At 34.8% G+C, this 105038-nt stretch overlaps 3 protein-coding genes across 3 annotated transcripts; 1 reads left to right on the plus strand and 2 right to left on the minus strand.

The window, feature by feature from the left end:
* Window positions 1-12740: 12740 nt before the first annotated feature.
* LOC123565498 (uncharacterized) lies at window positions 12741-30689 on the minus strand. Its single transcript, XM_053549403.1, has 3 exons — window positions 30530-30689; window positions 28449-28623; window positions 12741-19101 (listed from the first exon to the last, which is right to left on the minus strand). The coding sequence occupies exons 1-3, from the start codon at window positions 30629-30631 to the stop codon at window positions 13679-13681; spliced, it is 5700 nt and encodes a 1899-aa protein (XP_053405378.1). The 5' UTR covers window positions 30632-30689; the 3' UTR covers window positions 12741-13678.
* An 18-nt stretch (window positions 30690-30707) lies between these two features.
* Window positions 30708-33869, minus strand: LOC123544150 (phenolphthiocerol/phthiocerol polyketide synthase subunit B-like). The gene is made up of 4 exons (XM_053550336.1): window positions 33636-33869; window positions 31925-32085; window positions 31317-31523; window positions 30708-30748 (listed from the first exon to the last, which is right to left on the minus strand). The coding sequence occupies exons 1-4, from the start codon at window positions 33845-33847 to the stop codon at window positions 30708-30710; spliced, it is 621 nt and encodes a 206-aa protein (XP_053406311.1). The 5' UTR covers window positions 33848-33869.
* Window positions 33870-36032: 2163 nt separating this feature from the next.
* LOC123565497 (adhesion G-protein coupled receptor V1-like) lies at window positions 36033-102232 on the plus strand. The gene is made up of 27 exons (XM_053550337.1): window positions 36033-36128; window positions 55445-56119; window positions 57156-57366; window positions 58373-58540; window positions 66042-66155; window positions 66827-67008; window positions 68678-68860; window positions 69582-69743; window positions 70638-70725; window positions 71619-71768; window positions 77923-77946; window positions 78800-78990; window positions 79449-79589; window positions 80512-80664; window positions 81097-81243; window positions 87280-87425; window positions 89732-90040; window positions 90687-90803; window positions 91922-92035; window positions 95274-95441; window positions 96201-96284; window positions 97076-97139; window positions 98023-98103; window positions 98645-98748; window positions 100770-100974; window positions 101643-101747; window positions 102029-102232. The coding sequence occupies exons 1-27, from the start codon at window positions 36033-36035 to the stop codon at window positions 102215-102217; spliced, it is 4371 nt and encodes a 1456-aa protein (XP_053406312.1). The 3' UTR covers window positions 102218-102232.
* The last annotated feature ends 2806 nt before the right edge of the window (window positions 102233-105038 follow it).

The following is a 105038-nucleotide window of genomic DNA, read 5'->3' on the forward strand; positions in this document are numbered from 1 at the left end:
TTATACTGTTCGCTAAAAATATAGAACATCTGGAACAGTCCAATAACCATAATAATATATGCTGTAACAGAATGCAAATATTTAAGCTCTGACCGGGACTCGAACCCAGGACATCTCACACCTAATGCAGACACTCTACCGCTTCGGTAAACAGCAGAGTCTATAGCCAGATAGTGTAAGTGCACCCATATATCTCTATCCGACTACATTACGTGTACTGGCAATGACATGTTCGGAGTACTCCAGATTATCAGTGTATTGACTTTGTTAGCTAACTACAATTTTCGTGTAAAGAAAAAATGTAGTCTACTTTTTTCAACATTTTAATCGGTCAAAACTGACCAAATTTCTCTGACATGTTTTTTGAAAGTATGAACGTACTAACTGGCAGTACCAGTGAAATATAGCTTAAACCGAACTTTTTAAATTTGTCATTTTGGCACAGGCGAACGGCGAAGACAGTGAGCTTTGTCCAAATTTAAGCAATATAATTTTACAAATTTCGAGAGGATTTCAATCGATAGGAAATTACAGATATTAACTGAATCACACAAAGTCAATTTAAATCCGCTGTTTATCAGTATCATGACTAACATCGACTGTCAGCGTCAAGGGTTTACATTTTTCCTCGTTACCAGTGCACGTTTATATCCAATGATATTTACAAAAAATCAAGGTACACGAAGAACTCTTGTACTGTCTCTACATTCTGTATCTACGGCCAAAAACAGATTATTACATTTGATGTTCACATACTTAACTTAATTAAAGTATACAGGATGAGAGTGTAAGGTGGCTGACTTTGAATAATTGACCCTTACTCTCTAATTTCTATAGCTCATCATCAGAGATGCAATATATTCCATTTAAAAAAAAAAAGTTTTTTTTTTGCGAAAGTTCAATGCTGTTAACTCAGCCGTGCCTGAGATTATAATGATCTTACATGCCTGCCTGAGTAAGACAGGGTTTTTCCTACCCGAAGGACAGTTTGGAATGAAAAACCGAGCGTTAGCGCGTTTTTTTATCCATGCTGTCCCGAGGCTTGGGAAAACAGCTGTCTTACACAGGCAGACATGCTAGAACATTTCAAAATAGAGCGGGATGACAAATAGATTCGGGTATTGCCTGGCATTATCTATATATTTCATGACGTCATAATAGAGCAAATACTATATGACGTCGCTTAAGTGCACGCTATTTTAGACAAAGATTTTCCCTAGTGAAAGACAGGAATATCTATCCCTGGCGCGTGCTCGGACAAATGTATACTTTCCCCGCTAGTTAGGCAAGAATGTATAAGGATCTTACATGCCTGCCTGTGTAAGACGGGGTTTTCTTGCCTACCTAGCAGGGAAAATATACATTTGTCCGAGCACGCGCCAGTGATAGATATTCCTGTCTTTTCCTAGGGAAAAACCTTGTCTAAAATAGCGTGCCCTCCGGTGACGTCACATAGTACTGGCACTATAATGACGTCATAAACTATAAAAAAAAATGCCAGGAAATACCCAAATCTGTTCGTCATCTCGATCTAAGCTGTCCCGAGGTTTGGGAAAACAGCCGTCTTACATAGGCAGACATGTTAGATATTTTTTCTTGCCTATCACGTTCAAAATAGATCATGGAGACAATAGTGCCAGTACTATGTGACGTCACCTAAGTGCATGCTATTTTAGACAAGGTTTTTCCCTAGGGAAAGACAGGAATATCTAGTCATGGCGCGTGCTCGGACAATTGTTTCCCGCTAGGTAGGCAAGAAAAACCCCTCTTGGACCAAGGTTATCTTCAGTACTTTTTATAAAGGTCCACACAACCTTCTAGCTCTTTCGACAAACTAAATAACATCTAACAGTCTGTTTTTCGGCTAGAAAGAAACTATTACACTATGATTACTGCTATGATGTGACCAAATCGGGTATGCTGACCTCGCGGTCAAACTTAAAATACAATAACAACAACAACAACAACAACAATAAATATCAAATGTTACCTAAGCACTCGTGCACTTTATTAAATAAAATACAAAATAAAATGACATCTGTCTTCAAACTTTTCGTTTACAAAAATAGTTTAACATAGTTCATATAATATGAAATAAAGTTTAAAGTTGTCAAAGTATTGTTCAAATGCAATCAAGTTAAAAAAACGACTGTTAAAGGGAAAGGCAATGTTGTTCTTATGTTGATTTCTTCTGCTAGGATTTCCTAAATCGTTTAAAGAAGTGAAAGAAATCTCAAAATCGGCTTGAAAATGAGAAAGTTATGAGGCCTAACTAAACTTAAGGAACCAGCATGGGAGCCATCTGGTCTAGTCGCGTAATGGCTGCCAGGTATTTGAACACTAATTTTTCACTTGGCATGGCAACAGAGGTCTAAATTGAGGCTAGTTTTTGTTTAAATTTCATTGTGGATGTATTGTTGACATTTTGGTAGGAAAAATGGGAGAGCAGGTTGTATTTGGTGATGTCAAGCTCAATTTTAGTATGAGTAGTACTTCCAGGTCACAGCAGTGTGATTTTGATGTCAGTTTACAGTAAGTAAATGTGACCAGAGAAATCTCTCTTAGAAGATACATGACCCCTACTTTTCTCTTCATTTTATATCAGTTTTATCATAACTCTTTAAAATGAGGTAAGGATTTGTTCTCTGAAATGGGTCTAGCTATGTTTGGTAGCTCTTTGAAAAAGGTCAGTTTTATATAGAATATATAGGGAAAACTATTTAGGCTATTGTGACCTATGAGCATTTAGATAATTCATCAAAATGGCGGCCAATTTGTTTCCATGGCAACAAAAACAAAATTGCGGATTTATTAAATTTCTAGATACATATTTGAACTGCATTAACTTCTTTCTGTTGAATAATTTCTCTACTTTTCCCAACTATAATGAAAGAAATTACCATGTTTTACATCTTACATGCTGAAGAAAGATATGAAATTAATCTACTTAAAAGCTTAAAAGAATATTTGCTTAATACAGAATTTAGCAGTGTGTAAATGACGTCATAAACACACTGAAATGACTGTCTCCATGATCAGCCATTTTCTTAAAGGCAAAGAAAATCTCCTATATAAGTGACCCCCCCTAAATACCAGACTTTTTAATCCCCAATATACAAGATCCTGTCTGGTCCAATCTGATAAGGGTCCATAAAACCCCTGTAGACTTGACATGTAGCCTAATTATTGTCAGAGAATCATAAATTTTATTGCCTACAGATAAATTGGTTATTTCCTGTGTTTTGCATTTTATTGATTGAAAAGCTGTTTTTTGTTGTTTTTGTTTTGTTTTGTTTGTTTTTTTTGTTTGTTTGTTTTTTAGAATGTACACAAAATTATTTTAATTGATGTTGAGTAATGACCCAGCCAATTAAATAATAACTCTGGCATGTATTTTGGGCAAATTATGCCCCCTTTTGGACTTTGAAAATTCTGGTTAAAGTTTTACATGCAAGTTTCTATCTCCAAAACTAATGCAGATATTGAAATTATTTTAATTGATGTTGAGTAATGACCCAGCCAATTAAATAATAACTCTTATAGCAAAGCAATTCTCACTCCTTAACCATTAAAGAATAACTTAAAACTTAATAAAAGAAATTAAGAAGTTTGTTTATTCAATGATTATGATCTTTTTATCAAAAGTAACAAAATAAAACCAGAAAAAATGATAATTGCTGGATTTTATTAGAAATTAAAGAAGCGTTCAGTTGCATTTTTTAATAGATAAAATGGAATAAGGATAGAAGGATTTTATATATTAAAAATGCATAATTCCCCTTGTATTGTCTAAATGATTCTTTTATGTATAAAAAAATCCAGCAATCTATGTGCCTGAATGCATTTTTAGCTCGACTATTCGAAGAATAGTCTAGCTATTCTACTCACCCTGGCGTTGGCGTCGGTGTCAGCGTCGGCGTCGGCGTCACACCTTGGTTAAGTTTTTGCATGCAAGTACATACAGCCATCAGTTAAAGGCATATAGCTTTGAAACTTATTTTTTCTTTTTCTAGGTCAATTACCAACCTCTCTTGGTCAAGTCCCATAACTCTGACATGTATTTTGAGCAAATTATGCCCCCTTTTGGACTTAGAAAATTTTGGTTAAAGTTTTACATGCAAGTAACTCTCTCCAAAACTAATGCAGATATTGATTTGAAACTTCACATGTGTCTTCGGGGTTATAAAACTAGTTGATAGCAGCAAGTCCCATAACTCTGACTTTCATTTTGGCCAAATTATGCCCCCTTTTGGACTTAGCAAATTCTGGTTAAAATTTTGCATGCAAGTACATACAGCTATTACTAAAAGGCCTATAGATTTGAAACTTATTTTTTCTTTTTCTAGATGAATTACTAACCTCACTGGATCAAGTCCCATAACTCTGGCATGTATTTTGGGCAAATTATGCCCCCTTTTGGACTTTGAAAATTCTGGTTAAAGTTTTACATGCAAGTTTCTATCTCCAAAACTAATACAGATATTGAATTGAAACTTCACATGTGCCTCCGGGGTTATAAAACTAGTTGATAGCAGCAAGTCCCATAACTGATATGCATTTTGGTCAAATTATTCCCCCTTTTGAACTTAAAACTCTTTTGATATTTAACCTTTTTGGGTAATATTTTCCTGCTTCTGGGACAATATTTCGAATAGTCGAGCTTGGCTGTCTTACGGACAGCTCTTGTTTATATTTTTGATTAAAAAAAAAAAACAAAAAAAAACAGCAATGGTGAAATTTAATTGTTAAAAAACTTGATTATTGAAAATATGAAAAAAGCACTGTTGTATCTTATCACTTTGTTTATTTAGCCCTAATTCAATCAAGCTTTCTAAACTCATTATAAAGGTGAGAACTGATTTGCTATGAAGGTGAGAAATATCACCTGTAACTTATGTACTGCACAGTAGCTTATTATGATAAACAGAAGCAAGTCTATCAATGGTCCAGTCTTGTGTATTGGCCCTTACAGCCAATATGCAGACCTTATCATTCCCATAGGCCACATACTTGGCATACCAGAATCAGTGTCTTTAAATTTCAAACTGTCATATCTTTTTCAACAGTGGTCCAATTCTAAAAATTCTTTCAGCGTTATGAAAGGCTTGAAGATGGCTTTTACATAAAATTAACTTAATGTCAGGCATTCCTTGCATTTCAAGATGTTATATTATTTATATGAAAAATACTTCTGAAAAAAATATCAAATATTTAAAAAATAGAACAAATGAACACGGTTAAAATTCTATAGTAATGATGATAGTAAACAGCTAATCAAACAACACTTCCAGGTTTGTCAGACAATTTCGGACAGAATGAATGTAGGTTATCTGTTGTGTATCCCCCACCGGAGGCGAAGTGATATAGATTTGGCGGTGTCCGTTCGGCCGCTTGTTTTTCAGTAAGTCCATGCTTGCGTGCGTGCGTCCGTCCGTCCGAAATTGAAAATGCTTATAATTCAAAACGTGTTTTACCTTATTAGCACATGACCTTTGCTCGTGTGTATTATCCCCCTTGACCCAGTAAATGAAGAAGTTTTCCTTGATTTTGTAAAAATAGGGATTTTTGACAGTATCTAAGTAATCTATTGATGGATCTTCATGAAACTTAAACTAAATACATAGATCACGATAGGGCGTCTAGCCATGCACAACTTTCGTCAGGATCTTCTCAGTGACTGCAGAGTGTTCGCCCTTTAAAATAATCGTTTTAAAGTTCATACATTCCTACATTACAAAATAACCCATTGATGAATCTTGATGAAATTTGATACAAATATAGATCATAGTGGGGTAGTTACGTATATGGAACTTTTGCCGGAATGTCTTAATAAAGTTTAGAGTAATTGCCCTTGAATTGTTTTAAAATCCTTAAATTCCAACATAAGCCAAGTAGCCAATTAGTAGTATTTTATTACTTTTAGTATTCAAAGATGAAACCTTCATCGCGTTCGGCAGGTGATACAAATTCACGGTAATTGCTTGTTATTTCTTTCTTAATCTATACACAACATTTTGGCAGCATTTTAAAAGAGATATATGGCATTTTCAGAAATGTTAACAAGCCTCATAGCACATGCAGTCATGTTCATAATTCAGCTATCATTTTTGAAAAAGTTCCATGTTAAATGCAAATTCAGTCTCACGAGATGCATGGCCCCTACTTTTCTTGGGTGTTTTGTTGTTGTTTTAAGGTAATTTATAAACATCAAACATATAATTTTTTTAATAATCCTGGCCATGCATGGCAGCTCTATAATTTGAACATACATGCTATATAGTGCAAAGAACAATTCTGTTTACTATCGCGCAACCCTTCCGATACAGGCGTTAAAAAAGACAATAGTTCGAATAAGAGGTGAATATTTTCATCATCCTTATTTTCGTTTAATTTGATATAAAAACGGATAAAAAAATAACAAAAAACAAAAACAACATAAGCATAATAATGAATCATTTGTTAACATTAACAAAAGACAAGTAATACAAATGCGGATATTAGTAACATTTTTGGAGAAACAAAATTATGGAAAAAAAATAATCCAGAATCTTCCTAGCAATGCTGAATTGTAGAAGTGAAATATTTATTATTACTTAAATTTAATAAAAAGAGGGAATTAGTACGCTTTCGCCATGATCGGACCTACATTTTATAAAAAATCTGAATTATCTACATATATATTTGCAGGCATAATGCTATAAGAGTTCACTTTACAAATCATATATATATATATATATATAATCTAGAAAACTCGGCTGGTCAGCCGTTCTACATCAAAAAATGGAAACAAATACTACCAGTCTTGAATAAGTACAAATGTATATCAATTATATATCTAAATGACATATTTAAATATATCTTTAAAAATATCCAAAAAATATGACAGAGATAAACTACTACATGTATTCATTTATTTTATTTTGTTGGGTTTAACATCGCACCGACACAAGTATAGGTCATATGGCGACTTTCCAGCTTTGATGGTGGAGGAAGACCCCAGGTGCCCCTCCGTGCATTATTTCATCACGAGCGGGCACCTGGGTAGAACCACCGACCTTCCGTAAGCCAGCTGGAAGGCTTCCTCACATAAAGAATGTTGAAACGCCCCGAGTGAGGCTCGAACCCACATCGATGAGGGACAAGTGATTTGAAGTCAGCGACCTTAACCACTCTGCCACGGAGGCCCCGAGATAAACCACTAGATTAATTAACAATTATATGGTCTAATGCACTTAACATATATTCTAACGCAGCACATGTGTTTTACGACCACTTACCAAAATTATACGGAAATACACTGCAATATTGGTACATATTACACAAAATATATATAATAACAAGTGAACCCGGAACGGGAACAAATATCGTAGAAATTATACAATGTCTTTACATACTCGCCTAGATTCCCTTAAATTTTAATAAAAATGTCACAAACTAGTTTCAATGTGAACGATTCATAATGCAAAACAATTCACAAGAGACGGTTAGATGAATAACGCCATTAACACTCCTGTATGACGTCAAAATTACGTCCCTTTTTACCTTGACGTCAGAACTATTAAATTACTTCTCCTTCTTCTATTGATATATACATTTAGACACACTGATGAGCAGTTCAAGGCGAAATTATATATATAAGCGAACAATTTATTTCCGTATTGGATAAAAAAATCCGTACTGAACGGTTAACATCTTGTTATTCCCTTTTTAACTCAGTGATACAAACAGTTCACGGATAAAATTTGTTGCTATATAGGCCTATCACCTGATCAATGGACTCGTACTAAAATGGAGTGTTGTTTATGTAGCAATCTTTATTTACATATCATCATTGTACATATATTTTATAATTGTAATATAAAACAAGAGGGCCAAGATGGCCCTAGGTCGCTCACCTGAGAAACACACCATAATACACCATAACAGTGTAAACACAGACCTAGTGATTGCATGGAAAAAAATATTCTGACCAAGTATCATTAAAATTGGAGCAAACACAAGTATTTCTTTTATTTGACCTAGTGACCTAGTTTTTGACCCCAGATGACCCATATTCAACCTTGACCTAGATTTCATCAAGGAAATCATTCTGACCAAATTTCATAAAGATCAACTGAAAAATACAGCCTCTTCTGCATACACAAGTTTTTTCTTTTATTTGACCTAGTTTTTGACCACAGATGACCAATAACCAAACTCTACCTAGATTTTATCAAGGCAATAAGTCTGACCAAATTTCATAAAGATCAATTGAAAAGTACAGCCTCTATTGCATACACAACGTTTTTCTTTGATTTGACCTAGTGACCTAATTTTTGACCCAAGATGACCCATATTCAAACCTGACCAAGATTTTATCAAGGCAATCATTGTGACTGAATTTCATGAAGATCAATTGAAAAATATAGCCTCTATCGCATACACAAGGGTTTTCTTTGATTTGACCTAATGACCTCTTTTTTGACCCCAGATGATCCATATTCAAAGTTAACCTAGATTTCTTCAAGGCAATCATTCTGACCAAAATTCATGAAGATTAATTGAAAAATACAGCCTCTATCGCATACACAAGGTTTTTCTTTGATTTGACCTAGTGACCTAGTTTTTGACCCCAGATGACCCATTTTCAAATTCGGCCTAAATTTCATCAAGGTTATCATTCTAACCAAACTTCATGAAGATTACATGAAAAATACAGCCTCTATCGCATACACAAGGTTTTTCTTTGATTTGACCTAGTGACCTAGTATTTGATTCCAGATAACCCATTTTCGAACTCGGCCTAGATTTCATCAGGATAATCATTCTGACCAAAATTCATGAAGATTAATTGAAAAATACAGCCTCTATCGCATACACAAGGGTTTTCTTTGATTTGACCTAGTGACCTAGTTTTTGACCCCAGATAACCCAATTTCGAACTCGGCCTAGATTTCATCAAGATAATCATTCTGACCAAATTTCATGAAGTTCAGTTGAAAAATACAGCTTCTATCGCATACACAAGCTAAATGTTGACGGACAGACAGACGACAGACAGACGACAGACAGACAGACAGACGCCGGACATCGAGCATTGCTCAGGTGAGCTAACAAGGTTAACAGCATAAAAGTACAATGCCACTCAAACATGGAATTATAAGAGATGGCTGACAATATCACAGCACAGAATAAAACCGAAACACCACTGCTATCCAGATATTACATTTTGATTTCTTTAAAACTATGATGTTTTTAAAACAATGAAAGTATAAAAAGGTGCTAACACGCATGAGTTAAAGAGATGGTAAATGACATTAAATATAATTCCGCTTTGATCAAATCAAAGTGAATAGGATTAGCAGAGAGGTATTCCATGCGAGATAAAAAGTACTTCAATATTTTCCCTAAATAAGAATTATTGACATTATTTACAACATTAAAACGCTATTTACAGAGTAAAAACTGACGTCTCTGTAGAATCATAAAACAGGTTTTGGCACAACTACGAATCATATTATCATATTATATTTACTAAGGAATATCAAACTTGTTTTGTACAAGACGGAAACACATTTGGATGATTTCATATCTGACAAAAAAGATCATATTGCTTTACCTTTTTTATATAAGACTAAACTGTGCTTTTAAAATTGTAAGTTTTAACCGTTCGCGTCTTATGTTATAAGATATGTATCAAAATGTTATAAGATATGTATCAAAATTATACACAAAATCTGTTGCTTTACAGTACATTTCTAAATATATTTACAGCAACTTTTAACTATATATTTACACTGAACGAATGATATACAATCAAATGGCACAGTGATGTGAAATATAGTAAATATTTACATACTCGATTTAATTCTACGTTTCAAGTTTCAAGTTTATTTTTAACATCAGGGCATATAATATAATCACATTGATAAACATATTGAACCAGTATTTATAAAGACAATGCTAAGTGTACAAAACAACAATACAGCATACTGTACATCCAAAAATAGAACTATATATCATTAGATGTAACTGTTTCTAGAAGTTACACATGTGCATCCAACTATGAGATCACTGTATTTTATGGAGAATGAAATTATCTTAACTGAGACAAAATGATCTTACAAAATAATGCTAGTTTAAGAAATTTTGTCTTAATATTGCAATACATAAGATCATCTAGTTTGAATGAACTAGGATGGTTAAAATAATATTTTAGCATGAACTTTTTTCTATTGACACTTAAAAAGTCATATTCAAATGATTAGTGAAATTCATCCCCTATTAAATTTTTGTCACAAAGCGCATATTTTCTTTCACATCTTTCAATTTTATAATGTCTCCTTTTCTCAATAGGTAAAGAATGAATCATAATTCTACATTTTCAAAGAGTTTTAGCTAAATTATATGGCAAAATATCTAAACACTTTTCAAAACAATAAATTTTTTTATACATGCGATACACAAGGCATTTAGGAGAGATGTCAACAGAGTTATTCCAATTTTGTACAAAGTGATCTTGCAATCGTTAATGTACAAAGGTACCAGAAACACCAATATGCCTGGCTTTCATATCGGGTGCGTGACGTCTTTCTAATATGTATCGTCGCTGCGGTTCGCTTTTTATTTATCTACATCAGTATTGTTATTTTTTAGGCTATTGAACAAATTCATAATATCCATATAATATTAATATATGTAGATAAGTATGGAACAAAAAGATTATTAGCCTGCGTAGAGAAATATGCACTCGATCCTAAGCGGAATGATATTGTAAATATGTAAAAAGTCCTGCAATATTTCCACTGCAGAACGTGTGCATATTTCTCGATACAATGATTTTTTTTACGTTTTTGGTACCGTTGTAAATAACAATATCATGTAATAAATCCATGTACAGTGAAATGTTTACTACGTATCCTTGATTTGATTTTCACAAAACTTTTCTAATATGTGATAAAATAGACTGAATTTCACAAAGTAAATGAGTGATATTAATGCAGAAACCTTAAATTAATAAAACCAAAAGGAATGTATGAGTCTTATATCATTTTACAAGTAAAATTATGTGCCTGACAATTTAGAAGTTAATGTTTATTAATCACAAAACGAAGTATCGAACACATACAAAACTGTAAACAAGCAAGTGTTAAGGCCTTGATTATGCACTGATCTGAAGTCAAGTTTAAAGTAGACTATATCAAAAATAAATGTTATCGTTGTAGGAAGTATGCTCCACTTGTTTAACAATGGAACATATAACTACCATCCCTTTCAAATATGAAGATACTCTTAAATCTTTCCGTCTCGTTGGATAAATTTACGTTTAATTATTTTGTAAAGTAATTAGTCAAATCAAGTGGAAATAGTTTCTTTTCTTTCACTGGAACAGCGAGACACATGTAACAGTCGATCTGTCAGGTTTTCTACTCATTCCCACCACACCGGCCTTACATACACTTTACAAAAAGTACCAAGTACTCCGCTAAACATAGGAATCTACATAGGCCAATTTGTAACTCTTATCTAAATACCAGTCTAATATTGGAATTGACATGAACCTTGAAACATGTATATATCATCAAGTTTTTGTGAAATGCTGATAAGCCATAAAATACATAATATGTGTCTACCGGCGCTCCCTTTAAGAAGCTTTCAGCCATAACATAATTACAATTAAGGGCCATTGGAAATAATTGTACAATGCAAATAACATCAGAAAGGAAACATGTTAATAGCCAAAAGTAAGTATTATTTTGACATTTTGCAAAATGTAATATTTAAACAAACATTTACTTACTTGTTATTTTCATAAAATTATGATATTGGAATTATAAAATGACATTTTGCTGGTCGAGATCACTGGCACCAGACCAGAAAGAAAATGCCTATGTACATGTTATACCTTACCCCTAGGTATTCTATAAGAACCATGGTCACGAACGGGAAAGTGCACTAACCCATTTCAATCGTACATTTCTCACCTAAAATGCGCAGTTCAATGAATGGGTACCCAGTACATTGAACAAGTGGTAATTTATCTTCCATCGTGCACCAGTCACATTGTCTCAATATTTCATATTGCACAGATACTCCACATATTTTATGCTTTCGTTAACGTTACAGAAAAAAACTTGCGTGAACTTCCCTGTTGAACATCCGGTCTAGAGGTCACAGCAGTGTACACATGTTAGGCGAAATGTAAATAAACAAAAACAAAATGCAAAATATTCACAGTTTTAAAATAAAACTCGAAATGATGAATGAAATTCATCTTAGATATGATTTTAAATTTGAAGTAATACATTAGTATACATCTGTACTGTTTATTTAATTCATATTGCACATTTATGCTGCATATACACATTTTAGCGTACACGTGTAGTTAAACGACGACTGACATACATTTTCACATCAGCCAATCAGAATGGTTTTGTAATCTAGATCGGAACTTCACTAGGGAAGTTCAACCAAGTGTTTTGTGTAACGTTGAAAAAACTATAAACTACGCGTTGTTTCCCTCAGATAAGAAATATTGAAGAAATATGACCGGTTCACAATGGAAGATAAATTACCACTTGTTCAATATCCATAGTACACATTTACCGAACTGCGCGTTTTAGGTATGAAATGCGCGATTGGAATGGGTAAGTATGTTTTCCCGTTCATGACCATGGTTCTTATAGTATACCTAGGGGTAGGGTATAACATGTACAGAGGTATTTTCTTTCTGGTCTGATGCCAGTATTCGAGATATATCTTCTGAATGTTTTAGTATATTTTCTAACTTAGAAAAGCATTAAAAAGATGTTGAGAATCAGGGTTTTACAATTTTATATTATTTGTACAATAACATCTACTTAGCAATTATGTTCAATGCATTTTATTTTGTAATCAAATTATATAGGAAATTCAAAACCTTCTGTTATTTGTAAAGTAATATTTGAAGTCACTACAGCAATCAAAATTTAAAATGAGTTTGAAACAGAGTTACTATCTGAATAACACTGCGAACTTATTTATAATACAATTACAATTTCAGACATACTTATACAATCAGCAAGGAAAGAAATGCGTTTGCTATAGAAGAAGAACATCACACAGAAGATAAATGTAATTGAATTATTCCCCTTGTAAAACTGGTTTCACTTTTAGCACCTAATGTAACATATTTATTTGCCGAATCAGACAGTCCAGCTAAAGCGCAGAGTTAATGTAAGACATTATTTTTTAAAAACCAAATTATCAATATCAAAATGAATTCATATTCTAAATATTAGAATAAAGAAAATAATAATAGCGATTATACTCGTATAGCAACGTATGACAGTAATGTCATTGACTACAACTGAAGTTGTAGAGAAAGACATTCATCCTGTCTAAATATAGAAGTTCTGCGTAATTATATTTGTTTAGGATTCTTTATATGTTTTGCCATTTCTGTATAGACTTCTTCCATTTTTTTTATTACACACCGTGAAATGCCGCTTTAAATTCCTCTCTTAAGATATTTCAGTCAAGAGAGAAATACCACCAGTCTTTCTTTGGAAATAATTTCATTTGAATTTTTGATAAGCATCGCAACCGTTTTCATTAATCGTCAAACTGACCTTCTTTAATACGAGACGGACATACTGTTTTTAAAGTTGTTTAGGTCTAAATCCAAAAGTAAGACCAATGACAATAGATTTGTCTGAAGTTATGTCTGTCTTAAAACATTATTTTGAAGCTCCATTACAACATCATTTATAGTCTTTGACTGATCAAGCATGAATCTGCTATCCAATTTGTAACCTGTGCTTTCTTGAATAAGATTGATCATCGTCAAAGTTGACATAGAGTCAAGCCCAAGTTCTCCCAACGATGTCTGTAGTCTCAACTGCTCAGTTGTACCAATGACTTTACTGAAGACAATCATCACATATTCCTCAATTGCCTTTTTTTGGGAAGCTTCGTCTTTATTCGCAAGAGATTGCAGGTCAAACACCATGGTTGAGCCTTTGAAATGTGTCTTGGCCACTGCAACTTCTTCTGTGAATATATTTTCTAAGATCAGACGTGCTCGCGCCATTTGTGCGTTGTCATGGTCTTCAGCGACCTTTCTCCAATTAACGTTTTGGTAAATTGTTCCCGTCAAATCAGCGAGTAATGCTTCTTGTAGACAGCTACGAATCTCTGGAACTGTCAGCAGTTCGTATCCTCTTTTTTTCAGGTTCTCAGTGAAAGCTGGCCAAGACGCCATTCCTACAGACAACGCACCCCAATGAATTGTTTGCCCCGCGAAACCGTTTAGTCGTCTCCATCTAATGAACGCATCCTGGAAACAGTTTGCTGCTCCGTAATTGCTCTGACCGGGAATTCCAATAAAACTGCTAACTGATGAAGACACGACAAAGAAGTCGAGCTGTGCTTTTTTTGTGACAACATGCATATTCAGTGTACCTAATACTTTTGGCTTTAATACTTTGTCCAGTTCTTCCTCTTGTAAATTAATTAATGTCTTTCCACTGAGAACGCCTGCACAATGAAAAACGCCTTTCAATGTTTTCAATCCACATATTCTTTCAATATCTTGCATTGCGCTTTCGAGCGAAGAAAAGTCATTCACATCGGCTTGCAAAGACAATATCAAGCAACCATTGTCTGTTTCCATTCGCCTCAATTCTTCGCCTTTTTCACTTGATATTTTTCTTCTGTTCAACGTTATGATATTTCCAGCTCCCATTTCTGATAATAGTTTTACAATTTCAAAGCCAAGTCCTGTTAATCCGCCTGTCACGATATAAGTGAACTCTTTTCCAAACATAGTTTTGAGAGATTTTCCAACTGGAAGTGTTAAGTTCTGGATATCCAACGTCCTACATGGGAACATATAATTGCCACTCTGCTGACAGGCTCCTTTCATGTCGAATCTTCCATACTTCTCTATTTCTAGAATTTCAATATTTTGTTTCAGCCATTTAGTTAAGGGCTTTATGATTTTACTCACGTTAATTTCATGGAATATTTTCTCCGGCTCTAAAATTATAATTTCTTTGCCTGACCATTTTCCTAAGAAAAACAATTTTGTTTGATCGAGAATATTTCTTTGAAGACATATCACTCGTTTTGAATTTTTTAGACAATGTGAAGAGACATCTAGTTCGCCTAGGGTAACAAAAACATCATGGTTTTTAAGTTTGCATTGTTCTGTTTCTTCGTTGATAATATGGAATACAGTTGATTGTGATTTCCATGCAACCATATTTTGCAGAATTTTGCCTACCAGTGGACCGCTTCCTTCTGTGTCGAAAAACACAACAGAATTTGCTTGTTTTATTTGATTTATTATTTCCCAACAAATAACAGAGGTATACAAGAGACCGGGTCTATAAACCGGGAGTTCTGCCAATGCTATTGTGGTTGATTTTGGAATAGTCATTTTAGTTTGAAGTGGTGCCGGAAAGAGTGCAATTACACTTTGATTTTCCACCCGTCCTATATACTCTAGTGCTAGTATTTTATGGCCATTATCATGGGTATCTTTCCAAATGTCACTGTTGAAGTGGCTTTCTTTTGTTGTTCGGTTGTTCACCGAAAGTGGATGTACACACGCTTTTTCAACTCTGATTTCCATCTGATTTTTCTTAGTCTGTAACGGTGAACAATTATCAGTTTGTACTAAGAAACAATCTTCCATGTACTTCGATCTAACAGAATTGACACTGAAGATTGTATCTAACTGATAAGAACATGATGTAGTCTTACGTAACCTTGGAACCATCGAGGATATTTTCCCTTTCATAAGTTCAGAAGCATAAACCCCGTCTTGTGTAACAATTATTTCTGGTTTTGCAATATCTATGTCCTTCAGCGTATATGAAATGTACTTCAACAAAACCTTGAAGGTTTTCGGCAAAGACGGCTGTACATCAACGAGAGTGGTGCTTCCATAAATAAATTCAGAATTCACTGAACGGACGAATCCCCACAGTTCCGCTCCAAATAGGTTCTCTGTTTGGGGTATTTTATCATCACGGACTTGAGTGTTTTGGGTGACAACGAAAACAGGACGTCTGTCATTTTTCTCAGCTTTACTTTTGAATAGTGCTGCAATGAAAAGGCAGTTATCTTTGATCTTGTCTGAAATAATGCCTGCTACTCCAGGGTCAATGTCTCTGCCAACATGGTATTCGTTGGCCAAAACCACAAATGTTTCAATGTTACGGTTTGATGCGTAGCAAAACACACTCTCAAAAAAGGAGCTCAATGATTGATTTTCATTCTTCCGAATGTAGGAAACGTCTTCAGAATTTACAAATTCTTCTGGCAATATGATTGATTCTGATAATATGACTAATGTGTTTGAATTAACGGCAATCTTGTCATTGACGGCTAATGGTTTCCAGATTTGTTCATATTTTAATAAACACGGCGCACGATTTTCTAAAGATCGTCTAGAGAAAAGAGTAAAATTCTTCAGTTCAACAACAACATTACCGCAGTCATCAAGCAGTAGTATATTGTAGTGCACGGAAAACATCGTTTCCAACACAACCGTGTTCACAACCTTTGTGTACACAGTCATATATTCTTTCGGCATCGAAAAGACAGCAACATCCTCAATTGCCACAGGAAGTATTGATAGCTTTTCTTTTTTAAGTAGCTTGGAAACTTCTGTGTCCAACTGCAAGGACATTGTACTTGTTGTTGTTTGAAGCATGCCATCAAGAAGGCAAGGATGGATCGTCATTTTCGAGGAGATTCCCAAAATATATTCTCCCACCTTTATTTTTGTTAGACTTTCGGTGCCATTTGTCAGGCACGTTTGCATAATTTGGAAGGAATCCCTGTATTCAAACCCATTTACATGCAGCTGTTGATACAGTTGTGCTTTACTAAGCCTAAGGAATTCAGATGACGTAATAGACGTTTTCAAAGCTTCTATATTTATATTGTATGGCTGCATATATACCTTTCGTTTAACCCATCCTCTGCATACTGCTTGTGAGCCATTGAAAACGTGAAATAGTTTACTAGTATCCTTCTCATCTGAGGAAGCTTCTAATATAATCTTCTTCCCCTCTTCAATTTGGACTGTTTTCAAGAATTCTACTGAAATACTTAATTGCATCGTATCAATCAACCAACCAACTCGTGCTATTTCATACCCAATATCAACATAAAAAGCACCTGGCAAAATGACTTTCCCTCTCACTTTATGTTCATACAAGAAGGACGTTGACTTATTCCCGATGAGAGCTCTTAACTTTACGCAACCATCCTTTGGTGGAAGGATTTTCAAGTAAGGGTGAAAAGACAAATTCGATGTCATTCCTTGATTTCTAAAATGAGCCGTTTGACTCCGATGTAGATTTGGCATCTCTTTGAATCTGTATGATGGAATGTCCGTCATTTTGGCGCTACATGTATGGAAAACATTCCAACTAATATCCATTCCTTGTTGGTATAGCAACCCGGTTGTTTCAATTAGTGTCTTTTCTTCCTTTTCCGGAACAAGTGAAGGGAACACTTCGAAATTTGTGTCGGCAAAGATGTTTTTAGCATGGGCCCTCAAAACAGGTCTTGGACCAATCTCTATGTAAATGTTGTACTTGTCCTCTTGAAACGCTGATTTTATGGCTTTCTCAAACTGAACAGGGCGTCTCATATTATCTTTCCAGTATGACGGAAGCAAAAGGTCTAGATCTAAATTACTGCTGTGTTTTGTTTCAAAAGTCGTTGATATCATCTTCACATGTTTCGTTTCCTTGCTCGAAGACAGCGAATGTCGCATCAGTTCTGCTTTCAGCTTGTCAGCAGACTCTTCAACTAAAGGACTGTGATATGCACATTGCACTTCGAGGTCTGTTACTTTTGCTTGGGCATATCTTGAAGAAATTTCTCTCTTTAAAGCTTTGATACCTTTTGAATCACCAGAAACAGTACAACATGTGGCACTACTAAATACCGCAATGGCAAGTGTACCAACGTGTATATTTTGTATGCATTCAGACATCTTTATCACTTCAACATTCTGGATGACTATCATTTCTCCTGGTGGAGCTTCTGCTAGGAATTTTGACCTATGATAAATAATTTCTACAGCTGAACGCATGTCAATGTGTCCTCCGGCAAAAGCAGCGGCTACTTCACCAACTGACTGGCCTATAACAATATCCGGGATCACTCCAATATGTTTCCACATATGGATCAGGCAGATCTGACAAGAAAATATCGCTATGTGAGCTAACAATGGGTCTTCTTCAATACCACTGATTCCATCACGAAATTTTCTTTCTATAGACCAATTGGTTAGTGGTTCAAGGCACTCGTCTATCTTCTTCAAGGTTTCAAGGAAAAGGCTGTGCTCCACAAGTCGTTTGCACATTGCGTTTGAAGCAGTGCCAATCCCACAAAACACGAACACAATGTTCTTGTCTTTCGTTAATGAGTCAAATGTTTGGGGGTCGCTTAAATAACGCTGACAACATTCAAGAAGGTCATCCTCTGATGTCGCTACAAAAGCTTTTCTTTTTTGTCGATGGTCACGTTTGCACGTGGAAGTGCACGAAAGAGCGTGTAGGTCATAGTTTTCATTACGTAAGCTTTCGTGGAAAGATTTTATATTTTGAAAGAGTGACTCGTCATCTGTAGCTGATAAAGTAATTATGTATGGGAATATGCTAGTACCTAGATATTGTTTTTGTGAAAATGTTACACTGTCGACTCGGCGATATAGGACCATTTCGTGTCGATTCACAGTGTGTTCTTCTACTATAACATGAGCATTTGTACCCCCGAAACCAAAACTATTGACACAAGCCATTCTTCCCTTACCGTCAACCTTATCCCAGCTTAGGGGAGTTGTTGGGACAATAAACCCATACATGCTGAGATTTAGTTTTGGATTTTCATTTTCCTTCGTATACCACAATGAAGGGACAATCAACTTGTAATTCATCATTAAGAGAACCTTGAAAAGGCCTGCAACCCCAGCTGCTGCTTCTAAATGTCCAACGTTTGTTTTCACAGAGCCTATGAAAGCTGAATTATTTCGCTGATTCGATTCATTGCTATTTGAAGAGAAGAACTCACCAAGAGCGTTTACTTCCACAGGGTCTCCTTTCTCTGTTCCAGTGCCTGCAAATAAAATACTAAGTGTATTTGATGCTTTAATGTACTAAAGTCCCATAGAAATGCAGGACCCTGAGCCTGTGATATAATGTCGAGTTGAAAATACAGCTGTGTCTGCATATTAGTATAAAGAACCGCGGTTATATTTCCAAATGAATTGTACACCACGACCACTTTGTACGGGTGGTATCGTCACGGCGACAAAAGTGAATTATTCCTACAAAAGTGACTCAATTCAAAGGTTTTTATCGTCTATTTCATAAAAATATAACGATTGATAATAAGGCGTTGGGGCAAAAAAAATTGTTTTCAATGACCTTTTGTAATGAATATTCAACAAGTTCTAAATACAATAAAAATAAATAATAGGCTATTCTAATAGTAGCTTGATCTATGATATTGTAATCGGCTCGAATGAACTTCGCCAAAGCTGGTTCACCCGATGATGAGTTTAACCCGGTCTGATAAATCTACAAGAGGCGAATATACATTTCAGTTCAAACTACTATTGTAATGACTTTTTTATCATAAACCTCCATGCCCTTAAAGTATGTTACCAATAATGATCCATACAGTAACGTCTACATTCATCTACAAAAGTCTTTACTTTTCAGATTTTATTTGAAAGGCATGTCCATTATTTGACTATATCGTGCTAAGATTGCTTAAAGGAGTCGGTACATGGATTTCCAATTAAGGTCGTACCAATATGTTTAACTGCGTTCTACGTGTAGTACTAAACAAACGAAATCAATTGATATCAGTCTATACCGCTTCGAATGTATGAAACGCTACATTTCAGATGCAGTCATAAAGGTAGACAAATTGTGAAACGATTCTTGTTTGGGAAATGATAATACAATCGAATATCGTTGTCGTTTCAACATTTTAGACTTTGCAACAAATCGATATGCAATTACATCTTGATAATCCTACAAAGGGCGTTAAGTCAGATATTTGTTTTATCTTAGGTAATCAAAGCCAAACATTTATGACTGGCCTAAATGGCTTATCATCATTCAAGTTTATTATTTTAAATATATTAAATATAATTTTATCTTGCATCAGTTTTGTATATATAATCAATTTCTCTATATCTCGTTGTGAAGTTTTCGCTTCTTGAAAAAGGCTGTGGTGTGCAATTCATTTAACGCAGTTGTACACGTATACGTTGTAAGTGTAAGCTCATACCTATCGTGTATATCTAATAAAACCGAAGTACAAAAATAACAGATTATTGCGCAAAGTATAACACTAGAATGTGTAAATAAATGGTGTAATTCGGCAAAACAGAAACGCGTGGTAAGATAGCTCACTACATAATTTGTAATAAATAGTGTTGAAACAAATGAATGTGTGCATACGGCTGCGGAGACATTATGTTTTAATCGTCATTAAGCAGATGATCTGGAGGAAATTCCTTCATTTTAATGATCATTTTGCGAGAATGACGACTTGAGATCTGCTTTGAAGACGAATTTTGTGTTTTGTCGTTTTTAATTAGCACAGTACATCCTACATCTGATTTATAGGTACTCGGGCGCTCAGCAGCATCGAACGAACTCAATGCGGATATTCATGTGATCTGGAGTGTTCCTCCAACGAACACATTTCTTCTCGGTTCAACCTAAAAATGGTAAGTTCTTCCTTATTCATTTATAAATCGAAAAGAACAGTATGCCTACGGAATGTGCGTTTCCTTGAGCTTCAAGAATACACCTTTCTTTTTAACATGAATCCATCTTGTTTTTTTCATGAAAGTCGAAAAAGTGCTCCGTCTGTTGTAAACCAGAAGGATTCTTTGAAGGAACTCGCTGTACGTTTCAGCTGTTTCACAGGAAAGCGGTGTAACTGACATACAAAATGTGTAAAAATACTTTCCTCCGTTCAATCAAAACATCTGTATACCTGGCCTGGGCGAAAAATATCTGTATAGAAAGGAACTGCTGTAGATTTTTTTCGGATGCATGCAACGAACGTTTTCCCCCAGAGTTCTTCGAACGAACATTTTTATCATGTCTTTCACAAGATGCAAGCTTTCGCAAGATATTACAAAATTCGCAAGATATTACAAAATATCCACATTAGATTGACGTTAAACATTTCTGTAAGCAGTCGTTTTCAGATGCACAGCGTAATGCAACCATGAAGATTGTAATCAGAAAGATATTAGCTGATGTGATTTAAAGTCCAAAGTCCAAAAACAAGGCATTTTCCATTTAAGCCGTCAATAACGAACACTTGATGTCTTTCACATGCGTATTATGTGAAATAAATTTTGATGATATATTTTTTTCTACAGGTAGGCATTTTGTTTGCAAATATTGTGGGAATATTGTGAGAATATGTCCAGTCTACATAAGGAAGACGGAAGACCTGTGGGCAAGAATACAGATTCTTGTTGTGGAAAGATGTTCTTTAACTAAACATCTCTGAATGAGCACAGAATAATACAGCTAAATTGTTATAATATATGAAATATCTTACTGACTGTGTATGAACATATCACCATATGTAATATTATTAAGGTATACAAGTGTTATATTTTTGTAGCTGTTAGATTTATAACTTAGCGTTATTGTTCAAAAGGTCGGAAGGTTAACATTACTATCTCACGAACTTACCACATTGTTAATGTTTTCAAGACTATGCTAAATTTTCTTTTCACGGCTACTTCGCATTCAGGGACGAAAACCTTTGAATGCCATATTTGTGGAAATTCGTGGACTTCGCGTGGACAGTTGGCCTCCCATCTGAAAGTGTACAAGGAACCAACATCAGAGTGCAACGAGTGTCACAGAAAATTCACTAATAGGTCTAACCTTTGTGATCATCTTGACTCACACAGAGAGACAAAAGACACCAGAGGTATACCGTCATCACCAAGGTACCGCAATTATACAAGTGACTTTTTATCCGTGTGTGTTCACGAATCAAAATGATCACGAAGGCCCGACCTAATAGTAAATTTCCTGTGACACCAATTGGAGTCCTAAATTGGTTCTTGTGCAATTTAATGTTTGAGGCCAACTGTTTCCAAGACTTTCTACAATCATGGAATTCAAAGTTTTTTGTCCCTGAAAGCGAAGCAGCCCCAAAAAGAATATCAAGCATAGTGGAACAATGTGGAAAGTTCGTGAAATAGGTATGTTAAACCTTTAGACTTTTTCAGTAATGACTCTAAATTATAAATCTAACATCTACAAATATTTCCAAGAAAATAAAAAGAATGGAAAACACTTATATACCTTCATTTTATTACATATGGTGATACGTAATTAAATGAATATATTTTTGTTGTTGCTGACTGAATCACAGGAATGTAAGAGTTACGATAAGGTCACAGTAAACATACAATCTGATTACCTCAGCCTTTATGCTACGCAATAGACTAACGAAGGATTCCGGAGATGGCCAAGGCTTCCCGATTGAGTAAACATACACTGTCAGTTTTTAATTCTTTTGTAAAATATCTATAACGTATGTTTTAACAGCAGTTAACAAAAGATATTACATCACTCTAAAATATCACAAAGAGGAAAGTTAAAACAAAATTGGATTGTCTTCAAAATGATCCACACAGTTGAAATAAATCAAATGAGAAAATAATCACAGTTTCTTTCGACAGTTACACACTGTTGAAATAAATTAAAGCGGGATAATTTTCAGTAAATCGCAAAGTTCTTATACACAGACAAAAGTATAACTATCACTAAGAGGTAGTTTTTTCTGTCTCTTGTTTTACAAAAAGTGGTCTTTATATTCTAGAGTTTAGAAACACTCAAGGTAGTGGTTTCTCGGACTATGATATAGAGGAGATTGACACTTCCTTTCAAACGTTTTCCAATCAAAGGTGTAATATTTTGTTATAAGACTGCGACTACCCAATTTGTGAATACTTACTCTTAATATTTTATGCCGATTGAAAAAGAATATCACAAAGAAACTGCAACATTTTGCATGATGACAAAAACAGTAGAAATACTTTATGAGAATAATATCTTTCAAAGGTGTAATATTTATTTATTTATCTGGTCAAGGCGAGATATGCCTCATTTAAATGTGAATAATTGATTAAATAACAATGATAATGATCACAAATAAATACACGAATTTCTAACCATTATACAAAAGACGAAACAAAAAATTAAATAATGTTCACATAGAAACCAGAACTTTTATAGAATGAATAGTTAAGCAAATTTTTATAATGTACTGTCTTATTCTTTTGCACCATAACATGTACATACACTGTCATTAAGTTATCTCATATATAATAACATTTAAGGCGTAATAACCTGTGATCATCCAGAGATGTTTATATCAAAAACAATTTCCCTCTACAGGAATCTGGACACCTGTCCACGCCTTCTTTCGTGCTCATGTAGACTGGACCTATTATTCGAACTCAATATTTGCAGACAAAAGGCATACATGCAGATAAAGATATATCATTATAATCATTAAACATAATGCGCATTAAGTGAGAAAATTCCATTTTTCAGGTGTGTGGACTTTGAATCACATCGGCTAATATCTTCCTGGTTACAATCTTCATAGTTGCATAACGCCGCGAATCTGAACATAAAACTTTTATTATTTTCAAATTCAGTTTTAAAACAAATTCAATATTCTTAAATATTTTAACTTACTGGGATGTCTGTGTAACACTGAAAAGCAAACAGCAGATTTCCACAAGTTTAAAACACTGAAACCTCCAAAGTCTCTGAAAATAACCAAACACATATAACCGATTGCTTACAGAAATGTTTAATTTCAATCTAATGTGGATATTTTATAGTATCTTGCAAAAGCTTGCATCTTGTGAAAGACATGATAAAATGTTCGTTAAAGAACTCTGAGGAAAACGTTCGTTGCATGCATCCGAAAAGTTTCTACAGCAGTAGTGATTGGGCGACAATCGAATAATCGTCGGCGTTGCATTCATGAGCGCGATCGCCGACTTCACTTTTCCCAGACCGATTAATTACTTGGCATCCTAAACGGATAATTTACTTGTTTCTGACCTTTTTCTTTCTGGTATTTACGGTTTTTTGGGACAATAACGCCAAGGGAAACTACTCTAAGTAAAAATGGCTTCCTCCAAAGTCTCGACAGAAACTGAGGTCTTCTGTGATCACCAAGATTTTGGAAGATATATGGCTTATACAAAATTAAACCACCAACCTAAGCTCTTGACATTAGTATGGCAGTATGCAAAGCATGCCGTAAGACTTAGGCAAGCATATTAGCAAAGGTATTTTCAATTTTTTTTATTTTGTGGGACTGAAATCATTCCAGTTGTTAATTAAGAATTCATAAACCGTTAATACTTTTTTTTGCTCCAAATAATTTAATAACACAATATCACTGGATAAGTCCCTGGTGAAATGAAGTTTACTATCTTCACAAATATTTTACTTTTATGCTGTTAACTTACTTGTGTTTATGAAGGGATACAATAGAAATAGGATATTTGATGTCCGTAAAGTTCATTTCTTAAGTAATGACATAAAACATACACTGTGAGGCGAACTTATAGATAAATGCAACTAGAGTAACCGATTATCCGATTATACCCGACTAATCGAATCGGTTGGCTTGTCCGATTATGCCGATTAATCGGTTGGCAAATCTAACCGATTTGCCCATCACTATACAGCAGTTCCTTTTTATACAGATATTTTTCGCCCAGGCCAAGTATACAAATGTTTAGATTGAACGGAGGAAAGTATTTTTCCACATTTTGTATGTCAGGTACACCGCTTTCCTGTGAAACAGCTGAAACGTACAGCGAGTTCGTTCAAAGAATGCTTCTGGTTTACAACAGACAGAGCACTTTTTCGACTTTCAGAAAAAAACGAGAGGGATTCATAACAAAAGAAAGGTATATTCTTGAAGCACGAGGAAACGCACATTCCGGGGGCTTACTGTTCTTTTCGATATATAAATGAATAAGGAAAAACTTACCATTTAGGTTGAGCCGGGAAGAAATGTATTCGTTGGAGGAACTCTCCAGGTCATGTGATTACCCGCATTGCAATGGAACTGCGATATGTAATAATGAAATGGTAGATATACTCTTTTTATGAGGGTTGAGGGTTTTAAGTCATCGAATCTTTTCGTGCTAATGACATCACAATTCGGTGTAAAAGTGGCTTTTACATGAGTAAGCACTAGCCTTGAGGGTATACATTAGCAAATAAATTTGCTATATGTTCTTTAACAATCTTCTGACAGCTGTTACACATAGCCAGGCATATTTTAAAAAGGAATTACTAGCCTTATGTTCTAAAATGACCTATAAACAGAAACACACCAAACAAGAAAAGTAGGGGGTCATTATCTTCCAAGAGAGATTTTGTCTGACAGGTCAACACCATGGAATATCTTCCTAGATGGCACGTAAAATGTGTGTATGAACACATGTTCAATAAGGTTTGTTTACATTAATTTTCTATAAATGCAAAAAAAGAAACTCCTTGGAAATATTACCAAAATGACAGGTTCACAATGAAATAAAAACAGAACTGGCTTACATAAAACATGAAAATGCCACTTTGACTGGGAAATAATTGAGGAATTTTACTTTCCGCAATTGTCCGACAAGCCCGGAAGTGCTGCTTGATTACCTATTTAGTATTATTGAACCTTGGGGTACCTATATTCATAGTATGCTGGGTTACAAATATCTTGTCCCATTAATTCGTTGAAATGTATAATTTTTGTTATGTTTTGACAATTAATCATTTCAAAAATAGCACAATTGACTTTCCAATCTACATTCAAAATTATTGATATAGATAACATGAGTAGAACCACGGAATGTCATCGGTTACTAAACAGAGTAATCTAGTATATCGATATCATATATAAACGAGCACACTTTCTAAGTTTTGGGAAAGGGGCAATTTATGCATTATATATCAACATTTTAAGGTACTGGTATTAATTAATAACATTTAACTTGGCAGTAATCATACTCATTTCACCAAACAATGGTACGGGGGGATAAAATAGATAGATTTATCACATATGCTTTTTACTTTTCCATTAAGCTACAACAGAACTGGAAACGTCGATAGGTTTTCCATATTGATGTCTACCTGCCCGCTTAGCTCAACAGGGATAGCACAGATCTACGGATCGCGGGGTCGAGTGTTCTATTCCCAGGCGAGGTGTATGTTCTCCGTAACGATTTGATAGAATACATTATGTCTGAAACCATTCGTTCTCCACCTCTGATGCATGTGTAGAAGTTTACAGAGTTGCGGAGAACAGGTTTGTAATGGTACAGAATCCAGGAACAGTGGTTAGGTGAACTGCTCGCCGTTACATAACGAAATACTGTATAAAAACGGCGTTAAACCCAAAACAAAACAAAAATATTTATTTCATTTCGGATGAGTGATGTTAATAACGTTTGTGGTTTCGTTTTTTTCTATTTGCGTCAGGATTGTCAATATTATTCAGACAATTGAACAAACATATTATCTATATAATATTGGTATGTTTGGAAATATATGCAATAAAAAGGATAATCGCTTAATTTCGAGAAAGATGCATGAGTTCTGCAGCGGAAAAATTGTGCGACTTTAGAAGCGCAGTATTATTCCGCTAAAGAAGAATCTCTTACCTAGGGACATCCTTACCTTGATAAAAACGACCATATCATATACTCGTTTTGCAACCTGTTGCTGAAAATTTATTTTTACTACGGAGCCCTTCTCAACATCGGAGTGCCCATTATAAAACAAAATTTGATAAAAAGGCAAAAATGTTTCACAATCGTTTGACCAAACAGAAAAATGAAAACCATACGAATACAATAAAAAATGCCATTCTATGGCAGACTGGCTTTCCTTTTCGATCACACCTCGCTGTTTTTACAGTATTGTTCATTGGCACATCTCGGTGTGACCTAAGAGCAAGAACACATGTCATAAGTCGGCCTGCCCACTAAGCTCAATAGGGAGAGCGCAGATCTTCGGATCGCAGGGTCGCGAGTTCGAGCCCTGGGCGAGGCGTATGTTCTCCGTGACGATTTGATAAAAGACATTGTGTCTCAAATCATTCGTCCTCCACCGCTGATTCATGTGGAGAAGTTGGCAGTTACTTGCGGAGAACAGGTTTGTACTGGTACAGAATCCAGGAACACTGGTTAGGTTAACTGCCCGCCGTTACATAACTGAAATACTGTTGAAAAACGGCGTTAAACCAAAAACAAAACAAACAAACAAAACATGTCATAAGTCGCTCGACTCATGTTACAAGCACCCCGAATTCTGTTAAAATAAGGTGAAATATTCATTATTGTATTGATTAATACAGGTGAAACACACAATATGCCTTCAAACGGTCCGGCAGTTGTCTTTCTTCCGACTGATCTTTAAAACCAAGACTTTTCTAAAGCTTCCACTTATTGACGATTGACATATAACATGCCCGCAGCCATATGCACGTATTCCTTTGTTTCAACAACATATTGGCCATACCAGTTTATTCACCTTGCTTTTCTGTGGCGCCGAATTCCACCATTTATTTACGTATTCTACAGTTAAAAATTGTCATTTTCGCTCTTTGTTGTTAACTGACAAAAACGTCAACAGCGGTAATATATAATTTAAAGAGCCCGAAGAAAAAAAATACGCGAACATGTACAAAAATCGATGAGCTCAGCATCATTGACTATCACTGACTTTATTACAAATAAATGAAACTAAAGCTATGAAATGAATGGTCTTGATAATTATAAATTTTTAGACTCTAATAGTTTTTTTGGTTTGGAAATCCAAACCCTTATTCTAACACGATCCGATTCATTTTCCTATTAAACAAAGAAGGCTGAAAACAGTGAATTATTATACAACAATTCAATGTTCCGACGTCACAATTATAACGTCACAGCGTCAAACGGCATAGCGGCGCGCTGGACTAGAAACCGATTAAAAACGGGCAAATATTTAATGAATGCCGTCAAGGATGTACTTTAAAGTCCTTGGTAACGTGTTAGAATCGAAATAATATATCTCATTTAGTGATTTGCTCTTGAATAAAATCATCGTTTGTCGTTCAGATGCGTATTATTATATCACTCGGGCTGCGCCCTCGTGACATAATTCCTTCGCATCTGAACTCCAAACAATGATTTATTCTGCGACAAATCACTAAATGAGATATATTTTTTTTAAATATATACATTTGTCTTAAAAAAAAATGATATGATTTTACACAATTGCTTTCGACTACTTTTAAGTAGAGCACTATTTAGACTCATTTACGTACGCATGATTAAGTAATGTCTCAACAATGATAAATTTGATGAAATATGTCTACAGCTATTTATACATTACCGTGAGCCTCAATGACTTGAATGCATGATTTGTCTATCTGATATGTTTCATATATATCCTGTAATAATTCCTTCTGCTGTTTCTTTGACGGTGCCGTTATTGGCTTTTCATTTCCACCATCTTGATTTGTTCCAGTATAGATATTGGCCCATACCTTATTGCCATCTCGCTCTGCCTGTTATAAGAGGTCAGGTAGAATAAATTTAAATTTTCTCAAAATTTCTGTATTTTATTATTTCATATATACATATATCACGGAACAAATACACCTAATAAGGATATGTCTTACTGATACAAATAAAAAGAAAGCGTTTTTCTTTTTAGGCATATTTGATTAGATTGATAATTTTTGTCTTTTGTTACGAAAACCCAGCGTAAAACTGATTTCCAAGTATTAATAATATTATTTTGGGAGTACTTAACAAATATCTGAGAAACAAATGCCATCATTGCTGTGAAGATTTGAGTTGTTTTGAACCATTATGAAACGTAATTTCACTAAAAATGCTCATTGCGCTTTATGTTTCAATACTTATCTACAACAGTTTACGGTTTACATTTTTTTACGTTTCTTACAACTGATATCAGTGTATAGACTCTCTGTACGCCCAAACAAAATCGCAAAAGACTAGGCGTTCAAAAGTCAAACTTTTTGCTGTCGCGGATGGCTTGGATTTTCTTTGTTTAGTTGGTTAATATCGCATACTGAAGTAAGTGTATTTTTTAATTTACATACTGTCTACGAGCTATTGTTTACGTGGATACCAATCACGCCTGATAAAACACATTTTATACTTAATTTCAAGTCAAATGACTTGTTGATTTTTGTTCGATTTTGTAATTAAACTATCAATTCTTTGATATATCTTGAGCTTTTGCAAAGAATTATAATCTTTGCTATTTCTTACGCATCGATAAATACTGGTATGGCTCTATGTAACAAATACATTTCAGGAAAATGTGTTTTTCAGAGACATGTATGCCGATTAAAGTCACACTATTCGATATATTACTGGCCCACTTATCTCTTTTTTTTTTTTTTTTAAAAATCCGGACTGTACGTTCAGTCGAAAAGCTGTACGCCTATTCGAAACTTCTTTTCATTCTTATATTCCAATGTTTGACTTTATTTTATGATAACCAACAGTTAAAAATGATAGTTACTTTCGTTTTCAGAACAGTCATGGACCATTTTAGATGTTAGTACAGCAGTTTTGATTCCAATTTTTGCATAGGTTAGTGATTATTAGTAAGCGTTTATCAAATGAAGTTGGTCTAGCGCGGTGCTGCCGCGCGACCAATTTAATTTGATAAATGCGTACTAATTAATAAACTCTAACATGCGTAGTGTTTGATCTTATTTTTTGTAATAATGACTAGATTCTTTGCACAGTTAGAAACATTAATCACTAACGCACCATTCGTGTAAATGCATATTTATGTGTAAACTCATGTGCATAGATTGATAATGAAATATTCAGAAGCGGTTCTGACACGAATTTCCTTCGCTAATTCCAAAATAACGGGCATATTTAGCCCGAAAGCTTCGTCTTTTGCTTTGACCATCTGTTTTTTTGGTGAAAATACGTTTTAATTTCAAGTGTCAATGTCTATTTAACGACTGTGTTGCAGAGAAATTTATCACACACTGAAAAAATATATACAGCAAGAATATTTATTTCAAATAGCCATGCAGAGAAAAACATAAAAGTACTTACTACCGACAGCTTCCAAAAATTTGAAAAAAAAAAAACCAAAAAAAAAAAAAACAAATGCGAACGCGCATTTTTTTTTTTGGCGACTTCCGTTTGGGCGTTCAGAGAGTCTATACACTGTGAACATGCAATACAATGATATTCATAAAAGGAAACCCTTTGAAGTTGTTGAAGATTGAGTGTACCAGTACAAGTTTATTTAACTTTTATACAGGGAAAAAAGGCATAAGGACGATTGATCAATTGCATCTGATTATTCTTTCACGCATAAATTAAACGTTCGTCTCATAAAATAACAGCTATGTTGTCTAATAGCCTTTAGAAAATAAAACTGCAAAGAGACTTTTTACTGAAAGTGTCCCTTACATCCTCTAGGCGTTTCAAGATCAGAATTCCACAGCCCTCCCCTCTTACATAACCGTCAGCTTCAGCAGTAAACGTTTTGCACTGGCCGGATCGAGACAACATTCGTGCTTTTGAAAGTGCCACAGACAAAGACGGATCGAGCAAAACATTTACGCCTCCACAAATTACTGTATCACATCTACCTGTCAATTAGTAAAAAGAACATGTTGACAAATGGCACTGTAACACACAGAAATGTTTTTCAAGTAAATATGTTGGTAGTTAGTTGAGAATAAGGCTTGCACTTTCGATAATGATCACTGTGAAGAATCACATGATCAAAATAATCTTAACCAGAATAAATTTATGAATTACATTGGATAAAATTGAAGCAACTTTTGCTGTAAATTTAAAATATATCATATGGCAACATAGATGTATCCTAAAACTACATAGATTTCAATCACAATCACTTCCTGATTATCTAGAACACTTCAAGAATTTGAGACTTCTTATTTTCTTTTGTGTTTGTAATTACAGAATATCTATCATTATTGTCAACTACGTAATAATCTAATAATTTTCATTAGTCATATGTTAGGCTATATTTGAACTTTATATATTATCCTGGTAGGATTTTTATTCATGTTCTTCAAAATATAACTTTTGTTCAGAGATTATTTTGATCATATGATTCCCCACAGTGATGATATAAACTTCAAGTTTTCGAAACCACTGAGTGAACTTGATTTTAACACTTAGTAAACACTATAAAGTACTTTGTGTAAACAATTATCTTAATACTTACCTAACATAAGTGCTTGACAACCTAAGTCTATAGATACAAGTGATGAGGAACATGCGGTGTCTATTGTCATGGCTGTTCCAGTCAAGTTTAGGGAATACGAGACTCGTGCACTGATTATACTGTTGTGCGATCCAGGAACAGTATAAGTACTATCTGCTGTACCGTCATTATCCATCACCTGAGTTTTGTAATCATCGGTCATGCAGCCTAAATGAATAAAATTACTTTATTTCTATTTCCAGACTTAAGGTATAATCACTAAGGTTAATTATTCAGCCAATGTTATATTGACAGTGTAAAATTATAGCGTTAAAACTTAACACTAAATTTACAGCGTTAAAACTTAACACTATCAAAGATTATCAAATGTTGTCAATATCTTAACCTGTTTATGAATGCTAAGTCTGTTTCTATGTAAACAAAACTACTGTTCATTTCTTACAATAGACCCTTTCAAGCCACATTAAAACATATTTTAATTCTTGATTAATTTTAACTAGATTACTTTACAATATATTATAAATCTAGAATATTGTCCCATACGTAAGCACTAAATTATTTGCCTTTCTAAAAGTATTTTGTTCTATTGATTATACAAAATAAGTTACCTATGATTACACTCGTTTTTGTATTATTTAATTGCTTTCTTGTTATACCGGCATCCTCTAGCGCCATATGTGTACAGTCAAGAACAAGCTTTTGCTGTGGGTCCATATATTTGGCCTCCTCTTCACTACATTCATGAAACTGGTGGTCCCAGTTTTCAATTCTAAAAGCATATTGAACATAATGGGTAAGTTCACATGAAAACTCTAGGGTAGAGTAGAGACCGACTCTATACTCGATAACCCATTTGAACGGTAAAAGTTAGTACACACATCATACATTCCCTGTTGAAGAGCTGAACTCTGCAAACACCACTGGCGTTGTAGGGTTTACTGGTTCCTTGCTTTTCATCACAAAGCTCAATGTGCAGGGAAAAAACGTTTTGCCTATTTCCAGGGCCCAACTTTTGATTGGCCGGTTACTTTACTGGTAGAAGTAGGTATAATGTACACAACAGCCTACCCTTCTCCAGATCTTCCATGTGAACTTCCCCAATGTCACATAAACAGTACAGTTTTTAACTAAAGTTATATGTACTTCGAATTTGTCTGATAAATATACATCAGTGTTGATTCTATTGACGGAAGAACTTCTTCGTTTTATTTTTTGAATTTTCAATACTATTTTGTCGTAATTTCACGAATTTATTTTTCTACGGACATAATCTAACCCTAACATATCCTTTTATCCTACCACTAACCATTCGGTCTGTCGAGTAACTTATCTTTTCATGGGGTTCTTCCTTTGCACAACAGGATCCGCCCTACTACTTTCCTTCATTTTAAACGAAAATTTTCGAATTCTCTACCGTAAAAAATCGATACATGCATTCTTTCTCACTGTTAGAAATATTACTAAATATGAAATCTAACATTGGATTAAATATCAAAGCATCTTATCTGTACATTTCGTAGATTATACAAGGGGGCAACTGAAGCAAATTTTCGAACAAAATTTGGAAAACGCAAAACGATGAATTTTACCAACAACAATATAATCGAGTGAGACTAAGTTTGACTCACATATTGTTGATGAAATCTGCGCTAATTAACTTTACAATTGCTAAATCAATACAGTAACAGGTTCAATATTCGGCAGCAATTAAATAAATCTTTCAAAACTCAAGATAAACAACCAATGCACTTTCAAGGTCGTTCATATGTCTGTAGATATGCATCAACAATGCATATGCATCAACAATGCGCATATGCTTAAAGTAGGCATATAAATCAATATGTATAAAAACTTAGTTTAGGACGTTAATATTTTTGATCAAAACTTATTTAAATGACGCAGAAGAATACATTTCTGAATGTTGTTTTTCTTGCTCTTTCTAGGGATCAAGTCGAGACGTGCAAATTCACTAAAATAACTGGAAAAATATATTTATGCGTTACGTCAATGCATGTGGTAATCAAGAGAGTAAGCAATAATTCCAAAAGGAGGATTTACTAGTAAATGATTTTTAAAAGGCAGGCTCATAAGAATATATGTGACTTCCCTTCTGCCTTTTTTTGATACGGTTCGTCTCCAAAATGTACACACGAATCATCATGGTCTTCTATACTTTTATTAAACTTCGTTAATAAAGTACACGGCCTAACATGTAGATCTTCATTTAATTCAAAAGAACTCATTCGCATCAACATATATTTTCTAAGCAGTTTGTACTAAAGTTGATACCTATCTAATATTACATTCCACTATACTTACCCATCAAGAAACCCGGCTTTGTCTGTGTACATTTTTCCAGGGCTATCAGGATTTGGATCATAAAAATGTTCATTGTTCCATCTATCATTTGGTGTGACTTCGACGCTGTTTATTCCTTCTCTGAGATTCTCCCAAAACTGTTCTTTATTATTTGCGCCAGGGAATTTACACCCAAATCCTACAACTGATACTTTTTGTTTCTGTCTCGACATCTTTAAGGAATCAGTAGAGCCATTATATCTAAAACAATATAGGCTAAATGCAGTTTTCATTTCAAATGTTTGATAGAACATTTTTGTCTTCATCTAGCTAGAGTTTAAAAAATATCATAGCATAATTTATGGCTGTAGTATATCATCAAAGTCACATGTTGATTTGAAAACATTCAGGAGCGGCAGAAGTTGTAGAATGGAAAACAGCCATGAAAATATTTAAACCTACAATGAACATGAAAACCTATGTAATAAGAAGCAAATGTTAAATATAGTTATTATTTGACATTTTTGTAAATGTCGTCGCATCGTAACAATATGCCGAAATAGCCACTGTCTGCTGAATAAGTTGATTAAAAGTTTATTAGCTTATGAGGATGGATTATCTTATGGTGTGGATGTGTAATTTAGTGTTAAAGAAGACATGAAACAACACTTTAATGAGTATATTTTCATGGCAATGTGTTTACAATTACATTCCCAAAGTTCTACCCATGATTCTTGAAAGACGAATATGAACGTCAAAAACTGCTTGGTTTAGAACCTGATACAACTTACATTTGATTAAATCATTTGTGAAGTACACAATTTTCTAAGGTATAAAACGCAGAAAAAACAACCGATGTCTCTCTTAGAATTTTAAACTTCTCTGTATTTTTTTTAATATAGTAAGGAAACATCTGTGGTTTTTGCAATGATTTTAAGTAAACTTATCTTCAAATAATAAGTTACTTGCCGGAAACGGTTTTCAATGTTCAGGTCGTTGTGACCTTGACCTTAATAAAGTGACCCCAAATCAATAGGGGTCATTACTCTTGTAAAGTTTCAACAGTCTAGGTCAAGTGTTTCTTAAGTTATTGATCGGAAATGGTTTTCCATGTTCAGACTCCTGTGACCTTGACCTTTATTAGAGTGACTCTAAAATCAATAGAGGTCGTCTACTCTGCAAGACCAATCATCCTATGAAGTTCCAACATTCTGTGTCAAGTTGTTCTGAGTTTATTGATCGGAAATGGTTTTCCATGTTCAGGCTCCTGTGACCTTGACCTTTATTAGAGTGATTCCAAAATCAATAAAAGTCATCTGCTCCGCAAGACCAATCATCCTATGAAGTTTCAACATTCTGGGCCAAGTGGTTCTGAGTTTATTGATCGGAAATGGTTTTCCATGGTCAGGCCCCTGTAACCTTGACCTTTATTTGAGTGTCCCCAAAGTCAATACGGGTCATCTACTCTGCATGATCAATCATTCTTTGAAGTTTCAAAATTCTGGGTTAAGTGGTTCTCAAGTTTTTGATCGGAAATGGGTTTTCCATATTCAGGCCCCTGTGACCTTGACCTTTGATGGAGTAACACCAAAAACTATAGGGGGTCTACTCCATAAGCCCTGTCGCCCTATGAAGTTTGAAGGTTCTAAGTCAAATGGTTCTCCAGTTATTGATCGGAAATGAAGTGTGGCGGATGGACGGAAGGACGGATGGACAGGGCAAAAACAATATGTCTCCCAATTCTGCAACTCTTTAGTCTATGAACTTCGAACGTCTTCTTTTTAATAATGTATCCGCCCTGACAGTGTAGCTGCAATAACTTCCTCATCAAGGTAGTGGAATAAATTATTAGTTGATTACTCGGTGTATCTCATTAATCGCTGGATACCGAATTAATTCTCTGTCATCCATCTTCATATTTATTCGTAAGCAGACGTGAGCTTTGATTGGTGCTATTTATAGAACTTGTTTCTGATTGGTCCAAAGCACTTAGTATTTTACAACACAAATAGTTGGTTCCCTTTAACTATTGTATATAATATTATGTGTGACCTAAATCATCATTCATCAAGGCAATCATTCTGAACAATATTCATGAAGATCAATTGAAAAATACAGCCTCTATCGCATACACAAGGTTTTTCTTTGATTTGACCTAGTGACCTAGTTTTGACCACAGATGACCCATTTTCGAACTTGGTCTTGATTTCATCAAGGTAATTATTTTGACCAAATTACATATAGATCAGTTGACAAATATGGAGTTATTCGACAGCCGAGCTTCATTACCAATAAGTTGTGCAAATCAATCGTTTTGTGATAACATCTTAATGAATCTAAGAACATGAAAATGTAGTAAGAAGTTACTATTTTTTTTAATTTAATTTTGGAACACTAACCAAGACTGAAGTTTGGATAATGTTCGTACTTTTGGCAAGGAAGCATGTAGAATTTGCTGACAAACAAAAACAGAAAGCTTACAAGCGTCATTTATACAAGAGAGATAAACCATACGTACACATAACAAGATCTCTTTATGGTTATTCCATTTAGTTAGTGCCGCTACTTGTAGTGTAAAGTGGAGAATACCCGTTGAGATATAAAATGTGAACTAAATATATCATTATTCTTAATTGATATTATCATAAGTTTGTACGAAGTTTATCACAAGTTCCTAATAATTTATTTTTGCCGGGCGCTGCGATTGCAATAACGGCAGTTATTTTGCTTATACAAGAAAGATAAATCGTGCATACAGATATCTATACGTTTATTCCTTAGACAGTGCGTAATTATTGAAGAAAACTGTTGAGATACATTTACTATAGTTTTAAACTGATATAATCGTAAATTTATCTCAAAATCATAATAGTTTAATTAGCTCTTTTTTGACAAAGATAAAGTCAGCCCGCCCGCTTAGCTCAGTAGGTAGAGCGTTGGTCTACGGATCGCGGGGTCGCGAGTTAGATTCTCGGGCAGGGCGTATCTTCTCCGTCACTATTTGATAACCGGCATTGTGTCTGAAATCATTAGTCCTCCACCTCTGATTCGTGTGGGAAAACTGGCAGTTACTTGTGGAGAACATGTTTATACTGGTTAGGTTAACTGCCCGCCGTTACAAGACTGAAATACTGTTGAAAAAAAAAAGTATTTTATGTTATCAGATTTTTCTTACTGAACAAACAAAAGTTTTTCCTTTTATCTTGTCGACCATAATTAAACAGTGTTTGTTTACAAAATACCATTGACAATGATTGTTCACGTTTTTACTGGCGACTGATTTTCAGTCTAAAGACCTGCTCAAGACCTACCTTTTAACCTTTATTGCCACTGAAAAAGCATGAAAATCCTGACTATGAACAGTGACGCCTGTCAAAATAGAGTTTATTTTATATAAAATTTGCGTGTTAAAGTGTGGCGCGTGGTCGTTATCTGTTACCTATTGTAATCATGGATTGCATACACACAATATAATTTGAATAGCCGTGAAGCTTGGCTTTAAGAATTTTGAATCGGTAGCAGTAAATTTACTTTTGAAAATAACCCTAGGTGCAGTGTTACTGATTATGGCTTATGCAAACAAGATTTATTTAAGTGTATTGAATAATTTGAGATCGTTGAGCCAAATGATTTGTCGGACCATGGTCTCCGATCATATTCATTTTGTTTGAATGGCACAAAAATACACTATTAGATGGTAACTGTGAGGAATGTGAAAGTATCAATTCAAAATATGTGTGGAAATCTTATTTGAATGAGCATTTCCTTGAACAATTAGAGAGTACTGATATTACAGAAAAAATCGCAGTCATAACCATTTCATCCTAAAATCCTCATGAAGAATATACATGCTCGGGTCAGACTAGGGGAGTGCTAGTAATGCCAATATTAAGCTATTGCAGTAAAGTATGTGGTTTCGCAAACGATTTATCTTTAGAAAGAGTCTATTTACAATTTTGTAAAAATCTTTTAGGTGTACAATAACACAAAAGGATTTTGTATATGGTAAATTGGATAGAACATCTGTGAAAGTTACACATAGTTATAAAATTATTAAATATTGGTTGAAAATTGTACAAACACCAGAAAACAAATATATTAGTATGCTATGTAATATGTTAAAAGCCGATTTTGAAAGTGATCACCGAAATATGAATTGGTGTTCTATGGTTAAAATGTACTACGTACGCTTGGGTTTTATGAAGCATGGTTGGAGCAAAATGTTGGTAATGATCATTTATTTTTATATTAGTTAAACAAAGATTAACATATAAAGTTATTCAAAACTGGCATAGCAAATAAAATTATTCTAGTAGAGCTTTGTCTTACAAACATATTGAGTCTTTCAATTTTCAAACATTTAGACAGATCAAGTCTGAAAATAGAATTGTGATAAAGAAGTTCACAATGCATTTACTGTTAGAAAGGAATATTTGTTTAGACATTAGGGCTAGAAATTGATGTACACAAGTATATATTTATATAACTTGTAAGTTACATAATTGTTTTACATGTTTTGTTAGTATGGAAATATTACTCCGGTTACAAAGACTTAGTCACAATGTTTTAAATATACGTTATTGCTTCATTGTGTTTGTGATTAATTATACGTATGAGAATAGCCAACATGTGAACCTTTTGAATTTCGTTTTCGATAAAGGTCGACTGTGATGTGGAGTACTGTTCCCAGCTAATACGCTAAATACACTTCTTGCCTCGTTTCAGAATTACATATTTTCCCGTTCCTTTTGATCTAATTATTTTCTAAAAGCCTTAATAATGTTTTAGTATATAATATTTTGTTATTGATATGAATGTAACCTTCTCCAAAATGCAATGTATGATATATATGTATTTGCAATTTTCACTACTCGTCATACATGTATTGGACTGTTGTCCTTATGGGCCTAATGGATTTAATAAATAAACTTGAAACATATCTAACAATAGAGTGGTACATAAATCTAACAATCTTGGTGATCATAATAATGATACTTAACTAGGGGTAATAGCTTTAAAAATAAGATTTATTCAAACAACGGTTCCCATAGTCAGGGTAATCCACCTGGTCGTGGTTGAGCTGGTAACAGAGATTTTCAGCTTACTTCGACGCGTACTGCGGACCACGGACTGCGAACTTACTATAGGGGTTTTCTCAAACTGTATATACATTTTTTATACAAAACTGAACAGCGGCATATTTAGCATGTAATACTATCCGAGAAAAGACAGTTATAAGATTTATTAATATCCTTTGTAATGTATATTTGAATTACCGATTTACATGTATTTTGTCTTACAAGCATTCTTAACAGCTTGGGCGCATTTAAAAAAAAATATCCTTTTATCTTTTATAGTCAATTTCGTGAGGTTCTAGCCAGTATTCGCTAGCAGTGAAAATGGCTGATTATTCAACGATCAACATACCTTTTATTCAAGGATTTGAACCAATGACCACCTGGTAAGGAGACAGACCCTCTTCCCCTGTGCCGCAAGAGGTTCGCCTGTTATAAATCAGGGAATCAAAACAACATATGTTACAAGTTAGTTGAATATCTGGCATCAAAGAATGTATATAGTGATTTTGGAAACATAGTTTCGTATTATTGCACTCGGGTCGCTGAAATGCTATTGTACAACGCACAATTTTGAATATCCGCGTGACAGTTTAATGCACCGCGGTGAAAAGTGTCTTATTTGGTATAATACATGTATATTCTGAACTATTTCACACCCTACAAATTCATTTCAATACGGTACTGAATTAATTCAGTTTTCCCGGTCACGTTATCAGGATATAAAAGATGGCTACATTGTAATTTTTTAAACCAATATATACCGTGAGTTTTCATGAGTTTAAATCTTTGTCCAAGTTCCCCAAAGCCGAGTAGTTAACATACCATTTGTATGCATGTGTTCGAAAAGGTACCCGACTAAAAAGGCTTTGTCAATAATGATAAAGGCTAGTCTCGACTATAAAGCTGGTTATATCAAATGACCACACAGATTTGCTCAAATGGTGTCAAAAATATAATTTCGTTGACAATTCTATGCATGTACTGGCCATACAACAGTTTTTGAATATGATCTGAACTTAGATCGACATTTTGACAGCCAGTTTTAATAGTACTTAAAGATTAAATTCCTGTTGAAACTGATAATCCATATTGAGTAGTCACTTTAAGATAGCAAATTTAAAACAACTTTTAACATGCAGTTCTGATATCAGGTTATGTAAACATGAAGAGGCTATTTCCTTTGTTTATTTCCAAACATGCTGATACACGATTCATTCAGGATGTTTTAGCTAAAATACGGTTATTTATTGGGTCTCCTTTCGACGGGGTTGAAAGATACATGTATGAACTTCCTGTATGTTTAGACAAAGTGTTGAACTAAATCATTCAAGATATTTCAATAAAACTTCTATTTTATCGAACAGTAGATACAATTATCAAAATTATTGAAAAACAATTAACTCTTTCGTACAGAAGTCTACGAGAACACGGTATTTATACTGTGCAACAAAAATTAAACGGACTTTCATTTCATTCAGAATGTTTTTTTGTTTTTTTTTTTTGTTGTTTTTTTTTTTTTTCACAATAATATTTTTTACCGCATTTTTACTTATATTGTTGTTAGGAAAAACTAGTCTCGGAATTGTATTGACGGACACATATTAAAACCAGGAATCGCCGTTATCTTCAAATCCATGTTTCAAGTTATATTTTTAATGCATGAACATATTAAGGTAAGGTATTATAGTAAAGTGGGTTCGAAACTTCGCATGTCATGTCGTTCGATTCGCGCGGAGGTTAAGTAACGCTAGAAATGTCTAAAAATATAAAAACGAAATTTTAAAGCATACGGAGAATTGAAGATCCTGCTTAACGCAAGTAAAATGCGACAGAGTATTTAGATCACATCTGAATATTGCGATTACGTATTTTAAATGTAGCCTGTTCACTGTCCATAAATTATATTTTCAAACGTAGGTATTGCATAATAGCAGATAATTATATCACAATACACTAATTTGTACAGTGAAGGCAAAAGTTACTACACATATAGGTAAAAGAATCATATATACTCTAAGTATGTTTTCTTTTTTGCGAACCTTTAAACATTTTGAGAAAACCCCTACTGTAAGTACGCAGTCCGCTGTCCGCAGTCCGCGTCAAAGTAAGTTGAAAATCTCTAACAGGCAGGACGTGGACGTGGCAGTAGCGGACGTGATAGTGGAGCTGATAATCAGGGGTGGCAACAGCAAGGAAGTCAGAGGAGGGGCGGTGCTCGGGGATGGAAGGGACATTAAATAAGAACAGCCTTTTGGAATGTGCATGGTTGGAGCAGTAATAGCTCAAGTGATAATTTTATCCTTAGAGATCTTTAAATCTTAACATTATTGGTACTGCAGAATCACATTTATTAAATTCTGAATATACATGATGTACTTAATTTTACATGGTTTGGTAATAACCTTAAGACAATTCATGTAAATGTTAAAAAGGGTTCTGGAGGAGTTGATGTTTTAATACGAAATTCCATTTTACATCGTTTTAATGTGTCGGTAATGAATGACCCTTGTGAAGATATATTTTGGTTAAAGCTCACACATAAATCCTATGATATTTGTCTCTTGACTTGTGTATGTTATCTCTCTCCCCCCCACCCCATCCCACCCACGAAAATTCTTCAAAGCAGGTGGACCCTAATGTATTTTATGACACTTTGTTGATACACTTGTACGAGTACTAGAGTCTTGGGCTACCATTTATTTGCGGTGATTTTGTCAGCTGCCGTGGAGATTTGGAAGGTTACATAGCAGGTGAAGACAATATTGTTGAGAGAGAGAGAGAGGTTGTTGATTTTAAAACAAATACGTATGGTGAATTACTAATAGTTTTTTAAATAAAAAGTAATTGTTGCATTTTAAATGGTCGGAATACAGTTTGTAATGGTTTAACGTCTGTATCAACTAAGAGGTGCACAGCTGTAGATTATTGTATTATACCCCATGAAAATTTGTCATTGTTCAACCAATTCTATGTACACAGGGTTCTTTTGTATCTAATTGTATCAGTTCTTCTAATATTTCTGATCACGTCACAAGATTTTAATATGGGAACTACATCTGGTTGCCAGTTCTTCAGATAATGAGAAAAATTTAAGCTGTCCAACAGTGGACACGTTTGATTGTTCAAATGCTGATCAAGAGGTTGACGGGCAAATTAACAATTGTATCTCTGAAATAGAACAAGGATATTGAACCCAAACTGATATTAACACAGCTTTTGAAGATCAGCTTTGAAAAAATTGCGACGAAAAAAAATACATTAATTGTTAAAATTAATTTCATATTGTATTTCGCACAACTTTCAACTACTGTTGCTGCTATAACTTCCAACAGTAGCAGCAGTAATAGTACTGTTGTTGCTAAAACTGCCGACAGTAACAGCAGTAATATTGTTGTTGTTGCTAAAACTGCCAACAGTAACAGCAGTAAATCTGTTGTTACTTATATAACTTTACAACAGAAATGGCAGTAATACTGCTGCTACTGCTATAACTTCCAGCAGTAGTAGCAGTAATACTGCTGTTATTTCTCTACTGCTAACTTCACGATTACACTTTTGTTGCTAAATATTGATGATGTGACAGTTCAGTTCTGTCCTTTTTAAACGTTTTTTCCTCCTGTATAGCTTCGATCACTGGCATGTCTTTAGATTCATAGCTGAGTTTCTCTCGGAAACGGGTTAAGTTTTCTTGTGCGAATATTCCATCGCCTATGCTTTTACGTGCTGTGTACACCTTTTGCCTGACCTTGGATCCGTAAACTTGACAATGACCGTAAGATTTGTAATTCCCTTGTGCTTGCCTAGCCTTTGACACTTATCCATGTCATAACTCGTCAGTTCGATACCCACGTCGCTAGCACGCTTTGTTACTTTAGCTTCAACAACCTCCGATGCATTGTGAGTTTGGATTTGTTTACGTACAGCTGCGGTATATAATACGGTATATAATGTCCTGAAAGCGCAAATCGTATTACGCGAACTTTTAAAAAATTACATTTTTTAGCGATTTTTTTTATAAGGATAATGATGACAGATCATTTGTTTGTTGATAAAAACTTATAAAAGGGACCTCAAAATTACGTAATTGTAGGTCCGGTAACCGAACATTTAGCCCGCCCACTAGAGGTTTTCTTTGCGTCATTTAAGTTATTTGCTCATAACTTATGAATTGCGTATTTTTCAATGAAATTATTGTACTTATGTGAAAATTAACATCAGATCAATATTTGTCTTAAAAGTGCTGCTGATTATAGAGGTAATTACTGTCTTTTTCAATGTTGAATATTGTGCATTAGGTGTGCCGATACAAATATTGACAAACAGATCGCAAACATGAACTGTTGTGTTACACTATTCATAAACAAATTGATCAAAAAATGCCTAGGGAAAGGCTAGGCTTGTAGTAAACGGTCGGATAGGACACATACCTAGACACTTATACATCATTCACATTTCTTATTAGGCACAGTGCAATTGGGTGCAGGACATTACGTACCCAAGCCAAACTGTATCCAGATGTATGTTGTCAAATAGTTGGACCTCTAAGTTTCAGACTGGGTTCTGAAACATTGGAAGGAACAGAAACAGATGTTTGATAGCTGCCGGCGAGTGTTAAATCTTATCCCTGGGTATAATTTGTTGGGTTTAAGGTCGCACTGACACAATTATAGGTCATATGGTGTTTTTCCAGCTTTTCATGGTGGAGGAAGACCGAAGATGCCCCTCCGTGCATTATTTTATCACGAGCAGGCACATGGGTAGAATCACCGACCTTCCGTAAGCCAGCTGGATGGCTTCCTCACATGAAGAATTCAACGCCCCAAGTGAGGCTCAAACCCACATCCATGAGAGGCTTCCTGGGTATAAGATCTGAAAGTCAATGTGGTTAATGTAGGGATTAAGATCCTTCCTATCTGTTGTTTTATCACAAGGTATTAATTTCAGTCAGTGTTTTCCATCTGACAGCTATGTCTTAACTCATTTAATGTGTAAGAATTATTGCAGTCTTTATGGAGGATAGTATTGGTCCCTTCCAAAAAAATGTTACCTGTAATTTACTGTAATTTTGCTGAATTACAAAGGCAAAGTTTTTTCTCAAGCAGCTACGACAAGCCCCAAGGTTCATCTTGAAATAAACAATACCAAGGTCACAGATATTTTTAAAAGTGACAGCTTCACTGAACAAGAGCTGTCCGTAAACAGCGTACTTCACTATTTGGCGATTTGACAGTAAAATGAATTTATGTCTCAATAGACCTCTACTTTAAAAGGAAGACACGCCAAAATATAGAAAGACCCTACTACTCAGAGAGATTAAAAGTCGAGTATGGAAGGGGTACTGACATTCTTTATTTTGATGGAACTAAATTATATCAGGAAAAACAATTTCTATTTATTTTTATTCATTTTTTTTAAATTTCATTTATCTATTTTATTTATCATCATAGCAGATGATGATGATAAAGATACTTTATCAGATGACCTTGGGTGTAATGGGCCCAGCCCCTGCACAGACTTTCTTTGTATGCTGGACAATATGTGAACTTACAATAAGGTATAAGCAATAGTAACAAAGATATGACAGAAAAACGAAGGCCCAAAGACTTTAACCTTAAAAATAACTTAAAATACAACACCTTGGTGACCTTGACCTTGGGTATAATAGACCCAGTCCCTGCTATACTTTGTTTGTATGCTGAACAATGTTAATGTGAAGTTACAATAAAATATAAGCAATAATAACAAAGAAAAACAAAGGCTGCCGAAAAACTTTAACCAAGAAAGCTCACGCCGACGCCGACGCCGACGCCGACACCGACACCGACGCCGGGGCGAGTAGAATAGCACCCCCATTCTCCGAAGAGTGGAGCTAAAAGGTTGTTGCGGTTGGAGGTAAGTCCCGGAATATCTGAAACCTCAATACAAAAATTATTATTAAATGCTTTTAAAAGTATCATTAAAGTACAAGTTTGATAGTTAATGTTTGAAAGTCTGAACATTGTTACTGTATTATATATGAATACAGAGTCTTCTTCGGCAAATGAGGTTTAAGTGTAAGCTAACTTCTGTTGAATTCGATACTTTATGCTTAAATCCTATAAAACATGAATGGTGATTTTATTTCTAGATGGATTGTAATGAAATTTCATTGCTGTTTTTTTTAATACGACAGCACCGAATTCCAAAGTTAGCTAAACTTCAAAGAAAAGATACATTTCAACATCTTCCACGTGCCAGAACTTTGGATACCTTGGCCTTGAAATTGACATCATCAAGATAATAACAGTTTTAAAAAGACCTTCAAAACATGTTCCATCCTAGACGGTGGGAAGTTTATAAAAACTGACTAGAAAATGATATGGACATGTGTACTAATGACTGAATTTCGATAAAAATCAATGCAAATATGTAATAAGGTACAGTTACCTGCCCTTCGTTACCCAACTAAAGGAAGTGTATCCGAGAGAAAAGATCCGGACGACTGAACCGCCACGCAGTGGTTTGTTGGTCAACAAACCAGCAAAGCACTACGGTCAGACAAATATGAGCACTTGGTGTAGGAGTCATGTCTTAATGACCTTAGCAATATTTGTAGAAAATGGAATTCCGTTTATTACGAAAAACAATTATCTCAACAAAAAATGTCATAATATAAATATTTTTGCTTTCTCTTGTTTAATTCATATAAAATATTAAAAGAGTAATTAGATTTTTTCTTATCTACAGCTCTTTGTACATCTGACTAAAATCATTTTCTCAGTAAACATTTATTTGCAATGCTTTAAAGACGAAACTTGGTCTGGTTTTATATTGACAGTACATATAGCAATTTGCAATTTAAATGTAATTCCATATTTCACAACGGACTTAGACCTTGAAACGTGCATTTTTGTATGAATTGCTTCAATAATCTTTAATGATAATAGCAATCGCATACTCGTGTCATAATTATTATTGATCAGTTAACAAAGTTAGAATTTCATATGATTCATTTGTACCTACCAGCATTTTGCATTAGTGGCATTTTTTTTCTAAATATAACTAGTTCTCATTTTTTTTCTGATTGGCAGTAAGCGTTTTTTCGTGCAACCGAAACTAAAAGTAAATCACTTACTGAGAAAGATCGATATACCCAAACGTACCGAATATTGCCCGGGAGAATTTTTTATCCTAGCTTCATGCAAAATAAAGGCAAAAATCAAGGGGTCAGATAAATTTTGCTTTATCTGGTCAGTGACTAGATAAAGCTTGGCGGACTACTTTTTGGATTTGTTTTAAAAGGACGCCATCTTGTTTTTGAGAATAACTGCTAAAAGGTTATAACACACTAAATAGCCACCACTATATATTCTATATAAAATGACAAGTTTTCACAATGCTGCAATACACACCTAGACCCATTTTAAATTTCTTTAGCTTACATTTTCTTGTAGATCTCCCTTTGAAAATGAATGCAATTTGTAAAGAAATAAAGATAAACAATTGCTGAAAACTGTGTTCCACCTTGTTATGCGAAATTTCACCACTCGCACGCTATTGCAAATGCATCAAAACGAACATGTGTAACTGTTCTTTGAAAATGGTGAGTTTTTAAAGGCGTTTAACTGTCCGAAAGTGGAGCCCCTTTAGGCAGCCCTTTTCCGGAATTCAATGTTTATATCAGTATACTGACACTTGTTTTGTAAAGTAATATACATGTTTTACATGTTGTTCAATTTTCATGTCAAACAACTCTTTCTTTCTATGATTTGGTGTTGTTTGATTTTTGTTTCTCAAGGCCTCCATCGAAACCTTAAGCCGTTAAATTTGGCTGAATCACATATAATCATTAAACGCTGTTTTTTCAAAAAACCCGTAAGATATTACATCAAATATACCACCAGCAAGTGCGGAATAGACAACCACACTGACAAAAACTTATAATTATGCAACTGTGATAAAATATAGAACAAAATTAGTGTTTAGTGAATTTTTTTTTGTTAAAAAAAAAGCTTATTTTTCAGTAAAAAATGGGAAAATTGTCTTTTTTTTTCATCTCAAATGCAATAATACTGCATATTTTTGCATTCTATAGCTAAAGTCATATCTCATGGCCATGGTATTCAAGTTCTCTCCAACTATTCATGTCAAAATGTAACTAAAAAGGTGTTGATACTGCACACCTGGTCTCTGCTCAAATGGAATGAAATGGTATCTAAGGATATTACTAAAGATCTTCAGATTTCACACCACACAGGTGATGGAGATTCTAAAGGTCATTCTGATGTAGACAAAGGTCAAGGAACTAAAACTGTGCACTTGAAAGATGTGAGGCACCTAGCAAATTCTCTAAAAAGGCAAATTAACCGGGCACCATTTAGTGACAAAATGTTCCGTGGTAAACAGAAGTCTAATCTAAAAACAGATTTGTTCTATCTATTAAATCTAGGTGTGTTTCAGAGCTATCAAGTGCACATAAGAAGTACAAAAGCAATTTGAAAGTAATAAACCATAAAATGCCTAATATAATTTCAGAAATAGTACTATGTTTCAAAGGTTACTGTGGTACCTCATGTTCTAAATACAGCTTGGTTTGTTCTGGCAACTACAGAAAAGCAAAAAACTATATGCTAGACAATGTCAGGCTTAAAATGACTGATGATGATGAGACTTTACTCAGGAAATGTATTGAAATTCTCCTTGGTCCAGAAAGCATAGAAAGAAACTAAATTTTTAACATCTACACAGAAATGTGAAGCAGTGAACAGATCCTACAATGCATGCTTGCCCAAAAATGTTACATTTCTCCGCAACTGCCATGGCCGTATCCATGGCCAGATTCTAAGACTAAATCATGGGCTTGCTGACACTGTTATCCTTAAAGCTAGGGTAAATGGTGTAAAACTGTCACATGGCTCTTCTGTTATCAGACACCTTTTAAGAACATAGTACTACGACAAGTTGCGTAAAACTACTAGGTACATATCGCGAGCAAGACGCAGTCGTTTTGCATCACGCCAGTATAGGTACAAATTACATACAGATTTACACTATTCAAAGGGTCTCACTGACCCCAAGCCTGAATTTTCTAGCACCCCACACCTAAAAGATCATGCTTATGCATAGAGTGTGATATTAGGATGAAATAAAGATGGTTATAAGTAAAATTATTGTGCTGCCTTGTGGCCAGCTGAGCCGGCACTGCACACATATAACAAGTTATATTAACCGCACAAATGTAAATAAGCCTTGTATAAGTTGTGTATATAATAGTGCTATATTTATCAAAAATATTATACAAAAATAGTAAACTACTGTATACCATAGAATACAGTCCTTGAAAGAAAACTCCCTAAACTTATGGCCTGAGCATTGGTCCCCACATTTCTGCTCAAATGTTTCGGGTTAACACAAAGAGAAAAATGGCATATATGCGACACGTGTAGGCCTTCGGGTATTTTTAAAATATTTCAAGTGGCCTGACACATAAGTCTGTGCTCATAATATTGTTTTCTGACAGTTTCTCCAGGCAGTTTTGTGGTTATTTTTTCATAGCTAGGATTTTTATTTACTGTCGTACAACCAAGCCATTTCCGACACCCTTTTTCCCCCACCGGTATAGAATTATCATTTATTTTTTGCTTAATTTTTTCAAAAATCAATTGTCTGGGTTGATGTGCAATGTTTACAAATTTTTTTTTATTTGCAGACGACAGAAAATTTTAGTAATTCTACCGGGTGACAATTCTTATAGGTTATAACACACTAAATAGCCACCACTATATATTCTATATAAAATGACAAGTTTTCACAATGCTGCAATACACACCTAGACCCATTTTAAATTTCTTTAGCTTACATTTTCTTGTAGATCAACATTAATACTGTAAAAATATCCAAAGAAAAGTAGGGGTCATGTTTGATGCAAGAAAAATATTTCTGGTCAAACGGACACACCGTAATTTTTACACTGAAATGACAATCACAATTTAGGGTAGGGGTGTATGAATAAATTTCACATGTTAAATCAGTTTGGAGTCTTTTTTCAACATGCAAATGCTACCAGTATGTCAAGTATAGGCATGCAATATGATTTCAACCAATATATAGCAATGATTTCAAGGAAAATCCTTCTTACAGCAAAAAAAAAACTGAGAACTATTTGAATCCGCCATTATGCGACTACCATTTTTTCATAGGTGCTCAGGCTATTTAGTGTCTGTATGCCAAAAGACATATTTAGGACGGATTACACCAAACCGGAAGTGACTACTCAGTGTTACATGTGAAGTAGTCCAAAATGTAGTTCCATGCTATGGATGAAATCTGGTATAATGAGTGACATGAGGAGGTGACAGTTAAATTTTTGGCTTATGTTTATTGCTTATAGTATTGAGAATAGATCTAGACCATTTTCATTGTAAATTTCTTGGAATAAGTTTTATTCTTTGCGAAAAATGTCTACCTACGCGTAACTGCTAAACGGCTGTTTTCATGGGGGCATTTTTAAAGGGTGATGTTTCTCAGAACAGATTATTTTTCTTATATTCATATTCATAACATGTCAATATTTTTCTATTTTTGATAAGAAGACATGTTATACTAAATGACCATATATGGTTTTCATATCATTGAAATGCTCTAAAGTGCTGAAAATGAGGTCTGAATGTTTTGTTATTAATATGAAATAAATAAGGACTTGAATTGGTAGAGTGTAACCTTTATGCAATTATTTTCATAAACACGCTTTTATTAGGTACGTGAGACCATGTCACAAATATGTTTTACGTGTATTTTAACAAAACCGTATTAATGCAATTATACTTTTCAAAAGTTTTACACGGAAACGTGGAAGACGGAAAGTGATCTGAATAGCGTTTGTTCAGAATTTGTTTTGTTCTGTCAGCCATATCTAGTAATAATTGCATCGATTGAGTTGTGAAATGAGAAAAATCCGGAAAACGGTATCCCTATTTTCATAGGGCAACGAACGACTGTGCGTCGAAATATAGTCTCGTTAGAGTCGTTTTTGGGGTGCAAGATTGGGACAAAACAGGCATTTTCAACTGAACTTAGGACAAAACTTCACTTGGCAGCAAATGAAAATTATTCTTTAATGTTCAGCAGAACAGAGAAGCCGGACACAAAGCAAAACAAGGTTAGCCTTTGTTTTTCGGCTCTTATTTTATAATATTTTTATTTTAAAGACCTGTTTGTGTAAATTTATGGTGGGGCGTATTAATTTCTGTGCAAGACAGACTCAGATCTAGTTGGTGGTAAATTTTGAATTTTAATCAAAAAATGATTTTAGATCAGAAGGTAGGATAATAGAACATTAGATTACTGTCTTATAAATTTAAATTTATTAAGTTCGTCTACGAAAAAATAAAAGTCTCGGCAGAGCCTAGACTTTTATATTTTCTCCGACTCACTTAATAAATTTACATTTATAAGACAGTAACCTAATATTCTCTATTTTCTGATCTTTATTTGGATTTGCAGTAAGTGGTTATTTCGTGCAACCAAAACTAAAACTCAATCAATTTCTGATATATTCTATTTATAGAAAAATCAATACACCACAAACGTATGGAGTACCGAATATTTCCCTGAAGAAATTATAAAACATCAGTCTCGAGTAAATATACTTAAGTTAATCTTATTGTAATTTACCTCACTATCTCAACTTTACCTTACTAGCTCACCGTGAAACTTTCATTGTGAGCTACTAGTGCTAGTATTAGTTCTAGTGTCGGTAGTCCTTGCGTCAACATTAACTTATATATGAAAACCTACATAAAATTATCATTATATATTACGAATTTTTTGCCATTATAGAGATTATTTCAGTCAAGTAATTTATTACACAGTAAGCGTTGATTAAAGACATGTATGTTATTAATCATATCTTACCTGAAAAGCCTGCTTTATTCTTATTTTTGTCAGAAAAGAAACAGTATTTCCAGTCTATTTCCACACATAATACAAATATAAAACTTGTTCCTTACATTTAAAAATGTCTATTTTCTTCCATTTTATTTATCTTTTTCATATAATTGCTGTATATATTTTTCTCCTACTTGAATGACATCTACATACTTAAGGGTCGCGGCTCCATGTCACTGAAGTTTTAAGTATAATGCCGGAAATTATTACGTAACTATTATGCAAATGGCATGATAAAACACAAGTCACCTAGGCAATTAAGACCCTAACTTAATTCACTGCGAAAAAAGAGTTAATATACGGGAGTGTACGGGATCCCGTATATTACCCATATACGGGAAGAAATACGGGAAAACTAAAATACGGGCGTGTACGGGGCTTGTATATTTAAAAGTCCGTATACTAATAAAATACGGATTTCCGTATACTATGAAATACGGAATTCTTAGTATACGATACCCCGTATATTATTGAAATACGGGAAATTCTAAAAAGGGTTATTCTGATCGTATACAACACCGTATATTCCCGTATATGTCTGGTGTACGGGAATACATAAATCCGTATATTACGAAAATACGGGACGTATATTTCCCGTATATGTTTCATATACAACCCCGTATATTTCCCGTATATTCTGGATATACGGGATATGTATAGTTTGTATATTTCGAAAATACAGGGATTTTTAAATTTTTCCCGTATATTATACTTCGTATACAACTCCGTATATTTCCCGTATATGCCGGATATACGGGATTTAAATAATTTGTATATTTCCCGTATATTCTTTGTATACAACTCCGTATATTTCCCGTATATTCTGGATATACGGGGTATGTATAGTTTGTATATTTTGAAAATACAGGGATTAAATTTCCCGTATATTCTTCGTATACAACTCCGTATATTTCCCGTATATGCCGGAAATACGGGATTTAAATAATTTGTATATTTCGAAAATACGGGACGTATATGTCCGTATATGCTTAGTATATAACTCTGCATATTTCCCGTATATGCCGGAAATACGGGGTTTAAATAACTTATATATTCAAAATTACGGGATGCAATCAATATGTGTAGTGAAAATTATATTCTCCGGCCATTTCAAAGGTCAAACGTTTTGCATGTTTTCGAACTTGTACGTGTATGTAGAATGAATGCCAATATTGAAAGAAAGAAATGTTTAATACTAATATGACATGAACTGAAAAAGCATTCACGGACCAAAACAGGTATAAATTTAAAATCAAACATGAATGAATCCATCATTTCATCTAGCGCGTTCCCGATTTATTTTAACTTTTAAATCTAAATAGCCGATTGAGAAAGAAAAGGATTAATCAATTCATCCCTATTTATTTTAGTGATAAATACATCCGTTGATCATCGCCATTGTAAAAATCTAATGCAAGCATAAATTAACTTTTTTTCTGCACATTTCCAACGCTTGTGCATACAATGCAAATATTTATAGAAAAAAAGAGGAATAATCCATTTATATTTTGTACTGAAAAAGTATATAAGACATGTATTGATACTTTACTTATGAAATCAATTCTAATATTTTTACAGACGAAAAATAATCGATATAATGTGTCTGCGTCCAAAGATTCGAACAAACGCCTTTCATATGAAATATTTTACTTTTTCTGTGCGCACGTGTTAGCTACCACCTGCGTATGTGGTAATTCACACGTGTGCGGGTGATAACTATCACGTGCGCAAGTGACAGCACGTTATACTACCATGTGCCCATGTGATAACTAACACGTGCGCACGTGTTAGCTGATCAATGAAAAAGCGTGAAAGATCTGCAATTTTTCTAAATGGATGTCTTTCATAAGGAAGTGTTATTTATAGTTAGCTGTAATTTACGAAGTAAGTGTTTCTTGTTTATGAAAAAAGGCTGATATCTCGATTAGTTTCAACAACTGCGAACGTGATAGCTATCACATGCGAACGTGTTAGCTAAGATAGTTATTACGTGCGCACGTGTTAATCAGCACATTCGCACGTGGTATCTAACAAGTGCGAATGTGGTGCTAACACGTGTGCACGTGATAAATAAAATGTTTCCTATGTCCCCTCTATTCCACTGTAGTATACACTGTGGCAGACTATTTTATTTCTCGTGGATGTAGGGTCCTTTAGTATTGACCTAGCACATGTGAATATTTCGTATATTTCCATAAATTCATTTTCAATGTCCAAACATAAATAGCGATACAAATATTACATATATAATTCTTAGTTGATATTATACTATCGCATGTGCAGGTAGCTGGGCGGCAAAGCGTTTAGCTGCCAATATCAGGGTAGTGGGTTCGAGTTTTGGCCATACCTTTTCCCCTAAATTTATTTGCAAACTTTCCACTTATTTGTCAAACGCACCGTGATATTTATGGTCCATTTATTAAAAGTTATCATATTCACCCGTTGTAAAAAAAGTCAATTATCTAAAATATTCTAGACAAAAAGAAAGATACATTACCAGTCACAAGCGTACTAAAAAATAAATACTTTAAGAGAAAAAATAAAATTCATAAAGATAAAACAGGTAGCGATAACATCACATTACTTTACTTTAAAGCAATGATAACCGTGGTAACGTGGATAGCGTGACACTGATTGACTGTATAAAATACAAATATTGCTTAAAATTAACGAAAACGCTCGAAAAATATTGGCAAAGATTAATGAGTGTCTTTCATTAAATCAACTGATATAAGCATTTACACTGATTTACCCATCTCCACGAAAATAAACTGTACATATAATTTCTGCCGAACAGTTTTACTGCAACATTAATTGATAATAATTGTATGCATATTAACTGAATCAGATAGATAGCCCATGTACCCTAAGCCTGGTAACCCAGTCTGACAACACTTTCTTAAACATATGTTTCCTAAAACCTTGGGAAATTGACAATTTTTCCCGAGAAACTCGATGAAATGCAATTATACACAAAATATAGCGCCAGCCAGCCAACTCACTTTCCAATTTTTGGGATTCCTTTATTGATACAATTGATAAAATTAGGTTATCCAATACAGTTAAGAGAAATCAATACCCCCAAAAACTTGGTGTTAAAATTTATCAAATTTTTAAATTTTTGTTTTGACAACCTAAAAAAAGATTAAAACAGATGTTTAACAGGTTTGAAAACCCGTCACGGCGATCTCTCCTATATCCCGAAGCGATAACATCTGGCTCAAGTGACCGCACGCGATAATCTGTATTGCATATTTCAGAGGGAAAGGAAGTCACGAGTAAGTACTTATTTGATTTATATGTTTTAATTTTTAATAAACTGATTTTTTTTGTGACAAACCAGACCATGAATTATATTTCAATTAATCGGAAACACGGGTTGCTTTTTATTGCTTTAACAAATTCAGAAGCGTCAAAAAGGTCAGTTTAATTTTGTAATCTTAATATAAAAAAGAAATTCAGAATAGCCGTTAAGTAGTTCATTCATTCATTCATTCGATTGATCATTTCTTCACAACTAATCATTTAACTATTATTTCATTCATTCTTTCATCCGATAGTCTACAAGGATGTCAGTCACCAAATGTTGATGTTGCAAGTGTTTGAAATAAAAAAATATAGTGCAAAAATCATTTGATGAATACCATTGGGGTTAAACGAGATTAAAGTTAAAAGGACAAAAACAACTCCAGATAGAAGTTTTATTTCGTAGAAGCTAGGTAGCCGAGGCTAGCTTTAAGAATGAATAAGGCGGCACGCACGTTCATTCATCCGATTAAAACTGGAATCTCGGAAAAGCATTAATAAAGTTAATAATTACAATCTTTTATTTTTAGAAAATGGGTACCGGTAATCTGACAAAATAACGCTTTTTTCTAGATGGCACTTTTGGAAAAAATTACAACATCTCTTGCCTCTGTCTAGAGAGAAAATGTTTTTCTCTGCGAAAATATCAGTGTCAGTATGAAGAAATTAATACTATTACAGATTATTTTATCTCTACAGACTTTGTAAGTCTATGTAAGCGGTTGTCATGCGTATTTTTTTTCTCAAAGTATTATATAAAAAAAGGTTGATAATAATAACAATTTATATTATGTAGAATTTGATTATTAATCTGAAAGTTATAAGAATTTTATAGTGACCTAAAATACATACATACTATAGAACTTTTGCATTACCAATTTTTAGTAACATCTTTAAAACCGATAAAGCGGGAGAACAAATAATCCAATTTGTCGATTTCCGTACAAAGTGTTGTTGTTGTAACACGGGGGTGGGGGTTGGGTGAATCGATAACTAATAGCTTTGGTCATTATATTTTTTTATCTGATGCATTTACAGGCAAACGGTTTACTAACGATATACTTGAATGAAGTTTAAATCAATATTAAAGTGAAATGCGGAACAAGTCGAATATGTATATAATACTTTATTGTCAAAATAAAAGTAATATTTAGTAATATGAATATGGTATCTAACATATTTAAAATCGTTACATATTATACATCTAAAACAAACATTTACTTTCAGGACCATACATGTACAAACAATAAGTAATTGCTGAGCTTAGTCTGTTATTTTAAATCGATTTTCAACGGACCATTTTGACATTTTAACAAATTAAAGTTGACGATATTTCCGATTGACTGGTACTTTTTCAGTTCTCTGTTTTACGCCATTTTACAGCTGTAAATCTTCAAATATGACCACAAACGTCTTTTTTTCAGCAGGGCGCAAAATGATGTACTTAACAGGTTAACCATAAAACCATAAAATTTAAAGTACCTATCACTTGTAGTAAGTGGGTTATCATATATTATGCAGTTTTTGAAAAAAATAAATGACCGTATTGGGAATGTCGAAAAGCGATTAAATTCTCTTGAATTCCTGGAAAAAAAAGTTGAAAAATTTGAGCTCGAGGTGACAAAAATTTGGAATTATTTAACGGATCAAAATACAAAATGCAGTGAGAGGTTGACGAACGTAGAAGACAAGGCAGAAAGTACTGATTTTAATCTTGGTATTGTAAATTCAAAGGTGGAGGAGTTACAAAGTAAAAATAAACAATTAACTGAGGATTTGGCATACGTACAGTCCCAGTCAATGAGGAACAATCTCATATTTGGAAATATTGAAGAGGCCCGTCAGGGCGTAAACGAGAACACAGAGGACTTGTTACGAGAATTTTTAGTGGACAAAATGAACATTGCTAAAGAGTTTGTTGAGCAAATGAAGTTTGAACGGGTTCACAGAATGGGAGATAAAGGAAGGGGTGATAGGAAGATTGTTGCAAAGTTCACTTTATTCAAAGACAGAGAGCTGGTAAGAAAATCATGGAAATCGTTAGACAAATCAAAATACTTTGTACACGAGCAGTTCCCTAAGAGTGTTGTAGATAAGAGAAAGAAATTAATGCCAATGGTTAAGGAAGCGAGAAGAAACGGACACAGTGCGTGGATAGCTTACGATATATTATATATTGATGGAAAATCACAGAGGGTAGACGTTAAGTAGGGAATCAAGGGGATGATTTGAGTATTTTGTCTTGGAATATTAATGGTCTTAGTGATGTGAAAAAAGGGAGTAGAGATTTTGTTAATACTATAACGCAGTATGATATTGTGTTCTTATATGAAACGTGGGCCAATAAAAGTAGCAAAATCGATATCGATGGGTATGAGTCCTATAATTTTTATAGAAAATTTCAGCACCGGGTTCAAAAAGAAGTAGTGGAGGTGTTGCTGTCTATTTTAAAAATATACTTAGAAATGGTATTGAAATTGTGCGTAATCACTTGGATACTTTTTATTGAGCTGTGTAAGGATTTTCCTTTTGAAAAAGATGTGTTTCTTTGTGGGGTTATCTCTGGTGTGAAGATTCGCCTGCATATAATGTTTGTAATGTAGACTTATTCGATGTGATACAAAATGACATATTTGATTTTGAAAATGACGGTGCTGTGTACTTAGTTGGGGACTGGAACAGTCGTGTCGGAACTAGAAATGATTTCATTGTGTGTGATGTTTATAATGAACATTTGGATCATGATTTGTATTTTCCGGATATACCCATTGCACGGGCCTCCGCCGATAAAAATTGTAATAGTTTCGGTTGTAGACTACTTGATCTATGTAAATCTACTGGATTGCGCCTAGTTAACGGTCGTCTTGGTCATGATCATGATAACGGTGCATTCACGTTTTATTCAAGAAAAGGGTGCTCTGTAAAAGACTATTTATTGACAAAGGAATGTTTCTTTTCAAGCCTCGGTGATTTCAAGGTGCACGAACTAACGGAGTGGAGTGACCATTGTCCTATTTCTTTTAACTTATATTGTAATAAGTTTACAAATGGATATTCGGGCACAGAAAATGAAACATTTACTAAATATAAATGGTCAGGGGATTTAAAAAATGATTTTCGTTCAGGGCTTATAGGAAAATTGAGTGATTTTAATTCTTTGCTAAATGGTGTAAACTTAAATGACAGGACATCGATTGATAGCTTAATACTAGATTTTACGACTATAATACAGGGCGTAGCTAATCCATTGTTTTGTAAATCTGTTGAAAAGAATAATACAGGTTCCTTTTCAGATAACCGGTTAACAAATAGAAATAAGGAATGGTTTGATTACGAGTGCATTCAAGCAAGGCAACGTTATACTGATGCACTACATGTTTTTAATAGATGTAAAACTGAAGTAAACAGAGAAGAGTTATTTTTGTTAAAAGGTCGATATAAGAGTATTATTAAGAAAAAACGAAGAAGTTTTGAATTGAAAAAAATGTCGCGCATAGAGAAACTTAGATTTACAAACCCTAGAGAATTCTGGAAATATTTCAAAGATCAGAATAAAACCACCAATAATATATCAGTTGAGACATTTTTCAAGTATTTTTCTGAGTTAGAAAAGATATTGCTACCACAATAAACCAGGAAGCTGAGAATTTTGAAGCTAATAATGATTTTAATTCGTTTGAAAATGCGGATGAAATTTTAGACCGACCTATTATTGTTGATGAAATTTTGAATGCCGTAAAATCTTTAAAAACAAATAAATCTCCGGGAAACGATTTTTTGTTAAATGAGTATTTTATAGAATCTGTAGATATTTTAGCTTCACACCTTTGTGATATATTTAATTATATTCTTGATAGTGGATTTTTTCCTGAACAGTGGACTCAAGGTGTTATTATAACATTACATAAAAAGGTAATAAAGATACTGTTAATAATTATAGGGGAATTACATTAGTGAGTTGTATGTCAAAATTATTTACAACTGTTTTAAATAAAAGAATTATGGATTATTGTGAGGAAAATAATTTACTGTCAGACGCGCAATTTGGTTCAGAAAAGGAAAATCAACCATTGACGCATTGTTCACTTTGTTAACTGTAGTTCAGAAATATATAAATGAAAACAAGCGTTTATACTGTGTTTTTGTTGACCTGAAAAGGCTTTTGATTCTATTTATAGAAACGCCCTATGGCTGAAATTATATAGATGTGGTATAAGAGGTAAATTATTGCGGATTATTAGGGATATGTATGGAAAAGTGAAATCATGTGTAAAGTCATGTAATAGTTATTCTGATTTTTTTGAATGTGCTATAGGGTTGCGTCAAGGGGAGGTAATTTCACCTGTTTATTTTCCCTTTTTATTGATGACTTAGAGCTGTTTTTGGAACAGGATGTAAACTGTGGTCTTAAAATCAACGATATTGTTTTAATACTGTTACTTTTTGCAGATGATATGGTTATCCTTGGAAATTCAGTTAAAGAAATTAACGAAAGTTTAAAATTGTTGAATGTATATTGTAAAAAATGGAGTTTAGAAGTTAATGTAGAAAAGACTAAAGTAATGGTGTTTCGAAAACGAGGTGGAATATTACATAATGAGGAATTTTTGTATAATGGTAGTAAACTTGAAGTTGTAAATGATTTCAATTCCCCTTTGGTACGGTTTTTAACTATACAGGAAACTTTGCATTAAATCAAGAACATTTAGTTGGCAAGGCCTTGAAAGCATTAAATACTTTATTATATCATTGTTTTAAGTATAAACTTAAACCAAAACTACTTTGTCAGCTGTTTGATTCCTTTGTAGGGTCTATCTTAAATTATGCATCAGAAATTTGGGGTTGTAGTAAATCTAAAGAATAGAAAGAATCATCTTAAATTTTGCAAGAAAATACTTAACGTCAGAATGAATACCTCTAATGCAGCTGTTTATGGCGAACTTGCTCGTTACCCTTTGTACATTTCGAGATATGTTAATATTATGAAATATTGGTTTAAAATATTGAATACTGACAATATTATTCTAAATGAAGTGTATAAAATAGCATATATTGATTGTATTAATGGAAAACGTAACTGGGTGACAGATGTAAAAAAACTTTTATTTGATTATGGATTCAATTATGTCTGGGAATATCCTCAAAGTGTTTCTTGTGACATGTTTATAATGTTATTTAAACAACGTCTGGTTGACAGTTTCATTCAAAGATGGCATGCTGATAAGCAAAATAGTTCTGTGTTAAATCTTTACAATAATATAAAACCAGTATTTAAATGTGAAACGTATCTAGATATTTTACCATGCAACTTAAGACATTTCCTTAGTAGAATCCGAGTGTCTTCACACTCACTACGAATACATACTGGCAGATATGGTATAAACAGAATAGAAAGAAATGAGCGTTATTGTACTTATTGCAACACACGTGATATTGAAGATGAATTTCATTTTATAATTAAGTGTCCATGTTATTCTGATATAAGAAAAAAATACATTAAAAGTTATTATTATACAAGACCGAGTATGCAAAAATTTATTGATATGTTAATGTCTGATAATAGATCAATATTACTTAACTTGGCGAAATATATTAAACTAGCTCTTACTCATAGAATATCATTGTTACACAATTAATTACATTTCATCCTCTGTATTGCTTTCTTTTCATCTTTTGTTATTTAGATGCAGCAACTGTTATTATTTGATACTGTATTACTTTCATAGTCATAGTGACATAGGAATTGGCTGTAAATTTAAATTTGTATGTATTTATGATGATGTACATTGTACAAGTCGAAATAAAAAGATTCTTCTATTCTTCTAACTAACTTCTAACTAACTAACTAACATATTTTTATGACCCAGCTTGAAACAACACTGACCGGATATTTCTTATCCCCAGGCAATATTGTAATACACAATGAAATTTAAAGGGTGATTAAACATTTGACACAATTAAATTATCTTATTTTTAGTGTAACTGTATGCAATCTTGGGGTTAAAATAAATTTAAGAAATAACGCAATGTTTTAACGAATACTAAAAAAAGGCACTGGCCTCCAGATCGTCCGACAAGAACAGAAAAAAAATATATAATTGAGCCGTGCCATGAGAAAGCCAACATACTCTTAGTTTTCGACCAGCATGGATCGAGACCAATCTGCGCATCCGCGCAGTCTGCTCAGGATCCATGCTGCTCGCTAACAGTTTTTCTAATTCCAATAGGCTTTGAAAGCGAACAGCATGGCTCCTGACCAGACTGCAAAGATGCGCAGGCTGGTCTCGATACATGCTGGTCGCAAACCCACTATGTTGGTTTTCTCATGGCACGGCATTATATTTTTTTAGATATATGGATATTAATGGTGTATAATTATGCTACGTATACTGACAGACTATAATGTTGCGGAAACACATGAGAATTAGATGTTTTAACTAATTTTTACGATAAAAATTGTATATTTAACGCGCATTAAACACTAAACCCTCCCTTGCGTTATAATTGGTAACGACAGTGGAAAACGTCTTTATTGCCGCTGCGGTCAGGGTTCGTTTCCCGGCGCGACCACACGTCATTTTATTCGTCATAATTTTCACATCATTTAATAGATATAATTATCAGTATCCATGAATTGCAAGAGTCCATTTTTTATAACTTTTAATGCGTGCATTTTTTTTATTCCAGGTTGACACAAGAGTTGTTTACTGGAATCAGAAAACGGGACGACTATTTATTTTCACGATAGAGAATATACTTCTGTGTGAAGTTTCTACTAGTTTGATCAACAGATGCAGACAGACAGCCCGGATGAGCCATTCGTTCTCAGTGACATTCGTAACAACAGATAAAAGCTTATACTTATTGAGATCAGGAAACTGAATATTTCCATGTGGTTCATCATTTGTAACCTGCTTACATATCGTGTTCCAGTACAGAACCAACATGCGTCTTTTTAAAGTACATCTTCGGACATTAGGAGGGGTGTACTGCTCTTTTTAGAAGACGGCAAATCGAAAAGCCTATAGCGGTAATCAGCATTCATGGGAATAACGAAAACATGTACAGACAATAGTAAAAGAAGTGATACTCAACTGATTTGTTGAGTCAACCGCGCAGAATTAAATGTGCGAATTGCTAGTTTTTCAATCAGAAATGAACATATAATAATATAAAGAAATGCTTGATGTTATTGATTACTCACATTTTAATTCTGCTTATTTCATTTGGACAAGAAATGAAAATGATTTATAACCGTTTGAAAAACTGATTTAAAAAGTATTTAAGTTGAATAAAATCTGACATGTCTCCAATTAATAACAATATGATTTTTTTCTCATACCCTGTCTTTGTCTTGCTTTTTTCTAACATACCGTATTCTGCTGTAGGTATCACCGACATTCATTTTGTCATCTTTCAGTGTGTGCCCATATACAAAATCAGTTTACATAAAAGAAAAATACGGGATTTGTATACTATACATGCATATACGGGAAAAGTCTGGTAAATGTATCTTTTAGAAATACTGGTCCGCGAATTCCCCGAATACGAAAACCAAATTCAGTCTAAATGTGACACAAATATGGAATCTGTATTCTCTGCATATCTTTCATAAACGGGGAAAAACCTGGCCCGTATATCAAAAACTACAGGTTCGTATATCCCCGTATATCAGATGCAAATACATTCCGTATATGACACAAGTACGGGATCCGTATATTGCGTATACCATGCATATACGGGACTAGTCCGTAGCCCGTATAATAAAAAATACAGTTTCGTATTTTCCACGTATATGACACAAGTACGGGATCCGTATATTGCCTATACCATGCATATACGGGACTAGTCCGTAGCACGTATATCAAAAAGTACAGTTTCGTATATGCCCCGTATATGACAAAAGTACGGGATCCGTATACTTAGTATATCATGCGTATACGGAAAAAATCCGAAGCCCGTATATTAGAAAATACAAGTCCGTATATGCCCCGTATATTAGACGCAATCACAGTCCGTATATGACAAAAATACGGGATCCGTATACGGAAAAATCCGAAGCCCGTATATTAGAAAATACAAGTCCGTATATTCCCCGTATATTAGATGCAGTCACAGTCCGTATATGACAAAAATACGGGATCCGTATACTACGTATATTCGGAATATACAGGCTCGTATACGTGTTCCGTATATTCTAAAATACGGAAAGTATACGGGAAAAAAAGTCTCAAGACCCTTCGAATACATGAAAATGAAACTTATGTTAAAGCAAGACACGAATAAACACCATTTCTAGGGATTTTTTAGGAAATTTCGTATATTGCATATATACGGGAAATATACATTTATGTATATTCGGCGTATACGGGATCCCGTATATGCATGACAAATATACGGACTTCCCGTATACTAGATGTTCCGAATACGGGATCGTATATTAGGTCCGTATATTTGTAATATACATCCCGTATACGCCCGTATTTCCGAAATATACGGGACCGTACACTCCCGTATATTGACCCTTTTTTCGCAGTGATTTCGAGGGTGTCCCTTGTTAGCGCGGATCATAAAGGTTACTGAAGCATATAAGATGGCTTTGATGTGACATACTTTAATGCCTTCGGTCATCAATGCCATAATAAGAACGCACTCGGATTAGTATATCACGTGGCGGAGCTGTTGTTTGAATTAAAAATAAACATTTCACATGATATCTAGTATTTTATAATCTATAAGAATATATTTTGAAACTTAAATGGACATTTCCTTTTAAAACGATGAAAATGTAGGTACAAAAAGTCTAAATTGGTAAGATATGAATCAAACCAAGGACTATAACTACATACTAAAGTAAATTATCCAATTTATTATCTCTTATGTTTACATGCTGGATCATTTTCATATCGAAAATGTATTGTGTGCAGGAGCCATTACCCGTAAATAAATGAAATAATTATGATAAACTTGAATTCCGCAAGGAATAGAACATCGTTCAACAACAGATAAAGAATGTAATTGTAGAACACCCTCCCCGCTATCCCCACCCCCTCCCTCTATTAACTCCCTGAGGCCGATATCATAACATATCTGCTGCGGCGAGATAAGAATTACCACCTAACGTCGAAGAACATTTTCTGATCTTATCACAATCTCACGCGCATGCAGTCAATTGAAATCATGCAGGGAATCATGGGTGATTAGAATAAATTAAAATAAACTTACAAAATCTTCGAAGTTTGAAAAATTATTTTGATATCCTATTTCATCCTTAACATATATCCAAATAGAAAAATATTTTCACTTCGAAATATTCACAATTTTAACGAACCTACTGTGTTGAAAATATTTGAACGTTTTTGGTTCGCTTACTTTTTCACATGTAAAGACATTGAATTCCAATAAATAGAAATACAATATTTACAAAGAATATTTACATAAGCACACTTAGAACTGACGCCCGTTTTTGTGTGAATGTCGACCATGGTTCATTTTGATGTATACATGTACACGTTTTGTGACATGCTGAGACAGTTAAGTTGTAATATTTACATTTGCCTTTGAAATATTATTAAATTTACAATCATATGTTTATGTAGTCACGTTGCATTTGTATTTTATAAAATATGTTTTGTTGTGTTCATGTTTTTCAGTTTGTATCGTATTCGATGTAAGTGTACGAATATTTCAGCCTTCCAAAACTTAACATTTTCCGACCATTCATTAAACTGATAATGGAATTTCATCGTCTGAATCATCATCGGACGGAACTGATATGTCAAAAGCTGCATGATAATGAATATTTTCTTTATTTTAAGAAAGATTTTTGGCAGACATTATTTTACTCCTTTGAAATACAGTATGAACGAAACACAGTGAATTTCGTCTTTACATGGCCGCATAATTGCAGACACTTATTTTAACATTTAGGAAAGAATTAGCACAATTGATAATTATAACATCTAAGAAATAATACCCAGTATGCAAAATAATTTTACTTTTGTCAAGATGATCAAAAATTAACAAGTACATGTCACAGTCAGCATGATCTCGTTGCCGCGACTAAACTCGTCAATCGCCGTCCTGGGGAGTCCTGATAACGCGCGTATAGTCGGATATCGACGCTACGGGGGTAGAAAATATAACGCCTATAGTCGCATTTCGGCCCCAGGGAGTTAAATCTGATCGCTGCATTCACCATCCGAACCACTTTTGATATTGTCAAATAAAACTTTCAAATTCAAAAAAATCAATAGAAATAAAAAGAAATAACTATTACTTTTTTTAAAACGCAATGAATTTGATCCAAATTGGATTATAATTGGAAACAAAATCAAAGGCTGAACTTTTCATTTTAAACCGTTCGACTGTTAATTATATTACAATCATCATGTAAGCTTATTGCGATAGGTGGTAAGTTCTGTGAGATCAGGTTAGGAAATAAAACAAAAACTTTATTATTACTTCATTAATACATGGAAAATATCTTCTTTTTATTTCATTTTTCCTAACATAAATCTGTCGAGATAAAAATTGTTGAAAAAAAGTTCAGAAGCAGATTAATCCACCGTTCTATTTCCGCACTACTTTTTTTATTATTTACGAGTATATCTCACTGTAAAACTAACAACCGTTTCAATACAAATGAAAAAGATCAGATAACTTTAGAAAATCAAAAGAGAAAATTGAAAATAGCATTTTCTATAGATTTTCAGCGTAAAGTTATCTTTATATCTTTCAAACTTGTTAAATGTTAAAGGGGCATACCGTATAACTAAGCGCAATTATAAATAACTTTAGAAACCATGTGTAAATAAATCATTGCATTAAAAGGAACAAATAGAAGAAACATCCAACATCACCAAGCAGTGTACGTAAAGTTTTTACTTAAGTTATGACATGAAGATAATATTCTATAATTCATATGTATCATCGACACTAGATTATTGTTGTACCGTGTGGGGGACAGGAACTAAGTGCATTAACTCCATATATAAGCTTCAGACAAGAATGGCAAAATTAATAAGAAACAATGAACCAGCCAAACCGAACTCTGTATCAAATGACCGAGCTATTTCAAATTGAAATACATGCTGTCATATACACTGACAAATTTACTTGTCACATTGTAAAATGTACGAAAAGACTGAAATTCGCAGCTGTGTTAAATACCGCTTGATATCGATTCAAAGCAGATCTTTGATGAATTGCGTAGTATATGTGGACCTCAGGCCATTTCAATGCGCACAGGTTTTAGGTGAGTTAAAGCTCTTAAAGATGGGAAATTATCTGTCGGAAATGGTACCCGTTCTGGTAGGCCTAAAACCTCTGTTACCAAGCTACAAAAGCTGTGGCCAAATAGGATGCGCGATTGTCGGTGAAAGATATAGCCAGTTGTACTGGCATAACAGAAGGCAGTATACAAACAAATCTGAAAAAAAGCGTTTGGACTCGAGAAAGGTTTGCGCTAGGTGGGTACCTCATTTGCTCACTGAGGAGCAAAAGAAACAACACCCTAAATGCACGGAAACTTTTTAAAACATACAAAGGTTGTGATGGTTGCGCTAGGTGGGTACCTCATTTGCTCACTGAGGAGCAAAAGAAACAACACCCTAAATGTGCACGGAAACTTTTTAAAACATACAAAGGTTGTGATGGTTGGGTTATTTCTAACTTGCTAACAGGTGGCAACTTGGATGCACATGTTTGAGCTACAGAGAGGGGCGATGAGATTTTTCTTAACAGATTATATGGATTCTTAAAATTGATTTGTTGACTTGATCTTGCAGTTATAAAATTTAAGGTTGTTATGAGTTTAATCAACTTTAACAAGAAAGGCAGATGTTAATTAGTAAAGTATGAACATATATAACAAAGCATGATTTTAGAGAAAACTTGCGATAGTGTTGAGTCTCTCAGCATTTTACCTAGACAGGAGAATCCAACGCTGTCATATAAGGGGCATGGTCCTTACCTCCAAGTACATAAACATGTATTCTCAAGCTTTTCAACCCGTTAACTACTACATAACTGTGCCTCCTTGGAAGATTACTTAAAAAATGTTTTTTACACTTTTTAATATGTGTAACAGTTTGATGATTAGGGTCTGATATTTCAGGAACAACCCCTCCAAAGTTACAGGTGGGTCAGACAGAGACGAAAGTTTATGTGCCGCCGATAGCAGCAAACAGTAAGGTTGGCTTCAAGGAAACTGTCGCAGCAGTTGATGAGGGTAAACATGGTTTATTTTTCTTTGATGGGGGGTGGGGGAAATCATACCAACATAGTTTAAATATTATACAGTTGCAGCTAAGTATCTTGAACTCGCTTATCTCAAAATTCTGGTTGTCTCGAAGCCTGTAAAAGACATTTAATTTAAAATCCCATTTCAAAAACTCGCCCACAAAATATCATTTTAGGTCGAATTTTGGTTATCTGGAAGTAAAATGCTCGATCACTTGGAATTTGAGATACAGAGTTTCAACTGTATAATAGACTTTCTGGTTAAAGTGTGGAGGTACCCCAGTAAAGTTTGTAATAGGTGATTCCAAGTCAGTGCTGTCGTGTACTAATACGGCAGACAATGCCTTTGCTTAAAATGTTCTGCACAAGTTAGTTATTCAGTTGGAAGATGGGTCATAAGACTGGAAAATGTTGAGATATGATTACTTGTGGTTTCATTTATTGAGAAAATAGTATAGGAGTAGACCTATTTTCACTCTGAGGTGTTAAGACAATTTTGATATCATCCAAAACTTTTAAAGGAGTAGTTCGGCCAGTATGAAAGTTGTCTTTCTGTACTGAAGACAATGCTAAAAGAAAACAGGAGTATTTGAAACATCAGGTCGTAAGCATATCTCATTGAGACAACAATCCTAAAGTGGGTGTATTTATATTTTGCAGAAAGTAGTACATGCAGGCTGACTGTCATACGAGAGGGAATGTATGGTACCCTGGAAGTTTCCTGGCAGAGTGGCTTCCCCGAGGGCCGGGTACCAGTTGACTTCACTGAAGGTACAATGGTACCAGACTCCAGCAGTATCAAAATACCACACGGAATTGATGAAAAAAACTTTACAGTTTCGGTAATGGCTTTTTTTCATTCTTTTTTTCCATCTCGGTATAATCCTTGTACTGTCCCTGAATGCCAGTTTTGTCGTTGAACCCTAAAATAGCAATAATGATAATCTGCATTGCACGCAGAAGTACAGTTCACTACATTAATTCTTAACTACTCTTCTGATGTTTATAAAGTGATAAAATAAAAAGTATGCAATGTAGTAACCCCTAATAATTGTTCGGATAGTGCTCTTTGCAAGGCAGAGGACTTATCATTCATTCTGTGTAATTCAACGACTGTACTGCTATAAAGGCACAGACTAAGTATGAATGAAAACAACAGACTTGCCAATATATCTTAACCCTTATCCTACTAAATTTTTATAATGAACTTGTCCAGTTTTCAATTTGGACAGTACTGGTTCGAGTCATAAATTCGGCCACTTTTTGCGGTTTTCATAAATATTTCTTTCTTTATACAACGGATTTGTACAAAATTTCTACCATATGTGCTTTAATACAAGCAACATTTATTGTTATCATTAACGGCCGTTTACAATATGGTAAACAATAAAACCGCGCTTAAAATAACGGACAGGTTTAGCCTCCACATTTTACCTTCTAGAGGTTGTAAATATTCGGCCACTTTTAAAGTTGGTTATATTTTCAACATTGTCTTGGAAATAAATCGATGCTACAGCCAAAATCGTCCTTTTTTTCAACAAACTGCAATCAAATTTCAATAGCATACCTCATGGGAAATATTTGCCAACAGAAATTTAAAATGCGCCTGTCATCCTTCTCACACAAGCATGACGTAGTTTAATTTTACGTCACTGTTTATCACACATTCTGGTATAAAACTGCCGTTATTGTCACTTTTTGGGGGTGTTTTAACAGGAGAGTAAAGAGATTCTCGTGCTCACATGCTGTTATAACACCTTTTTATTTATGCGCGTTCCGTGGCAAAGCATAAACGTATTACAGCCTCAAAACGGATAATTCAAAAGAAAATGACGTCAACGTGAATAAAACAACGTAGACATGGAAATTCAATGACATTGAGGGACAATATATTCATTTTCTTGGTTTTAACGCATTTTATGCTAGTAAGCGCATGTTCTTTTTGTTGTTTTAAAGTTTAGATTTGAATTAACCCTTGCCAGGCCTCAGCATAAACGAGCGCATGTGATGACGTCACGCGACCCACGAGACAAAATATTTGCAATATAGAGTACACAACTTTAGGGAAGGACAACTTTTTTCTACTCACCCCAACTTGTTGTTTTCTGCCGACTTTGTTGCTGACCCAAGTGCTTGTGATGACACATAAGTTCTCAAGCATCTGGCTCGAAAAAAAGCTTTAAAGTGGGTGGCCGAATATTTATGACCTGGCCGAATTTACAACTCGAACCAGTACCATCAACTGTTAAAAGGTGCGCTCATCAAAAGATACTGACTGAATGGCAAACAGTACAGATCATGATCAGACTGCTTGAATATGATCTGCACTGGTTGCAAAGGCAGAATCAGTAGTGTCCAGCATGATAAGGGTTAAATCCGCCTTACATTGTTTCATTTAATTGATAGCTGACTTCTGTCAGCATTTCACCAGCAACAAACAATTTTTTCTATGATCATGATAATGTTATTGAGATTTTGCTTGTATTAACTGTTAAATGTTTATTAAAACAGTTGACAGCAACATGGGATGTTCCGGAGCTGTTTGCTGTACATCTTCCAGTGGCACCCTCTACAACAGTCGCTGGAGGTTCAAGACTGCTGCAGGATCGTACTCAGGTCAATATTGAGCCGTACGGTCTGTTAAGATTTGCTGACAATTCTACAAATCCTTCAGTCTCCGAAATGTTTGGAAAGGTAAATGCATTTTTTTTTGTTCATGTCGGATATAGTCAACCACTGTTTCAATAAGCCATTTTAACATTGCTTTAATTGAAGATTAGAAAATTGGGTTTTTGTCTGAGTTTCATTAGATTTCATTTCATGCGTATTGTTGTCAGCTTCCAGATGCGTAGTTTATGAAAGAGTTATGGCACTTTGAAACTGGAATTGAATCAGATTTGTTTACCTTATTATGAAAGATTATTATAAAATTTTTAAGGTAACCTTTATTTAATGTTACAAATGATCAGCAGACAATTTGAGCCGCAAGCTTTTGTTTGACTAACAAAGTATCCTGTAGCAGATACTTTAGCGTATTTGATCTCCTTGTACAACCCTAAAGTATACCGAATGCCAAGCAAGGAAGCTACTCAAATATATCTCATGTCTTTGGTATGTTCTGACTGGGATCAACCTCTGATCTCTTCACCCGCCTGCTTAGCTCAATAGGGAGAGCGCCGATCTACGGATCGCGGGATCATGAGTTTGATCCTAGGGCATGCCTTATGTTCTACATGACGATTTGATAAAATCCATTGTGTCTGAAATCATTCGTCCTCCACCTCTGATCCATATGGGGAAGTTGGCAGTTACTTGCGGAGAACAGGTTTGTACTGGTGCAGAATCCAGGAGAGAACCTGCAGCAAGCCTTATTTTGTGTCAAAAAAGTTTATCATATTTTATATATTATTTTCAGATTTATCTCCAAGTACTGAGACTATACGGATCTCGGGGCAAAGTAGAAGCCAGGTACCGAGTAGAAGGTATAAGTGCGGTTCCCGAGTTTGACTTTAACACAATAGAGAACCATGCAGTTGCCATGGAACCAGGACAGACATCTGCTCTCATTATGATTGAGGTAAGAGATTTTTAAAAAACCTGTATTTGAGGGGAAAATGTGGATATTAGTACAATTAGAGCATTGCTTCATGTATACAGTTGAACCTGCTAAAGCGGCCACCTATACTGAACAGCCACTTGTCATGAGAAGCCAGTCAGCTATCTTATATATGATAAACAGTTGCTTCCCTTTAGAAGCCAGTCAGTTTCCAAAGTTAACTTTTTATTTTCAAATTTCAGTTGGTCTTAACCTTAAGCCTGCTGGTGGCAAGTGATTCTGCCTTTGCGACCAGCGCAGACCAAGATCAGCCTGCACATCCTGGCAGGCTGATCATGGTCTGCACTGTTCACTATTCAGTCAGTAAATTTTCAGTGAACTACCCTCTGAATAATAAATGGTACTGCCCAAATGGAATAATAGACCAGTCCATTTTAGAAATTTAGCAAGGTAAGGATTAAACAGCCGGATTGTTTTGCTCCCTTGGCTGGCTGCTTAATACAGGTTTGTCAGTTTACACAAACTGAACTTTTATGAATTAAGCTAGGTAAAGTATAAAGATGAGTACATGTGGCAGTTCAAGAAAACGTTTATTTTTAATTTCATTCAAACTTCTGTAACTGACAAAGAAAGATTTGATAACTTGTTCAGTGTGTCTTAAGACAAAATGTCCAATGATGTGTCTAATACTGATTTACTGTGTGTGAAATATGGGTTCTTGCTCAGTAATTATTGAAACTAGTTTTGGGGCTAAGAGCCATGATTGTCTTCAGAATGATACCGACTGTCAGAAGTTTTAAGACTGTTTTCCAAACTTTGCAGTATATCCCAAGACCGTTGCGTCAGAGTTTTAAATGTTACATTCTTTGTAATCTTTCAGAGTGTGATTTACATGTAAGTGTTTGTCATTTTCAGATTTTGCAGGACAACAGGCCAGAACAAGAAGAAATATTTCATGTAAATCTGACAGATGTTGAGAAGTTCCCAACTGACACAACACCCAGTAAGTGGCAGATTTCATATAATTATCATTGCTATTGAACTTCCACTGAAAAAAATGTGTTTTGTTTGCTCTGAGAAAAAAGTACAGATATACTGAACAGCTGTTCTAGTGTGTTAGGGGTGATGCTGCCTGGGCCCTCCCGCTTAGCTCAATACAGAGAGCGCAGATCTACGGATCTCAGGGTCGTGTGTTTGATCCCGAGGCAGGGCATGTGTTTTCCGTGACAATTTGATAAAAGGCATTGTGTCTGAAATTATTTGTCCTTCACAGCTGATTCATGTGGGAAAGTTGGCAGTTACTTGCGAAGAACAGGTTTGTACTAGCACATAATTCAGGAACACTGTTTAGGTTAACTGCCCGCCATAAGATAACTGAAATACTGCTGAAAAAATGGCATTAAACTGAAAACAAACAAACAAAAAGATGCTGCCTGAGCAGTTCTCGAAATTGTAAAGCTGTAATACCAGAATTTCATGTTTTGTCTTCGTTATGTCTGTCTATATAATAATGCCTAGTGTATTACTGGATATTTAATATGCTGTGTGCATAAATGAGTAAAATGGGTGCAGACAATTTCACGTAAGCATTAGATCAGCAACTTTTTATTTTTTTATCCAAAGCCAGGCTTAAACTAGCAATGGCTAATGGAAGTAATTTGACGACACTATAATTATGGTTGCTTAAAAACTTTATGAAGTGAATTATCTTCTGAATTCTACACTTATTTCTAAAAAATGTAAATCTTTTACTGGTGTTTTACTTGTAACTAGGGGTTTTATGAAAGGTGATCTCAGTTTCCATGTGAAACATTGGACTTTTTTTTCAAAGTAGCAAAGTAATGTCATGTGAATATTTCCAGTAAATTAAAATTATCTTATGTAATATGTTTGTAGGTATATCACCACGTATCAGCTATATACACCAGTCTTCCGTTGTCAAGATAGAAGAAAGCAATGATCCGTATGGTGTACTACACATAGAGCCGACGTACATAACTGTCGAGGAACGTTTCCAACAAGTCAACCTCACAATAAAACGTACAGGTAAAAAACTGCTGCATGTACAACTGTACTGTAAAAGCACATATTTTCGCTGGGTCAAATTTTGTGGATTTGAAATTTTGAGTATGTTCGCGGGGTTTAATATTCGCAAAATTGTAAAAATGGTATCCTACTTGAATCGGAATTATACCAGTGGTGAATATTTACGCAAGGATTAATTTTTGTGAGATATAGGGCCTTGCGAGTATAGCGAAAATTAAACCCTCACGAAAATTTCTGCTTTTACAGTACAATATAATGCAAAAGATGAACTGCACAAGTTCTGTTTTACAACTTTTTCACCGTTTACATGTTCGGGTTTGTTTCTTTCCATCACAAGTTGCTATTGGATTTAAAACATCAGATATTCTATTGTAAACAGTATTTATGTGACATAATTGTACATGTTAAAGTAAAAAATGTTGTAATATAACATAGTAAGTGTGGATCTGGAAACAGCTTTTGCAAAAAAAAATATACTAGACCTTCTCCGGTTGTGAAAAAGTAAACTGTCACTGAATTAAATTAGAAATACAGGCATGGACCTATTAATAAAAAAATTGGCAACAAATTCATGTAAAGTGGGAAATGTAGGTACAGATCTATCAGTTTGCCAGGGTAATGTTTAAGATATGATTATTTTTTTTTCCAAACTTAGTTTGTATTAAACACGCCCGCTTAGCTCAGTAGGTAAGAGCATTGGTCTACGGATCGCGGGGTCATGACTTCGATCCTCGGGCGGGGCGTATGTTCTCCGTGACTATTTGATAAACGACATTGTGTCTGAAATCATTAGTCCTCCACCTCTGATTCATGTGGGGAAGTTGGCAGTTACTTGCGGAGAACAGGTTTGTACTGGTACAGAATCCAGGAAGACTGGTTAGGTTAACTGCCTGCCGTTACATGACTGAAATACTGTTGAAAAACGGCATTAAACCCAAAACAAACAAACATAGTTTGTATTATACTAAATGTGTCATAACGTAAAAAGTACCTGAATAGAAATGTGACAGAAAAATGATAACAGGGGAGACAATAGCTGTAACTTAGGTCAGTAAGATCAAAAAGGCTGGTCTGTCAGTTTGTATACCATTTGGTTTCTGATCAATAACTGAAGAACACATGGGATTACAGCTTCCATACCTTGTAAGATGATTCCCTGTTGTTGGCAGTTAAGCTGTAATATTTATATTTGTGTTATGAGGAGCTGGAAAGTGAGCTTTGATAAGGTCAAAGGTCAAGGCCACAGTGACATTAAGACTGAAAATGATTTCAGATAAATAACTCCAGAATTGTTTTTACTGCCAAATGACTCCATTTGATGATTTGGTGTAGGATCCAAAATGTTTTTGGGGCTAAGAAGGACAAAGGTTAAGACTACAGTGACCTTCGGGTTGAAAATTGTGTTTAGTCAATTTCTGATGTATGCTTTGGCCTACAGCCATCAAACTTTATAGCATTATTATCTTTGTTGAGTAAATTACATGTACCTGTATTGTTTTTTTGAGGTCAGTGGACATGGTCAATGAAAATTACAAATCCGCTTACTTCTGACATGCCATCATGTGGGTGGGGGCTGTAATATATATTTCAGAAAAAAAATCTTGTACTAATTATATTTTGCAATTTATATCAGGCAAACCAAAAAATGTGAAAAACTGAACAGCATAACATGAGAACATGCATCTCATTCATTGAGAGATTGATGTTCCATATCAACAGTTTTGTTATAATTTTGAAAAGGATGAAAAGTAAAGATGGAATGAGGCATAAAATCATTGACAACGAAAATTAAACATAAAATATAAAATTATATATTGATATTATATGATGAACGACATGTTGAATGTGTATGAACTTTTCACACAATCATAAGGATTCTAAGTTTTATTATTTTTAATGTTAAATAAAATATGTACATGTCCTTATTTCTATACAGAAAACCTGACCATTATCGATTATCGGCTAGAGGAGAAATCTTCGAAATAGTTTGGTTATTTGTGAACTCTTGGACTATTTAGTATTTTGAGTTGAAAGAAGAATTAATTTGTTTACGAAAATTGTTGAAAGTTGTTAACATTACTAAACATGTATGTAGATATTGCACATTAGATTCTTATACAGTCGAGACTGTTTTAAGAGACCGACTTTGGGAAGCAGCGAAAAAGGTCACATATGTCAGGGAGTCTCTTAAAACAGTCTCACTTAACAGGATGACGCTGGTTTCATATATTTTTCCAATTAAAGTACATGAATATCGGATACTTATATATTGGCCTCTTTTAAGATAGGAGTGGAAAATGATTAAATACTATTGCTTTAATTGCATATTGATAAAATATAAATTTCAAATAATTTGCATCATTTGTATGATGTTGATAAAACAAATTTAAGCTCATGATCTGGATAGAAAATAAAGGGGAGCAGTAAAATATAAATGTTCCATTTGAACTATTTACACACTGAGGTTTATGATATTTATATTTTTGTGTACTAATTGTTCATTGACATTTATTCGATTATTGACTGCATCTTTAATCTGTGTTTACTTCGTCGTTTCCTGTTAAATACCGCCATATTTTTGTTTCACCAGGAATAAAGTTAATTTATGCACCGACTCCGAATTCTTCAGCGACTTTATACGCTGGTTTTCCCTAATCGAGCAATTCAATTGCCTTAACACGCTGTTCTAATGTCAAAACAGTTCTTTTTTATGTTTTTCATCAGCCATTTTTTGTAAACAAATAAGTTCTCGTCTCAAACAACTTCACGCGAGATAAAGAACGGTAACTCTATCGTGTAAAGTCTTGCGAGGGAGCGTCTCAAAGTCGCTGAAAACGGTCTAAATATCGATTCGGGAGCCTGATTTCACAGTCGCTTGTCGCGTAAGGCAGGGGGTTGCTTAATTCAGACTATTTTAATAGTAAATTGCGTCCGGAGCATAAAATAGGGTCGCATATGACAGGGAGTCGCTGAATTCAGGGGGTCGTTAAGGCAGTCTCGACTGTACATCACACATTGTGTTTGTAGTGGTGAAGCTGATTTCAAAACAGAGATTTCAGAGATTGTGTTTGCTTGAAAAGTTTTTAATACAGAAGTGCATTGTGATGTAATTACATTTCATTTGAAATGTGTTTTCAAAATAAGCTATAGTAGACATTGTATTAGAGACCAAACAAGGGACCATTAAGAAAGTGGTCTCTTAAGCAGTGATTTTGATAGGCACCATTTAGATTATTCTTTATTCAGAGATGTACAGGTTTTAGTGTAGGGGGCTGAAGCATTCTGGTGAACCAAAGTTGATGGTAAGAGTTTCTGTTTAATTGGGTTCGGTACAGTTTTCTATTGGATATTTTTCTTGATCCGGTAGTGGAATCAATGATGTAAGAAACTCCTTGAAAAACGATAATTTGATGCTTTTTTCTGTGCAAAGTTGGGGTTTTCATTTAAAATATTCTATAAAGCTTGCCAGTGCTATCTGATTAAGTTACCTTGGTTACTATTCTTTCAGCTTCTAACTTAATTGCTACTAATACATTTTTATGCCCCCACTTTGGGGGGGGGTGCATATAGATTTGCTCTTGGCCGTACGTCCTTCCGAGAATGTTGTGTCGCGCCTAGCTACAAAAGTATTTGACGTAGAGTCACAAAACATTACAGGAATGTTGGTCAGCATGTGTAGTTGTGCACCTGGGGTTTCGCGTCCGGATTCATTCAGTCATGTAGGAGTTATGGCCCCAGACTTAGTAAAAATTGGTCATTTTAGTGTTGTGTCGCGCCTAGCTCCAAAAGTATTTGATGTAGAGTCACAAAACATTACAGGAATGTTGGTCAGCATGTGTAGTTGTGCACCTGGGGTTTCGCGTCCGGATTCATCCAGTGATGTAGGAGTTATGGCCCCTGACTTAGTAAAAAATTGGTCATTTTAATGTTGTGTCGTGCGTAGCTCCAAAAGTATTTGACCTAGAGTCACCAAAGTTTACAGGAATGTTGGTCACCATGTGCAGTTGTGCACCTGGCGTTTCACTTCCGGATTCATTGAGTCATGTAGGAGTTATGGCCCCTGACTTAGTTAAAAATTTGTCATTGTAATGTTGTGTCGCACGTTGCTCCAAAAGTATTTGACCTAGAGTCACCAATGTTTACAGGAATGTTGGTCAGCATGTGCACTTGTGCACCTGTTCCAGATGATTTCTGTGTATTTCAAGTTTGGTATTATGAAAGAAAGTAAAGTTTTTTTAGAACATTATATATATGATATGTTATTTTGATCTTGATATTTATGTAAAGTCAAGATATATATATATTTTTTTTTTCCATGATAAATAGTATGCTTCATTTTACTTTGGTTAAATTCTACAAAAGCCATATCAGTGCCGTTTGATGGAGGCTGTTCAGTTGAATTCCTGAACATTTTGGCTTATCACCAGTATGGATGTCAGTAACAGTGTCATAAAAGTAGAAATAAAATTGGACCCAGAATCGAATCTTTGGGTACACTAGAAGATATCCATTTTCAAATCTGGTTACAGTTTAATACATTTGGTTCGGTTCTATTTTCAAGATGGGATGAAAACCAAATAAGAATACTGTGAATGTCAATAGATGGATCGAACATCATTCACAAACTGGATCAAACATATTTGAAATGTTGCAAAATAAAACTTTAATTTCTTTAACGTTATTTGTATCATATGTCATTGAATAAAGGGACTGGTTGTTTCTTGTTGAATCCACTTTTCAAAAACTGGATCAAGCAAATGTGATAAGAAGCATTACAAATATTTATGGACTTATCTTTGTGTCAGATTCCAGAGTACAGGGAGTAATGATCGATATAAGCCTTTGATGGATCAGATTTTTTAAATATAGGAGTTACGTTTACTTTTTTCACCAATCACCTGGAAAGTAGGATTTGTATTAAGGGGGAAGAGATAAACTTTTTATAAGTCTGATGTTGATCTTGAGTCATGGGATGGTGGAGATTTACTTTTGGAAGTAACTGATAAATCTAATTGTCAAACAAATTATTTTGTTAGTAATATTTTGGATACACTTTTGTTTTGTCTTTTTTTTTTTATCAAAGTTAGGTACTTTGTCATTCATTTTGTTAATAATACTTTTGAAGTATTCTGGGTTTTTTTCAATTTAGCTGGTTTAAGTACTTCAGCTCTTTTTGTCTAAAGGTGTGCCAATCATGTCCAGTGCTATAATTTTTTTTCCTTTATATAAATGCTTGTGTTGTCTTCTCAATTTACACATTTTGCTTTGGAGCTATGAAACCTCATTTTAACCTAACAGTTTCAAGTTTCTTCAGAATTACTTTGTTTTACAATGAGAATGTGACGTTTTTAGTAGTCAGTGTGACACTGACAAAGTTCTGTACTACCAGTCTACCAGGATACAAATAATTGTACCAGTTGCCTTTTAAGGCTGTACATTATTGATCAAATTTGGCTCTATCATATATCAAAAATTATTTGATTTTCCTTCTAAATTATTTAAGGTTATTATCACATTTCAGTACAAATATAAGTGGACAGTTATGTTGAATGAGTTATTGGATGATGAAATTAGTGCATCATTTATTATGATTATAAGTTGAGACTTGACTGTGCTTAACAGGTGCTGTTTGTTTCTTTAAAATGATGTTAAAATTATTAAAAGGAATAGTGGTCAAGGCAGATTGCTGCATAAGACAAGCTGAACTTATGTCAAAAAGTCAGTTTGGAAAGTAAGCTCTCTGGCTGTTTAATACAGGTTCCTGCTTAAGCAGGTTCAACTGTGTTTTGATTATTCACCTTTACTCAGCTAAATTTCTAAAATGGATTGATCCATCATTCAATTTGGGCAGTACCACTGTCTTGTTTATCAAAGGGGTGTTCACTGAAAATTTATAGACTGAATAGCAAACAGTGCAGACCATGGTCAGCCTGCATGGATGTACAGGCTGATCTTGGTCTGCACTGGTCCCAAAGGCAGACACTTGCAACCAGCAGGCTAAAGGTTGAGAGGTAAAGGAAATAGGTTGGGCTGTTATATGTATGATACACAAACACCTCTACATTTTTCAGCACCTCACTTTTTGAAGAGCTTGAAATATACTTTGACAAATTTAATTTTAGAACTTTAAAAGAAGTTGACCTATGTTTTTTAGGATTAGTGAATGAAGATAATACAGGTAAGGCATGTCTGGTAGGGGTCAAAATTAATGTATATTTCGAAAAGAATGAAGCAAAGTTTGATAATATGAACGTTGTCTATGGAGAATGTCTCTGTATGCATGGTGCTTTCTTACTAAGGTCTGGCAAATTATAATAATGGATATGAAAATGTATATCGATTATAGTAATGTTACATGTATATAACATATGTATGTATAAATGTTTGTGTAGCAATACTAATATTATCTGTGTATTTATATGTTGGCATGGCTTCTATTTTTTCTTACAGGGCAATTTATAATTGTATTTTTAATTGGTTTTATACATAAAACTTGGCAATCAACAAAGCATTCATAGTTAACATCATTGTAGCTGTAAAATACTTTCTGGCTTGCCAGTAATTTATCAGGAAAGGTGCTTATTTTCATCAAAATAAAATGAAGGTACAAAATTCTTAAAAGTTAAGTTAATGTTTGGAGAAAATGATTTTGTTTGAAACAGTCTTGCCCTTTTTTTAATGCAAAACATGAATTGCATATGTCAGTACTGAATATGAACAGGAAAATAACGAGTCCACAAAATGATTTATTACAGTAGATTACAGTTTGTTGTTTTTAGAGCATGGTGCTTAGGTTTTTAGCTTTTTGTCATGTGACCTTTGTCAGAAATGTTCCTTATTTGCATAAATAAATTTATCTCTTGGAAAAAAATGTTTTAATTAAATGAAATTTTTTTGAAGTCAGAGATATGAACATATATAAATATCATGATGGATCTAGTAGATAATCCTAATCTGTGAAAATATTGACTATTAAATAGTGGAAATGTTTTATATTATAGTACATACATTTCATTTACATACATTTTTAGGTGGTATATTTGGGACAGTGAGTGTTGTAGTCAGGACAGTGGGTGGGGGAGAATCGTGGACGTCACAGATAAATCCCAAAGAAGGTGACGGAAATGATACAATCAGGGAAATACTGTACAATAGAGATAAATTTACGTCTGCTTTATCCTCTGAGGACTATGTTGTTCTCGACACGTCTGTCACGTTTCAGGTAAGACTTATGATATTTAAGGTTTAGCAGTTGAATATCACCAAACTGCAGAAATATTTGGGAAACAAAAACACCTTTACCAAAAATGACTGGATACTTAAAATATTCTCCAAAAGTTGTCTCTCTTTAAAAATGAATGCCATTTGTTAAGAAAAAAGTAAATGTGTTCCAGTAAAATGTTTTCAGAAGATATTGTGTAGCAGTCATAAACAGTAAGATTATACTAATAAAATTTACTAAACGGTCAGCATTATATTACGGAAATACTGTTAAATATGGCAAAAACTCTACCAAAACAGACATAATGTCAAACATAATATCTATAGTGTTAGATAACCTTTCAGTTCTTATACCACTTTTTGCTAGAAAAAGTGAGTTGGAATAAGTAAATCAGAATTTGTATGTTTTTGTCTGAAGTAAATTTTCTAGTTATGGTAACGCTCTTTAATGTTTAACAGCAAGGTGAAACAGATAAGTTTGTAGAAGTGACAATTCTTGCTGATGATTTGGCTGAGCCAGACCAGACCGTCCTTGTTTACCTGACACAGCCAACAGGTGGCGCTAGAATAGCTGCTGGAGAGGTGGATGGTGGTAGAAAGGTAAATAAAAATCATTATTTTTTCGTTCACTTAATATGTACCCTGCTTTATTTCTAAAATGGACTGGTCTGTCATTCAATTTGGGCAGTACCACTTATTATTCAAAGTGGTGTTCACTGAAAATTTACTGACTGAAAAGCAAACAGTGCAGACCATGATCAGCCTTCATGGATATGCAGACTGGTCTTGGTCTGCACTGGTTGCAATGGCAAAATCACTTGCTGCCAGCAGGCTAAAGGTTAAATTATCTACCATTAAAGTCATCAGTATCAACTCAAGTCAATGTTTATCTGGATTTGTACATTATTTATGGATTCAGCGGTCTAGTGAATAACTGGTTACAGGTTCAAGCCATGCTAAGGCCAGGCTTGTATCACCTCATATCAGTACTGGTTTTTCCTTGAGACACACTTAAGTTATTGAATTAAGGTAGTGGACTCTTAATGACATTCCGTAATCAACTTATTCTCAGTATGAGAGTTTGGCAGTCTACTGAAGTTTTATGGGAATTTTTAAGTCGTGTGTGTATTCTGTTACTGTAACAGTAAAGTACGATGAACACCGATATACATAACAGGACTATGTTATCATATGGAAATTGCTAAGTGCTATTATGGGTCCATTACCTTAAGCTCAAAACTGTCTTCACAGCTCAAGCTGAAGATTAGCTAAACAACAACTAAAAGTAAATTTTGTGTAAAAAGTTGTTGTTTTTTTTGTTTTTTTATCCTTATTGGTCCATTTATCATTTGTGATATGGCTGTAATTAATGATAGAGTTCAACAGTGTCATTGGAAAATAGTGCCTGTTTAAACCAAGCTCGCGCAGTGGCTCTAATCATTATTGACCAGATGATGCCATTTTGAAGAATGATGGAAAATTATAAGTTAGTATTATATTTTGTATGTTCACCTTATTTCAGGGATTTGCTGTAATTACAATAGCAAGAAATGATTTGTCTAGTGGAATGATAGGGTTTGCCAGTGATTCTCTCCAGGTCACTGCTAATGAAGATGCCGGGCAACCAGCTACTCTCAGACTTGTACGCTCTCTGGCAATCTACGGACAGATTGAGGTAACTTCTATAAAAAACACATGGTCATTTACATGTTTTTGTAGTGACACATTTATCATTCCAAACTTTGCTTTCAAATAATTAAGAAATAATGTATAGAAAAATCTTTTTTTAACGTTATTAATGCACAATATAGGTTATATGTCCGCGGAATAATTTCATCGCACGTTAACATGACAAAGTTTTAGTATAAGCGTGTTTTAACAGAAACATGTGTATTAGAATTATTGTTACCATCCTTAAAACAATCAAATAATAGTTGTTTCAACTATTTCAGTCACAAAATACTCAACTTCCAACTGATCATAATAAGAAAAAAGAGGCTTTAGCTGAAAAGGAAAAACAAAAAAAAGAGCTTTTCTATTAATTGCTAAACATGCTGATTTATTAAAAAAGATATGAAAATTTATCATGTAATGCTCTTTCATGTAGATAACTTGGAAGGCAAAGGTGTCAGCGGAAAGCACGGAACCAGAGGACGCACTGCTAGGCAGACAACTTGAGACAACATCCGGCACGGCAACATGTCCACCACTGCAAAAACACTGCCTCTTCAATGTTACTCTCATTGATGATGAGGTTAGTAGAAATCTGTGATGAAATATGTAAAAATAATTTTAAATTTTGAGAGGAGAAGTATTGATTAAGTCATTCTGTTTATTAAAATGAAATTTAAAAATATCTCTTCACAGTGAAACTGCTATCAAGTCTGAGCAATTATTTTCAATTGTATTCTTGATTTGGTAAGTGACAAAATATCATTTTGTCCTAAGTTTGTAAAACTTACTGTATTGTCTATGTTTACTGTCAACAAAAAACAGTTTATTCTAGGACTAAATTTCATAAATTTACAAACCCGTGATAAGTTTTTTCCATTTAATAAATTATAATATCATGTAAACCAAAACATCATTCTTATTTAAGCATAGTAGATTCAATTCAGAATAAAATGGAGCAAAATGGTCATGTCCACAGTAGTTTCAATAGTTAGCAGCTATTGAAACTGAAAAATTCTCATGCATGGAGACAACCAAGGGCATATAATGAAGAAAACCAATCCCCGTTGTGCCCCCGATTATTTATACTTACCAAGCACGCTCCTCTCGTGCTATGAAATAATACCAGGTACCCCGTTGGTACCGTAATAGAACCAGGTACTCCGTTAGTACCATAATAACACCAGGTACCCCAATGGTACCAAAATAACACCAGGTATCCCAATGGTATCATAATAACACCAGGTACCCCAATGGTACCATAATAACACCAGGTACCCCACTGGTACCAATATAGAACCACTTGTGCAACGTTGTGTAATTCCTACTAAACCTGCTACGAAATATTCCTATAAAAATGGGGGAGTTACTATAAGAACGGCTAGCCCTTTTCGCTCTGGCCAGTTCTTAAACCAAAACCTAGTCCCAAAAAACTATAATGTTTTAGCCACATGAGGCCAATGCCTTCAAAGTTAACGGCTCTGACAGGCATGGAGACTCATGTGTATGCAAAAGAGATTTTAATTATTTTATTTAATGCCCCTGTTCCTATCTGATACCCTCGATCGCCTCCAAGCATAAGAATTTTCCGCAGACACAACAAAGAAAGGAAAAGAAGATAATGAGAAGTTGAATGAAAAAGTAATGATTGAATCATATAACATGCATCAATAATATCAATAGACATGTATTTAGCATGGATCAACAAATACGATTTTTTACGGTATTACTATAATATAGTACACATGAAGCTACACATAAATTGCTAGAGTTAATGTTTGTTCTATTTCAACCCTAAATTTATTTCAGTTCTCTTAGATATATGAAATATTTTCATAACATATATTCCAATATTGTCAGAGTTCCCATGGCACGTAAAATTAATATTTCACTCGAGACTGTAGAAAACTTGTACACATCAACCTAAAAGGCTGGCTTTCACACCACACTGAACTGCTACTGTAATGTTTATCCAGACAAGATATATTCACCAAGTAACTCCAGTTAGTTTGAGCTATTCAGTTCTGTATTGTTCCATATTTGGTTAACCACAATTCTGCAGCAGTTCAGCTGTATACGTAATTGATGCGATAGCTTACATGTCTCATTTGTGTGCTTCCTGCCCGTTAAACAATGAACTGAAATATATAAGCAAACTGGGCGACAGAATAATTATGACAATCTTTATTAAAACAAGGTAAAAATAAATCCTGGGTTTAACCAAATTAATATTAAATCTCGAGGGTGCGGTGGGTGGGTTTATGTTACTTTGACCTCTACAAAATCAGTTGTGCGCGACAAAGTGGTGGTCACATGACTTTTTATACCGGTTTCTATCCCGTGAAATATCGCGAATGTATCCATGGAAATGATCTAAGCGTCGCTTGGAATTATATATTACTTCCGTATATATGAAACTACCCTTCCAGAAAGAAATTGTAACCAGAATAAACTAGATTAATCAAAAATATTAATTTTTAATATTCATATTTATTATATACCTATATAAATTCTGCAAAAAATCTCTTGTAATTCACAATTAAATATGAACATACAGACAAAAATTCCGTATTGTACTTTTTGAATTCAGTATTGTAACATCCGTATTGTATGCTGTCGGACTATTTTCATTAATATGCATGACCCGACACATTTCTATAAAAAGCGCACATAAAAACTTCACTATGTTCCATTTAATATCGATAAACATTGAAGATTTCGTTCAAGAACAAAACAAGAATCAAAATGGTAAAGGTATATTATAAAAGGGTCATTATAACAGTAGCTAGATCTGGGACTTTGTATTCAGCTCGAGTGGATTTTGCAAGGTTGGTTCACACTCGGCGCTTGCGCTCCTCGTGAGATCCGATCTGGCAAAATCCACTCGAGCCGATTACTGCATCCCAGATCAAGCTACTGTTATAATAACCCTATTATATTAGAAATATTTCGCTTTTAATGACAAGCAGATCTGGGCTTGGGACCTCCATGACCAAGTGGTTGAAGTCACTGACTGAACCCTTACAGAAGCAAGCCTCTGTGGCGTACATGCTGCGTATTTGCTGTGTATATGCCGCGAACACAGTAGTACGCCAGAGGAGTACATTTTACATACACCGCATGCCGCGTACTATTTCGACGAGTACACAGCATGTACGCAGGAGGTCACTAGTACACTTCAAGTACGCAGCACAGACTCTGAAAATTTAAGGAGTACACTGCATGTACGCAGGAGGGACTTGTACAAGAAAATAGTACACTGCATGTACACCGCAGATACTTTGAACTTTGTGCAGTACACTTTATATACGCGGGAAAGACTTGTACAATTTCTTTTGGCATTTACACTTAGTTTTTTTTTTATAAGTTAAAGTCTGAAGTAAACTTCATATACGCGGGAGGGACTTGTTCATTTTCTTTTGGTGTTTATACTTTGAATTTTTTTAGGTAAAGTCTGAAAGACACTTCATGCAGGAAGGATGTGTACATTTTTTTTTTTGGAAGCAAGAACTTGATTTCCGAGTAACTTTTATCTTAATAGCATAGAATAGTTCAGATTACCAGTATTCTGAACAATAAAAATTTGTCTAACTATTTGCAATGTTCATTTGTGAAGCTTACATCTTTGTGATTTCTGAGCTGCACCTTGCATGCAGTGTAAAAATATATTCTTTTTATGCCCCCGAAGGGAGGCATATAGTTTTTGAACCGTCTGTCGGTCCGTCGGTCTGTCAGTCTGTCCGCAATTTTCGTGTCCGGTCCATATCTTTGTCATCAATGGATGGATTTTCAAATAACTTGGCATGAATGTGTACCACAGTAAGACGACGTGTCGCGCGCAAGACCCAGGTCCGTAGCTCAAAGGTCAAGGTCACACTTAGACATTAAAGGATAGTGCATTGATGGGCCTGTCCGGTCCATATCTTTGTCATCGATGGATGGATTTTCAAATAACTTGGCATGAATGTGTACCACAGTAAGATGACGTGTCACGCACAAGACCCAGGTCCGTAGCTCAAAGGTCAAAGTCACACTTAGACATTAAAGGATAGTGCATTGATGGGCGTGTCCGGTCCATATCTTTGTCATCGATGGATGGATTTTCAAATAACTTGGCATGAATGTGTACCACAGTAAGACGACGTGTCGCGCGCAAGACCCAGGTCCGTAGCTCAAAGGTCAAGGTCACACTTAGACGTTAAAGGTCATTTTTCATGATAGTGCATTGATGGGCGTGTCCGGTCCATATCTTTGTCATTCATGCATGGATTTTAAAATAACTACGCATGAATGTGTGACACAGTAAGACGACGTGTCACGGGCAAGACCCAGCTCCGTAGGTCAAAGGTCCTAAACTCTAACATCGGCCATAACTATTCATTCAAAGTGCCATCGGGGGCATGTGTCATCCTATGGAGACAGCTCTTGTTCATTTTGAATTAATCCTGGAGCTTTCTAACTTGGATAATTGGAAAGCCTTATTTGAACTTCGTTGCATTACATTTTGTAATATATGAAATAATTACCAAGATAATGCCTCAACAGCACCCGAATGAGAAGAATTAATAGCTCTCACTGTTATTTGAATACTCTTAAGCAAAACACCTTTCTATCATGTTTTATAAAGGCTTTAATGCTCATTATGTTAACTCATTAAGGCGTCACCAAATTAAAAAGTTGTTCATCGGATTTGCCGCTCGTATATTTTCCGAACGTTTTTGGCTAATTGCGCTGGCCCCATTGGAAAAAATCAATCCAAAATTTTTTGGTGCGCTACTTTTTACGGACGTAAAAGTGTATAAATGCTTATATAATTCCAGTCCTAGATTGTTCTCAGATGGATTTTAATCAAAATAAATACATACTACGCACACATCGTCTATAATAAATCATAACACTTATATTTAGTTGCATTAAAGTTGTTTCCCCTTGATGCAGTTACGCCATTTTCTTCAAATGTTTACCAAATTACATGCTACAAAAATTGATTTATTTCATTGAAAAGTGGATGAAGAAAAGCATACTAATTTATTTGATAACATCAATCTACATTATTTTGGTAATTTAAGTGTAAATACTTATTGATGCATGTCACTTATCTTTTTTCTGTTTTTTCCTGTCCAAATGATCAGCATTTGCATATGAAAGTTGATGGGGTAAGGAATTTACATTATCACAGCAGTTTCGCCACAAGAGTACACAGCATGTATGCAGCAGGAGTACACAGCATGTACGCCGCAGGACTCGGGCCAGGAGTACACAGCATGTACGCCGCAGGAGTACACAGCATGTATGCCGCAGGGGTAGTACACTGCAGGCTCATTTGCATGTGTAAAGTGTATGTGCCGCGTACATGCTGCGTACTATTTCCCGCATACTAAATTCCTCCAGCGTACATCCTGTGTACTATGTAGTCCACAGCATGTACGCAGCAAGTAGTACGCGGCAGAGCTCATTTGCATGTCAAAAGTGTACTACAAACGTACTATCGGTGTATGTGCGGTGTATATCCTGCGTACTATTTAAACAGGCTGGTAACATTGCCCGATCAGGCTTTCGACATAAAAACTAATATTTCTTGAAAAATAATGAAGATATTTCTTTCAAACTTGGTCCATTTATTAAGCATAACATATGAGGCATATTAAGGTAGAAATAATTTTGCTGCCTTCAGTTTTGTTAGAATTACTTCCCTTTTTAAGATTTTTATGATGCATGACTTTTAAAGTCCAAAAAATTATGTTTTAATGGAATGTTTAAAACAGAAAATGGTTCAATGGCTATCTATTGCTCCAAACTTGTGCGCCAATACCTTTATTCTATATATTTAGGGTTAATACTTTGTTTCTAGCGCAGATGTATGAACAATTGTGTTAGAACTAACATTTCTCTATAATGTTGTAGGTGAAAGCGCAGTAAAATGTATACATTCATGTACTAGCGCAATAATTTAGAGCATTAGAAAGCCATTGAACCCTTTTTTGTTTTAAACTTAGCATCACAACAGATCTTTTTTGGACTTCAAAAATTATGCGTCATAAAAATCTGAAAAGGGGAAATAATTCTACCAAATCTGAAGGCAACCAAGTTATTTTTATTTTAATTTGTGTCATGTGTTGTGCTTAATAATTGGACCAAGTTTGAAAGAAACATCTTCATTATTTTTCAAGAAATATTAGTTTTTATGTCGAAAGACCGATCGGGCAATGTTACCAGCCTGTTAAAGCCCTTGATTTCAGTACACATCATGTACGCATCATATACGCTGTATGTACACAGCAAGAGTACGCAGCAGGCCTTTTTCTTCTGTAAGGGAATCACTTGCCCCTCATCGATGGGGTTCAAGCCTTGCTCAAGGCATCAAATTCTTCATGTGAGGAAGCCATCCAGCTGGCTTATAGGTCAGTGGTTCTATCCAGGTGCCTGCCTATGATGAAATAATGCACAGTGGCACCTGGAGTCTTCCTCTACCATCAAAGCTGGAAAGTTGCCATATGACCTAAATTGTATTGATGCGACGTCAAACACAAACAAACAAAAAATCATCTTCAGTGTAATGATCAGAACCATTGTTCTGTAGAGATGTCTAGGAAATATTTAAACAATCTACATTATATAGGAGCCAGAAGAGGAAGAGACTTTTGTTGTACAGCTGGTGTCAGTACTGAATGATGCTAAACTTGACCCTGACGCATCTATAGCTACCGTTACCATGGAAGCAAGTGATTATGTTAGAGGACTTATAGAATTTACTGATGATTCAAGGTAAGTTAGCAGAGCATGATTTATTTGCCATTTGTTATATATGATAGCAGGCTTTATACATGGGCTTTGCTGCAGTATGAAATACCATATGTGGCAAATTATTGTTATCAACAGTACTGCAAAACTTTTTAAGCAATTTTAGTATAACTTAATCAAACAGCTCATACAGACATGTAGTGTAAGCCTTATAGGTGAAGGTCACACAGGTCAAAGATCATGGGTCATTTTTGGTCTGGTCAGTAACTTTACTTTGTATGGATGGATATTCAAGTAAGTTGACACAAACAGTCACTTTTACAAATTGATTTGGTAGATGTAAGACAAGGACCTGAAGCTCAAGCCACATTTGGAGATATAATATTGTTGGTAATTTTTTGTCTGGTCTGTAACTTATTTAGGCATATGTGTATATTTAAATAACTTGGCATAAATGTTCACCATCACAAAACAGTATGTCATGTGCAAAGATCAAGGTCACAGACACCAAAGATACCTTTTTTTATGATACATGAAATTACTTCCCTTTTATATGATAACGTACAATACAGTCATGTGTTTTTATATCAGTTTTCACCACACATTTGAAAATAATTTTATGTTTAAATTAAGATATTATTAGTATTGATATATATATAGAAAATTAACAATTATAGACTTCCAGAATTCAAACACAGGCTTAAGTTGTAATTTTATGGTATAATATTTTGATTGTAATACATTAGGTTGATCTGTAGTACAGCTCTGCATTGACTGCCACTGGTATCAATTTTCTCTGGTGTGTATTTAAAAACAAGTTTCAGTAGTACCATATGAACGTTATGCATTTCATTTTTAACTCACCAGAGCACAAAGTGCTCAAGGTGAGCTATTGTGACCGGTCATTGTCTGGCGTCCGTCGTCTGTCAACATTTGCCTTATGAACACTCTAGAGGCCACATTTGTGACCTAATCTTGGTCAGAATGTTAGTCTTGATGATCTCTAGGTCAAGTTTGAAACTGGGTCATGTGGGGTCAAAAACTAGGTCAGTAGGCCAGATCAAAGGAAAAGCTTGTGAACACTCTAGGCCACAATTTTTACTAAAACTTTGTGATACTTGGTCAGAATGTTTGTCTTGATGATCTCTAGATCAAGTTTGAAACTGGGTCATGTGGGATTAAAAATTAGGTCACTAGGCCAGATCAAAGGAAAAGCTTGTGAACACTCTGGAGGCCACAATTGTGACCCAATATTTATGAAACTTGGTCAGAATGAATTTCTTGGTGATTTCTAGGTCAAGTTCAAATCTGGGTCATGTGGGGTCAAAAACTAGGTCACCCTGTCAAATCAAAGGAAAAACTTGTGAACACTTTAGAGGCCACACTTTTGACTCAATCTTTATGAAACTTTGTCAGAATGTTTGACACTTAATTATTACTTCTGGTGAGCAATATAGGGCCCTCATGCCCCTCTTGTTTGTATTGATTACCTCCCTTTAATATGATCAAATATTTCACTATGTATTTTATCTTATTTTTTCTTGTCAGTTTAAAAAATGAAATCACATTAAATCTTTAAAATACAATTGCATCCACCAATCACAGATTTCCAGACATGCGTTTGCAAACTGCATAACTTGTACATGAATTACATGATATGTTACTGTTATATTAGTGATTGATATGCATTGCCAGTATGTTGACTCCCCCCCACCCCCACCCCCACCCCCTTAAAAAGATACTGTTTGCTTTATTGACATAATAAGAGTATGTTGTGTGATAAATGTTCCTAGGCAGTGGACATTGGTAACTTCTCTACAAATTCTAGTATTACTTGGCATAAGAAATTTGTTTTCAGAATTGTTTTCTTCAAGTTTTGAGTTTGGCCCCACCCCTAAAAAATACAGTGTTGAATATAGACCAGTCATATAGCTCAAACTATGGACCTGTGATTTATATTAGAAGTAATGTAATAAATGAGCCGTGCCATGAGAAAGTTAGAGATAGTGGCTTTGCGACCAGCATGGATCCAGACCAGACTGCGAGGATGTGTAGTCTGGTCAGGATCCATGCTGTTCGCTAACAGTTTCTCTAATAGCAATAGGCTTTGAAAGCGAACAGCGTGGATCCTGACAAGACTGCGTGGATGCGCAGGCTGGTCTGGATCCATGCTGGTCACAAAGCCACTATGTTGGTTTTCTCATGGTGCAGCTCAAATATAGATTAATCAAATTCCCTTCAAGTTATGTTGCTTGGACAGATCAGTTCATCATGTACTGTTTTGTTTCTGTATTTATTGAGTCAAGAGGTATTTATTCTTTCAAAAATAGGGATGTTGTGGTCAGTAGTTTGAAATCAAGTGTAAGACTAGGTGTCAGACGAGTCAAAGGTTCCAAATACAGGGTGGAAGTATCGTACAGAACAAGGCAGATGACTCGACAGGAGTTCATCAATGGGGTAACTGTTTCGCCAGCCAACGAGGGACAGGACTATGTCCAGCAGTCTGGAGAACTCGTGTTTGAGCCGGAGAGGCAGGAAATCAAATTCATTGACATCAATCTGACACCATTCCTTGCTTCACAAACTGGGTACCCAAAACAGTTCTACATTGAACTTGGAGGTCCTTCAAATGGTGCAAGGTCAGTATAAAAGTCTTTATATACACAAATTTATATGAGCCGTGCCATGAGAAAACCAACATAGTGGCTTTGCGACCAGCATGGATCCAGACCAGCCTGCGCATCTGCGCAGTCTGGTCAGGATCCATGCTGTTCGCTTTCAAAGCCTATTGTAATCAGAGAAACTGTTAGCAAACAGCATGGATCCTGACCAGACTGCGCGGATGCGCAGGCTGGTCTGGATCCATGCTGGTCGCACACCCACTATGTTGGTTTTCTCATGGCACGGCTCATATCATGTTGTATACTTTAAACCAAAAAGGTAATAGGTCTTGATAAAACTAATTTGTACTATATTTGTGTCCATTTGGCACATTTCAAGAAATGTTACAATGCACAGCGCGGAGCAGCATATTTCATTCAAAAGTAGATACTGCTTAATATGTACCATCATAAGTAAATGTACAGACATGGTTGTACTATATTAGAACAAACAGCTGGAAACCTGAAAATGCTCCTGCTATGATTTAAGTTGTTTATTTGTTAATTTTGTGAAATTATTGAAGTTATTATAACATAATGGCTTGTTTATAAAGCGAGGATGGAGGATGGGAGATGTTAAAATATTTAACCTGAATTTTAATCTGTGTATGATATCATTTTACAGTGTGAATCCACAAGCATCAAAAGCATTCATATTGATTACTGAACCAAAAGATCTGGATATATGGGAGATTATCAAGGATGCTGAAGACAAACCACTAAATGATGAAAATATTAGAGAGTAAGTATAAATAATGTCTTCAACATCTTGTGTCTATGTCTTTGTTGTGTTCTTGGTACAAACAAGTAGTTTAATTGATTGATTTATTATGTCTCCCCGCAAAGTATTATTTCCCCTCACTAGGGGGGAGACATACTGTTTATGCCCTGTCCGTCTGTTCTTTTGTCCTGTCACACTTCATTTCTGATCAATAACTGGAGAACCATTTGACCTAGAACCTTCAAACTTCATAGGGTGGCAGGGCTTACGGGGCAGGTGGCCCCTATTGTTTTTGGGGTCACTTTATTAAAGGTCAAGGTTACAAGGGCCTGAACATGGAAAACCATTTCCGATCAATAACTTGAGAACCACTTGACCAAGAATGTTGAAACTTCATAGGATTATTGGTCATGCAGTGTAGATGACCTCTATTGTTTTTGGGGTTACTCTGTTAAAGGTCAAGGACACAGGGGCCTGAACATGGTAACCCTAGAGCCTTCAAACTTTATAGAATGCTAGGATTACTGAGTAGATGACCCCTATTGTTTTTTGGGTCACTCCATATAAGTCTCAGAAGGTGGTACGGTCATTGCCCAGTTACATAATCATGCTCAAAAACAACTAGTTAGATGTTCTAGCTTACAGGCTGGTTAACTGGACAGAAGTTATGCAACTGAGTTTATAGACCAGTCTCAGAATGCTTCTTTGCCATTGGTCAATTTTAAATATGTTCGCAGATACAACCAATCATAGTAGTCTGTATATTAGCCACTTTATTGTGATTGCACAATATTAACCCTTAGCCTGCTGGCAGCAAGTGATTCTGCCTTTGTGACCAGTGCTGACCAAGAACAGCCTGCTGGCAGCAAGTGATTCTGCCTTTGTGACCAGTGCTGACCAAGAACAGCCTGCTGGCAGCAAGTGATTCTGCCTTTGTGACCAGTGCTGACCAAGATCAGCCTGAACATCCGTGCAGGCTGATCATGGTCTGCACTACTCACTATTCTGTCAGTAAATTTTCAATGAACACCCCTTCTAATGATAACTGGTATTGCCCAAATTAAATGACGAACCAGTCCATTTTAGAAATTTAGCATGGTAAGGGTTAATATAATGAATAATAATATCTATACTTTCAGTATAATTGACAAGCTGGATGATGTTATAAACACAAGTGAACAGGTCACTGAAGATCAGATGTCACTGACAGAGAAAATACTTGAGGACATTGTGGAGGAGGGACTCAAACGCAAGTAAGTTGGTCTTAGATTAAGGAACTACATGCTAAATATTTTAGGTGCTTTACCGGCAGTTTAATTCTTCTATTGTTGCTTTCTAAGTTTTCTTTGGTATTTTGGGTCTTGAATTTGATTCCCTAGGTAGGTTGTTCATGAAAATTTGAAAAATGTCACTATGATCTCTATCCTCTACTGTCACAATGTCAGATTTGGATTTTTTTTTATTCATTATAGGGAACAAGTTTATACTGGAAACAAGAAATATTGCTGGGGTAAATTGAATGCCTCAACAATTGAAGTGCTGGTAAAAGAAGTTTGAAAAAGATAACATCGAGACAGTCTTTTTTGTGCCTCTCTTCACACCCCTTCAGGATGTCCAGAACTCAATTTGTTAGCTAATTTTGGGCCTTTCAGGGGCCATAACTCTGGAACCCATTAAGGAATCTGGCCAGTTCCAGAAAGGAGCCAAGATCCTATGGTGATACAAGTTGTGTGCAAGTCTGGTTAAAATGAAATCATAAATGGAGCTGCTATTGTGCAGACAAGGTCAAAATAGCCAATTTTGACCCCTTCAGGGGCCATAACTCTGGAACCCATTATGGGATCTGGCAGGTTCAAGAATGGAACCAAGATCTTTTGGTGACACAAGTTTTATGCAAGTTTGATTAAATTCAAATCATAAATGAAGCTGCTATTGTGCAGACAAAGTCAAAATAGCTAATTCCGGCCCTATTGGGGGCCATAACTCTGGAACCCATTAAGGGATCTGGCTGATTCAAGAAAAGAACCAAGATCTTATGGTGACACAAGTTTTGTGCAAGTTTGGTTAAAATCAAATCATAAATGAAGCTGCTATTGTGCAGACAAGGTCAAAATAGCTAATTTTGACCCCTTCAGGGGCCATAACTCTGGAACCCATAATGAAATCTTGCCAGTTCCAGAAAGGAACCAAGATCTTATCATGATACAAGTTGTGTGCAAGTTTGGTAAAAATCAAATCATAAATAAAGCTGCTATTGTGCAGACAAGGTCAAAATAGCTAATTTTGGGCCTTTCAGGGGCCATAACTCTGGAACCCATGAAGGAATCTGGCCAGTTCCAGAAAGGAGCCAAGATCCTATGGTGATACAAGTTGTGTGCAAGTTTGGTAAAAATTAAATCATAAATAAAGCTGCTATTGCGCAGACAAGCTCAAAATAGCTAATTTTGGCCCTTTCATGGCCCATAACTCTGGAAACCATAACGGGATCTGGCCAGTTCAAGAAAGGAACCGAGATCTTATGGTGATATAAGTTGTGTGCAAGTTTGGTTGAAATAAAATTATAAATGAAATCACTATAGTGCAGACAAGAAATTGTTGACGGACGCACGCACGGACTGACGACGGACGAAGTGTGATCACAAAAGCTCACCTTGTCACTATGTGACAGGTGAGCTAAAAAACATTAATGTACAAGAAATGTATAATTTTGTATCCCCACAAAAAGTTTTGGTGGTGGTTATTATAGGAGTGAGCTTGTTGGTCGATTGGTCAGTCCGTTGGTTTTCATGATTTCTGGACAATAACTCTTCATAGGCTTGACAGATTTAAATAAACTTTTGATACACAGGTGTAACATCATAAAATACAGATCAAGTTTGGCTTTAAGGATAGTAGGTCCAAGGTCAAGGTCATAATGACCCAGAACCATTAAACGGTGTCTGGATCATATCTTGAGAATGCTTAGGCCTAGGATCATATATTTTTAGCTCATCTGATTTTTTGAAAAAAAATGATGAGTTATTGTCATCACTTGAGCGGTTGTCGGCGGCGGCGTCTGCGTCTGCGTCGGCGTTGCCTGGTTAAGTTTTATGTTTAGGTCAGCTTTTCTCCTAAACTATCAAAGCTATTGCTTTGAAACTTGGAATACTTGTTCACCATCATAAGCTGACCCTGTATAGCAAGAAACATAACTCCATCTTGCTTTTTGCAAGATTTATGGCCCCTTTTGTACTTAGAAAATATCAGATTTCTTGGTTAAGTTTTATGTTTAGGTCAATTTTTCTCCCAAACTATCAAAGCTATTGCTTTGAAACTTGGAATACTTGTTCACCATCATAAGCAGACCCTGTACATCAAGAAACATAACTCCATCTTGCTTTTTGCAAGATTTATTGCCCCTTTTGGACTTAGAAAATCAGTTTTCTTGGTTAAGTTTTATGTTTAGGTCAGCTTTTATCCTAAACTATCAAAGCTATTGCTTTAAAACTTGCAACACTTGTTCACTATCATAAATTGACGCTGTACAGCAAGAAACATAACTCCATCCTGCTTTTTGCAAGATTTATGGCCCCTTTTGGACTTGGAAAATATCAGATTTCTTGGTTAAGTTTTATGTTTAGGTCAACTTTTTCTCTTAAACTATCAAAGCTATTGCTTTGAAACTTGCAACACTTGTTCACCATCATAAGCTGACCCTGTACAGCAAGCAGCGTAACTCCATCCTGCTTTTTGCAAGATTTATTGCCCCTTTTGGACTTAGAAAATCATTTTCTTGGTTGAGTATTATGTTTAAGTCAACTTTTCTCATAAACTATCAAAGCTATTGCTTTAAAACTTGCAACAGTTTTTCACCATCATAAGTGGACACTGTACATCAAGAAACATAACTCTATCCTGCTTTTTGCAAGAATGATGGCCTTTTTTAGACTTAGAAAATCATGGGTAGGACAATATTTCTATTACACAAAAAAAATCGGATAAGCGTCAGCACCCGCAAGGCGGTGCTCTTGTGGTACAGAGGTTCAACATCATAAAATACAGGTCAGTGTTACTTTGAGGTCAATAGGTCAGATATCAACGTCACACTGACCCAAAACAGTTAAACCATTTCCGGACTATAACTTGAAAACGCTTGGACCTAGGATCATGAAATGTGATAGGAAGTGTAGTCATGACCAGCAGATGACCCCTATTAATTTTGAGGTCAAGGGTCAAGGTCCATATTATGGGGATATAATTCATCACTCCTGTGACAGCTCAAGTTTACTTTTAGTTTCTTGTATCTTCTGTTTCTTGATGATGTTTTATATACCTTCCCCAAAAGTGATATAAAAGTTTACCTAGTATTTCATTGTCCACAGGTAACATATGACCATACATTGACAATACATAATTATGTGCACAAGTATCCAATGGACACATAACTAGGGGAAGTAATAATTTGTAGATCAATGGATCAGTTTTAAATGTTTTATTATAAATCCTTTTCAGACTTCCTACACAGTTGATTGGTCAGTTGATTAACTTGCTGTGTAAGTTGCTGAGCCCAGACAAGAATGATGCTACTAGAGGGCGCTCTGAGCTGGCAACCATCATGGAAAATGTTGCATACATGCTGATAACTGAGGCAGACTGTCCTTCACCAGATCCACCTAAACTGTAAGCAACCTGCTATTTACTCTATCCCAAAGAGTGTTGGTAAATCATCGAAAATATAATCAGGTTTTTTAAATGAGCCATGCCATGGGAAAACCAACATGGTGGCTTTGCGACCAGTATGGATCCTGACCAGACTGCGCGGATGCGCAGGCTGTTCGCTTTTAAAGCCTATTGAAATTGGAGAAACTGTTAGCGAACAGCATGGATCCTGACCAGACTGCGCGGATGCGCAGGCTGGTCTGGATCCATGCTGGTCGCAAAGCCACTATGTTGGTTTTCCCATGGCACAGCTCAAATGTAAATAGTAAGATGCACTAAAATGTAATCAGGTTGTAAAATATAAACATCAGCATCTTTAAATGGAATGATGAAGTAATTAAGTTCATCAAATTATAATAAGACTCTAGTTATTATGTTTTAGATAGTTCATTTTCCATATGCACCAAGTCTAAAAAATGCTTCAGTTTTTGTAAACAACCAAATTAAAGAAACTATCAAATTGTTCTGTTTTGTAAAAAGTAAAATCAAGCAGACTGCTAGATGGTCTTACTTTGTAAACAATGGAATCAAACAAACTGTAAGATGGTTCTGTTTTGTAAACAGCCATATCAAACAGAGTTGCAAAATCCGCTGAATCTTTGAACAAATTTTAGTTCATAAATAACCAAATCCACTGAAACTTTTGTTTAATAATGTGAGGACCTTTTAAAAGCAACAATATTTTGTATATCATTGTAGTTTGTATATTGTTTATTTTAGACATACTAAGCAATGTCCCCATGCTAGTATTGCTGCAGGAAGATGGCCTCTAGGAAAGATTAAAGGATACCAGTATGCAGGACAGTAAGTGTCTCTAATCTATTATACATGTACATGTTATAAGGTTATACATTTGAAGACCAGTCTCAATATGCAGCCCAACAATTGGTCAGATTCAAAATGCAGCAGCCCAGCAATTGGTCAGATTCAAAATTGAGCTCAGAGCTAACCAATCAGCTGCTGGACTGGTTTCGAAACTCTTGCTTTTCCTTGTGATCAGAGAATGAGAGAATAATGTGGGTAGGAAATAAAAATGGAATTTGATAGTACTTGAGATTTAAAAGACGATAGCACCGATCTACGGAGCGCGGGATGGTGAGTTCAATCCTCAGGCTGGCCGTTTATTCTCCATGATGGTTTAATAAAAGACATTGTGTTTGAAATCATTTGTCCTCCACCTCTGATTCATGTGGGGAAATTTGCAGTTACTTGGCAAGACTAGTACAGGTTTGTACTGGTACAGAATCCAGAAACACTAGTTAGGTTAACTGCCTGCTGTTACATAACTGAAATATTGTTGAAAAATGGCGTTAACCCAAAACAAACAAAAAAAGTAGAAATGTATGTATGAGAAATCTTCATTGTTTAACATTTGCACTTTTGCCATTGTGTTGAAGTTTTCGCGCAAAAAAAAAAGAGACGAATATATGTTAATAGAACACTAGTTAGTTTTGAAACAGAATAATATCAGAAATAAGTACCACCTAATATGTAATCAAATAATTATTTCAAACATTATTTTCCCGCAAAATTGTTCCAAAAGAAAGGCCGTTTTAGTGTGAAAAGTCACATGTAATCTGAATATATGCTTGCAGGAGACAGGATGAATTTGTCATTCCAAAAGATCTGCCAAATGTTCCAGACAATAGAGATACAGAGGTGCGATATTATTATTTACACATTAAAAGCAAGTATCATTGCAAAAAAGGGAATATTTGTGGAAAGAAGGTGATAGCAGATTGTATAGATTTTATGTATGCTCTGATATGGGTTTAGGGTTGAATGATTATTCTTAGGTTCAGTATAGGTCAGTGAAGCTCACATAGACATTAAGAATTGATAAGTTTGACTAAACAGCTATAAAGAGCATTTGTGCCTAATACTTTTTTGCCCTGCCCTCTCCCCCTCCCCCATGCAGTTGAATATAGTCATTTCAGCATCCGTTCATTCCTTCATTCATCTATCTTGATTTTGCATGCCATCTGTAGGTTTGTCTTTCATAGATTGACTTGGCACAAATGATTATCATGGTATGATGCTTTGTACAATGCAAGAACTAGAAATTTATCCCATTTACTTTTTTGATCATCTCCCTTTACCAGTGTCCTTTCAGTATACTTTGAAATCATTAATATTCATGGGGGACTAATTTTTGTGGTTGAGATAATTCACGAAATTTGATCCCAATGAACAAGTAAAATTCCCACTCATTTTATGTTCAAAAGTTGATATCCACGAATTCATATCCCCACGTAATTGCCGTTTTGACCAAAACCATGCCCATGAAATTTAATGATTTTACAGTATTTTGTTATTCATGGATGGATTTTAAAAAAAAAATGGGCAACAATTATCAGCTTGACATGGATGTCTCTTCCAAGAACAATAACTCTGCTTACCTTGCTTTTTGAATTATCTCCCTTTAATTGATGTTCCTGTCCAGGGCAAAACACTAAAACTACTGCAGGGAATTTATATATTCAAATATATTTAGTACTATTATTTTTAACAGATGTTAAATGTTTAATTTTGGTTCTTTAAGTGTGAAGACTTCCACATGATAGAGTATAGCAGTGAGCAGTGGTTCCAGAGAGGTCCAAAGAAAGAACTCCTCAGTAACAAGGTAACACTGATGATATCCATGTCTAGTATTCTTCAAGTTTTGAATCTTTTGTTTTCTACAACAGTTTTTGTAAAAAGGTAGTTCAGCATACTTCCTTTGAGAACGTTTCATTCAAGATTTGTTGGAGGTAATAATATCCACTTTAAATGGAAGATTTTTATCCAACTCTGCCAGTATTGGTGATTTCAGGGTATTTTATATTTAATCTAGGAACGTATTCTTTCATAACCTTTATAGAATGGTGAGTGTGCATAAAATTCTGTTGACCCATATGTAGTTTATTTCTTTTTCATCCTTGGTGTATTTTGTTTGAAATATCTTGGTCATTATAATGGGAGAATAGTTTAAATTTTCACAGAGGATCACCTATTATGAGCAGATGCATGTAAAGTAATGGGGCTGTAGTTTCCAAAAGATACTTTGTTTTTCGTTTTAAAAGAAAAATGAGACTAAAAAGGGAACATGTAAGTGTTATACCAATACATTCCTAATCTTTGTAAGAAGGTTCAGTTTAACTTGCTACTTATATTGTATTTGACAGGTGATTTCATTTGGATTAAAGGGCCGTGATTCACAATACACTGACTTCCCAGTGGTATATCGCATACATAGTCCTGACAGACGTATAGCATCTAGTCGAGCAAAGTAAGATTTAACTGTACATACTTGATATTTTTCAGTCATTTGCACAACATTTAGATTATATATTTTAACATTTATAGAGCGCAAATAAGATTTATATTTTATTTGCTATAAAGACATGATGTTTATCCTCAAAGATTCTTACAGTCATGGGTCTCTTGACAAAAGGTATTTCATTTATCCGAATTTCATTTATCGCAAGAAGATATAAAGTAGACTCGGCAAAAATATATATGAGCCGCGCCATGAGAAAACCAACATAGTGCGTTGGTGACCTGCATGGATTCAGACCAGCCTGCGCATCCGCTCAGTCTGGTCAGGATCCATACTGTTTGCTTTCAAAGCCTATTGCAATAAGAGAACCATTAGCAAACAGCATGGATCCTGACCAGTCTGCGTGGATGTGCAGGCTGGTCTGGATCCATGCTGGTTGCAAATGCACTATGTTGGTTCTCTCATGGTACAGCTCATATATATAATGATCTTACCAAGTGGGGGATGATGAATGGGATTATACAAACTTTTCCACAACTTTGAGGACAACGAGACTCAGGAAGACCTGTGCCGAAACGCAGCCACAGAGAATGATAATAAACTTTATAAAGGACAATTCCTGTGGATATGTATTGTGTATAAAGGACTCTTATTTGGTTTTACTTTTTAAAATAAAACCAGTAAAGGAAGTATGCTTCAGAAAAAATAAGCATTTGTTTAAAACATCGTTTATTTAATTTTAGCATGTCTTACTGAATACATTTTATTATACCCCCACCAAACATGTTTGAGGGGGGTATATAGGAGTCAGTTTTGTCGCGTCCCGTCGCGTCCCGAAATCTATTATCTCAGTTATTACCAAATGGATTTGATTCAAACTTAAAATACATGTTCCACCTTATCACCCACATCATGTGACACAAGGTGCATAACTCTTGACACCAAGTTTTCATGAATTATGTCCCCTTTTACTTAGAATTTAAGGTAAATTTTGTTGTATTTTCACTATATCTCAGTTATTACTAAATGGATTTGATTCAAACTTAAAATAGATGTTCCACCTCATCACCCACATCATGTGACATAAGGTGCATAACTCTGACACCATTTTTTTTTTATGAATTATGCCCCTTTTTACTTAGAATTTAAGGTTGATTTTGATGCATTTTCACTTTATCTCAGTTACTACTGAATGGATTTGATTCAAACTTAAAATAGATGTTCCACCTCATCACCCACATCATGTGCCCACGTCGTGTGACACAAGGTGCATAACTCTTACACCAAGTTTTCATGAATTATGTCCCCTTTTACTTAGAATTTAAGGTTAATTTTGTTGTATTTTCACTATATCTCAGTTATTACTAAATGGATTTGATTCAAACTTAAAATAGTTGTTCCACCTCATCACCCAGATGATGTGACATAAGGTGCTTAACTCTGACATAAATTTTTTATGAATTATGTCCCCTTTTACTTTAAATTTAAGGTTGATTTTGATGTATTTTCACTATATCTCAATTATTACAAAATGGATTTGATTCAAACTTAAAATAGATGTTCCACCTCATCACCCACATCATGTGACACAAGGTGCATAACTCTGACACCAATTTTTCATGAATTATGCCCCTTTTTACTTAGAATTTAAGGTTAATTTTGATGTATTTTCACTATGTCTCAATTACTACTGAATGGATTTGATTCAGACTTAAAATAGATTAGATATTTTAGGTATTTTTCTAACTTTTTTATTATAAGTCCTATGTAAAAATAAAAACATTTTTCCGTGGTAACATGGGTCGGTAAGACACTTTTTTGTATTCACTTTTAGTGTATCTCTAATATTAGAGATTTAATATATTTACTAGTATTACTATACTAGTATTATACTAGTATTACTTATATGTGGAAGCCCAGGATGAAGTACTCCAAAGTATTTTTAAGATTCCTTATGGTTGCCATTCTTCTGTGACAAGACCGTATGGTGGGGGTATGAGTCACTCCTGTGACAGTTCTAGTTTTTTTAGGTGTGTGTATTATGACATGGGCTTGAATCAATGGGTTGACCTTAGTGACATATGTCAGGTCACAAATGACCTTGATCTTGGAGTTGATGATTTTGTTGACTGCTCATGCAAGCACTTGACCCACTATGCTGTCAAAGCTACGACCTCTGATCGTGGCCTTGTTGGATATTCTGTGTGGTTCTTCGTCTCTTGTTTCATCTGTATGGTAAGTACAAATGTATGACAGAAATTAGAGACAAAAGTGTATGATTTGCTTAATTTGAAAATGGATGTAATTCTGAATGCACAAAATGACTTTCGGTCCTTGTATTTACAATTTTGTAGTTGTTTGCAACAAAAAGTAGGAGATTTCTTCAGTATCACAATAAATGTCAGATCAATGAACTACAGCCATGCCAAATTGCAAGTAACCTTACAGTTGAAATACAGTTTCTGATTTTAATTTTAGAATATCTCTAAATCCGCTACAAGAATCACCTGCTTATGTCACTTCGCTGTTGGTGTTTACTTCAGAAAATTTAGTTTAACTGAAAGTCATTTTTGAAATTTTGGTTGTCAGTTTTGATAGATTTTTTTATGGACCTCACAATTTTGTTGTTTTGATTTTGAGAATAATGTCAAATTGTGTGTGCAATCTTCAGAGGAGAGTCTATTCATATCATTACACCAGTGTTGATTATTTGAATTTTTTTTCTTTCTAAACAATATATGAAGTAAATGTGAATATTTTGTAATAAGATATTTACATATTTTGGTCAAGAATGAGTACAATATGGTATGAAATATAGCTTGTGTTTTATTGCTAAATCTGAACATTGGTTTTGAAAGTTTGTATGATTTGATAACTTCAGCCCACCATCTTGTCATTTTCAGACTGGACTGCTTGCAGCAATTCTTGCCCATCATATATGCTCTGTCAGTGCAATGTTTAGTGCCAGTCTACTGATGCACATGTGCTTTGCTGCCATGGCAACACAAGTAAGGAAATTTCTTTACTGCTTCTTTCAGTTGTTTGCATGTTAAAATGTATATTTTAGTATGTTATAGAAAACAGAAGTTATAGTTGTTTGTTTTTGCTTCAGAATAGCTGAAACTTTTTATACTCAACCAGATATCAGTATCCAGTTCCAATGTTTTGACACTTATATAACTGGTAGAAATTGAAGGTGTAGGTGGAAGCTTTGTAACTTACTGAGAGCTCTTATAGAAAAAAACAAAGTAATGATTGAATTTTAATCCTAACTGTGGTATTATTTCAGATATGTTATGTAGTGGCAGCATACCTGAGCCCAGATGAAATTATTGTATACACTATAGGGGAAGACAATTATAGATGTATAGTGATGGGGCTGTTCCTTCATTATTTCTTTCTCTGTCAATTTTCATGGATGATGACACAGGTTTGCATTATTTCTATATCATTTTTAGCTCGACTATTCATAGAATAGTAGAGCTATTGAACTCGCCCATGCGTCGGCGTCCGCGTCCACGTCCCGATTTGGTTAAGTTTTTGTATGTAAGCTGGTATCTCCGCAACCACTTGTGGGAATGGATTGAAACTTCACACACTTATTCACTGTGATAAACTGACTTACATTGCACAGGTTCCATAACTCTGTTTTGCTTTTTTACAAAATTATGCCCCTTTTTTGACTTAGAAATTTTTGGTTAAGGTTTTGTATGTAAGCTGGTATCTCAGTAACCACTTGTGGGAATGGATTGAAACTTCACACACTTATTTACTGTGATAAACTAACTTACATTGCACAGATTCCATAACTCTATTTTGCTTTTTTACAAAATTATGCCCCTTTTTCAACATAGAAATTTTTGGTTAAGTTTTTGTATGTAAGCTGGTATCTCAGTATCCACTAATGGGAAAGGATTGAAACTTCACACACTAGTTCACTGTCATGAGCTGATAAGCACTATGCAGGTTCCATAACCCTATTTTACTTTTTTTACTAAATTATGCCCCTTTTTTGACTTTCTTATTCATTCAAGCGACAAGGCTGTTAAATAGTCGAGCGTTGCTGTCCTCCGACAGCTCTTGTTTTATTGATTCTAAATCATTATTATGAATTAGGGGACTAATTTTTAAGAGGTCATATTCAAATTGTGCTCTTGACTAAATTAAAACAGATGACCTTTATCTGTCTTGATTTAATAAAAACACATGACCTTTATCTGTTTTTTACCCTTTTTTGAAAAAAATTGCAGGCACTGGTATGTACTTTTTATTAGCTCACCTGTCACATAGTGACAAGGTGAGCTTTTGTGATCACCCTTCGTCCGTCGTTCGTCCATGGGTGCATCAACAATTTCTTGTCTGCATGATAGTGGTTTCGTTTATGATTTTATTTTAACCAAACTTGCACACAACTTCTATCACCATAAGATCATGGTTCCTTTCTTGAACTGGCCAGATCCCATTATGGGTTCTAGAGTTATTGCCCCTGAAAGGGCCAAAATTAGCTATTTTGACCTTGTCTGCACAATAGCAGCTTTATTTATGATTTGATTTTTACCAAACTGGCACACAACTTGTATCATCATAAAATCTTGGTTCCTTTCTTGAACTGGCTAGATTCCGATATGGGTTCCAGAGTTATGGCCCCTGAAAGGGCCAAAATTAGCTATTTTGACCTTGTCTGCACAATAGCAGCTTCATTTATGATTTGATTTTAACCAAACTTGCACACAACTTGTATCACGTGAAGATCTTGTTTCCTTTCTTCAGCTGGCCAGATTCCATCATGTGTTCCAAAGTTATGGCCCCTTAAAGGTCCAAAATTGGCTATTTTGGCTTTTGCAGCCATATAGAGACTTCATTTATGGTTTTATTTAATACAAACTTCTAAAATATCTTCAACAACAATAAATCTTGGATTCCATGACAAACCAGATCCAATCATAGGTTCCAGAGTTATTTTATATCTGATTACCTCCCCTGATTTTAATCAAAATGGATTTATATCAGTAAGTACTTACAGGACTTACTTGAAATTTCATTATTGTTATTCCTTGGACTGAGATGATCAGTGTAGATAACTACGGACTGATTTATGTCAAATTACCTCCCTTTATTTCAAATTAGAATTGTTATATCTCCATAACTAATCAAGATACTGGTCGGTGGTTCTACCCAGGTGCCCGCTCGTGATGAAATTGTGCACAGAGGGGCACCTGGGGTCTTCCTCCACCATTAAAAGCTGGAAAGTCGCCATATGACCTAAAATTGTGTCGGTGCGACGTTAAACCCAACAAAATAAAATAAATAAAATAAAATCAAGATACTGATCTGAAATTTCATTTATGTCAACAGATTTATTTGGCAGATCCTTCCTTTGTCCACTTAAAATTTTTTTTTTTAATTACTTCCTTTTACGTTACTATAACTGTACACTGTTTATGGAAATGTTACAGACCACAAACAAGAGCACCTCCTTGCGGGTGCAGATGCTCATCTGATTTTTTGTCTCTGTATAATAGAAATATTGTCCTACCCATGGTTTTCGAAGTCCAAAAAGGGCTATAGTTCTTGCAAAAAGGCACGATGGAGTTATGTTTCTTGCTGTACAGAGTCAGCTTATGATGGTGAACAACTGTTGCAAGTTTCAAAGCAATAGCTTTGAAAGTTAAGGAGAAAAGCTGACCTAAACACAAAACTTAACCAAGAAATCTGATTTTCTAAGTCCAAAAGGGGCCATAATTCTTGTAAAAAGCAGGATGGAGTTATGTTTCATGCTGTACAGGGTCAGCTTTTGATGGTGAACAAGTGTTGCAAGTTTCAAAGCAATAGCTTTGATAGTTTAGAGAAAAGCTGACCTAAACATAAAACTTAACCAGGCAACGCCAATGCCAACGCCGATCAAGTGATGACAATAACTCATCATTTTTTTTTTAAACAAGAAGGCCAAGATGGCCCTAGGTCTCTCACCTGAGAAACACACCATAACACCATAACAGTGTATACATGTTTGACCTAGTGATTTCATGGAAAAAATATTATGACCAATTATCATTAAAACTGAAGCAAAAACCTTGAGTATAAACAAGTATTTAGAATTTTAGATTTAGAAATTTAGCAGGGTAAGGGTTAAACTCTAGAGACGCAGCTACAAGGATTCTATAGAACAAGTCTGGTGAAGATCAGTCAAGTTGTTCATGAGCAGAAGTGATTATTTCTCTTTATTTTATCTAGCAGCCCCTTAAAAATAGGTCAAGCCAGACAGAGGTCCTTACAAGGATACTACTGACCAAATCTGA

This window comes from Mercenaria mercenaria, chromosome 8 (assembly GCF_021730395.1).
Source record: "Mercenaria mercenaria strain notata chromosome 8, MADL_Memer_1, whole genome shotgun sequence".
NCBI classification, from domain to species: Eukaryota; Metazoa; Mollusca; class Bivalvia; order Venerida; family Veneridae; genus Mercenaria; species Mercenaria mercenaria.

What these genes read in the sequence shown, in the direction of transcription:
- LOC123565498 (XM_053549403.1), bottom strand. Translation starts at nt 30,631, where the DNA reads ATGTTGTCTCGATCCGGCCAGTGCAAAACGTTTACTGCTGAAGCTGAC. An exon ending in TCTTGAAACGCCTAGAGGAT is followed by an intron (nt 28,624 to 30,529) that starts GTAAGGGACACT and finishes CTCTTATAACAG; the next exon opens with GCAGAGCGAGATGGCAATAA. An exon ending in TCAAGTCATTGAGGCTCACG is followed by an intron (nt 19,102 to 28,448) that starts GTAATGTATAAA and finishes TTTTATTTGCAG; the next exon opens with GCACTGGAACAGAGAAAGGA.
- LOC123544150 (XM_053550336.1), bottom strand. Translation starts at nt 33,847, where the DNA reads ATGTCGAGACAGAAACAAAAAGTATCAGTTGTAGGATTTGGGTGTAAA. An exon ending in AAAAACGAGTGTAATCATAG is followed by an intron (nt 31,524 to 31,924) that starts GTAACTTATTTT and finishes TTATTCATTTAG; the next exon opens with GCTGCATGACCGATGATTAC. An exon ending in TTGTCAAGCACTTATGTTAG is followed by an intron (nt 30,749 to 31,316) that starts GTAAGTATTAAG and finishes TGTGTGTTACAG; the next exon opens with TGCCATTTGTCAACATGTTC.
- LOC123565497 (XM_053550337.1), top strand. Translation starts at nt 36,033, where the DNA reads ATGTTCGTACTTTTGGCAAGGAAGCATGTAGAATTTGCTGACAAACAA. An exon ending in TGAGGAATTTTTGTATAATG is followed by an intron (nt 58,541 to 66,041) that starts GTAGTAAACTTG and finishes CTGATATTTCAG; the next exon opens with GAACAACCCCTCCAAAGTTA. An exon ending in CAATCTACGGACAGATTGAG is followed by an intron (nt 80,665 to 81,096) that starts GTAACTTCTATA and finishes TCTTTCATGTAG; the next exon opens with ATAACTTGGAAGGCAAAGGT.